This window comes from Talpa europaea (assembly GCF_964194135.1).
Source record: "Talpa europaea genome assembly, contig: HAP1_SCAFFOLD_93, whole genome shotgun sequence".
In the NCBI taxonomy this organism is placed as follows: domain Eukaryota; kingdom Metazoa; phylum Chordata; class Mammalia; order Eulipotyphla; family Talpidae; genus Talpa; species Talpa europaea.
In genome coordinates this window covers 47,126-178,048 of record NW_028168025.1, presented here as the reverse complement: position 1 = coordinate 178,048, position 130,923 = coordinate 47,126, and the positions used below count along the sequence as shown (strand labels likewise).

General features: G+C 73.8%; 11 protein-coding genes across 12 annotated transcripts; 6 read left to right on the top strand and 5 right to left on the bottom strand.

Annotated features, from left to right (window-relative positions):
• Positions 1–8,986: 8,986 nt before the first annotated feature.
• Positions 8,987–12,587, top strand: TEKT4 (tektin 4; the record flags this gene model as incomplete). Its single annotated transcript, XM_084259776.1, has 6 exons — positions 8,987–9,520; positions 10,558–10,628; positions 10,739–10,882; positions 11,016–11,238; positions 11,901–12,055; positions 12,349–12,587. 6 exons carry the CDS (start codon positions 8,987–8,989, stop codon positions 12,563–12,565), a joined length of 1,344 nt encoding a protein of 447 aa, XP_084115902.1. The 3' UTR covers positions 12,566–12,587.
• Positions 12,588–18,437: 5,850 nt separating this feature from the next.
• Positions 18,438–19,494, bottom strand: SSTR5 (somatostatin receptor 5; the record flags this gene model as incomplete). Its single annotated transcript, XM_084259764.1, has 1 exon — positions 18,438–19,494. One exon carries the CDS (start codon positions 19,492–19,494, stop codon positions 18,442–18,444), a length of 1,053 nt encoding a protein of 350 aa, XP_084115890.1. The 3' UTR covers positions 18,438–18,441.
• A 23,767-nt stretch (positions 19,495–43,261) lies between these two features.
• SOX8 (SRY-box transcription factor 8) lies at positions 43,262–45,823 on the bottom strand (the record flags this gene model as incomplete). The annotated part of the gene is made up of 3 exons (XM_084259777.1): positions 43,262–44,231; positions 44,525–44,742; positions 45,390–45,823. 3 exons carry the CDS (start codon positions 45,821–45,823, stop codon positions 43,519–43,521), a joined length of 1,365 nt encoding a protein of 454 aa, XP_084115903.1. The 3' UTR covers positions 43,262–43,518.
• A 17,921-nt stretch (positions 45,824–63,744) lies between these two features.
• Positions 63,745–69,580, top strand: LMF1 (lipase maturation factor 1). Its single transcript, XM_084259770.1, has 8 exons — positions 63,745–63,848; positions 66,247–66,312; positions 66,656–66,823; positions 67,905–68,091; positions 68,313–68,466; positions 68,541–68,724; positions 69,037–69,149; positions 69,388–69,580. The coding sequence occupies exons 1-8, from the start codon at positions 63,837–63,839 to the stop codon at positions 69,566–69,568; spliced, it is 1,065 nt and encodes a 354-aa protein (XP_084115896.1). The 5' UTR covers positions 63,745–63,836; the 3' UTR covers positions 69,569–69,580.
• A 7,650-nt stretch (positions 69,581–77,230) lies between these two features.
• On the bottom strand, positions 77,231–82,947 carry CHTF18 (chromosome transmission fidelity factor 18; the record flags this gene model as incomplete). Its single annotated transcript, XM_084259763.1, has 21 exons — positions 77,231–77,373; positions 77,451–77,508; positions 77,597–77,698; positions 77,792–77,936; positions 78,165–78,295; positions 78,375–78,524; positions 78,606–78,830; positions 79,355–79,517; positions 79,720–79,850; positions 79,938–80,036; positions 80,195–80,288; positions 80,358–80,509; positions 80,586–80,709; positions 80,827–80,924; positions 81,060–81,269; positions 81,480–81,619; positions 81,802–81,898; positions 82,057–82,225; positions 82,375–82,525; positions 82,606–82,794; positions 82,869–82,947. 21 exons carry the CDS (start codon positions 82,945–82,947, stop codon positions 77,231–77,233), a joined length of 2,850 nt encoding a protein of 949 aa, XP_084115889.1.
• A 1,156-nt stretch (positions 82,948–84,103) lies between these two features.
• On the top strand, positions 84,104–85,898 carry RPUSD1 (RNA pseudouridine synthase domain containing 1). The gene is made up of 5 exons (XM_084259771.1): positions 84,104–84,288; positions 84,357–84,480; positions 84,560–84,662; positions 84,740–84,841; positions 85,132–85,898. Exons 1-5 carry the CDS (start codon positions 84,107–84,109, stop codon positions 85,557–85,559), a joined length of 939 nt encoding a protein of 312 aa, XP_084115897.1. The 5' UTR covers positions 84,104–84,106; the 3' UTR covers positions 85,560–85,898.
• A 2,036-nt stretch (positions 85,899–87,934) lies between these two features.
• Positions 87,935–94,052, top strand: MSLN (mesothelin; the record flags this gene model as incomplete). Its single annotated transcript, XM_084259762.1, has 14 exons — positions 87,935–88,217; positions 88,720–88,840; positions 90,521–90,606; positions 90,685–90,811; positions 90,939–91,129; positions 91,260–91,350; positions 91,481–91,622; positions 91,825–92,012; positions 92,087–92,242; positions 92,401–92,528; positions 92,876–93,006; positions 93,077–93,171; positions 93,268–93,517; positions 93,781–94,052. The coding sequence occupies exons 1-14, from the start codon at positions 88,015–88,017 to the stop codon at positions 94,050–94,052; spliced, it is 2,181 nt and encodes a 726-aa protein (XP_084115888.1). The 5' UTR covers positions 87,935–88,014.
• A 9,411-nt stretch (positions 94,053–103,463) lies between these two features.
• Positions 103,464–107,674, top strand: CIAO3 (cytosolic iron-sulfur assembly component 3; the record flags this gene model as incomplete). The annotated part of the gene is made up of 11 exons (XM_084259765.1): positions 103,464–103,529; positions 103,871–103,966; positions 104,663–104,806; positions 104,951–105,083; positions 105,277–105,411; positions 105,580–105,698; positions 106,018–106,147; positions 106,284–106,356; positions 106,481–106,618; positions 106,849–107,006; positions 107,090–107,674. 11 exons carry the CDS (start codon positions 103,464–103,466, stop codon positions 107,326–107,328), a joined length of 1,431 nt encoding a protein of 476 aa, XP_084115891.1. The 3' UTR covers positions 107,329–107,674.
• A 3,082-nt stretch (positions 107,675–110,756) lies between these two features.
• Positions 110,757–113,405, top strand: CCDC78 (coiled-coil domain containing 78; the record flags this gene model as incomplete). Its single annotated transcript, XM_084259761.1, has 11 exons — positions 110,757–110,816; positions 110,951–111,088; positions 111,167–111,253; positions 111,333–111,464; positions 111,563–111,747; positions 111,793–111,916; positions 112,009–112,134; positions 112,231–112,418; positions 112,955–113,021; positions 113,091–113,191; positions 113,266–113,405. The coding sequence occupies 11 exons, from the start codon at positions 110,757–110,759 to the stop codon at positions 113,375–113,377; spliced, it is 1,320 nt and encodes a 439-aa protein (XP_084115887.1). The 3' UTR covers positions 113,378–113,405.
• Positions 113,406–113,486: 81 nt separating this feature from the next.
• Positions 113,487–114,910, bottom strand: ANTKMT (adenine nucleotide translocase lysine methyltransferase; the record flags this gene model as incomplete). Its single annotated transcript, XM_084259760.1, has 5 exons — positions 114,690–114,910; positions 114,240–114,344; positions 114,004–114,144; positions 113,810–113,860; positions 113,487–113,708 (listed from the first exon to the last, which is right to left on the bottom strand). The coding sequence occupies exons 1-5, from the start codon at positions 114,849–114,851 to the stop codon at positions 113,487–113,489; spliced, it is 681 nt and encodes a 226-aa protein (XP_084115886.1). The 5' UTR covers positions 114,852–114,910.
• Positions 114,911–121,216: 6,306 nt separating this feature from the next.
• METRN (meteorin, glial cell differentiation regulator) lies at positions 121,217–123,318 on the bottom strand. 2 transcript variants are annotated; one of them, XM_084259773.1, is made up of 4 exons: positions 123,127–123,318; positions 122,491–122,891; positions 121,709–121,768; positions 121,217–121,641 (listed from the first exon to the last, which is right to left on the bottom strand). In XM_084259773.1, the coding sequence occupies exons 1-4, from the start codon at positions 123,222–123,224 to the stop codon at positions 121,325–121,327; spliced, it is 876 nt and encodes a 291-aa protein (XP_084115899.1). In that variant the 5' UTR covers positions 123,225–123,318; the 3' UTR covers positions 121,217–121,324. The 2 variants fall into 2 exon arrangements, with proteins under 2 accessions (XP_084115899.1, XP_084115898.1); XM_084259772.1 differs by lacking the exon at positions 123,127–123,318 and having other exon boundaries at positions 122,491–123,074.
• Between the last annotated feature and the right edge of the window lie 7,605 nt (positions 123,319–130,923).

Below are 130,923 nucleotides of genomic sequence, written 5' to 3'. Positions count from 1 at the left end.
AGGGGCAGCCGGAGGGCGGAGCAGCCGTGACCTTGGGGAGGAGGCTCGCGCCGCAGCGGGGCTGTGTCCAGCTGTGGCCGGGCCTGGGAGACTGACCCTGCTCCCCTCTCCTGCTCTCCGGAGAGCAAACTTCCCCCGGCGGGGATCTGCTTGGGGGGGACAAATGGCCACTGGGTCAGCCGGCAGGACGCGGCGTGTGACCGCAGCCACCCACTTGGCGGGGCCGGGCAGTGGGCACACCCCTGCTGTCAGCCCTAGTACACGCAGGAGGGCGCCCGCACCCGTGGGCTGCTGCCCAGCAGCTGCCCACCTGGGCCCCCCGCCTGTCAAGGCCTCCTTCCCCCGCCCCGCCCGCCCTCCCCGCACCCCCAGTCTCCCCGGAGCCCCCGGTGGCGTCACCAGATCTCCAGGCGCACGTCCCAGGACCGGGTCCTGCCCACCTCCCCCACTGGCCCATCCCAGCCGCCAGCCCCAGTCCTGCCGTGCCCACTGCTGGCAGGGGTGGCCCTGCCGACCCCAGGCCCTGCTCGGCACCAGCCCCTGCGCCACCCCCAGGCGGAGCTCGCTCATGCCCGCCGCAGCTCCCGGCTGCCCCTGGCCCAGGAGGCCGACAGGACGTGCTCAGCAGGGCCACCCCGGCCTGGCCCCGCGAGGCTCACAGGGGCCTCGGCCGAAAGACCCAGCCCCGGGATGTGCCTCGCGGCCGTCACCCCAACCCAGGGCCTCCTCCTGGGGCGCGGGCAGACTCCTCTGAGCAGAGGGAGCTGACCCCGCCTGAGGGGGGGCGCAGCCCTCCTGCCTGCGCCCAGCAGCCCCGGCACGGACTGCCCAGGAGAGGGCGAGGGCTGACCCTGGAGCCGCCGGGAGGGCCCAGGCCGCCTGGACCAGGGGGCCTGGAGGGCCATCTGCTTCCCTCCCCTTCTCCCCAGGCCCTTTCCCCGCGGGCCTCCCTCACCAGCCCCTTGAGGCTGGGCCTCAGGGTGTCTTCATCAGAGAGAGCCCCAAGGTCAACGCTGCGGGCCCGGCCCGCCCCCCACGTCCATCATGGCCCCTCCCGCTGCGCCCGGGACACCCGCGTGAGCGCATGTTGGCCTCGCCCAGGCCTTGCCCCCCACCCCCAGGCACAGGGCTCAGACTGGCCACGGGGGCTCCTGGGCCAGCGGGGACGCCGGTCTCCGGCTCCAAGGCTCTGCTGGCCCCCCTGAGGGCGCCCGCGCTGTCCAAGCCAGGCCCAGCTGCAGTGCAGCCCCAGCCTGGCCGGCCGCTGCTGGCAGAGGCCCCACTCCCGCGCGTTTACATCATTTATTGTAAATTCTTGCTGCTTTGTTTAATGTTCTGTGGATTCCACTTAATTCCGGCTTCCCCGCCGCCCGCAGGGCCCAGCGCCCTGCCGTGCCCCCAGGAGGAGCGGCCTGCGCTGGGAGGGGTTGGTCGCAGGGGGTGCAGCGGTGCAGGCCTGGGGCCTCGGCCCGCCTGCTACCCCTACCCAGCCCGGGGGACGCCTCCCCGGAAGGCAGCCTGCGGCAAGGGCTCCAGGTCCCTCGGTGGACCGGGGGCTGCCGGCCGGCCGGAGCGCTGACAGGGATGTGGGACCAGCAGGGCCACACGGGGCGTCTGAGACGCAGAGTCGAGGCCCAGCTTGACCAGCAGCAGAACCTGCAGGAGAGGCCCGGCCCCACCCCTGCCCGGCAGGGGGCTGGCGGGAGAGGCCACCGTGGGCGCTGCTCCTGGCCCGGGACAGCCCGGCCCTCTGCAGACCGCGGGTCAGGGCCGGCCAGGCATGCGCCTCTCCCCCCGCAGCCGCCCAGTTCCCAGAGGCTGGAACTCGTGTCCTTGAGACGAGCGCCTGTGGGTGGGCAGCCCTGGGCGGGGTCCGGCTCAGTGGCCACTTCCAGGACCATCGGCTCCAAGCAGGGTCTGCAGGCCAGGGGGAGCGGCCGCCACTGTCCACGGCAGGCCAGGCCGCTCGCGGGTCCCTGGGGGCTGGGAGGCTGGGGAGGGGCACTGGGGCCTCCGGATGGGGGCGAGGTCCCTCTGAGGCCCCTTGGCGCGGGGGCAGCGTGCGTCCTCCCTGCAGCCCAAGCCTGTCCATGGCCGCGCTGGCCGCCGTCCCACCTGGGCTGAGGAGAGCAGATGCAGGGCGCGGGGCTGTCTTGAAAAGGCCTGAGGAGTGGCTGGAGCCCCCACGCTGCCTGCGTCGCGGCAGGGACAGGCGCCCGGGAGGTCCCGGCAGCGCCTCCGGGCCCCTGTCCCCCAGCGCTTGCAGCCGGCCTGGGGCGTGCCCAGCGCAGCCAGGGCCAGGAATCGATCTGGGGGTGATTGGGGCCTGGGAGATGTTTAATATTTAACTGGATTAAATATTTAAACAGGGCGAGCATGTTGGCCGGGGAGCACGTCGGCCGGGGAGTCGGGTCCCCAAGGGAGGGACGCACGGGCCCGGCTCACGTGCTGGCCTGCTGCCGGGGCAGAGGCTCCCCCTGCTGGGGCTGGGGGCCAGTGCCCCCCGACTGCCCCGGGCCAGCCCTGCAGCCCCCTCGCTGGGGCATCTCCTGCACACAGCACCCCACGTGGCCGCCAGCAGAGCATCACCCCTGGCGGAGGACGCGGCAGGCGGCCGCCCCGTGACGGCTTGCAGGCCTTGGGCCGGATGGGGAGACAGATCCCACCGGCCAGGCCCCCACCGTGTTCCAGGCCGGCTTCCTGCCCCGCAGGCCTGGGCCGGGCAGGACGGGGCTGCCCAGGGCTGAGGAAGAGCAGAGCAGGAGGGGCAGTTGCGTCTCCCCATGGGTTTCCTGGGGTTGGACAAGCAGACGGGCCTGTGAGGGCACCGGCCTGGCTGTGGGGTCTCTGGACCCCTCCCCGCTGCGGTGGCCGCGGAGCAGGAGCTGCCGGGAGTGACGGTCCCCGAGGCGCTGGCCTGCGCAGGGCCTGTGCTTCTCGGGCTCTGACCCCGTGGCCCAGGGAGGGGACGGGGTCCGGATGGGCTCCCCAGAGGCGTGGGGAGGGAGCAGCAGAGGAGGCTGGCGCCACACGGGCCGCTGTGTCCCCAGGGCTGGGGTGGGGCCTTGGGGGCTGCCGCATCCAGGAGCGAGCTGCTGGGCCCAGCGGCCAGCTCAGCCAGGAGTCCCGGCTCGTGGGCGGGACACCCGAGGGCAAGCAGGCGGCACTGAGCACCAAGGAAACGCGGGGCCGGCTGTCTGGACTGTGGGCTGCTGCGCTGGGGGACGGCTCCGCTGTGCCGTGGCTGGGGGTGCAGCCCTGCCCAGCCCAGCCCCACAGTGGCCTGGGGCACCCCGCTTGCCGGCCCTGGTGTGACGGGGAGACCTGCGCGCCAGGGCGGACCAAGGCGGGGGGACAGGGGCTCTGGAGGGTGAGTGTGGGGGCTCTCGGCAGAGTGTGGGGCCCAGCCCGAGGGAGAGGTGGCCTGGCCAGCCCTGGGGGACACGGGACAGCGGCCCTCGCCCCTGCGGCAGCCGTGGGCAGGCGGCCTGCGTGGGTGGGGAGGGAGGCCGCAGCGTGCTGCCAGGCAACCGGCGGAGGGTGCGGGGCTTCTGGGCTCCGCGGCGGCAGCGGTTCCGATGCCCACGCTCCCCTGGGAGCGGGGGACGGCGCCCCTGGAGCCCGGCCGGGGCTGGGGTGGCCGGGCCGCCAGGTGGTGGCCAGCCTGGCAGAAACCCCCGCTCCCTGCGCCTCTGCAGCACCTAGAAAGGGCAGGCAGCGCCCCCGGGCGGAGCTCATGTGGGGCAGGGCTCCCAGCTGGGGAGCTGCGGGGCCTCACCCCTGCTCCGCGGTGGGCGACTTCACCCCTGCCAAAGGCCCGCACCCGGCTGTGCCGCCAGGCCCTGCTGTCACTCACCTGTGCGCCCCCCCCCCCCCGTCTCTGCAGCAACCCCCGCCCGGCCCCTCGGCCCCTCGATCCCTCCCGGCTGCTGGCCTCTGCCCCTGCTGGCGCCAGCCTGGCCGTCTCAGCCCCAGATGTTAGCGTGCTGGGGACGGTCCTCGCGGGGGCCTGGAGGGGCAGGTCCACCATTGTCCGCTGTCCAGCCAGCAAGCTACCTCAGGTGCTTGTGCCAGGAGGACACGGCTGGGGTGGGGACCAGGAGCTGCTGGGGGCCAGCTGGAGGGCCCTGGGCCCACCTGGCCAGACCTGGGGCCGAGGGCGCAGGGGCTGGTGTGCGCGGCACAGTGGACAAGCGCACACGAGGACCAGCTTCCCGCTCCTCTGGCGCGCGGTGCTTCCGGAGGCCTATGCGGGGCCACAGCAATGCCGATAGCTCCCCCCACCCCCACAGCGCCGATAAGCCCAGTGGGGGGCGCAGCTGGGGGAGAGCACCGGGTCACGGGGCTGCCCCTTCTATTCGGACTCAGCCTCTGGGGCCCGCAGGTCACGGGCAGGCACCGGCTCCCCGGCCCGCCCCCTGCTGTGACGGTGGGCCCAGCAGATTCGAGCCAGGGACCCCACGGCTGGTGTCCCCAAGCCCCCCCCCAGGCATGTCCCATGGCCCCCCAGGGCTCAGGACCAGGAAGGGGCCTCCTGTGCCTCCTGGGTCCTCCGGGATGGCCCCGTGGATGGGCAGGACAGCCCTGCGGAGCCCCGGCTTCCCCACCTGGTGCGGCCAGCACTGCAGCAAGAGTACCAGCCTGGCAGCCCGGCCCCCGGGAGCTAAGCTTTGGGCCAGAGTCTCCTGGGCCCGAGCTGAGGCCCCCCAGGTGGACGGGGCAGGGCAGGGACAGGCGCCCCTGTGCAGAGGCGAGGGGGCGTGGGGGTGTGGCCGGCAGTGACCTCGGGCTCCCAGCATGACCGGCTGGCACTCCCCGAGCTGCCGCCGGCGGCCACTTCCATCAGCTGAGTGGCTCCGGCCCACGTCCCAGGGCCCCCAGCTATTCCAGGGCCTCTTCTGCTGATGGCTGGGCGGAGCCGCCTGCGGGGCGTCTGCTCACTCCTGCTGAGGCCGGTGGCCTGGGCCCTCGGATGCCCTTGGGGCTCCCTTGGATGGGCCTCGGGAAACCCACCCCCTGTGCTCCCCAGAGAGTGGGCCACGAGGCAGGGCCACGGGGCGCTCCTCAGCAGGCCGGGCCTGCGGCTGCCGCCCATGTGGACCCTCCCTGCGGCAGCGGCCAGGCCGGGGACCAGCGACGAATGCCCCTTGGGGAGCCCCTGTGGGACCCGTGCTGGGGAGCCCCGCGGCTGGGGAGACCCCGTCCTCTCCTCTGACCAGGACTGCCCAGAGGAGGCCCCATCTCCCACCTCTCCCGCCCTAGCCCCAAACCCGCCCTCTGGGGACCTGACCTCCGACCCCTGGAGGAGCCTGGGACTCCCCACACTCTCCCAGCCCCCACCAGGGGCCCTGGAGGAGAGGCAGGTGGGAGGGAGCGCCGGGCACCCCCAGCCGCAGACAGAGGCGGGAACGGGGGCTTGGGCACCCGGACAGCCCCGGACCATGACCTGCCACGGCCAGGCGGGATGGGAGGAGGGGGCGGGCAGGAGGAGGGCTGAGCGGGGCCTCGAGGGGTGCGCACACCAGTCGCGGTCCACAGCCGCCACGCCTGGGGCCCCTCCAGCAGGGTGGGGCCTCCAGGTGCTCCAGGCCCCGCCCAGCGAAGGTGCGGAAAGCGTGGCCGGCCCCTCCCGGGCCTTGCTGCCCCTCCCGGCCTGTCCTGTGAGCGCAGGGGCCGGCAGCCCCACTGCAGCATGAGGGTCCACTGCCCCCCTGGGGTCTCCGGCCTCAGTCCTGCGCCTTCAGGCCAGCACGCGGGTCTCGTTCCTGGGGGAGCTGCCGTCCAGGCACCCACAGCTGCCTACGCTGGTGGGGACCTGAGGGGCCGGAGGTGCCCAGACCTCCCCAAGCCTCCTCGCCCCCAAAGGGTGGCGGGGGCCAGTGGCGGGCCTCCGCGGGGCCCTGATGGTAGGGATGTGGGCGGGGGGCTGGGGCCGGGGGCTCTGCGGGGTCCTGACGTGGGGACGCGGGGGCTGGGGCCGGGGGCCTCTGTCCTCCCCCGCCGGGCCGGGGTCTCGCCACGGCAGCCTGTTCGGGGCCCGGCGCAGACGGACGCGAGTCTCTCCTAAATCCAGTATTTAATTTTTTTCTCCGGGAAGCTGTGGGAGGCTTTGGAGACGCTGCCGAGCCGATAAGCCGGGACCTGGCAGTTCTGGCTCTCGCGGAGCCCGGCCCCTGCGCGGCTGCTGGCCGGGGTGCGGCGTGTGGGGGGGGGGTCTGCCGGAGCGGCAGGCCCCGCGAGTTGGAGGACACGGGCTGGGAAGCCGGACCTGCCACTGAGAGGCACGCTCGGCCCGGCTGCAGGAGGCTGGGGGCGACAGCTGGGGGTTTGCCGATGCCCCCGCGCCCGGGCCCCCCGAGACCCTGCCTGGGGTCAGCCTGCCTCCCTGCAGCCTTGCTTCCGGGAGGACCCCTCAGCCTGCGGGCAAGCTCTGTCGTGTGGAGTGGGGCAGGGGACGCCCGCATTCCCTCTGAGCAGTCCCTTCGCACCCCCGGGAGTGAGGCCCATGTTCTGTGTCCGGGCCCCAGGGGAAGCGATAGCCCAGGGGCAGTGTCCCCCCGCCCCCACCTTGTCAGCAACCCGGCAGTGCAGAGCACCTGATGGGCACGCTGCGGGGCCGGGATTCCAGGCCCTCTGCCCCTGGAGCCCGCACCCTCCCTTTGCCCCCAGCGGCTCCCGGCCTCCTCCTTGCTGGCTCAGGCTCCTCGTGTTCACACAAGGCTTGTGAGGGCCGTTGCCCCTGACGACAGGGGCATCTGGGATGGGGGTGTGGGAGCGGTGATGGTGACCCAGGCGCCGCCAGGCCTCGCAGCTTTAGGCCCCTCGCCGGCCTTCAGGCTGCGCTCGTTCAAGGGCAGTGTCAGAGCAGCTGCCACCTGCCATGTCAGCAGCCACTTTGCAGGACTGGCAGGCACCGGTGCTCAAGAGCTGCCCGGAGTGACCGGTCACTTCCGTGCTGTGTCATCTGTCCTGGCTGCAGGGGCCGGGGTCTCCCCTGTGCCCAGAGGGGAAGCTGCTGCTCGCGTGAAGTCCTGCCCCCCGCCCCTAGGCCGCTGGACCTGGGGGGAGGAGCGCACCCCCCACCCGTGCTAGCCCCCGGGCCAGCTGTGACTGTGAGTGGCTCCAGGTGCCCACCTGCGGGGGGCCGCCAGCCTCCCCCCACTGCACCGCCAGCCTAGGAGGGTGTGAGGGCGACCCCAGGGAGCATCGCAGGGTCCCCCGGGGCTGGGCCTCAGGCCCCAGCTGCCAGGTGTGAGGCCCTGGGAGACGGAGCCTGGCCCCCCGGTCAGGCTCTTGGCCGGGGTGCAGCCCAGCGCCCTGTCGCCTGCCTGCACAGGCCCTGCGGCCCGCCCAACCCTGCATCAGCTGACCAGGGGCCTGCAGGGGGGTGAGGGGCCACACGGGCGCCTGAGCCAGCTGACTCCATGCCACCCTCGGCCGGGCCCCACCTGATCACACTGGACGGCAGCCAGGGCCGCCCAGACCCCTCCAGAGCTTTACCCACCAGCCTTGGCTTCTGGACGGAGCCCAGGAGCCGGGTGTGTGGGCACCGGGCAGGCCCTGGACAGCCGCTGTGCGTGGGGCCTGAGCCCACGACCCTGGACACTGCCCCGCTGCAGGGTGAGCTAGACGGGGCCCGCAGCCAGAACGCCCCGCTGGCCACTACAGCTGGGTGCCGGTCGCGGGCTGGAGGTTGCCAGGGTCAGGCTGCGCGGGCCACGTGTTCTGGTCGGTTCCAGGGGCGGACCCGCGACTCAGGCCACGGGGACACGGGGTTAAGGCAGGAAAGTGCAGCCAGTCGCCCCCCCAGCCCCACCAGGGCGCCCCCGCACCAGGGAGCCCCACGCTCTGGGGAAACAGACCTGGGCCCCGCCCTCAAGGACGCGCTGTGCTGGCTGGGTGGGGACAGGCGGCTGTGCTGTCCTGAAAGCCCCGCTGGGACCCCAGGCCCTGCCCCAGCGCGGGGGCAGCAGGGGCCCAACGGGCAGGTGGGGAGGCCCGCCGGGGTGGCCACTTGGGGCAGGTGAGAGGGGCCAGTGGGCCCAGGGACTGGGCCGCGGACGGGCGAAGTTTCCTCATAAGAGGACTAGGCGGTTTGCAGAAGGCCCAGGGCTGAGGGCTGAGGGCGCGTCCAGGCAGAGTGGCGGGGCTGGGCGGGGGTAAGAACCCCAGGATGGGCGCCCCCCGCTGTGTAGCATCCAGCAGCCAATGGTGCCCTCTGCTGGCCATGCCGGGCAGCGCCCTTGGGCTGCCTCTCGCCCGGTGTGGGACACCCCCAGGCCTCGGCCTGGCACTGGTGGCCCTGGGTGGTGGCTGCCCCAGGACAGTCCCTGCACGGCCGGACATGACAGCCGAGAGCAGACCTGGGGTTCTGGCCTCGCACTCCAGTCTCACCCACGATTCCACGGCGGGCTCGGGAGCCCCAGGGGCCTGGCTGCCGCACAGCAGGCGATGGGACGATGGAGAGGAACCCCAGGGCTTCGGATATGAGGGGGTGCTGTCAGGCAGCGACCCCAATGCCCCCTAGGAGGGCACCCCAATAGCCCAGCCTGTCCACCTGGATGGGCCCCGGGAAGGTGAGCGAGAGCAGGGGCAGCCGGAGGGCAATGCCAGGACCGAATGGGTGGACAGTGAGGCCCACCCCAGCCCTGAGTCCCAAACCCCCAGGGCCACAGAGGTCTGACCCGGCTGGCCAGGGGCCCACAGGCTGAGGCCCTTCTGGCAGTGGCTGAGCGCCCTGGGCCCCTGCTTGGGCCTGGCAGTGGCACGTCGGGTGGGGCTGGGTGGCCTGGCCCTTTAAGAGGGTGGGGGTGGGGGGAGGGGAGCCCTGTTGCCTGGCAACCAGAGCCTGTGTACCTGTCCAGTCTCCAGGCCAGCGGGTGCCATGGCCTGCTGTGGGGACCCAGTGGCCGGAGCCGCCCAGCTTGTGGCGCCACGAGCCCCGCCCCACTCCCTGCCCGCGCCTGCCCCCTGCCCGGTGGGCACCATGGCGCAGTCAGACGTGCTCCTGACTAGGCCGCCCGCCCCACAGACGGTGCCGGCCTGTGAGCTGCCCCCCAAGCAGCACGAGGTGGCGTGCAACACGGGCGCCCACACGTCCGCGGGCCTGGCCACCGCCGGCTTCCGCACGGCCAAGTACCTGCTGGACGAGTGGTTCCAGGGCTGCTACGCCCGCTACCACCAGGCCTTCGCCGACCGCGACAGCTCGGAGCAGCTGCGCCACGAGAGTAGGCGCCTGGCAGAGGAGACGGGGGCGCGGGCGTGGCGCACGCAGGAGGACTCCACGCGGCAGGTGGGCGCGCGGCTGCAGGACACGCAGGCCTGGCAAGGCGAGCTGCAGCGCCAGGCGCAGGAGCTGCTGGCTGAGGCTGACCTGCTGCTGGCCCAGAGGCAGCGGCTGCAGCGCGCCCTGGACGCTGTGGCCATGCCCCTGTCCATCGCCACCGACAACCTGCAGAGCCGGGAGCGCCGCCAGCACCCCGACCTCGTGCGGGACTGCGTGGAGCTGGAGCTGCTGAAGGTGCTGGGCTCGGCCATGGCCCAACCCCCCCGCCCCGAGTCCGGCGCCCCTTCAGGATCCCGTGAGGGCTCACCCCAGGTGGGGCGGGCCACGCCGGGCTGTTCAGTTGGGACCTGTGCTGGAGGTCAGAGGTCACTGGGAAAGAGAAGGGCCCGGCTGTACCCCCAGCCCTGACACGGCTCCACGGGCCCCCCCAGGATGGAAGGGACCCAGGCGGAGGCTTGGGAGCTGTGGGACCAGGCACCCCTCTTGGGGAGGTTCCTGGGGCACTGGCCCTGCCGGGCAGCCCCCAGTCACCCCTGGTCATGCAAACCCAGCCTGGCCCTCATGCCCAGAGGCTGGCCCACCCCGGCACCCCAAGAAAGCAAAGTGGAAACTGGCATGCACCTGTGGGCTGTCGAGGGCTGAGGGGGTGCCCTGCTCCCCCAAATGTCCCCTGTGAACCCGGCAGCACCTGTCTGGGGAGGCCCTCACCTCCCAGCGCGGGGCCTTGCTGAGAGAAGGCTGCAGGCCATGGGGTTAGGGAACGCCAGAGACTAGCCTGCACCCCGAGCTTCCTGGGCCCTGCCTGCACCCTGGCCTGTGCTGCTCCGGGCCTGCCGCAGACAGCCACAGACGGCCCAGGCGGGGCTCGGCGCGCAGTGGCGGTGAAAATGAGATGGGGGGTAGTTTGTGACCGAGAGCAGATGTCAGGTATCCGGGAGACCCAGCACAGGGCCCAGGGCAGCTCTGGGAGGCCCTGGTTCTCAGGGGCTGGCTGTCCAGGGACCAGTGCAGGGGTGGGCTATTGGGACAGGCTCAGATGCCAGGGCAGAGGCCCCACCACCAGGGCAGTTGCCCAGCAGCTGCCCAGCAGCCCACGAGCCCTGCGAGTGTCCCGCCCCCACGGCACCCCAGAGAGAACATTCTAAAGCCCAGAACACACCAGGAGGGACCGGGCAAGCAGCCCGCGCAGCCAGGCCCCGGCCGCCCCGCCCCGCCCGCTGGCGCGCAGGTGTGGCTGAGGCCCCTCACCAGGGAAGGGTCTGTCTCCCCAGGAGGCGGAGCTCATCCGGAACATTCAGGAACTTCTGAAGAGGACCATCGCGCAGGCCACGGGCCAGATCCGGTGGGTGGCTGCCCCGGGAGAGGCGGGGGTCCCCGCACGGGCCGCGCCGGGACTCCCGGCTGGGCGGGAGAGGGGCTGCCGGCCCGCGCGGACCGGGCGCTGCCTCGCAGGCTGAACCGCGAGCACAAGGAGACGTGCGAGGCCAGCTGGTCGGACAAGGTGGAGGCCTACAACATCGACGAGGCCTGCGCGCGCCTGCGCGACCAGAGCCCCGCGGCGCAGTTCCACCCGCACTCGGCGGCGCTGGAGGAGAGGTGGGCGCTCCCGCCGGCCGTCCTGGGGCGCGCGGCCCTCGCAGGGCGCGGGCCAGGGGCCGCCGCCCTCGGGGCCGGCCTGGGGCGGGCTGGGGGCCCGGCGGGCACCGACCGTGGGGGCCCCTGCCCGCAGCGCGTCCACGCCCGAGACGTGGGCCCAGTTCACCCGGGACATTCTGTGCCGCGGGGAGCGCGAGCGCCTGGCCTCGGCCAACCTGCGGGCGCTCATCGACTGCATCCTGCGGGACACGGCGGAGGACCTGCGGCTGCAGAACGACAGCGTGAACCTGGCCTTCGGGCGCCGCTGCCAAGAGCTGGAGGACGCGCAGCACCAGCTGGAGCACCACCTGCGCAAGGTGGGGCGCGCGGCCGGCGGGCCCCGCCCCCAGGAACAGGCCCCGCCCTCTCGGCGGCAGGCCCCGCCCACCACCTCGGGCCCCGCCTTCCATGCAGCCCCGCCCCGGGAACCAGGCCACGCCCTCTCGGCGACAGCCCCCACCACACCAGCCCGCGGCGGCAGGCCCCGCCCTCCTGGCGGCAGGCCCCGCCTTCCACACAGCCCCGCCCCCAGAAACCAGGCCACTCCCACCGGCGGCAGGCCCCGCCCTCCAGGCGGCAGGCCCCGCCTCCCCGGCGGCCCCGCCCCCGCGCCCGGGCCGCCCCGCGCCTTCCTGCGCCCCGCCAGGCCCGCGGCCCGGGACCCCGGGCGGGGCGCCCTCTCCGCCCGCGCTGGCTGGGCGCCGGCAGCCGGTGGGCTCGGGGTGGGCGGCGGCTCTGCCAGCGCGCGGCCGCCCCGAGCCGGGGCCGGGGGGCGCAGGAGGGGCGCGGGCCGGGCGGGTGGACCCCAGGGCCGCCCGGGCTGGCGCGCTCGGGCCCCGGCGCCTCCGGCGTGGCCCGCACGGGGCCGGGTGGCCGGACGCCGGGTTCGCTGTCCCCCGCCCCGGGGGTCCCTGCGGGGCCGCGGCGCGCGCTCCTGGCTTCCGCGCCCCAGCCGGCCGCCCCCGGCTGCCGCCCGCAGACGCTGCGCGAGATCGCGGACCAGGAGCGCGGCGTGGCGGCGCTGCGGCGGGCGGTGCGCGCCCAGGAGGCGCCGCTGAAGGTGGCGCAGACCCGCCTGCACCGGCGCGCCTTCCGGCCCGGCGTGGAGCTGTGCCGCGACGCCGCCCAGCTCAGGTGCGGCCCCCGCGGCGCGCCCGGCCCCGCCGCCCAGCTCGCCAGGGCGACACCCCTGCGGGCGCCGAGGGTCCGCCCGGCGCGGAGACGCGGCGGGGCGCGGGGAGGGGCGGGCGGCGGGCGGCGGGGGGCGCCCGAGTTGGGGGGCAGCTCCGCGCGCGGCGGTGGACGCGGCTCCGGGGGGCCCGGCCGCGCCGGGGGCCCTGCCCCGCCCTGGCCCGCTCCCCGCCGCGCCCGGCCAGTCTCGCGGGGCGCCCGGGGCCCCGGCACCTCACGCCGGCCCGCGCCCCCAGGCTGACCTGCGAGGTGCAGGAGCTGCACGCGGCCCTGGCGGCCCTGAAGGCGACGCTGCTGGAGGCCGAGCAGGCGCTGCGGAACCTGGAGGACACGCGCGGGAGCCTGGAGCGCGACATCGCCGTCAAGGCCAACAGCCTCTTCATCGACCGGCAGAAGTGCCTGGCGCGCCGCGCGCGCTACCCGTCGGCGCTGCAGCTGGCGGGCTACCCCTGAGCCGCCCCGCCCCCTCGCGCCCCCAAATAAAGAGTGCGAGCTTCTGTCGGCCGCTTCCTGCCGGGCTGGGCCCCCTGGCCGGGCCGTGGAGGCGCAGGGGCCCCTGAGCCGCGAGGGACAGCGGCGCGGGCTGGGGGCGGGGGCGCGGGCCGCCCGCCCCGGCCTCCAGCTCAGCGCCAGGGCCCTGCAGGGCGCCCGGGCACCCTCGCCCCGCCAGGTCACGCGGCAGGTTCCCTGCCCCCTGTGGGCACCCCGGGAGGGGGCGGGGGGGGCGGGGGCAGCCCCGCATGGCAGGACCTGGTGCCAGACCCCAGCCGGCCAGAGCTGCCCGGAGCCCGGCCCGGGGCCCCTCCCGGCGCGCCCTGAGTCACCCCCTGCAGGGCCTCCCCAGGGCAGCCTGCGGGCGCTCCTGGGCCGCACCCCATGCCTGCTCTGGGCTCCGCTACACCCCAGGCCCTCCAGGGCTCACAGCCAAGGCCCATCTCCCTTGGGGTCAGCTCTGTGTGCTGGGCGGCAGCCGGCTGGGCAGGGGGGGTGCGGGGTGCAGACGGGCCCGCAGCTCAGGCCAGGGGCCGCGGGCCTGGGCACCCTTCCCCTGGGGGTTCCAACGGCCACCCCAGTGTGGGGGAGAAGGGCCTGGCCACCCCGCAGGACGAGGAGGCCCCGGGGCAGGGCAGGGGAACCCAGCCGTGCCCAGCAGGCTGGGGAGCAGAGCGCCTGGTGGGTGATTCAGGGTGGGGTGGGTCTTCAGCAGGCCTTTGTGGGACCCCACCCCAGAGGGCTGGGTCTGCACCCCCCTTTCCTCTGTTCTTTATCTCCAGCCCCCACCAGCTGCAACCCCACCTCCTCAGCTCTCCCCTATGTTGCTACACCCCAAGCAGGCAGCAGGCTCAGCTTCCATTGAGGGGGCAGTGCCCAGTCCCCCCCACCAGCGCCAGGCAGCCAGCACAGGGTGGGCAGGAGAACCGGGCCGCGAGGCAGGAGCGCGAGGGCCTGGGTGGGCCTGGGTGGGCAGCGCGGCCGGAGCCGCCTCTGGGGCCTGAGAGGCGTGTGGTCTTGGCCAGCAGGGCAGCCACGGGCCAGGGTTCTGCGATGTGAAGGGCTCTTCCCGGGGTCAGGCAGGGACGTGGACAGCAGCAGGCCGGGCGCAGGCCCCTCTAGGCCCGGCGGTGGGCGCCTGGGCTGGGCAGGCTGCACTGGGAGGAGTCTGCTCGCCCCCTGCAAACCCAGCTCCGGCCACACAACTGACCAGGGTGCCCGGACCCCACTTCCCAGGAATGAGGGCACTGGTGGCCCAGGCCCCCCTCGGGGGTGGATCCCTGGAGACACCCACTTCTGTTGCCTCCCCCCCACAAGGGCTCCAGGGGTCTCATGGGGTCTGACATGGCCGGGGGCTAGGTCTGGATATCCTGAGCCTGGGGTGGGGAGCCTGGGGTGTTCTCACCTGCCAGGAGCCTCAGTCCACAGACCCCTGTGCAAGAGGAAGGTCCTTGCCTGCGTCCCAGTCCCCAAGGGCTTCCTGGAGGAGGGGGCAGACCTTCGCTTAGCGGGGCCAGGACAGAGTGACACCTGGACCACACACCTGCCCCAGCCAGAGACAGTCCTCAGGGACAAAGCGTTGGAGCCCAGGACAGGCGGGGCCCGCCTGCAGCAGCCGGGGGGGCGGGGGCCGCCAGGGCAACCCAGCAGTGGCCAGCGCAGGGTGGCTGGGCAGTAGGCAGGGAGGGGCGGGAGGAAGGAGGCCCAGGCTGGTGGGTGAGACCCCCATGGGGTCTACCTGGCCACATGGCAACGCCTCCTCAGCCCCTCCCTGTCCTGGGAGCGCAGGTCGGGCCCCAGGCAGAGACCCTGGGGGGCGCCTCCCTGGAAGAGCCCTCTGCTGGTCTTGGGGGCCCCCTCGAGCCCCCTCTCCCCACGGCTCCCCGTGTCTGCCTGGGGGCCGAGGCCCAGGACCTGCCCAGCCCACGGAGGCCACAGGGGGCAGGTACCGGGTCGGGGAGCAGCCGGGGCCCAGCATGCCGGTCAGAGGGGAGCTGGCCTCGAGGACGCAGCTGCAGGGGAAAGACAAAGGAACCCCGAGACCGGCGCACCCAGCCCAGAGGAGACCCTGGCGGGGCGCAGGGCTGGGGCCTGGCCGGGGCCTCGAGGGGCGCCTGTGGCTGCTGGGACAGGAGGGGTCTGGCCGCAGGGTGGGGTCTCTCGCGCCCTTCACCCGGCCTGGGACACGCCGGGCAAGCAACTGCCGCATACGGGCGCCGGCTGGTGGGCACGCGCGGGGCTCTGCATCCTCGGGGGTCTGGAGGTTCACCGGGGAAGCTGCAGACCCAGAGGCCGCTGCTCTCCTCCTCGCGGGGGGGCTGGACCCCACTGAGGAGGGAATGGGGCAGAGTCACGGCCGCGGGGCGGGGGGACAGGGGAAGGCAGGGGAGGGGGCTTGCCGCGGCGGCCCTGGGTCCAGGATGAGCAGGCGGGGGTCCGGGATGAGCAGGCGGGGGTCCGGGATGAGCAGGCCGGGGTCCGCACCCTCGGGGCAGGCCGGTGGGCACAGGCACCATCCGCAGAGCTGTGAGAGCTCAGAGGCGGCCTCCCCTGACCTCTGGAGCCCCCCATGGGCACGAGGAGGGGGTGCCCTGGGCGGTTTATGGGTTCAGCAGAGCACAGAAAGCCCATTGGTGCATCCAGGCGGCACCCCAGTGGTGCGACCCCCGCCCGTTCAGAGCGGCCAGCTGTGGGCCGTGTGGTCGCCTCCCACGGCTGAGCCCGCAAGTCCTAAGGGGGCCGCCGCGCCCGGACACTCTGGTCACCAGGGGAGACCCGGCCCGCGCACGCCCCTTCTCGCCGGGCGCTTGTCCCTGGGCCCTGCCTGCGCGTGGAGCCCCCGGACAGCGCGGCTGTGGGCGAGTGCGCCCCACAGTGGCGCTGCTGGGCCCCGGTGTGGGGGTGGTGGGGGTTCGCCCGGGGCCCCTCGGGTCCGCGGGCTGGGGAACCGGCCAACCGCTGAGGGACCCAGGAGGACGGGTGGGGGCGGCAGGGCGCAGAGGCAGCTGGGTGTCCTGGGGGCGCCCGGGGGGGGGTCCGGGGGGGGGGTCGGCCCAGCAGGGCAGCGTGTTGGGCCAGCCCGAGGGCCCTGACCGTGGCGCAGGGAGCCCGCGCTCGGGAAGGGGAGAAGGCCCGGAGGCCAGGCGAGGCTGGTGGCCGGGCAGCCGCCAGGCACAGCCCCGAAATGGCCCAGAGCGGCCCGTTGTTTTCCTCAGTGTGAAGCACGCGGGCACAGCGCTGCTGCTGACGGCCGAGGCTCCGGTGTTCATTCAACAAACACGCCTCAGGACTGCCCCGGGGGCCCCGGCCGGCGTGCAGGGTCGGGACAGCGCCTGCCTGCACACGCCGGGGGGCTGCGGGAGGGTCAGACCCGGGCGCCACACTCCGCCCCACCGGCCTGAGCTCCGGGGCCCCGGCAAGCGGCCCTCACAGCTGTCCCCCTGCCCCCCGCCCCCCGCCCCCGAGCAAGTCTCTGCTTGGCTAGACCCCCGGCCCGGCCGCTGTCCTGGCTGCCCAGGCCTCTCCCAGCGGAGGCCGCCCCCCCGCCCCGGCCGGCTTTCCGGTCAGGTTACCCGGGAGCCGCGCCAGTAAAACCCACTGATGCGGAGAAAGGGCCCAGAAGGCAGGCCTGCGGGTGTTTGCTCTGTGCCCGCGCCGTCTGGGGGCTGCCCGCCCGCCTGGGCGGCTCCTAGGACATCCTGCTCCCGCCCTCCCGGGGGGCCCAGGCCAGCCGAGTCTGACCCGGCGCCCACCCGGCCAGGGCACGGCGGCCGGGGTGTCCGTCCCCCCAGCGCCCGCACACCGCCGGGCGTGGCGCCACCTGCTCCCAGGCCCAGGCCGGCGCTCCTGCCCCGGGCAGCTCTGCACACCCCGCGTCCGTCTCCTCCCCTCCCGATCCCCGCTCTTCCCCCCCGGGCCGGGATGGAGCCCCCCAACCCCCACGGGGGTGCCTGAGGCCTGAGTCTGGCCCCTTCTGCCCCCAAGGTGAGAGGACGCACACCCCGATCTCTGCTGACTCCGCGCCCTCACGCGGGCTGCTCCCTCTGCCTCCGGGGCCCTTCCCGCTCACCCTCGGAGCCCCCGGCCGCCGTGCAGCCGCGCGATGGGTGCCTGCGTGGGGCGCGCCCGAGATGGCCACCAAGGCCGGGCAGGAGCGCCCTCTGCTCGCGCTGCCCCCAGGTCAGCGTGGGGTCCCGGGGTCAGGTTCCTTGTGGGGAGGGGCGCGCCAGGGTGAGGCCAGGGGCAGAGGTGGGGGCTGGAGGCGGGTGGCTAGAGGGTGGGCCTGCGGGGTCTGCGGGTGCTCAGGGGCCGGGGGGGTGACCCTCGCGTCTCCACCGGAGGCCTTTCTATGCGGTGCCGGCCCCCCGCTGGGAAGTGGGGCAGTGGGTGGCTGGGGCCGGCCTGGGCCCGCGCTGGCTGACCTGCTTCTGCAGCCCCTGGGCGGCCGGCCCCGCCCCGAGCCAGGGGGTCTGCGGGCGCCCTCAGCACCCTGGGGAGGGGGTGGGGCTGCCGTCCCTGCCCGCCGCTCCCCCAAGCTCCGGGGCCTTGGGACCCCGGCCCGGAGGGAGAGGCTCCCAGAAGGCCGAGTGCCCGTCCAAGCCCGCGGCCGCCCCCGGCAAAGCTGGACCCCTCCTGGACAGGCCCCGGGTGCTAGTGAGCAGCCCGGACCACCATCATGCCGCCTCTGAAAGCTCTGGAAGCTTCTGGAAGGACTAGGAAGACCGCGAGCCCCACTAAGGCACGCCCAGGACGGCCGACGTGTGTCCCCCGTAAAGATGACCGGTCTGCTCCGCACCTGGGCCTGCGCGCGCGCCCGCTCCACGCCCCACGCCCCACGCCCCACGCAGGCAGGCGCGCTCCAGGCTGGCGCCCGGGCCCCACCCACGCGCGGGGCGCGGCTGGCTACACCCGCCTGGGCGCGGTGGCGTCCGGCCCGGCCGGAGATTGCTCGGGAGATTTCCGCCATCTGCTCCCCTACCCTGGGGTGGCGCCCGGGCCGCGTCGGGGCAGGCTGGGCCCCCCCCCCCCCTCCCCCCCCCCCCCCCCCCGTCTGCTATGGCGCGAGGCGGGCGTGTGTCCTCGGGTTTATTCAGGAGCCGCTGCAGCCGGGCGCCCGGCGGGTGGGGCCTCACCCCCGCGGAGCCCCCCCCCTCGCCCCCGCGTGGCGCAGGACACGCGCTGCGGAGCCACATCCGTCTGGCAGGGGCGGCAGGCGGGGCTCCCTGGGCCTGGCCTTGGCGCTGCGCTCCCGCCCGCACTGCGCCGGCCTGGCCTTGGGGATCCCCCACTGCTGTCTGGACAAGGAGCACCTCCACCCCCCACTGGAGGCCCTGCCCAAAGCAGGGGGGATGCTGTGGGGCCCCACATCCCCCTCGCCCCTGGACACTCATGCCCCCAAAGGACCCAGGGCCCGGGGCCCACTCTCCACCCCCAGCTCCCCCTCTGCACCCCTCCTCCCGGCCACCCTCCCTGCTTGCCCCCATACGGGCTCCCTCACGGCCCCCCCAGTGTGGGAGGTTGCCCAGAAGGGGGCCCTGGGGCAGGGGACCGACAGGGAAGCCTCCTCCTCAGGCTTCTGTCCACTCTGGCCCTGGTGGCTGCCTCCAAGGCCAGCGCCATTCCCTCCTGCCTCCCGGGTCGGCCGGGTCCAGCACACTGGGTCTCGTCCCCAGAGGCACCTGAGCCCGGGCGCCGACCAGGTGAAGGGAGGGTGGGGGCCAGGTGAGTGGCCACAGCCCACACCGAGGTCAGGCCCCTGGGAGGCCGGCAGGCCAGGGTCAGACGCCCCCTCCCGGACCCAGCCTGCGGGACGGGGCGGCTCCGCGCTCCCGGCGGCCTCACAGCCGGCTGGTCTGCATCAGCCCGTTGCATTCCTGCAGCCGGCCGCTCTTGTCCGGCCGCGGCTCCGTGGTGTCCGCGTCCTCTGCGGCACCCAAGCCCTGGCGCAGGCACAGAGCATTCCGGAAGCTCTGGCGGAAGTTGTCGGAGAGGAAGCCATAGAGCACAGGGTTGGCGCAGCTGTTGGCGTAGGACAGGACGACCACGAGGAAGTAGGCGCCGGTGGCCAGCGGCTCCTCGGGCAGCACGACGGCCAGGTTGACGATGTTGACGGTGAAGAAGGGCAGCCAGCAGCCCACAAACACCAGCACCAGCACCAGCACCATGCGCGTGGCCTTGCGCTCCGAGCGCCGCCGGGGGGCCCCCACGCGCGCGCCCGAGGCCCTCACCTTGGCCAGCAGCAGCAGGTAGCACAGGCAGATGACCAGCAGCGGCCCGAAGAAGCCCAGCACGGCCGTGTAGATGATGAAGACTGCTCCCCACAGCCCCACGGGCTCGGGCCAGCACAGGTTGCAGGTGCCCCAGCCCTCCTGCACGTCGGCGAAGACCGCCAGCGGCAGCGACATCAGCAGCGAGAAGGCCCAGATGGCGGAGCTGGTCAGCTTGGCCACACGCGGGCGGCGCCAGCGGGCAGAGCGAATGGGGTGCACCACGGCCAGGTAGCGGTCCACGCTCATGACCGTCAGGCAGAAGATGCTGGTGAACTGGTTGATGCCGTCCAGCGTGGTGACCAGGCGGCACAAGACGGAGCCGAAGGGCCAGTAGGAGACGGCGTACTGCGTGGCCAGGAAGGGCAGGCCCAGCATGAACAGCACGTCGGCCACGGCCAGGTTGAGGATGTAGATGTTGGTGACTGTCTTGGCCTTCGCGTGGCGCAGCAGCACGTAGATGACCAGAGCGTTGCCGCCCAGCCCCAGCGCGCACACCAGCAGGTACAGCGCCACGACCCCCGCGCCCCCGCGCGCCGGCAGCGCCCCGCCCAGCGTGCCGTTGTCACCGCTCCAGGAGGCGTTGCCGCCCGCCGCGGCCGAGGCCCGGGACAGAGGCTCCATGGCCGGCCGGCTCTGCAGGCGAGAGACCGGGTTAGTGCAAGGCCCTGCCCGCCCCGCCCCGCCCAGGCAGGCTGGCCCGCGGGTAAACACGGTTATTCAGGTCCACGCTGCGCGCATCAAGCAAATGGCCCGGAAAACCAGCGGAGGAGGAGGGGCGAGCCTGCGCCCCCCAGTCCCGGCAGCTCCCCCGACCGCACAGCTCGCGGGCCTCGTGGCCCGGGCAGCCCCTCCCAGGTAAGGGCGGGACAGTGGGGGCGCCGGTCCCGCAGGCTGGGTGACAGCGACAGCGACACCAACACGTCACCCTAGGGCCCCTGCGGCTGCCTGCGCGCCCCACCAGCCCCTGGGGTGAGCTCCCGCTGCAGGCGGCACTTAGGGGGGCGGCGTCCCCCATCACAACAGCCGCGCCCCACCGTCCCCTGGGCAGGGGCACCTGAGCGGGAGCAAACACACAAAGCAGAAGAGTGGCAGGGCGCACCTGCAGGAGGGGGGCGCGGGCCTGGAGGAGGGGGGCGCGGGCCTGGAGGAGGGGGCGGAGGGGGGCGCGGGCCTGGAGGAGGGGGGCGCGGGCCTGGAGGAGGGGGGCGCGGGCCTGCAGGAGGGGGGCGCGGGCCTGGAGGAGGGGGGCGCGGGCCTGCAGGAGGGGGCGCGGGCCTGGAGGAGGGGGCGGAGGGGGGCGCGGGCCTGGAGGAGGGGGGCGCGGGCCTGGAGGAGGGGGGCGCGGGCCTGGAGGAGGGGGGCGCGGGCCTGCAGGAGGGGGCGCGGGCCTGGAGGAGGGGGCGGAGGGGGGCACGGGCCTGGAGGAGGGGGGCGCGGGCCTGGAGGAGGGGGGCGCGGGCCTGGAGGAGGGGGGCGCGGGCCTGGAGGAGGGGGGCGCGGGCCTGCAGGAGGGGGCGCGGGCCTGGAGGAGGGGGGCGCGGGCCTGGAGGAGGGGGGCGCGGGCCTGCAGGAGGGGGGCGCGGGCCTGGAGGAGGGGGGCGCGGGCCTGCAGGAGGGGGCGCGGGCCTGCAGGAGGGGGGCGCGGGCCTGGAGGAGGGGGCGCGGGCCTGCAGGAGGGGGCGCGGGCCTGGAGGAGGGGGGCGCGGGCCTGCAGGAGGGGGCGCGGGCCTGGAGGAGGGGGGCGCGGGCCTGGAGGAGGGGGGCGCGGGCCTGCAGGAGGGGGGCGCGGGCCTGCAGGAGGGGGTGCGGGGTCCGCAGAGCCTCGGGCGTCCCGGCGGGGCGGGGCCCGCGGGCGGACAGGCGGCCTCCTCGGGGCGCCCTTCTGGGGGGCCGCGCCCGCGGCCAGGGCTCCAGGGCACGCGCCCCGGGGGGCAGGGCCGCGCTCTCAGGACCGCCTGGGCGGGCAGCTCCGGGCAGCGCCCGGGGGGCGGCGGCCTCGCCAGCCTCGCGCAGCCGCCCGGCTCCCCGCCCGCCCTTGGCCCCCGCCCGGCGCGCCCGGCGCCCTCCCCCGCGCGGCACTCACCGCGGCGCCCTCCGCTCGGCTGGGCCGGGGCCGGCGCCGTGGGCGGGCGGGCGGGGCGCGCCGGGGCGGGGCGGGGCGGCGAGCGTCGGGGGGCCGGGCTCCCCGCGGACCCCACCCCTGCCGCCCGGCGGGGGTGACGCCGAGCCGGGCTCCTCGCCCCCGCCCCCCGCCCCTCTCCGCCCCTCTCCCTTGGGCCGGGCGGGGGGGGGGGGGCCGCGCCCTCTCTTTCCGGGGCTCCCTTGCTTCACCCCCGGGAAGCCGAGGGGACCGTGGGCCGCGGCCGCCAGGGGAGGGAACGTGGCGCCAGCCCGGCTTTTTGGGGAGATTCTGGGAGGACAGAGCTCCCCGTCCCCCTCCTCCCGTTTCCGGGGTTCCCTCCAGAATTACACCCCCAGACCCAGGCCCCCCTCTGGGGCAGCCAGGCGGGCGCGGAGAGCCGGCCCGTGCGCCCCGCAGCGGCCGCTGTGACATTTCGGGCGCCTCGCAGCCGGCGCGCCCCCAGCCTGGCCCCCGACCCCGTGGGGTGCGCCCACCCTCTCCCAGGCCTGGGGCGCTGGGAAGGGGCCAGTCGGAGAGCGTGGAGCTGCCCCCTCCCCCAGCCCTGCCCTTGGCTCTGCCTGGCCTATGGGGCTCTGGGGGCGCAGCCTGGGAGGGGGCACAGCCTGGGCGGGGGCGCGGGGGCCCAGGGCTCCCCCAGGCCAGCGGGGGGCTGACAATGGCAGAGCGATGGGGGCCGGGGGGCGCACGAGGCCACTTCACAGCAGTCACCACCCCGCTGGGGCCAGCAGGTCCCCACTCCGCCTGGGGGCACGTGGTGGGAGGCGCCTCGCCCCCTGGGGCCTGCGGGGTGCGGCCTGAGCCCTGAGGGTGCTGCAAAGGACTGGGGGACGCTAGATGAGGGACCCTGCTCCTCGCCCAAGGGCCAGGCCAGTCCTTCGGCAAGTCCTGGTGGCCAAGACCTGCTTCCACTCGCCCGGCTTAGGCAGAGGAAGCCTTTCCGGGCCCCCCTTCTGGCCACCAGGTGCTGGGGGCTGGTTCTGGGGACACCTGGGCTCCCAAGGCCTCCTGTCCCGCCCCCACCTCCTGTCCACGCCCTGGCTAGGCTGTGCTGGCCCTCGTCCGCCCCTCCCTTCAACTGAGCCCAGGCCCGTGGAGTCCGGGCTCCCGTGGGCGGGCGGGCAGGCGGGCGCCGTCCAGCACAGCCCAGCAGCAGGCTGGGGCAACGCCAGATGCGGGGAGGGGGGGGGCTCAGGGAAGGGAGCGGGGCGGCCGCTGGGGCCCTGCAGGAGTGCCCGCCTCTTTGTCCCCAGCTGCGCGCCTAGGGGTCACCTGAGGTGAAGCCCGCCCAGGGACACTGCAGAGGACATGGCCGGTGCTGGGGAGGACAGCGGGATTAGCCACAGCTGGGAGCCATGGCAACGGGACAGTGTCCGGGTGGAGCCGCAGGATGCTCCTGCACCCCCGTGGGGACCCCACCCTCAGCTGGGACCTCCAACCTCGAGGGCGACACCAGTGGCTGCTGGCGCCCCCTCCCCTGTGGGCCATGTTCCGAGCCCCTGTGACCCCTCTGGGTGCGGGAGCGAGGCCATGTGGGGGCTGGGGAGGCCCTGGCCAGGGCAGTGGCTGCGGGCACAGAGTGTCCTCCAGCAGCCGCCTGCCACTCTCCTCAGATGGGCACACAGCCTCCCTCCGGCCGGTGACTGTGTGCACCCCAGCCGGTGCACCCCAACTCCTGTTCTACCAATGCGCCGTCAGCACGGATGCCTCTTCCTCCAGGAAGCCCCCCAGCTGTCTCGGCGCCGGCTGGCTCACAGGCCACACCCACGGCCGTCTGTCCGCGGTGCTTGGCCCCGGCCGTGTGACAGTGACTTTGCCTCACGCCCCGCACCCCCCCCCCCAGTGCTCCCCGTGAGGACCCGCGCCTGCCCAGGGCTCCAGCCACCTCCTTGGAGCAGGGACGATGGTCAGGTCCTGCGTCCGTCCCAGCCGGCTCAGACTGGTGGGCGCAGGGCGAGCAGCAGGGGCGTGGCTGAGTGGGGCCTGCCCAGAGGAGGGGCCACTCCCTGGGGGCCTCAGTGCCCCGGGCAGCTGGGCCTTCTGCCTCGGCCAGAGCGCGGGGCCTCACAGGGCCATGTGCCCAGAGCCCCGGACCTGGGCCGGTGACCTTGACCGGCGGTGGATGTGCAGGCCAGGCCGGCCATGTGTCCTCTGCAGCCGAGCCCAGCGGGGACGGGCTGGGGACCAGCCCAGCCCTCCCTCCCGAGACCCGGGCTTAGGACGGGGCGCCCGCGTCTCGAGGCAGAACTGTCCCTGTCCTTGTGGCCTTTCCTCAAGTCACCAGTCCCCCTGGAGGCTCCTGGGGGCTCGGCCTTGCCTGAGGTCCGGGCTGACGCCTCCCCCATCCCGAGCACCAGGTTGACACGGCGACGGCGGCCTGCAGAGGCCGGGCAGGCACCAGCCAGGGACAGCCGGGCTCCCCAGCCGCAGGGGACAGCGGGCGGCAGCCCGAGAGCGCCCGAGGCCCAGCCCCAGCGGCGGCAGGCTCTGCCCTCCCGGCTGCTGTTCAGCCTCGTCCAGCCGCAGCATGTCCACACCCTGGCTCCCCAGCACGGCGTGGGGTGCGCGCACGTCTCCCTCCCCGCCCGGCCCCACCTGGGCACGAGGGGGACAGCAGGAGAGCAGTGGGGTGCTCGGCATCCCCGGCCCCTCCCTGCGCGTGCTGGCTGCTGCGGCTGCTACCCCGGGCGCCTGTTCGCTTGCGTCCTCCGAGCCCCTGACCACCCGTCCCCAGGCAGAGCTGGCCTTGGCACTGAGCACCCCCTTCTCCTTCCACCGCGTGCGGGTCTGTGCCCTGGCAGGGCTATGGGGGGCACCGCAGCTGAGGGGCTGGGCGGGGGACAGCCCTGGCCTGGAGCCGCTCCACAGGCCCCCCTTTCAGAGCCCACTGCCGGCCATCTGCCGCCACCTGCTGGGCACCGTGGCCCGCCGCGCCGAGGGACAGCCGAGGGGCGAGGAGCCTCCCTCCGCCCCCGCAGGGCCCGCCCCGCCGCCCCACGCCTGGCTGCCGGGGCTCCAGCTCCGGGCTCAGCTCATCAACCCCTCTGAGCCTCAGGTCCTCCCCGTCTACTTCGGGGGACAGTTACTGCCCAACCCGCCGGAAGTGTCCGGGAGAGCCCTGGCTTGGGGCTGCCCGCTGCAGCCTTGGGCCCTGGGCGCTGGCGTGGACAGCCCGAGAGGGGCACGTCGCTCCCTGCCCAGGCTCGGGCCTGCCGGGAAGCCCGCCCGTCCCCGGCAGGGGACCCCCAGTGCCCCTGCGCGGGCGGCCCCCTGCGGCCGAGGTCCCCGAGACCAGCATGTCCACACCCCTGAAGCCTCCGTCCCCCGAGCCCCCAAGCCGCGGCCCCCCGGCCCTCGCCGCTGGCCCAGCCCGCACCCCGCCGCGCCGCCAGGGGGCGCCAGCAGCCCGCGCGCTCCCCCCAGAGCCAGGCGCCCGCGGGGGAGGGGGGCCCCAGGTCCCCCCAGAGCGGGCTTCCCCCAGCGGGCCGCAGGGCTGGACGGGCGGGGGTCTCCGCCCCGCCGGGGCGGTGCTAGGGGCCCTCCAGCCTGGCCCCCCAGCCTGTGCTGGCCGAGCCATCCGGGCGAGCGGCCAGCCTGGCCCCCCTCCCGGCAGCTGGTGGCCCCTCGCGGCCAGCGGCCCGCTCGGCGGGGCGGCCACACCTGCCGCGGCAGCTGGCGCCAAATCCCCGAGCCCGGCGGACGGTCACAGCCGCCTTGGCCGCGCCGGGCGTCCTTGGCAGGATGGCCAGCCTGTCCTTCGCTGAACCGTCCCTCGGGGACCGCGGCCAGGTGGGCAGGCGGACAGCGCCCCGGGGCCCCCAGATGCCGGGTCGGGGGGCACAGCCTGTCGCCCCCTCAGCAGCCCCAAGACACCCACGCGGTCAGCGCCGGCCCGTGGGTGGGCAGGGGGCCTCTGCTGCCGCCAGCCCCCCAGGCCTGAGCCCCTGGGGCGGCGCCCCCCAGCTTGCCTGGGCCCCGCTCGGCTGGGACGCTGGTCAGTGGGCGGCAGCCTTTGGGGGGGCGATTTCTGGGTGCTGCTGGCAGAAGGGGAGGGGTTTCCTGAAGTGGGCTGCGACCCCCACCGCCCCTGAGCGGAGCCTGGCCCAGACCAGGGGGTGGGGCATCGTCCAGGGGCAGATTCCGAGGCTGCCCTGGGCCCAGGCTGGACCTGACGGGGGACACCCGCACCTCTGCGCCCCTCCCCCGCCTCCGATGCCCCCAGGCCTCTCCGCCGCTGTGACGGGTCGGATGGGGCAGCCTGGCGCTGGGCCCCCCCGGCCTGTGCGCTCCAGCCAGCTGTTGCTGAGGAGGCCGTGTCTGTCCGGGGACCAACAGCTGCAGGCCCGGAAGCCCCCGCCCCAGAGCAGGTGCGCCCCCGAGGCCGCCCAGCGCGAGGCCCTCCCCAGGGCGCGGCCCCTCGCCCGCATCTGTTTGGCCTCTGGGGTCCTCGGGCCAGCTGTGTGCACCATGTGCTCGTCCCGCAGGCCTTGGCGTGCCCGCACCACCTCGCCCGCTGGGTGCGCTCGGAGGCCTGGAGCCGCCTTCCCAGGACGGTTTGCAGGCCCCAGGAGGCCTCAGCACCGGTGGGTGGAGCGCCGGGCCAGGCCGGGCAGCCCCCGAGGAGCACAGACCGCCTGGCCTGCCCGCGGCGGGCGTCCGGACACCCCAGCCTGCAGGCTGGCCCTCTGCCCCCACCCACAGCCCCCTGGCCATGAGCCTGTTCTGAGCTGTGCAGGCCCCTTGTCAACCCGTGCTGGGGCTCCTCCTTGGGGTGCCCACTTGGGCGGCACGGAGGCCCAGACACCCGTGTGTGAAGATTCTCCCCTGCCCCCTGACACTGGCCCCGCCTGGCCCTGCCCACGATGCGGTGCTGCCACCCCCTCGCGCCAGCTCCCCGCAGTAACTCAGCAGCCAGCCCCCCAGGCCGAGCGGGCCCAGCCAGTCCCCGAACCAGGCCCACGGTTCGGGGTGCCCCCTCTAGCGGCCCCCACCCCACCCCCATGAGAGTGCAGCTCTGCCCACCCTCACGCTGTGCAGGGGCACAGTCCCAAGTCGTGGGGGTGAGGCTGAGGGCTGCTGGAGCCGCCCCAACTCTGGATGGGGGCCAGACACAGACTGTGTCCCCAGAGGGGTCAAGGCAGAGCTGCTCCCCTGGAAACCTCCCTTCTGCTCCCCAAGGACTGCTCCCACCCCCGAGGACACTGGGTCCTGGGCCCGAGGGCTGGCGGCCTCCTGAGGGGCCCTCCGAGTAGCGCCCAGCCCCCAGCCTCCCCCATCAGAAATGACCCCAGGAGTTTGGGGCCCTCCCTGGACGCCGAGGCTGTGGTCGGGTGTGAGCAGGGGACACAGGACCCCAGGGCAGTGGCCTTGGCATGGGGTGCGGTCAGTGTGCAGGCCCCGCTGGGCACAGGACTCTTGGGGGCCTTGCAGCCGCTGCTCGGGGCACTGTCCTGGGCCCTGAATTTGAGGGGAACCCCCCGCCCTCTGCTCTCCCCAGCAGGCTCTTGGGCCCCAGCGGGGCGTGTCCCGGCTCTGGCTCTGGCGCTGGGCGTCCGTGGGCAGCGGGCTGGGGGCCGGCCGGGTGCAGCCAGAGGGCGGTGGCTGCAGGGCTGGCAGGCGCCCCAGCCCCATGGGCCCTGCCTCCGGGGGCATCGCGGAGGCCAGGAGGGGCCGCCTGTCTGTCTCGGTGCTGCCCATGGGCAGCAGCCCCACACAACGGGGCTCTGAGCCCGCTGGGTTGGAGGCGCTGCCCGCCGCCTGCTGGCCGCCCGCTCACAAGGGCCCATTGTGTGGCCGCGGCTGTGGGCAGCAGGTGGCTGCCCGGTCCCACACGGGGAGCCCAGCCGCCAGCCGCGCGAGCGGAGGAGGGCACGGGGGGCACGGGGGGGCACAGCGTGGAGCGGACACTGGTGTGAGGCACCGTCCTCCCGGCCCCGCAGCCCAAGCATGTGTGGCGGGTGCCCTCCTTGTGGCCCTGGCCTGGCCCTCCTGCCTGGAGGACGTCAGGCTGGGCACAGGGCCGGGCTGTCCAGGCGGCTCCCTGCAGGCAGCGGGAGGCGGCAGGAGGGGGAGTTGGCAGCAGGGTTGGCCCAAGAGGGAGCCCCCAGGAGTAGGGAGGCAGGGCAGCCTTGACCAGCCCAACAGGCGAGACCCGGGCCCCAGGCAGGTGGGGCAATGTGGGGTGCACTGGCCCCCGGTGACCTCATGTGTCCTCTGTGCCTTAGTGTTCCCACTCAAGATGGCCCCGCAGGCGGCTGAGAGGGCGACCTGTGCCCACACAACACGGGCCAGTCTGAGCTCCAGCCCCAGCCTGCTGGCCAGCCCCCCACACGCAGCCTGGGGCAGCGACCGCGGAGCCCAGGGCGTGCTTCGCGGCCACCGCAGCTCTGCAGCCAGAGGGCCAGCCCTGGGACTGGACTCGCCCTGGTCGGGCCTGGGGTGGGCACTGGCGCTGCTGCCCTCGAATGGGGGGCAGGCGGCTGGCCCCACAGCGGGGTTTGGTCAGGCAGAGCATGTCCTGCATCTGTGTCCTCGTGGACACTGGTCACACCACTGGGCAGCCCCAGCCACCCCTGGACGGGGGGGTCCAGGAGAGCATGGGGTGCCCCCAGCAGCGTTGCTGTTCCCTAGGGCAGGGGCTGCCGCCCCGCCCCTCTCCCGTGAGCACCGTCTCGTCCTTGGGGGTGGACTGGAGTCGGACTGCGCCCAGAGGGGACACCTGGTCAGGGCCCACCCAGGCCCTCGGGCAGTAGAGGCCAAGAAGGAGCTGGACGCTGATGGGGCAGGCTCCGTGGCTCCTCCCAGGGACACTCCTGGGGGCTCCCTCCCGGCCCCAGCCCTGAGGTCAGGCCCTCCTGCCGGCCGGTGCTGAGGCCTCCTGGGGCTGGTGCACCGTCCTGGGAAGGTGGCTCCAGGCCTCCGAGAGCACCCGACGGGCGAGGTGGTGCGGGCACGCCAAGGCCTGTGGGACGGGCACATCCAAGTCCCTGAGGGGCAGCCGGGCGCCCCCCCGTGGGGTTCCTCACCTTGGCCCGGCCCAGAGCCGCCAGCTGCGGGATACTCAGCCGGCCCAGCTGCCTCCCGTGCCCTCCGCGAGGCTGCCTGAGGCCCTGCTGGGTCTCAGGCCTGCTCCGAGCTGGCCAGCAGTCTGGCCCATGTGATGAAGTGTCCCCGGGGCCCCGCTGGGGTGACCAGGTCTGGCGGCAGCCCGGGCCCCACTCTTGCCCCTCCCTGCAGGCGCCGGCCGCTGGCCCGCGTGGGGAGGGCGAGCCGTGCAGGGGCTGCCCGTCCGCGGCCACCTGGACATGGCACAGACCGGTTTTCCCCAGTTTCTCCCGGGGCCAATCTGGAGCCCGACCGGATGGAATTCCGCCGCTGGAGGGGGCAGGCTGAGGAGTGGGGCCCTGGCTGGCCCTGTAGCCCGAGTCACAGCTGGCTCCGCGCCCGCCAGCTGGCACCCCAGGCCCGGATGCCCACCCCTGATGCAGCTCGGTGCCCGCCAATCCAATGGGGGGGGCGCTGCCCACCAGCATCCAGCCCCGCCCGAGGTGGCCCGGGCCCGTGGCCCGGACGTGGCCCCGTCTGAAGGAGCGGCTCTGGGTCAGCTCGGCCACAGGGAAGGTCGGCGGGGGACGGACTCCCTGGCTGCCCGCCCCTGGGCACGCCGTGCTCCCTGCCCCCCCGCGAGGTCCTCCATCCAGCAGGGCCAGGCCACAGGAAGCTGCTCCACCCCAGGGCCTTTGCACTGGCGCCTGCGGCCCCTGCAGCGCCCCCCCCCGCCCCGTGCCCGCCCCGTGCCCGCACACCTGAGGGCGGCCGGAAGCCGGGGCGCCCGAGGCCATGGGCAGGGCCCAGTTCCCGGTTCCCAGACTCGGAGCCTCTCGCCGTGGCCTCCTCGAGGAAGGGGCCGCGGCTCCCTGGGCCACTGTCAGGAGGGCGCTGGCCACTCGCGAGCCCTGGGAGTGGCTGCAGGGGCGGGCGCCGCGGCCCTTCCCGCCCACACAGAGGCCTGGGCGTCCGGGCGGCTCTCCCCGTCCAAGGGGGCGTCCCCGTGAAAGGACCCGGCGACCCCCGCTGGCCCGTCCTCTGCGACCTCGGGGAGCGAGGCCGTCCGGGGCCCCCGCTGGTGGAGGCCGCCCGGCCCCCGCCCCCGGCCCCCGCTCTCCAGGGCAGGGCCTGTCTGCTGCGGGCTGCCGTGAGGCGCGCACTGCCCGGCCTGCGGCGCTTCCCCTGGCGGAGGTGGCGGCCACCCTGGGCAGGCCCGCCTGGAGGCTGCGGTCACCATGGCAACCGCTGGGGCAGCAGCAGCTTCTGGGTGTCTCCAGGGTGGACTCTGGAGCCGAGACTGGTTTGACCCGAGGCTGAGATTCAGCCGCTTCTGGAACAGCCCACCCGGCCCGTGGCTGCCGCCTCCCTGCCTCCAGGGCTCCCGCTCCCCCAGGGCCCCTCCAGCGGCCAGAGCCCCTCTGCGCCCCGTGCCCCTGGTGGCCGGCAGGAGCTGGTGCCGCCTGCCCTCCCCGCCTGCCGGGCCTGGGCGGGTGAGGCCCAGCCAGGGGCTGCGCCCCAGGCTGCGCCCCAGGGGGCTGGTCCCCTTTCCTTAGGCGTGGAGGTGGGGCTGCTGTCCTGGTCAGCGGGTGCCCTTGGCTGCCTCCGCTCTGCCAGAGGAGCAGATGCCCTCAACCTGTGCCCCGTGGGCCCGGCGCAGAGCGGCCCGGCTCTCCCCCGGCCCGGCCCCCACGCTGTGCCCAGGCCTCCTGGTGGTGCTGGCCCGCGCCCCGCGGAACCCCAGACTGGCCCGCGGCCTGGGTCTGACCCATCCTGTCACAGTCCCCCCCAGTGTCCCCCAGAGGGTGCCTGGAGGAGCGGTGGGTGGGTGCTGAGGCCAGGCCGATGCCCCCCAAGCCCAAGACCCACCTGCGCCCTCCCCCGGGGACAGACGGGAGCCGCGAGGCCCTGGACTGGGGCGGGCAGAGGGCTGGGAGCCTGGCAGGGCTGCTGGGGCACCGGCTTCAGCCCAATAAAGGGGCAGAGTACGCGCGCCCACTCCTGGGCCTGTGGTGCTGCCTGGCAAGGGGAGCCCAGAGATGCCCTCGGCTACGCCAGAGCACGCCTGTCCCCGTGGCCATTCCTGACCACGGCCACAAGTGGGTGGGTGAGCAGGGGTGTGCTGGGGTGTGCGGGGTGAGCAGGGCGAGCAGGGGTGTGTAGGGCGAGCAGGGGCGGGCAGGGCGAGCAGGGGTGGGTAGGGCGGGCAGGGCGAGCAGGGGTGGGCAGGGCAAGCAGGGGTGGGTAGGGCGAGCAGGGGTGGGCAGGGTGAGCAGGGGTGGGTAGGGCGGGCAGGGCGAGCAGGGGTGTGTAGGGAGAGCAGGGGTGGGCAGGGCGAGCAGGGGTGGGTAGGGCGAGCAGGGGTGGGCAGGGCGAGCAGGGGTGGGCAGGGCGAGCAGGGGTGGGTAGGGCGAGCAGGGGTGGGTAGGGCGGGCAGGGCGAGCAGGGGTGTGTAGGGAGAGCAGGGGTGGGCAGGGCGAGCAGGGGTGGGTAGGGCGAGCAGGGGTGGGCAGGGCGAGCAGGGGTGGGTAGGGCGAGCAGGGGTGGGTAGGGCGGGCAGGGCGAGCAGGGGTGTGTAGGGAGAGCAGGGGTGGGCAGGGCGAGCAGGGGTGGGCGGGGCGAGCAGGGATATGGAGGCGCTCGGGCACCCAGAGCCTCCCTCCCCCAGGACCAGCGTCTTCTGCCGCTGAGGGCCCGCGGGTGTGGGGTGGTGGCGGCCGAGGAGCCTGGGTGCCCACGTGGCCGGCAGGCGGGGGCCCCGGAGGGCAGCACCCACAGGGCTGGCGCCTGGCGGAGGACGGCCGCGGAGGGGTAGCAGCCGCGCGCCTGGGCCGGCAGAGCCTGGTCGCGGCCTCCGCGCAGGGGTGGGGGGGGGCAGGCTGCCGCCCGCCGGACCTCTCAGGGCAGGACCCGGGGCCCCCAGACGCGCCCCGGAAAGCAGCAGCAGCTCCCGCCCGGCCCGCCAGGCGCGCCTGGGTGGGCAGGGGCCTGGGCCGGGATCCGGGTGACTCGTGCGTCCGCAGGGCGGGCCCCCTGGAGGCGGAAGGGGCGCTGCAGAGGCCTGGCCGCCCGCCGAGTGGATTCCCAGGGTGTTTCCAGGCCCTCCACGCCCAGGGGTGGGGTGGGGGGTGCAGGCACTCCCCTGCGGCTCCCGGGGCCCAGTCCTGTGCCCCCGCCGACTGTCCGACCCCGCGCGGCTCCAAAGGAGGGAGGGGCTCGGGGGTGCGGTAGCTCCTCAGAACCCCTGACCTAGGGGCCGGGCAGGCGAGGGTCACGCTGGCCCCGCGGAGGTCAGGGGTGAGCCCGGGCCTTCTGCCCCTCCCCTCTCCGGGCCCTCCCTGTGCCCTGGCCTGGGCGCCACCAGCTCCCCATCCCACAGCCGTCCCTGCCAGACCCACCCGGGCCCAGGGCCGCCAGTGCCGCCCAGGATGTGGGTCCCAGAACCGGGCTCTGACCAGTGATCGAGGCCCAGCCCAGGCCCGCCCCGGGGTCGGTCCCCACGGTGTGGAACAGAGCGGGGGGCACCGGGGGCACCGCCAGTACCCGCCTGACCCCGTGTCCCAGCCAGGAAAACCCCGCTTCCCTCTGCCGGGGAATGGCCCAGAAGCAGAAGTTCACCCGCCACCTGAAACCCCCGTTGGGGGGGGGGACTGAGGCGCGGCGCCCTGCTGAGCTCGCTTCCCTGCAGGCACAGGCACCCGGCCGGCCCCGCGGGGCCCCATGCCCGCTGCAGCTGGCCCGGCCCTGGTGAGGCGTCTGTGCCCGCTCCGGTCCCTGTCCCAGGGGCGTGCCGGGGGCAGACTCGGGGTCCCCCACCTCCAGGATGTCCCCCGCAGGCTCCGCGACCAGAGCTCGCCCTCCAGCCTTTGCCCCCGCCGCACCCCTGCTTCTCCCAGCAGGGCCGGCCCCCCGCTCGGGGCAGCGTGACAGAGGTGCCCGGAGCCTCCAGCTCGGCCAACGGGAGGGGCGGGGAGCAGGCGCCGCCCCCCCACCCAGAGCGGCGCCCCCAGACCCTGTGGGACAGGGACAGCCGCACACAGAGCGCCCGGGCTCACACACACACGCAGTCACACTCATGTGCACACAGGCGCACGTGCACACGCAGGCACATGCGCACTTGCAGGCGCACATACACGCAGGTACACGCAGGTGCACGCAGGTGCACGCACACCCAGGCGCAGGCACACACAGGCACATGCGCAGTCACGCGTGCACACAAGCACATGCAGGCACACACAGGCGCACACGCAGGCGCACACGCAGGCGCACACGCACACGCGCACACGCAGGCGCACATGCACGGTGAGATGGGCTGCAGCCGCCCCAGCCCCTTCTGCGTCGGGTCAGCGGGTGGAGGTGCGGGCGTCGGCGGCGTCCCCCAGCCGTCCCCTCTGCTGGGCGGTCACGCTGCTTGGGTCGGTACACCCGGACCAGTGCCTCCCTCGCGAGGGCCCGGCCCCTCGGCCCAGGCAGGGAAGTGGAGGCCGGAGGCGGCGGCGCAGCCCTCACGCCGCGCACCTGTCCCGCCCGCAGGCGCTCGGCCTCCAGACACCAGAGTCAGCCGCCGCCCGGTGGGGGCCCAGCCCCAAGGAACGGGTCTCAGACCGACCGGCCCTGGAGCGGAACGGGACCGCTACAGCCAGGCCCGCGGCAGGAGAGGTCCCGGGCCCGGCAAGCTCAGCCGCGCGCCTCAGGGGCTCCGCGGTGCGGGCGGGCGCGGGGAGGGCAGACTCTGGCCACCGCCCACACCGGCCGCCGGGGGCTGGCTGCCCGCTGGGAGGTGGCCCTGCTGGTTTGTGGCCGACTTAATTCCACGCTAATTAGCTGTCTGTGTTGGTGGTGAAAGGGCTCCGAGCGCCAGCCGGTGCCAGGCCCGGCCCCGCTGCCTGCTTTGCACAGAATTTTAATTGTTTCCAAATTAATCCTGGGGCTCGAATGAACTCAGTGCAGACACGTCCGTCACAGGGAGGGCAGCCGTGTCCCAAACTGGCTGCCCAGCGCTGGGGAGACCCAGCAGGATGTGACGCCGGGGGCCACAATCTCCAGGCCCGCCCTGCCCTCCGCCCTGACCCGGACCGCAGCCGGGAGCTTCCTCCCGTGGGCTCTCGGCTCAGCTGGCTCCTAACTATTTTCACCAGTTTCTATCCAATTTAATGTGGCGCCCAAGTCCACCTTGATTACTCTGTGTGGGGGGCGGAGGCGGGCATCCTCTGGCCCGGGAGGACCCCGCTGGCAGAGGCTGGCATGTCGGGGAGAGAAGCACCAAAGGCCTCAGAGAAAAAGGAGATAAAGACCTCTGTGCCCCAGAGGGCAGAAGCAGGGTGCGGAGTCCCAGGGGAGGAAACACCTGCCAGCTGCGTGCAGCCCCCTGGGTCCCCAGGCCCCCCCCACACCCGCAGCCCCACACCCGCAGCCCCCCACCAGCCCCAGCAGTGCCCCCAGCCCCAGGGCGCAGGGAGGGGCTCCCAGCTCACACCAGGAGGCCAAGCCGCGAGGGAAAGTGCAAAGTAAACAAGCCAACAGCAGGGGCAGAGACTCTGACCCGGGCTTCTCCGAGGGCTCCGGAGGCCCCGCGCAGGTGCAGGACGAGGCCCCTCCGTCAGGGACACGCAGGCCGCGCGGTCAGGGCGCAGAGGAGACGCAGGAGGCCGGGGAGGGGTGACCCGGGCACGAGGGCGGGCAAGATGGTAGCCCACTTGGGGGCGCTTCGGGGGCCCCTCCCGGCACACCTAGCGCACAAGCGTGCACACCTCGCTCCTGCCCACACAGCCGCCGCGGCCACCAAGGCTCCAGGAGGCCACGAGAAGCCCAACGTGACCTTCCTGCTGGGATGGCGGCCGCCGAGGTCGAGGCTGGCACAGCAGGTGCCGGGGCAACTCTCAATGCCTTCAGATATGGTGCCCTGTCCCTGGGTGCTGGACAGCTGGCCTGGGCTGGCCTCTGCCCTCTCAGGCCCTACTAGGCCTGGCCAGCAGCCTCTGCGGCGGGTGGTGCAGCCCGGGCTCGGAGCTTGACCGTCCCAGGAGCCTCTGGGCAGGGAGTGCTGGATGTCCCAGCAGGCGGTGTGCGCCTCTAACGGGGGTCCCGCCTGCACAGCTGTGGCTGTCCCGGCCCTGTGGCCAGGGAGAGAGGGCAGCGAGCCCGTGAGGGGGCCTCAGGTGGGCAGGTCCAGCTCCCAGCAGCCCCTCCCTGCACTCTGCTGCCCTCCGGGTGGGGGTGCTGGGCCGCCTGGCTATGGGAAGGCCTTGGGGAGGCAGCAGACGGCCTTGGCCATGGCGGGCCTATCCGTGCCCAGGGCGCAGAGTCCGCCGGAGCCTGGAGGCAAGTGACCAGGTCCCCCCCCCCGGCCCCGCCCCACGGCCCCGCCCGCCCCCTGCATGGCCAGTGCCAGGGGATCCCGGGACCCCGCCCCCTCCAGCCACAGTGGCGGCAGGGCCTGCGCCCCGCAGGGGTCCTCACTGGACTTGAAGTCCGAGGAGCCCGGTGCCCCCATGGCGACTGCCCGCCCCCCCGGCCGGTCTCTCCTGGAGAAGCGTGGCCGGCAGGGCCGCCTGGTCACAGCTGTGCCCTCAGCAACTGCCGCCAGGAGGCCCAGGGCTGGTGCAGGCCCAGCCAGGTGCCCACGCACCTTCCCCCACCATGCTCAGCGCGTCCACTCGTGTCCACGTGCCCAGGGCCCCTCGGTCCAGCCTCGGGCTGGTGACCTGTGGGGGCTCTGGGAGGCTCAGGCGGGCATGACTGGGGCCGCTCCACCCTGGTGACCAGCGTGCCTGAGGCGAGCGCCGGCCGCACTCGTACCCGCCTCGCCAGTGCCCACGCCCGCCCCTGCGCCTGGCCGCTTCCTGCCCGCCCCTCCCGCAGGGCCCTTTCTCCCCCATGCCACCCCCACCTTCTGAGCCCTGCACCCCTCTGCCCGGGACCCCCGGACGACAGGGGACCCCCATCTCCCAGGCCCAGGTGCTGAGGCCGCGTCCCTCGCTGACCCCACTCCCGCGCCCAGCCAGCCGCGCCCTCATTGCCTGGAGGCCAGTCCACAGCCCGCGGGCCTGGGCGCCTGCTCCTGGCTGGGCTGGAACCTGAACCACGGAGGGCGGTGCTGGGCCCCTCCGGTCCCCCAGGACCCCCAGGCACGGAGGGCGGTCTGCCCCGAGCTGTGCCCTGCGAGGAGACTCGGCCGTGCCCGGAGTGGGAGGGGGCGGCCTGTGGTCAGGGGCAGGGCAGCCCAGCCCCAGGGCGGGCCCAACGGCCCGGCCTCCATGCCGGCGGTGGCCGTGTTCCCGGCTCCCGCGGCCGGCCGGCTCCGGGCTCACTGGACTTGAGGGCCATCTTAGGCTGGCTCCGGAGGCCCCGGTGCTGGTGCCGAGAGGGCGGGAGACGCCAGCGGCCGCGGGGTGGGGCGGGGCCTGCCGCCTGCAGGGAGGCTCACCCAGCCCGAGGCGCTGACCCCCAGGGCCAGCCGCTGCCCACCCTTCTCCAGAAATCCAGAGGGACGCGGGTCGGGGCCGGTCTGCGGCCAGTGCCACGCGCGTGTGCTTCCGCAGAGCGCCCCGAACCGCCCGCGGCGGCCGGCCAGGCCTGCTCTGAGGCACGAAGGAGCAGCGACTCGGGGGCCGCTTCACCCTCCGGCAGCGCCCTCGCGGCAGTGCCCGTCCAGCCATGCCCCCTGCCGGCACGGTCAGCCTCAGACCCTGGGCGGCGCGGCCTCCCACCCGCGCCCCCGCTCCTCGGCGCCCGCACGGCTGCCCCGCCGGAGCCCGCTGACCGGCTGCTGGCCTGGAGGCCGCCCTGTGCGCCCAGGGCCTCGGGCGAGCTCGCCAGGCCCCGCGGCTCGTCGCCGTGCACCCGGGGGTGGAGGCGGTGGGCGCCGGGTCCGGGGAGCCGCCTGCTCTGAAGGACACGCCCGTCTCCCCTCCCGGGCGCCCGTGTCCTGCTCCCGGCCGGGCCCAGGTCGCGCAGCCGTGGGCAGAGCGGCCCCCAGGCCCCCCGGGTCCCGCCCCGAGTCCGCCCCCGCCCCCAGCAGCCGGTCTCCTTGCGGGCGTCCGGGACAGCCGTCCCCGGGCAGAAGCCACCTCTGTCCAGAGGAGCTTTCTGAGTCTGGTGCAGACGCCGGGAGGCTCTGGGGGGGAGACGCCCGCCTGAGCCCCCGCCCGGGCCGGCCCCGACAGGTGGACTCTGGCGGGCTCCCTCCAGCCACACCCCAGTGGCCTGGCCCGGCCACATGGCAGCGGGCGGGGAGCCCCGGCCAGGGAGCCCCTTCGTGGAGGCCGTGCAGCGCCCATGCCTGCACACGGGCGGCGGGCAGGGGCCTTGGCTGCGTCTAGCCACGGAGAGCCAGGCCAGCAGGGGGCTCCCCAAGGCCCCTTGCAGCCGAGGATGGACTCCCGGGGGCAGCTGGCTGGTGGGGGGTCTTGGGCCATGGCCTTGCTGTCTGCCTGGGACCCAGGGGCTGGGCGGGCATCCCGGGGGCCCCGAGTGTGGGGGCTGGGGCTCCTCCGTGGGGCCCTCCCAGCAGGGTTGGCCCTGCTAGCCCCAAACTCCCCGGAGCCTGCCTCGGAACCCAGCCCCTCGCAGCCACCACCGCGCGCAGCTCCACGCGCCCCGCCTCAGCCCCGCCTCGGCCGCTGCTCATCGTCCGGGCGGTCCGGGAAGCCTTCCCAGAGGAGGAGGCCTGTGAGCTGCGGGAGAGGCCCCCGGGGTGTGGGCCCGGACAGTTGCCCTTCCCCTGGAGGGGAGAAGTCCAGGGCGGTGTGGCCTCCGGAGGGGGCCGGCCAGCCGCTCTGTCTCCACGCTGGGCACTCACCCCCGCCCGCCCCCTCCCGGCCTGGGGAGCGGCGAATGCCAGGGCCGTCCGCGCCAGCTGGCCTGCCCGCTGCAGGGTGTGGGGCAGAGCCCTGCCCTTGCCCATCTGGGCCGGGGCCTTTGACCTGCGCCGCGCCCACCACGTGTCTCCCTCCCACCCCCTGGCCTGGACGGCCCGGCCAGCCCGGCCCCCGGAGCCAGCCCCCACATGCAGCTGCTGCAGATCTCCCCTCCAGAGCCGCGGGGCCCGTGCGTGTGCCCCAGGGTGAGCCCCCATCCTGGCTGTGGGGGCTGGGGGCCCACCCAGCTTCCTGGCCGGTCCCGGGGCCGCCGGCCTCAGCATGGCCCGGCTTCATCCCCGCCCCCCGGTGCTGGCTCTGTGGCTCCTCCGCCTCGTGGCTGGTGCCCGTGCTCCCGCCCCGGAGGTGGCTCGTGCTGGCCACTGGCCCTGCGGGCCCAGGCGGGGAGCACTGGGTGCCCGTTTTGAGGAGCAGAGAGATTTTGAGCCCCCCGACCCACGGGAGGGGCCTGGGCATGCCCGGCGGAGCCAGCACTGGGGCGCGGCGCGTGCTGCAGACTCCAGCATCAGCGCCTCAGCGGGAAGGGGGTTCGTGGGCTCTCTGGGGGCCTCCGTGCAGATGAGCCTCCTGGGCTGTTTCGTGACGAGCGCCCACGCTCCGGATCTGCCGCGCCCGCCCCGCCCACGCCTGCTGACTTAGCTGCAAATGGAGGAACAGGTGACGGGGCGCGGGCTGGCCCCCCCAGCTCACACCCGGGATGCGCGGAGCGGGAAGCAGGGCGGGGGCCCACGACCCCACCGAAAAGTGAGTTGTGATTTGTCTCCTTTCCACAGGAGCTGAGCCGGCGGCTCTGCCAGACAGAGAGGACGCCCACCCGTCACCCAGGCGACCGCGCCCGCCTGCGGCACCCCCTGCTGCCCACTGGGCTTGGGGAGGAGGTGTGCCCGGGTCTGCTCAGGGCTGCCCCACCGCCCCCGGCCTGCAGCCAGCACGGCCCAAGGGCACCTGCCACTTCTCAGGGTGCCCGCCAGCCAGAGGCCAGGGCAGGCCAGCCCCAGGACAGACAGTGCCCAGCCGCCCCCAGAGCCCCCGTGCAGGTGGCTGGGCAGGGCCTCCTGCCCCCCAGAAGCAGGCACTGCCTGCTGACTCAGGATACTCTGCTTGCTGGGTCCGGGGGGGCCTCCCCACAGGAGCCCTGGGTTCTGGGGTGTTCTGGCCCGGCTTGACTTTGGGGGTGGGGGCCACCTAGACGCTGGACAACACAGTACCCAGTGGTCGCTGCCCCATAGCCTGACAGTGGCCCAAAGGTGCCCAGCCTGTCCTGACACACCCCCAGCAGCTGGGGGTTCCGTGGGGGCTGGCCGGGGTCTCCGGGCAGCAGCTGCCCCACGCTCCCTGGGATGAGCTACCCCTGCACCCGACAGCAGACAGCGGCCTGGCCCTGGCGCCCACCTGCCCACCCAGGGAGGCCGCAGTGGACTCCCTGGGTGGCATGTCCTGCCTTGCCCCTCCCCCACAGGCCACCTGCTCGTCTGTTGGGTGCCCTGGTTGGGGGTGAAGGTGACCCCAGGCGTGGCCCCTGCCCTTGCTGAGCTCGTAAGGCCGCAGGGGCGAGGGCGCTGCCATGTGGGGTGGGGCTGCCCTGCCCCTGGCCACCCTCCCCCACCACAGGGAAGATGGTGTGTGGGGCGGCCCGGCGAGCAGCCTCCAAGGTGTGACCTTCAGCAAGAGGCCTGGGCAAACTCGGGTGCAGGGTGTCCGGTACTCACCCAGCCTGGGGCTCTGGGTGTGGCTGCCTGGACACCACCTGGTGGCTCTTCCCCTCAGCCTGGCTGGCCGGCCCTGCTCACACATAGGCAGGGAGAGCCGGTGGGCCCAGGTGCCAGGGCCCGCGGTGGGCAGGGACGGGCACACACTGTCCAGCCTGAGACTAGCCTCCGGGAGACACCCCGGGGCCCTTGGGGGATGCCAGCACAGGCCTGTCCCCGCATCTGTCCTGGTGAGTGTGGATCAAGGAGGCAGGGCCAGTCTCCTCCTCTAGAGTCCTGGTTCCTGGTGCCTGGTGGTTGCGGGGGGGCAGGGGGGCAGGTGGGGTGAGGAGGAGGCACAGGGTGAGTGGCTGGGCGGGCAGAGCTGTGGGGCGGGTGGTGGATGGAGGGATGTGAGGGGGGGCGCGGGGAGGACGGAGGGATGGAGAAGCCTGGACGGAGGGCGAGCTCAGCCTCAGCCCCAGCCCCCAGACACCGTGCCCACGTGAGCCTTGCCCTGCACTCAGTGCCCTTCAGTGGTGTGGGTCCAGCACCCACTCTGACCAGCAGACCCCTCTATCCCCCAGGTTGCAGTGGCCACTGAGGCTGCAGGATTTGCCCTGCTGGGCCCTGCGTGAGGGGCTCCTGCTCTGCCCAGGCCCAAGCCCGGGGAGCTCTGGCCTGCCTAGATGCCTGTCTCAGAGAATGAAGGGCTCTGGGGCTCCGAGGGCCGCGCCCTCCCCCAGAAGGATGAGGGCCCCAGGGCTGGGGCAGGAGAGGGGCGCTCTCGTGTTGGGGTCACGCATCTGCAGCCCTGGGAGCAGCACCCGGGACACGCCCCACGGCCGGTGGGGCCCCCGGGGAGGACGGGCCAGCGCTGAGATGCGCCGCAGGGCTGAGGGCCCCAGGGCTGGGGCCGGCGCCCACACCCTCGCTGCCCGCCAGCTCTGGCCGCCCCTCGCTTCCGCCCCCTGCCACCCCATCCCTAGCGGTGGCAGCCCGCTGGTGAGCCCCTGCAGCTCGCTCTTGCCCCCCTCGGAGCCGCCTCTCCGGGTGGGCGGGCCGGGGGCGGCACTTCCTCCCGTGACGTCTCCATAACCATGGCAGCCGGGTGAGCGCGCGGGCCGCGGGGGGACTCTTCTGGGGCTCAGGCCCCCGCCCCCTTCCGAGGCCGCCGCCCCCACCTGCTCCCGGCTCTGCCGGCCTCCTCCGCTCCCACAGCGGCGCCCCTCGGTGGCCTCGGCCGGCAGGGACTGGAGCCAGGGCCGGGCACCGCCCGTGTCCCCTCGCAGCGCGGCCGCCGTGTCTGCGCTCGGGGCTGGTGCCCAGAGGGCAGCGCCCACAGCCAGCCACACGAGGGCTGGCCCCGCACGCAAAGCACCGGCCGTTACCACCCGCGGGCCCCCCCACCGGGCCACCCGGCCCCCCACCCGCGGCGGCCCTCGCCCTGCCATTTTCTGTCTAATTAATTCTTTTATCGAGCGCGGGGGAAAGGAAGACAAAGGTCTCCCCGGCAGTAATGACTCATTAGAACGCAGGCGCCCTCCCCTGCGGGCCGGGCCCTTAACCCCTTCCAGGCCCGCGCTGGGCCGGCAAGCTCGGGGCGGCCGCTGCACTCAGGCCCCCGACCGGTCCAGCCCTGTGCGGGCAGAGAGGCCGAGGCGGGCCGGGGGGCCTGTGGCTGGGCAGGGGCGAGGAGAGGCCCCGGGCTGGGCCGGCAGCACCCGTCACGCGCTGCCCCTGTGGCCGCGGCCACCCCAGCACAGCCCCAGGGCTGCCAGCACATCTGCCGACGTCCCAGGTTCATGGGGACACTGAGGCACGGAGCCATCAAGTGGCAGCTCCCAAGCTCTGGCCACAGGCCGGCCCCCCTCCTGCCTGGGAGCCACGGACGGGGTGCAGGGGGCTCAGACCTGCCTTGCGGGCGGGGCGCGGGGGCCTAGCCGCCCGGCCACCATCTTCTCGCCTGCAAGGTGTGGGGCTCAGCAGAAGAGCCAAGAAAGCGCCAAGTCCGCCCCAGCTTCCCGCTGGACACGTGCTGGACACACGCTGGGCACATGCTGGGCATGCACTGGGCACGGTGGTGGCTTCCAGGCGTCCATGCGAAACCAGCCCTGATTTCCTGGCAGCCTGCAGTGTCCAGTCCCAGGAAAGCCCAAAGCCAGGAGTGGGCCCGGGCCCCACGGACACCAGGCGTGGCCCCCGCGCAGTGGCCAGTCCCAGTGTGGCCCCTACCTGGGCTCCCCCGAACAGCCTGCAGCTCCGGGTATGGCACTGGCCAGAGGCTGGAGGCCGGCTGAGGGCGGGCCCCAGGGCGTCAGGAGCGGGCTGCGGCCTCCTGTCCCGGAGGGCCCTGGTCTGGGCTGGGGCCGCGTCCACTGTGAGTTTTCTCTGCAGGGGGAGCCTGGCCAGGCGCTCCCTGCTGACAGGGCCTGCGCCATGTCTGAGGCACCCGCCACGCTGTGGCCCAGACAGGACCCGCCCTCAGGGTCATCGCGCCCCAGCCCACACCAGGCCGCAGCCCCACAGTCTGGTGACCGTGCGGGCCACGGAGACGGCCCCTCGGGGAGGGCTGGGGCGGGGTCTGTCCCGGCCTGAAGCGCCGCAGAGGGCCAGACGCGATGCTGGCCCTCAGGCCGCCGAGGCCCCCAGCCCGGAGCCTCCCCAGGCCCCGCAGCCGCCCGCCCCTGCCTCTCCAGCCGGCCTGGCCAGTGGGGAAGGGTCTATCTGGGACAGCCATGAGAGGTGAGGACCTTCTCGGGCACAGGCCAGGTGCCCTGAGCTGGGGCAGGCGGCGGTTGGCTCCGGGAATAATGTCGCAGGGAGCCCCCAAGCCAGCCGGGTCCAGGCCAGCCCCAGGGCCGCTCCCCGCTGCCCGAGCGGGGCCTCCGGCACAGGCTCAGCCTCTGGTGCCTGAGGATGCTCTGGGGTTATCAGGAGCCAGAGGCGAGGGACCCCAGGAGGGCCGCAGGGAGCAACGTCTTTCAGCCTCAGGCCAGGCAGGGGTGGGAGCTCCGGGAGGGGGCTGTCCCTGCCCCCCGAAGTCCCTGCTGCAGGCCCAGGAGGTTCGCCCAGCGTGGGGCGGAGGGAGGCCGGCCCGGGAGCTGGCACGCAGGAGCCCCCGTCCATGCAAAGCTGCAGCGCCAGCCCAGGGGAGCCTGGCTGGATCCCGCAGACACGGGGCAGCTGCCTCCCCTTCCTGGGGCCCTGGCTTCGGGTGCCGGAGCAAGCACTGGGAGGGCCGCGTGGGCCTGGGCGCCCCCGCCACACACAGGACGCGCCGGGCTGGCCTGGGAAGGCGGTGGCCGCAAGGGCCGCGCGGGCATCTGTGAATCGGGCGCGCCTCGAGCTCAGCCACGGGCCCCGGGACATCTGGCAGCTCCTCCCAGAGGTGGCCTTGGCAGGCCCGGCCTGGGCTCCCAGCGTGGCGAGAGGGCGGGCTGGACGGCAGCCATGCGGGCGGCCCGGCAGGCCAGGGACCCCGTCAGAGCTGCACAGGCAGCTGCCCCAGCCTGGTCTCCGAGCCCTGGCCCTCCCCCGGGCCCGCCCCGCCCGCCCAGAGGTGGCGCCTGCCCAGGGCCCCGCACCGGCCGAGCGGGAGGCCAGCTGGGGGAGGCTGCCCCTCATTTGCTGTCACCTCCACAACCGCTTCTCCCTGGAAACACTTTCCGCCAATCAGACGGCCCAGCCCGGCTTCTGCGGGGCAGCTTTCATCCCGCTGCCGCTGGCCCCGCGCCAGGGCCCGGAAAATGCCGTCAGCCACCCAGACACGCTCTGGGAGGGAGCCCCGGCCTGGGTCCGGCCCATCTGCACCCGTTCTGCCTGCTGAGGAGCCCCGGGGCGGGGAAGACCCCGGTCTGGCTTCCTGGGGCTCCCGGGGGGTGGCGTGACGCAGACACGGCGGGCGAGGGCGTGCGGCCAGGCGAGGGCGTCCGGGCACCCCCGCGCGCGGCTCCGGAGGCAGCACACCAGCCGAGTAGGTGGAAGGCGCTTTAATGTCACCAGAGGAGCCTGCACGGGCGGCCCTGCTCGGCCAGAGGCGGCGGGAGCCGGAGCGCAACGCCGGGAAACAGGTCGCGGGGCCGGGTTTGCTGCTCCCCGCCCCCGGCCCCCACAGGAGCTTTTCTAGAAAAAGGTAGGAAAAGTAGAAAAAGTAAAAAGAAGCGATTGCTCAGACGTCGCAAACGTACAAGGTTTAAAGGCACGGTGTCCGCGGGGCGGCGGCGGGGGCACCCTGCGGGCGGGGCCCGCGGAGGCCTGGTCGCGGGGGGCGGGGAGGTTTGGGCGGCGCGCGCCAGCTTGGCCGGGCGGGGACGGGGGGACTTGGTGCCCGACCTCCGCAGCCCTGCCTGGGCTCCCCGCCGGGCAGACCCCCGGCCCCCACCCTGCAGCGCCTCCGAAGGGGCGGGGCCCGCCCAGCTTCCATTCCATCTTAATTCTACTCTCTGTACAAATCACTTCATTATTAAAGATAACATAACACGGAACATAAATACATTTCAACAGCTTTCAAAACAAATCAAACACGTTTAAGCTTCAAATATAAAAGTTAAAAAAATAAAATAAAGGGACGTGTTAATCACAACTGAACCTCGCTTGGAGGCCGCCGCCGCAGGGCCCGCCCCAAGGCCGGCCCGACCCCGCCGGGCATCGGGCAGCGTCCCCGAGACCGCAGGGCCCCCCCCTTTGTCCTCTGGGCCGTGGCTGCCCTGTCCAGCCGGAGGCCGGCCTGGAGGAGGAGGCGCCGAGGCCAGCCCCCCTGCCCCCGAGCGGTGGGGGCCAGCGGGCGGGGGTGCCGGGGAAGGCTGCGGCCGAGGCCGGGCTCCGGGCTCGGCCTCCGGGCTCGGCCTCCTGCTCTGCCGCCTGGGCCGGGAGTGGCCGGGCAGCGGCGGCCTCAGGGCCGGGTCAGCGTGGTGTACACCGGCTGGTCCCAGGAGCCGGAGGGGCTGTGGGCGGGCGGCAGGGACAGGCTGCCGAGCAGGGGTGAGGGGTAGGGCCGGCGGGACGAGTGGAAGTAGGGGTGCTGGTAGAGGCTGGGCGGGTAGCCGGGGTACGGGCTGTAGTAGCCGGGGGCCTGCAGGTCGGCGTAGTCGCAGGGCGGGCTGGCCAAGGCGGCCCCGCCGGGGGTGGCCCCGCCGAGCTGGCCGCCGTAGGAGCCCGGGTCGGCGCGGCCGGGGGAGCCGCGCGCCTGGTCGCCGTAGTGGCCGGGGCTCAGCTGCTCCGTCTTGATGTGCGGCCGCGGGGGCGCCCCCTCGGCGGGGGACGCGGAGGCCGCCGGGGCGCCCTTGTGCGCCCACAGCGGGGAGGCCCCGGCGTGCGAGCAGGCGCCGGCGGCCCCGTAGGACCCGCTGGCCGCCTGGCCGGGCTCGGCGGGCAGGGCCGCGTGGCCGCTGAGGGGCAGGTACTGGTCGAACTCGTGGACGTCGAAGGCGTCCATGGCGCCCATGACCTCGCTGCTCAGCTCCGAGATGTCCACGTTGCTGAAGTCGATGTTGTGGCGCCCGCTGTCCAGCAGGCGGCGCCCCTCCGGCTTCGGCTCGAGCTTGGCCCCGGGGTGCAGCTCCGTCTTGGGGGTGGCGGGCGGGGTGGGAGGCCCGTGGGTCTGCCCTGGGGACGGGCGCGTCCGGCATGAATGCCCCCTCTGTGGCCGGCGGGCGCGGCTCTGCGGGCCGGGCCGGGGCAGCGCCGGAGGCCGCGGCGGCATCAACGGCTTTTTGTTCCCCGGTTCCCAGGGGCGCGGGAGGCCCGGCCGGCCCGGCGCGCGGGGGCGGCAGCCCACCCAGCCCCGCGCCCCCCGGGGGCGGCCAGCCCGGCCCTGGCGCGGCAGGAGCGTGTCCGGCCGGCCAGCCCGAGCCCCCCGGGCGCCCCGGCCCCCGCCCCCCCCCCGCCGCGGGGCCCACCTGCGCGGTCACCCTGCAGGGGCGCGTCCCCCAGGGGCCCCTCCGGCTTGCTCGGCGGGTGGCCCGGCTCGGCGCCCGGGTCTGCGTCGCCCTGGCCGGCCCTGGCGCCCTTCCGGCGGCGCGGCTGGTACTTGTAGTCCGGGTGGTCCTTCTTGTGCTGGAGCCGCAGCCGCTCGGCCTCCTCCACGAAGGGCCGCTTCTCGCTCTCGCTCAGCAGGCTGCGGGGAGGGCCCAGGTCGGCTCCCGCGGGCGGGGACCCCTGCGCCCCGCGCGCCCGCCTCGGCTCCCCAGCCCGGGTCCCGCCCCCCGCCCGCCCGCGCTGAGGCCCCGCTCCGGGCTTCGGAGGCCGGCGGGGAGGAGCCGGGCCGGCGAGAAGCACGTGCGCAAAAGCCTTCCCGGGCGCGGGGTCCGGGCCCTCGGGCAGGGCCCTGGGGCGCCCGCAGGACGGGGCCGCCGCCCGCCTGGGCTGCGGGGCGGAGCGGGCGCCCCGGCTGCCCCCCGAGGCCCGCGCCCCAGCCCGCCCCTGCAGAGCAGGCAGAGCCCCCGGCGGCGCCGGCCCTGCCCGGACCAGCCTCAGCGCCCGCGGGCCGCGGTCGCCGCGCGCGCTCGTGCCGGGAGGTGCCCGGGCTTCCCGGCCCCCAGCCCTCGCCAGCTCGTCCGCGCGGGCGGGGCCGGGCGCGGCGGGCCGGTCCGGGGCGCGGCCACCTCCGGGGAACGGGGCTGCCCCGCGCCTGGGCCCCCGGGCCGCGGTCCCGCGCCCTGGCCCGCCCGCCCCGGGGCCGCGGGTGCGGCGCGGGCAGCGCGCCCGGCGGGAGGCGGCGGCGGCGGCCCCTCGGGCTCCCGGCCCCCCGCGCCGGCCACTCACCGCCACAGCTTGCCCAGCGTCTTGCTGAGCTCGGCGTTGTGCAGGTGCGGGTACTGGTCCGCCAGCTTGCGGCGCGCCGCCTGCGCCCACACCATGAAGGCGTTCATGGGCCGCTTCACGTGCGGCTGGGCCTTGAGCGCGCCGCCGCCGCGCACGGGCACGGGCACCAGGCTCCAGTCGTAGCCCCGGAGCACCTGCGACACCGCGTCGCGGATGCAGGCGGGGAAGCGCTCGTCCGCCGCCGCGCCGGCCCCCGCGCCCCCCGCGCCCCCCGCGCCCCCCGCGGCCCCCGCGCCCCCCGCGCGGCCCGGGCCCTCCGGGGCGGCCGGCGACGGCGGCGCGTCCGAGTCCGAGTCCCCCACGTGCGCCGCGGGGCGGGCGGCGCCGGCCGGGCTGCGGGGCGGCGGGGCGCGCGGCGCGCTCATGTCCAGCATCGGGCCGGGCGCTCCGACCGCGCCGGCCGCTCTGGGGCCCGGGGTCGCCGCGCGGGCACCGATCCGTGGCCGCCGCCGCCGCCGCCCGGGTCCCGGCGGGGGACCCGCAACAAGTTTCTTTAAGGGGCGGCCGCGAGGCTCCGCCCGCCGCCCGGCTCGCGATTGGCCGGCCCGCGCCCCGGGCCCCCGGGGGCGGAGCCGCCCCGCCCCGCCCCGCCCCGCCCCGCCCCGGGAGCGCCCCGCGCGCCCGCCGCGCCCCGCGCCCCGCGCCCCGCCCGGCGCCGCACCACGTGGGCCGGCGCGCCCCGCGGCGGGGACGGGGCTCGGGCCGCCCCCCGCCGGCCTCAGCGCCGCGGCGCTGCTCGGGCGAGGCGGCCGGAAGCGGGGGCCGGACACCGAGAGGCGGGGCGCACCTGGGGCGCCCCGGGCGCCGTGCGCTCCCTCTGCGGGCCCCCGGCCGCTCCCGCCGCCTCGCCCGGGCGGCGCGCCCCGCGGGAGGCGGGTCCCCAGGGCCGCCCCCGACCGGCCCGTCGCGAGCCCCAAACTCCTCGCCCGCAGCCCAGGGTCAGCGCTGCCCGCCCGCGGCCCGGAGAGGGTCGGCCCCCACCCCGGCTCCCCGCCCGCGAGCCCCGCGCGACGTGCCGGCGCCGCCGGTGCGCTCGTCAGGTAACGGGCGCCGGGCGCGGCCGGAGCTGGGGCCGCCGTCCTCCCGCCCCGTCGGGGCGCGCGAGCCGCGGGGCGCGAGGGCGGCGGGGGCGCGGGGGGCGCGGGGGCGCGGTCCCCGGGCGGGGCCTGGGCCGGCTGGCTGCGGCGACCCGAGGCGGCCGGGCGGAGGGCGTGGCCGGACGGACGCGGGGGGCCGGGGCCTTCCCGGGGTGACCCCGGCGTGGGGGGCCGCGGGGGGCCCCGCCGGGGGGGGGGCCCTGGGTGGTCCGGCGGAGGCCGAGGCCGCTCCGGCGCCCGCAGCGGGGAGGCGGGCGCGCCCGCGAGGAGGTGGGGGCGCGGGGTCGGCTGGGGGACGGTTCCCCCGGGGCGAGCGCGAGCCGCGGATCCGAGTCCCCGCCCGAGGCCGCCTCCGCGAGTTGGCCTCGAGCCCGGCGCTCCCCGAAGGCGTCTCAGATTCTCCAGCCAGCGCCGTCGGAGGCCGGACTGGCCTCGCGAGCCTCTCCGCAGCGCCGGGTTGTGGCCGCCCCCAGGCCTGCGGCGCGCGACCTGCTCCCAGCGCGCCAGGCTCCCCATGAGCCCCCCCCGACCCCCAAGAGCCCCCCCGGCCCCCAAGAGCCCCCCACCCCCGCCGACGTCCACCCGGCCAGTGAGATCTGCCGGCCTGTCCCAGACAGTTTCGGGCGGCAAGTCCGGGGAAGCGTCTCCCCTCGCGCCGCGGGCCACGGCGCGCCCCCCTGTCCCGCTTCTCTCCAGGCTCTAAGCTAACCTCCCGGAGGGACCCCACCCGCCGTCTGGGGAGCAGGTCTCCCGACGGAGGGGGGCGGGGCTCCCAACCCACAGCCCCAGTGGGGACACGCGGGCCGAGGAGGGAGGGGCAGTGCCCAGGGCCTGCCTCCTGCCAGCAGCCGCACCCGCCAAGCCCCTGTCCCAGGTGAGTGACCGCCTGCTGCCCTGGGGAGCCTGCCCTGAGCCGCACCGGGCCGCCCCGCTGGGAAGGGAGCTGTGCCCCCTGCAGGGCCGTCTGGGGTGGCCTCCTGCCCGCTCAGCCCTCTGCAGTGGGGGGCTGCTGAGGGAAGGCCAAGTGGGGCTGCCCCACGGGCCCTGCAGTGGAAGCAGGAGGTTAGAGGGGGTGGGGGATGACAGGCCTGGCGGACCACCCCGCCCCTGGGGGAGCAGACCCCAAAACACCCGGGGCGCCCGAGGCTCTGCTCTGCAGGGGACACAGCCGGGTCCCCCCACGCCCTGGGGGGCGTGCACAGCCTGTCCGGAGCCCCTGGGGCGGGAAGGGGACCACTGGCAGCCGTGGAGGGAGAGGCAGCAGGGCCCTGGGGGCTGGCCACGCCCGCCCTCCTGCTGCCCCGCAGGCCCCTCGCAGACTGGCAGGTGCTGGGGGGCGTCCGCTCTGTATCTGCAGGCGGCGGGGCGGGCGGATGGCACATGCACTGGCCCCGAGGTGCCCCCAAAGCGCCCCGCCATCTTGAGCACCTCTAAAATGGCCAGGGTGCTGATCAGCTCCCCAGAGGTGCTGCAAGAGTGCAGAGCTGGGGGCTGGGGGGCCGGACACAGGGAGGAGTGCGGGGGTCGGGCTGGAGAGGCAGCTTGGAGGCGTCGCTGGTGAAGCCGAGACCTGAGCGTCCTACCCGCGCCGGGAAAGCGCACCCCCCGGGGAGGCACAGGCGAGGGCCCCGTGGCAGCCAACAGCACAGGCGAGGCCACCGCACCCGGGCCGCCGGCACCCGAGCTGCCTCTCGGCCCGCCCTGCCCCCCGTCGGGGACTAGGCGCGCCTGTCTGCCCCTCCCCAAGCCCCTGCCCGCCCAGCGCGCACCCCACCTTCACCTGGCGAGCTCGGGGGTTTCAGGGAGACAACCCGACTGGCCCCCTTGGACCAGGGGCCCTGGACCTCCAGCTCTGGGCGTGGACAGCTGCTGTCGGCACCTGTGGGGGGGGGGCGTGCGGTGGTGCCCTGTGCCCCACTAGCCAGGGCAGGCCTGGAGGACGCCGGGTCCTCAGCACCCCCCAGCCTTGGCTCCCGGGGCCAGTGGGCAGCGCGGGCGTGTGCTGCACGGACACGGCGGGCGGGCGGGGCTGCTGGGGCGAGTGTCCGTGGGGAGGCTCTCCCGTGCCCCTGCGCCAGCCCTGCCATCCGTCCTGGCCCACCTGCCCGCCTGGTGGGTGGTCCGGGCGGCAGTGCCCCATTTGGCCGTCTTTGAGAGAAAGGCGCTGGGGCTGGGGCCGCTCGGGAGGCAGGCGTCCTGGGCGTGTGTGCCTGAGGCCCTGGCCTGGCCTCTGGAAGCAACGCTGCTCACGCTCTGGGGACCCTGCGCGGCCTCAGAGATTAATTGCTGCTTTTAATTCCTGGCTGGCCTGGCAGGGCCAGATGCCCAGGAGCCAGCAGCGACTGCGCTGGCAGCGGCTCTGTAAAGACAACCTCCCCGGCCCAGCGGCCTCTAGAGGGGTCCTTCCCAGAGGAGTCCCAGGAGCCGCAGCAGCCGGACCCACCCACCCCCTGATGGACTGGGCGCTGGCCCTGGCTGCAGCCCCCCTCAGCTCTCCATAGGCAAGGGCTCCGCCGGGCCCGCTGCTGCCCTTGTTGCCTGGTGTCCGCTCGGGAGCGTCCATCCTCGCCCTCGGTGCTGGGCTCTGCCCCTGCCTCTCCCCTGCCAGCCTGGGGGATGCTGGGTCAGGCGCTCCTGCCAAAGCCTCACCGGGCTCGGCGCTCGGCCTGGGACAGAGGCCCAGCCCCAGGCGGCTAAGCTGCCGCCGCCGCTCCCTGCAATGACCAAGCCCTGGCGTGAGGGCCTGGTTTCCCAAGAGGCGAACTCGAGGAAGCCGCTGGCAGGGGCGGCCGCTGCAGGCCCAGCAGCGGGACCCTGGAAGGCGCCAGTCTGGCCCCCCGGCAGGGGTGTGGGGTCGGCCGCCTTGGTCTGAGGGCCCAGGAGCCGGGCGGGCCCAGCCTGCGCCCCAGGAGGCACTGCAGTGCCAGGAAGGGGCACTGCGAGGTCATGGGCCTTTAACCTGGGCCAGTCCAGTCCATTTGGGCAGCCGAGGGGTCTGCAGGCCTATGTGAGGCGGTTGGGGTGAGCGCAGCCCCCATGAGCTCACCCCCGCTGTCCAGCCTCCTCGGCGCACGCCCGGACACGCCTCCGAGGGCAGCAGGGACCCACCCCTTTTGGAATCAAGTGGCCTGGACCCGTCCTCGTGGCCAGCGAGGGACCCAGGAGGACAAGGTCCAGGGCAACAACCCATCCCTTGGCCTCCCCACCCCCTGAAACAGCAGGAGGCCGAGGGTCTGGGGTTTGGGGCCATCAGAGGTCCAGCGAGAGGGGCAGTGGAGGCCGCTGTGGCCTCCGGAGTCTCGGGCCCCACACGGGCGGGCCTGTGCAGGACGCCAGCCTCTTAGCCAGGGCAGCCGCGGCCGGCTCGGGACACCCGGCACGTGGCCCGCGCCTGCCAGTGCAGTCGGAGCGCAGCAGCCCGAGCTGCCCGCCCTCCAGAGGAGGGAGCGCCAGGTGTTGGCGCCCGCCGGCCCCTGCGACAGATGCCAAGACGGGGACCGCGGGTGAGCCGCGGGCCGGGCTCGGGGTGCCAGGAGCAGCTGCAAATGCTCGTCGGGGACAGCTGGCCTGAGGTGGCGGGGCTGCCAGGCCGGGGCGGACAGCTGGGAGGTGCCGACGTGGGCCCCCTCGAGCCGGCCCGCAGCTGCTGGGACCCCTGCCAGCCCCTGCAGCCTGGGGCAGGGGGGCAGTAGCAGGCCCGCCCAGGGGACAGCCCGTCCCGAACCAGGTCTCTCCTGGGAGACCCCTTTCTGCCCTCCCGACCTGTCCACTGTCCTTCGTCCGGGGCCGGCCTCTCCCCGGCACCCACACCCTGGCTGTGCGGTCCATGGGAGGTGCTGGACAGGACTTGGGGGGCAAGGGCCCTGGGCCACCTTCTCGGGGCGGGAGGCGCCCTGGAGAGGGGCAAGCTCAGCACAGGGCCGCGATGGCACCCCAGACCAGGCCGCGCCTGCTCTCTGGGTGAAGCCCAGCGGCGCAGACTCCCCAGCTTTCAGCAGACAGTTCCATGGCGCCGGGACCCCCGGAGCGGCGCCGTTGTCCACAGGAGACTGCCCGCGCCCTGCCACTGGCCCGAGTCCTGGGGCACCGCCTCTGGGGCACATCTGCACCTCAGCGAGGACTGAGGCTTCATTCTCCATGGCTGAGAACCCCAGGGCCCCCTCTTCAGCCAGCCTGCGCCGGGGGCCGCCGGGAGACCCCAGGAAATGGACGTGAGCTCCGCAGACCCCTCTGAGCCTCGCCCACCCTGGGCCGAGCAGGGCCAGTGGGGGGGGCACGTGGGACAAGCCCTGCTCTGCTCATACAAGGCCCCATTGTGCCCGGAAGCCGTGCCACCCGGCCAGGGGAACAAGCACAAAGGGCCTTTGTGCTGACCGTCCCCACCTGAAGAGCAGCACCCGGCTCACACCTGATAGCGGGGCAGCCCTTGCTCACCTTTGCCTGAGCAGCTCCTGCAGCAGGATGGACCAGGGAAGCTGGGGCGGGTGGGGCCGCAGGTGCTGGCGTCTCCCTGCCCTCCCCAGATGGCCACAGTGGCCCTCCCAGGCACCTGGACGCTAGGAGGAGAGGAGCTGTGCATTCTCGTGGGAGCAGGACGCGGCCGGGCTGGCCCTCCACCCCCATGGCCCGAGCCTTTGCGCACGGGGGCTCTTGGGGTCACGTCTCGCAGGCACCCTACTTCACGGCCGCCTCCAGTGGAGGGCTCTTTTTGGAACAGGAGACTTGGAGACACCCCACTGAAAGGTGCACACATGCCGTTACCCCAGCAGCGGGGGAGGCTGCTGGAGCTTGGGGCAGTTCCAGGGGTGGCTGATCTGGGGAACCAATTAGATTTGGGGAACCTTATAGGCAGAGCCAGTGTCTGCCCTCGAGCTCCCACCACAGGTGGGGAAGATATAATTATGCAAGAAGGACTGATGATTGGACCGCAGAGGGATTGATTAATAATTTATGTGTCACAAAACTGGGAACCAGAAGTTAAAACAAACAGCCGGAGCAGGATAAACATTTGCAACACATGCACTAGAATAGGGTCTTCAATATGTAAAGAGCGCTGAAAAATAAATAAGGAAAAAAACACAAGCCTTGATGGCTGACTTCCGGGCACCCCATGGTCTACTCAGTGACCGGTGGTTGTGCAGTCCACCCTGGCCGCGGGCCCCTGCCCCGTCGGCACACCTCCACCTCCACCTCCTGAGCAGTGGCTGGGCTGCTCTGCCCTCCTGCTGCAGAGCTGCTGGTGTCCTCGCGGGGTCTGCATAGGTCACGGTCTGTTCCCTTCCACAGACGGGGCTTCCACGCCGCGCCCCAAGCCCCCCGCTGCACTCCGGGGCTGGAGCGTGGCCAGCCCACTTTTCCCTGCACATCCTTCCCGGGCAGCTGGAGGCCCAGGCCGGAGGGAGCGCTGCCTGCCGGGGCCCTGCTGACCTGGGCTCGGGGCGGGGGCCCCAGAGGGGCTGGCTGGGCTCGCGGCCGGTGGCCGGCCTCCCAGCTGCGCGCCCGGCCGGCCTGGACAGGGGCCTCTGGGACTGGCTGTCCGCGGCCTGGATTCCCGGGGCGCCGCGGCGGCCCTGACCTTTGCGCTCGCGCCGCGAGCCGGGCCCCGCGGGGCTGGGGGGGGCGCTCGCCCTCCCGGGGCGCGTCCAGCTGCGGTGCCCGTCGCGGCCGGCGGGGGCGCTGCGGGGCGGGGCGGGGCGGGGGCGGGGCTCCGGCTGGCGCCCGCGCATGCGCCCTGCAGCCCGGCCATGGCGGCGCCCGCGGGGGCCGCTGAGGCGGCGGAAGGCGGCGGGCGCGGGGCTCGGGGCGCCGCCCTCGCCGGGGCGCAGTCCCGCGGCCGGCCCGGCCCGCCTCCGCGCGGGCACCTTCTGGCTGACCAGGATCGCGCTCCTGAGGGCCCTCGCTTTCGTTTACTGTGAGTCCGCGGGGGCCGGCGCCCCCACTCAGCGCGCCCCCCGCGCCGCGCCCCGCCCCCGGGCCCCCCGCGCCTGGACCCCCCGCGCCCGCGTCCCGCCCCCCGACCCCCCCCGCCCCCGGCCCCCCGCGCCTGGACCCCCCGCGCCGCGCCCCGCCCCCCGACCCCCCCGCCCCCGGGCCCCCCGCGCCTGGACCCCCCGCGCCCGCGTCCCGCCCCCCGACCCCCCCGCCCCCGGCCCCCCGCGCCTGGACCCCCCGCGCCGCGCCCCGCCCCCCGACCCCCCCGCCCCCGGGCCCCCGCGCCTGGACCCCCCGCGCCCGGACCCCCCGCGCCCGCGTCCCGCCCCCCGACCCCCCCCGCCCCCGGGCCCCCCGCGCCTGGACCCCCCGCGCCCGCGTCCCGCCCCCCGACCCCCCCGCCCCCGGGCCCCCCGCGCCTGGACCCCCCGCGCCGCGCCCCGCCCCCCGACCCCCCCGCCCCCGGGCCCCCCGCGCCTGGACCCCCCGCGCCCGCGTCCCGCCCCCCGACCCCCCCGCCCCCGGCCCCCCGCGCCTGGACCCCCCGCGCCGCGCCCCGCCCCCCGACCCCCCCCGCCCCCGGGCCCCCGCGCCTGGACCCCCCGCGCCCGGACCCCCCGCGCCCGCGTCCCGCCCCCGGGCCCCCCGCGCCTGGACCCCCCGCGCCCGCGTCCCGCCCCCCGACCCCCCCGCCCCCGGGCCCCCGCGCCTGGACCCCCCGCGCCCGGACCCCCCGCGCCCGCGTCCCGCCCCCCGACCCCCCCCGCCCCCGGCCCCCCGCGCCTGGACCCCCCGCCCCCGGGCCCCCGCGCCTGGACCCCCGCGCCCGGACCCCCCGCGTCCGCGTCCCGCCCCCCGCCCCCCCCGCCCCCGGACCCCCCGCCCCCGGGACCCCCGCCCCCGGGACCCCCGCCCCCGGGACCCCCGCCCCTGGACTCCCGCCCGCAGCCCCCGGGCCGGGCCCAGCCTGTCCCGCCGCCCGGGCCGGGACTGGGGTCTGGGCCCGGGCGGGGCGGGCGTCTGGGGTCGCGCGGGGCCCCGGCCGCGCGGGGCCTGCGGGGTGTCCGCGGGGTGTCCGCGGGCTACGCCTGCGAGGCCTTTGCCTTGGCGGGTCTCCCCAGCCGGCGCTTCCTGTGCGGTCGGTCGGGGCGCTCGCGGCTTCGTGGCTTGGGGTCACGGGTTCGCTTGGTTCGCGCCGTCCGCCCGCGGAGGCCCTGCGCCTGGCCGGTGGCGGGGCCGGTGGCCGCCCGGGGCCTGGCCCGGCCTTGGTGCTTTTCTCCGCTTCCCTCCGGCTCTCGAGTTCGGTGATTTCTGCTCTTTTTAAACTTTTTAAATTTTTTCCTGGTGCCTTTTTTTTTTTGAGATCTATTTATGCACCCAGGAGCTGGGGTGCAGGCCAGGGGTGTGGGGGAGAGGGGACCCGCCAGAGCCAGAGCGGGGCAGAACAGGAGGAGTGACCGAGGCGCGGCCGAGGGGCAGCGGGGCAGGAGAGGCCGGGCCGTGGGCTGGGGCTGGACCTCGGGCTGCAGGGGCTGCGGACAGCTTCGCAGCGGGGTGCTTAACCCCTTGGGCCCCCAGGGAGGCCCCCCTGCTGCTTTTATGTGTAATTTGGTCCTTTTTTCCAGAGTTTTTAGAGTAAAGGTTTAGATTTGAGTTCCTAACATGATCTTGTGTTTTCCTGAGGGCCGCTTCAGCCGCACCCCACAAGTTTTGATACGTTGTGGTTCTTTAATTTTTATTCCATTAAAGATACCTGGTGGGGCCTTCCCAGTGGCGCAGCAGGTCGAGCACCCCGCTGTGAGGCTGCTCCATCCCCGGCGGCGAGGGTCCCACGTGGCGCGCAGACCCCCCGCCGCCCGCCGCCCCCCGCAGCATGGGCTTGGTCAGTCTGCTGCTCTGCTCCCCGCTCTGGCTCTGGCGGATCCGCTCAACCTCGTGCGCCGCTGGCCTGTCCTCTGTTTAAATCCATGTGGTTTTTAGAAGGAAATGGTTTAATCTCCAGAGACCCGGGTATTTCCAAATTACACCCTGTTGCCAATTTCTAAGTTACTTTTCGCGCGGGGAGCTGATTCTGCGGTGGGACTTCTCTGCTCGCTGACACGTGCGCCTGGCTCCAGCGGGCTGTGTCTCAGTGAATGGTCCGTGTGTACTTGACAGTCACGTGTGCTTCGCGTTAGGCAGTGTCCTCGAGCTGTCCGAGCGTCCTCTCTTGCTTTCTTGTGACAATCACGAGTGTCAGGTGAGCCGGGTTGATGCGCACATCTAAACCCACATGCGTCTGACCGTTGGACCCGTGTATACACGTGTGCGGTCTGAAGGCGCGGTGGGTACACCTGAGCTTGCTGTTAGGTGCGTGCACATTCGGGCGGCTGTGTCCACGCGTCATGCCCTCGTCACCACAGTGCCGGGCCCTGTGCCCGCACCCGCTGCCCCCGGCAGTGCGTTGTGGCCCGGCTGTCTCTCTGCTCTTGCCGTGAGACTGTCTTCATGTCAGGTGCGGATTTCTCGTGGAGGGCATAGACTTGGGTCCTGCTGTGTTGTTCTGTTCTGCATGAGTGAGCCCTTTCCGTCTGCGTGCCTGTGTCCCGCTCACTCTGCTTTTCACCTGCTATGAACACGCAGATCCTGGTTTTGCTTTGGGCCGTGGACATGTTCCCCAAAGCTCCAGACAGCAGCTGTGAACCAAGAGCCGGTCTCAGCCCTGCTGGGATGCGTTTCCACTCGCTTTACAAGTGCATGTTGTGTGGCTTTGGGCAAAGCGTGGGCAGTGTTGCGGGACCCTGCTGTCCCTGACTGTGTTTCCCGGGCGCGTCCATGGGTGTCCCCAGCCTGGCTGTGGGCCCCCTCCCCGCCTCTCCTCCCCCGGGGCTCGGCGCGGGCCGTCGGGAGCCAGCGTGGCCCGGTGCAGCTCACCTGCGCGCAGCAGTCGGTGCGCTGTGCGTGGAGGGGCGGGAGGGTTGCCCCCGGCTCGGTGGCCTGTCCTTGTGACTCACACACACGGCAGAGGCATGTCTGTGCTGTGCACACAGCGTGCATGTGTGTGGAGATGCGGCTCACACGGGAGCCCACTAGCCTTGCTGTCCCCCGAGGCGCCAGACATAATCAGACCGGACCCGTGTCCCAGCCCCGCCTGCTCACCAGCCTGTCCCCTTGTCCGCAGTTGTGGCCTTCCTGGTGGCCTTCCAGCAGAACAAGCCGCTGATCGGGGACCGCGGGCTGCTGCCCTGCGCCGCCTACCTGCGGAGCCTGCGGGTGCACTTCGGGGGCACCTGGGCTGCCCTGAGCCACGCCCCCACCTTGCTCTGGCTGCTGGACTGGTCGCACATGGACACCAACCTGGACGCCCTCGCGCTGCTGGGCCTGGGCATCTCCTCCTTTGTCCTGGTCACCGGCTGTGCCAACATGGTCCTCATGGGCACCCTCTGGGTCCTCTACACCTCGCTGGTCAACGTGGGGCAGATCTGGTGAGCAGCAGGGACGGCAGGTCGCTGCCCTCAGGGGTCAGCCCTGCGGGCGGTGAGAGGGCCGCTGCCCGCCCGAGGCGCGGGGCCCTGTAGGGGAGGGACCCCTAAAACTCCTGCCGGCCTCCCTGGGCATGGCCCTGCCTGCTGCGCAGGGCTCGGATCAAGGGCCTGACTGTGTCCTGAGTGTCGTGGCCCCCCGCAGGAGGGGCTGTGGGCGGCTGGTGCGGGGGCCTGGGCCTGCGGGGGCACGGACTCCAGCACACACTGACCCGGTGGGCCGGGCTGGGGGTGGGGCGGGGCAGGTTCCCAACTCGTGTGTCCATGAAGGGTGATAGCTTTGGGGTGTCCTGGGAGAGGAAAGGGGTTTTCTTTTCTGGCTCCCCAGTGAGAGTCCCACACGATCTGCCCCTTCGTGTCCGTCCTCGGCGTGGGGCGGCGTCTGTCGGGGCAGGCTGCCCAGAGGGTGGGCGCGGGGAGAATGTCTCTCAAGTGTGGCCAGCGGCGCCCCGCGGGGACAGGAAGCCTGCTCAGAGGAGGCCCCGGGAAGGTGCTCCTGCGCAGGGGGGGGGGGGGGGGCTGCCGGCGCCTCTAGCCCCACCCGGGAGCGGGACCTGGTCAGAAGCGGCGGGCAGGCCGCCCTCGTTCCGAGAGGCCAGGGAGCCAGGAAGGGGGCTCTGCCCGCTGGGTGAGGGGCTTATGCTTCCTGTGGCGAGGCCTGGCAGGCTTGTCTTGGGGGTGTGAGGCCGTGTGGGGTGCCTGGAAGTGGGGGGGCCCTAGCAAGCCTCGCTGCAGTCGCTGCTCACCTGCGGGGGGCGGGCGGGGGGGTTGCCAGCACCCTCACATCACGTGGGCACCGCTCAGCCCAACGACCACCCCCAAGGGCCTGGTCTGGAGGGGCCTGGGGCGCAGGCACCTGAGTAGGGGTGCCAGTGTGGGGGCGCTGGCTCGGCTGTGCAGGCGGGAGCGACCCATGGGGGCGGGGCTGCCCGCTGGCCCCACTCCTGGCCAGTAAGGTCGGTATTGGGGATATGGGGCCCCTTGCCAGGCCTGGGGTGGCTTCTTGTCAGGTGGGCAGCACCGACCCTCAGGGGGACCCCGACCCAGGTCCCGTCCAGCCCCACGTGGCCTGGTGCGCCCGGCCCCCCACGCCTGTCCCTGGGCCCGACGAGGCGCAGGCTGCCCGGGCTCGGGGTACCCTCAGTGGGGCCGCCCGAGGCCTCCTGGCCAGGGCCTCCCCACCACGCCTGACTGCTGGCCGAGGCCCCTGCCCACTGTGGCCGCGCCGGGGAGGACGCAGGCTGCTGGCCCCGCCGCGGGGCCGTCTCCCGCCCTGGCGGCACCGAGCACGTCAGTCGGTGACGTGCGCGTCTGTCCCCGAGGGCTGGAGACGCCCGGCGGCCGCCCAGGACCCCCGGCCTCGCCCCTGGCGCCCTCCCCAGGAGAGGGTCGGCCGGTGCGCCTCGCTGCCCGAGGAGAAGGGCTGATCTGCAGAAGCTTAGGCTGCGGTGGGGCTTCCCGCCCCTGATGCGGGAAGAGGCTCAGCTTCAACCCCCCCCCCCAGGGGCCGGCCTGTGCTGCCCCCCACCTGCTGCCCGTTTTGGCCTCGTGGTCTGGCATGGCAGGCCAGGAGGGGGCCCGTGCCCCCTGCCCCCCGCCCCCCGGGCCCTCAGGCATAGCCCAGCGCATGAGGAGCTCCAGCCGGGGCCCGGGGCAGCGGCTGCGGGGGGAGGCTGTGGGGAGAAGGGCGCCTGCCCCTGGGCCCAGTCCCCTCAGGTCATGCCCCGGGAGAGCGCCCGCCCGCCGTGGGGCCGTGTCCCCCCAGCCACGGCAGCTGCGGCGCCCGCGGTGGCCCGGGGTCCTGAGGGTCTGGCCAGGGGAGCTGCTGGCGGGCCCGCGAGATGCCTCCCCCTCTGTTTTCCAGGTACTCTTTCGGTAAGTGGCACGGAAGACGCCGCCCCCGCGCGTCCCGCACCCTCGCCGCCTGCTCGCACGGCGTCGCCTGGCCTTGTCAGCTGCCCTCCCCCCGGAGTCCTCGCCAGGCCACGGGCGGCGGGGCCCACTTGTCCTCCCGCCCGTCGCGGTGTCCCTCGGTCCCTGCGGGAGTCAGCTGCCCCCCCAGAGGAGGCCCCGCTGCACTGCCCTGGCAGGGTGCCCAGAGACCACAAGTCGCCAAGCCCAGGTCCTCATCCTGTGGGTGAGCGCCGGTGACAGCCCTCGGGGTGGGCTCCCGGGAACAGGGCTGCAAGGCCAGGGAAGCCTGGATGAAGCTGGCCCGCTCATGGGCCCCCCGGAAGATGTGGGGGAGCAGAGGGCAGGCTCGGGGTGAAGGACATTCTGCGTGCCCAGGACAAGTGGCGCCCGCACCCGGCACCCACCTCCGGGAGAGGCTATGTAGGGCTGTCCCTCACGCTGCCCGGCCCCTGCCCGCCCCCGGGCGCTCCCTGGGCGGCTGGCCTCCGGGCAGGCCGTGTGTGTGTGTGTGTGTGTGTGTGCTTCCGTGTGCCCTGCATGTGTGTGGGCGTGTGTGCTTCCGTGTGCCCTGCACGCGTGTGTGTGCATGGCAGGGCACCTACCTGGGCGGTTGATGGAGCCCCGGCCGGTGCTGACGGTGCTGACGTGAGGCCGAGGTGCTCCCGAGAGGGTCCAGAACCCGCAGTGCCCGCGCCACCTCTGAGGGGGCACAGGGCCTGGGGCCGTCTCCTCGGGCCCCGCCCGCCCTGCGGTGCTTCGCCCACACGCACGGATGGGGGGGGCCCTTCCTGGGCGGTGTCCGGGACAGGGCGCAGGGCCTCCCCAGTGTCGCCGCGGGCCGCTTGTGGTGCTGGGGTTCAGGGGGGCCTGTGTGGAGGAGCAAGAGGCCCCGTCGTGGCCCACGCGGCTGGGGCGGGAGCCACAGAGGAGGGACGCCCGGGCCGGCCCTCAGGCTCGCGGGCGCGGTGCGGAGCCGGGCGGATGTGGACGGGCCCTCCCGTCTGGTCTGTCCGGTCCATCCGCAGACCCGAGGGCCGGGAGGAAGCCAAGGCAGGGCGCGGGGCCAGGCTCCGCATGGACACCTGAGGGTGAGCTGCGCTGAGGCCCTGCCAGGGGTGGCACAGCCTTTGTGGTGGACACTCTTGGCGGCGGGGCCTCCGCCTCTACCCTGCATGGCCTTGGGTCGGCCCTGCTGGTCACCTGCGCAGGCCTCTCCCCCGCGCCTGGCCTGGGGTTCCCTGTGACCACCCTTCTCTGCCTCAGGTTGCGCTTTGGAAAGGGTGGCAGGGGTTTACTGGCCCTGTTGGTCCATGCCCTGGTCATGCCCTGGTCAGTGGAGGCCTCTCGGCCAGGGTCTGTCCCCCGCGACCATAGAGGGGTCTCCAAGTGGGGCCCTTCCAGACTCACTCCAGGGCCGCGGGTCGCCCCAGGGAGAGAGACCACACCAGGCCACTTCTTGGGTTTTCCTTGGGGCGGGTCTGCAGGGCTCCGCCCTCTCAGGTGCGGCCTCCGGGCTGGCCCCTGGGCCGAGCCTTCTAGAATGGTGGTGGCTCTCCCCCAGGGCTGGGGCAGCCGCTGCCAGGAGGAGCAGGGCCCCCCGGCCCCGCACATGCTGCAGGGTAGGAGTTGGGGGTGCTGCAGGCTCGGTCTTGGATGATAGGGACGTCTCTCCTGTATCCTCAGACTCTTCCTTCCCCTCACCACCTCGGTACCGCTGTCACAGATGTGGTCTTCGTTAAATCGAGGTTTTGCCTTTATGTCATTACTGAAGCTTTGTTGCCTAGCGAGCCGATAGCGGGTAGTAATGCCTTTCACTGTTTGCTTTTCCTGGAGTTCGCAGTTGCTTCTGTTGTGGTTTCCTTTATGCGTTCATCTGTGATCTGGCTCAGATTTGTTCCAGACTCACCAGCATGACTGCTGGGCCCCTCCTACTGCTTTGCACAGACCTGAGCGCATTAGATCACCTGTCAGCTCCTTCTCTGGAGCTCGCCTTCACCGCCCAGAGTGGGCATGTCTCAGGCCTCTGGATTTTGAGATTGTGGTGTGGAGTAACTCCTGGCCAGGTCTGCTGCCCCTCGCTGACTGGTGGTCAGGGTCCACCAGTGGGCCCTTGTTTGTGCGGGGACACGCCTCCACCGCCTCTTCCCCAAGGGTGTGCAGTATTTCCAGACCATATTTATGCCTTTTTCTTGGTGGTCTTGATGTAAAGACAGCTAAAAGTGGGTGCTGTCCATCTGCCTGGTGCTAGCAGCAGCCTGGCCGCATCCTGTGGCCCCACGTGGCTCCGCCGGCCCGGTGAGCCCATCCTCACCACGGGCAGCCCGTGGCCAGAGCGGGGCTGCTGGCCCATCAGACCACCGCGGCTGGTCAGACCTCAGAATCTGGCGTGTGTCCTGAGCCTCCTGGCTCTGGGGCTGCCTTGTCGGGTACGACAGGACACGGCCAGCCTGACCTTTGCCAACACAAGGAACAGGGGGGCATTGTTGGCCTCACCCCGGGGAGCAGCTGTGTGCCAGTTTCTTTTGTAAATGCTTTGATATTTTAAGTCAGAAATTTCAAACGGGGAAGCCTTGCTTTGTTGCTGTTACAATAGCAGCCCTTGTCTGCCCGCTGAATGGCGGCACAGAGACCCGTGGCCCCAGTGCTGCACAGGCCCCCCCCCACCAGTGTGCTCGCTCTGGGGGCGGCCCTTGCGCCCCTCTGCTGGCAGCCCTGCAGCCCGGCTGCTCCCAGCGGGGTTTGGCTGCGAGAATGCCAGGCGCAGGCTGGTGAGCAGGCAGGCCGGGCCCTCGCCGGGCGTGCGTGGGTGCCGTGGACCGCTCTGCCAGGGGCTGCGCACCCCTTGGGGTGGGCACTCCCCGCCCCCCGCCAGCTTCTCCCGAGTGGGGCCTGTCTGTCTGTCCGTGGTCCACACCTGCCCTGCTGCCACCAGGTGTCCACCCCACGTGGGCCGGGCGAGGCCAGGGCCGCTGTCCCCGCAGTGGGAGGCCAGGGGGGCATGCACCGCCGTGTGTGGCCCACCATGCCAGCCTCCTCGCGCGCCTCGGGCAGCAGAGCGGGCCGAGCCCGGTGGCAGGTGGCCCAGCACAGCCAGGGGCCCGGGGAGCTGTGCCGGCCGTCCCCAGGGCCGCATGGCCTCGGGAGCCCCCACCACGCGGTGGAGGAGCCGCACGTGGTGCAAGCGACTGACCCCCAGCTGCCACAGCCACCGCTGGACCTGCTGTCGCTGGTCGTTCCGCCTCTGCTGCCCAGCGCCCCCGGGTGCGCTCCCGCCCCCCTGCCCGGGCCGGCCTGCTCAGCCAGGTCTGGGTCTCCCGCTGGAAGAGCTGCCGCCCAGCGGCTGGGTCCCCGCCCTGGCCAGGCCCGGCCGCTCAGGCCTCCATCGGGGCGAGGGCTGTTCGTCTGTCTGCACCCGTGTCCGAGGCGGTGGAAGTGGCCAGCAAAGCGGAGGGGCCGTGCCGTGCGCCCCGCAAGGCCATCACAAGGCGCACACTCAGCTCCCGGACCGCGCCCCGGAGCCCTGTGTGCTGCCGCCTGCTCGCCGCGGACACGCCAGGGCCCTGCTCCCCGTGCCCTGCCAGCGGGCGGCCCTGCGGCCCGGGGGCCCCTGCTGGGCGTCCCTCCCGGAAGCTTTGGGGTCTCATTGGTGCCTTTCTGCACACGGGCGCTTGCCAGTGTTCCCCGCCCTGCCCTCCGCCCCACGGCCCTCCCCCGCCGCCCGCTGCCCGGCCCCTCCTGGCCCCTCCTCGCGCTCGCCGGCCGCCTGCTCTCGGGTCTGCTGTGCTCGAGCGGGACGTCCACTCGGCCCTTTCATCTCCCTGTCCCGGACTCTGGCTCTTGCTGCCTCGGGGGTGCGCTGGGGCCCTGGGGGGTGCGGCGGGCTTGGCCAGGGCTCGTGGGGCCAGGTGGGTGGCCAGCAGGGAAGTTCTGGGCCCCGCCTGCGCCTCGTGGTGGGCACCTGCCTGGGTCAGCGGCCGCGGGGCTCCTGGTGCCGTGACCAGTGTGGGCAGCAGACCTGTGGGGCTTGTCTGCCCCTGCGTGGGCACCGCCGGGCGGGGAGGCTGCAGGCTGGAGCGCCCTCCTGGGCCTGGGGCCATTGGCAGGGGGCGGGGCTCCGCAGGAGTGAGGGGCGCCAGGGGATGCTCGCGCGAGTGGCGAGGGCGGGGGCTCCGCAGGAGTGACGGGCGCAGGGCCCGCTCCTCCCATTAGCAGCGCACTAATGGGTTTCCTGCTCCCCGCGGACGGGCTGTCACTTTGAAGGGCCTGCACGTGCTGTTAATCGCTCCTCCCTGGTAACGGGGCCCTGGGGGCTGCACGGCGTCTGCTTCCAGGGCGGCCCTGCGTGTCCACCTGCGACCCAGCATCCAGGCAGCCTTATGCTGGCCAGTGGTGGCCCTGCAGACTGCCCTGGACTCCGGGCGCCTGGGCCCCACCTCACTCCTCTAGCGAGAGCCGGCCAGGCTGGGAGGGGCCCGGGTCCTGAGGCAGGTCGTGGCCCAGAATCCTGGCCTGGGGGCACAGGGCCAAGGGGCCCCGGGGGAGGAGGCCCTCCGCCACACGGCCCGATGCGGGGCCGCCCCAGTGGTCCTCCTGCTTGGGCAGTGTCGCAGCCGTGCCCGGACGCGGACCCTGGCCTGGGGTGTTCTCCCCGCATTGTCCCCGGCGCTGCTGCTGGCGTCTTGCCTCTGCAGGCCCTGCCTGCTGGCCCGACCTGTGGGCACCGCCCCGCGTGGCCCCATGGCCGGAAGCACCGCCCGTGTCTGTGGTCGTGGGGTGAGGGTGCACAGGGGCCGCGGCGGCCCTAGCCCAGTGACGCCAGCACCGCCCCCAGGGCCTCGGGGCTGCCCCCTCGGCCAGCCAGAGACTCACAGGCATTGGCAAGTGAGGGGGGCCGGTGACCACACCCCTGCAGGAAGCTGTGGGGCTCGGTGGGCCGGGCTGGCCGGCGTGTCTGCGCTCGTCCTGGGCGGCTGTTTCTCCCCAGAGGCCGCCGGTTTGTCCACAGAGCGGGCCCACAGGCGCCCTGGGACATGGCGTCCCGCTCTGGTGGCCAGCCCTGCTGCGGCTCGGCTTTCGAGGTCCCCGGCGGGGTCAGAGGGCGCAGGGTGGCGCCTAGTGTGCTCCCGCCGCCCTCCCCACCCGCGGCTGCTCTGGCTGGCGTCGCGCAGGCCACGCGCCGAATCCCGCAGGCCGCGTCTGCGAGCAGGTGCCGCGGCCGCCCCCACGGAGCCGGGATGCCCTTCCCAGGAAGGAGGGCTATTCACGGGCAGCGCCCCCCACCCCCTAGGTCCCCTAGGGCGGGCTCCACACTCACCGGCTGTGGCCCGCCAGGGGCCACTTCGCGGCCGGTGGACAGCACCGGGGCCTCCCAGCAGGCGAGCGGCCCAGGCCTGCCGGGCCTCCTGGACCTGCCCGAGGCTGTGTGGAGCTCCCCAGCCTGTCCCAACCTGCGTCTCCCAAGGAGCGATTGGGACCCGGCATCAGAAATCCAGGCGTGAGTGAACGCCCCCCCGTTTCATGAGGAGAATTTCAAATTCCAAAACTCCCCAGCACCTGCAGGAGGAGACCAGGCCATGGGCCGCGCCCCACCTCCGCGCTGGGCGCCCCGCCCTCGGACCTGCTCCTCGGAGCCCTGCGGGGCGTCCCCGGCCCCAGAACGGGCGAAGGGTCAGGCTCCTGCAGGGCCAGGCAGCGCCCTCTGCCCCAGGCAGGGGTCAGCTCCACCCTGGCCCCGCACAGCCTCCTGCCCCCCGGCGGCGGCTGCCGTCACCCTGTGTCTCCTTCCAGGGTGGGAGTCCCAGCTCCTGGAGACGGGGTTCCTGGGGATCTTCCTCTGCCCACTCTGGACGCTGTCCCGGCTGCCCCGGGGGACCCCCACGTCCCGGATCGTCCTGTGGGGCTTCCGCTGGCTCATTTTCAGGATCATGCTCGGAGCGGTAGGTGCCAGTCCCCGCGCCCCACCCCACCCCTCGGGCGGTCCCCAGGGCTGCACCTCCCAGAGCCCCCCGCCCTGCAGGCCTCTCCCCCAGCACTGGGCCGTGGCCTGCTCCCCCACCCATCTCTGCCCCACGGAAGCGGCCCCACCATGTCTCGAGCATCGCCTGGGCCTGGAACTCTAATGGCGCCACCCCTCCTGGCAGGCTCCTGGGGGCCGGCGCCCCGACCCCACCCCCGCTCCTGGGGGCTGGGGCCCGGCTGGTGTGGCCCGGGCCAGCGCGGGGCTGCGTCCAGGTGCAGGGGTCACCCTTCGGGTGGGGCGCAGACGCCAGTGGGCCGGACTCATGCATGCCCCCTGCAGCTCGTGGCTGCCCCCTCCTGGCCCTGCGAGCACAGAACCCCGACGTGCCCCAGGATGCCTCAGAGCCTCCTGGGGGGCAGGTGGGACGCGGAGGGCAGACTGGTGCCGGGTGAGGGCGGTGGTGGCTGCTGGTGGACTACCCGCTGGCCAGCAAGGAGGCCCAGGAGGCCGGCCGTGGGGAGGGGGCCCGGTGCTCCACCTGGTGCTGGACGAACCCCCGGTCTGGACCTGGGGCCCAGGGGGCCTGCCGGTGCCTGGCCAGCGCGTCCCCACGGAGGAGGGCGGCGGCGGGGACAGCCTGCCCGGAGTGCCAAGCAGGAGCCCGGGGGCTGTCTCACAGGGTGACCCCTCGACCACCTGGCTGGCTGCTGGGGGCGGGCTGAGCAGAGGTGCCAGTGCGGGGGCCGCGGCCAGGCAGGGCTCCCAGCTCCCCGCCCGCCAAGGTGGCGGAGCTGGGTGGGAGGCTGGAGGGGCCAGCGGCAGAGACAGGCGCGGCAGCAGCTGCCCCGGCTGCCCGGCCTCGGCCTGGCACGGGCATGCGGGGGCTTGGCGCGGCCGGGAAAGCGAGCCCGGCGGGTGGCCCCGCAGTCGGCACCCTGGGCGGGGCCCTCCCCGCCCCTCCCGGAGCCCGGCCGCCCTGGGCAGCCCTGGGCAGCCCGACACCCGACCCTGCCCCACTCTCCCTGGACCCCAGTCCCGCGCGGCGGGGGCCGGGCTGCCCGGCAGTGCCGAGTCCGTGCCCCGAGCAGGGGCGCAGCCCCGGGTGGCAGGTGCCAGGGGCTCGGGGCGTTGTGGGGGGGTGCGGGCGGGCGGGAAGGAGCCGTAGGCCCCGCCCCCGCCGCGAACCCCCTCCCCAGTGCCCGGAGCCGCGGGTGCGGACGCGTGCGCCGGAGGCGCCCCACAGGCCGGGCGGCCACTCTGCTGGCCTGTCTGCTGCTTCTCAGAATTAATTTTGGGCTGAAAACGGCTCAAAGACGCCTTTGTTTCTGTGACACTTACTCCGGGAGAAAAAAATCCATGGAAAATGTGACATCTCGCTGTAGGGACGCCGCGTAGACGGAGGAATATAATTATCTCCGCTCCCAAAAGGAGGTTTCAGATTTTTAAGTGGCTCCTATCAGCTTGGAACTTGAATGACATTTTAATTGTTTTGTTTTTTTTCTTCTTTGCCTGCTTTGAATCTCCAGAGAGCTCTCGCGGGGGCGGGGCGCGGCGGGCTCCCGGTGCCCACTCCCGGTGCCCGGCCCTGGGGGCGGCCGCACGGGGACGCCGCGTCCATGCGGCCCGCCGGGCACTGGAGATCTGCGTGCGCCAAGGAGGCGCCGCTCCAAGTGCCCCCTCCCGCGAGGCCCTCAGTGGCTCCCCTGGCCCAGGGCAGGGCACGGAGCAGAAGGGGCCCTCGAAACTCATCTCCTCAGGAGCCGGCGGCATCAGGGCCAGAGAGCCACGCCGCATCCCGGGCGCCTCTTGGCTGACCCCCACCCCCACCGACATCCCTCCGCCCACCCTGGGGCTCCGTGTTCCGGGCACGGCCATGACCCACCTCCTGAACGGTCCTTCTGCCCCGCGCCAGCACCTCCTGTGCCCCGGGGCCTCCCCTCCCCCGCGGGCCAGCTCTGCGCATCCCACAGCGCCCGCCGCACCCAAACACAGCGTCGCGGCTGCGCGTGTCGGGCGTGGCCCACGGCCAGGTCAGCTGGCCTTAGCGAGACGGGTCCTCCGGGTCGACGAGGGGTGGCGGGGGTGGGCAGGTGGACCCTGACCTAAGGAAGGCCGGCTCACCAGCCCCTCCACTGCCCACTTAGGGTGCCCGTGGGCCTGGGCGCAGGGGCCACTCCGGCCTGAGCTCCGGGGCCATGTGCCCCGCGGAGCGCGGCGGTGGGCTGTTTTGGGCACTGGGGGAGCAGAGTGCACTGCGGTGGCACCGCCCCCAGGGCCAGGCTGGCGGCGAGCACAGCGGAGCCGGGCGCCTCCCCCCCTAGTCTCAGAAACCCGGCAGCCCTGTGCTGGGGCTCAGCTGCGGCCTGTCTCGGCAGGGCCTGATCAAGATCCGGGGGGACCAGTGCTGGCGGGACCTGACCTGCATGGACTTCCACTACGAGGTGAGGCCACTTCCAGGCCTGTCCTGAGAGCCCGGCACAGGCCTGCTGTGCGCCACAGCTCAGTGTTTCAGACACCCTGGGGGCGAGGTTGCAGGGACGGCAGAGCCGCCCGTCCTGCTGGGCTGACAGGTGGGCACTGGCCCTGCGGTTGTGGGTCCAGTGCTCGAGTCTGCCTGTGGCGCCGGGTGCCTGGGCGGGGCTCCCGGGGATGGGGATCCCCAGGGGTGGGGTGGAGTTCGGGTGGAGTGCCGGGGTCGGGGCTCCCTGGGACGGAGTGGGGTTCCAGGGGGCTGCCCTAGAGGCCGAGGTCCTGCTGCCGCCGCTCAGGTTGCCTGCCCCGCAGACGCAGCCGGTGCCCAACCCCGCGGCCTACTTCCTGCATCGCTCCCCTTGGTGGTTCCACCGCTTCGAGACGCTCAGCAACCACTTCCTGGAGCTGGTGGTGCCCTTCTTCCTCCTCCTGGGGCGGCGCCTGTGCGCGCTGCACGGGGCCCTGCAGCTGCTCTTCCAGGTGGGCCGAGCCGTGCCCGGAAGGGGCCGGGCCTCCGAAGGGCCCCGCCCTCCACGCCCAGTGGCCAGCCAGCTGGCGCGAGTCAGGGGCCCCTCCTGGTCCCCGCCCTCACTGCATGGGGGCCTAGTCCTGGGCTCCCGCCAGAGCAGGGGCCACACCTGACCGGTCCCTAGGACGGGGCCCCTGCGGGGCAGGCCGGGCCATTGGCTTTACAAGGCCCTGCCCCCACTTCCTCCCATGCGGCCCCTGGGAGCCAGGCCAGCCCACAGCCGCTCGACACGGCCGGGGGGGGGGGGGGGGGGGCCTGCAGCACGAGCGCCCCAACTTCTGGTCTCTGTGGAGCCGGCTGGCCCCCTGGCGGGTCCTCCACCCCGCAAGCTTCCCCAAAGCACCACGGGCACCTCTGGGAGCACAGTCCGCTCGCGCCTGTCGGGTCTCCCCGTGGCCAGGGTGCTCCCCTGGCCGGACAGCAGCAGCGGGCCGGGCGGCCGGGCAGACAGCGCCGGCCTCGGGCACCACCTTGGGAAGCTCCCGGGCAGGGGTGGGCAGCGACACCGCCCCGCACGCGCCCTCTGCTCCGAGGCCCTGGTCCGGCCGCGCCCTTCCCTCCCGTGACCCTGGGGCTGGGCCTCCGCTGCACACACGGGCCTGCCGGGGGTCGTCCCCGGGGCTTCTCCGGCCCCGCAGCCCTGTGGCCGCGAGGACGCCCTCGGCCGGCCCCCACCGGCACCGGGCGCGGGCTGCCGTGGGTGAAGCGCCCAGCACGGGGCGTGTGGCTGTTTGGCGTGAGCCAGGGCCTGGGGCCGAAGGTTCTGGGGTCTGTGGTGACTTTCAGCCCAAGTTAAAGCCACCGGGCCGGGCACCCGAAGCGGCGCCCCTGTGCCCGGGTCGGTGAGGGCCGAGGGGGGCGGCCGTTGCCGCCGCGGGGCCCTCCTGCCGCTCCGCTGGGGCCCTGTCCCTCCCGGGGCGCCTCGCCCCTGGGGCCAAGTGGCCTTTGCGGGCCTGGGCCGGGCGCTCCCCCTTTGGCGGCCGGGATCCCCCTCCCGGGCGCAGCGCTGGGCTCAGGCCCGCCCCCCTGCAGGCGGTGCTCGTGGTCAGCGGCAACCTGAGCTTCCTGAACTGGCTGACGGCCGTGCCCAGCCTCTCCTGCTTTGACGACGCCGCCCTGGGTGCCCTGTTTCCCGCCGGACCGGGCAGCCTCAAGGACCGAGTCCTGAAGATCCAGGAGGAGGAGGCGCGGGGAGTGCCCGGGCCCCGGTGGAGATACGGTGGGTGGTGGACGCCCGGGCGCTCGCGAGCCCGCGTCCTTGGGCCGGGCGGGGACAGGCGGGCGCGGTCGGTCGTCTGCGTCCCCACGGGGACCCCGTGTCCAGGTCCCAGGGAACGGAGACCTCGGGACAGGCCAGCAGGGGCCCGGCGTCCGCACCAACCCGGGGCTCTGGGAGGGGTGAGGGGGGCGCCTGGCGCGCTCACACGTGTCCCCCACCAGGCCGCGTGGCTCGGCGTGCGGTGCATGTGGCGCTGGGCGTCCTGGTGGCCTGGCTCAGCGTCCCCGTGGTCGCCAACCTGCTGAGCCCCCGGCAGGCGATGAACAGCTCCTTCGACGCGCTGCGCCTCGTCAACACCTACGGGGCCTTCGGGAGGTAGGTGCGCGGCCCTCCGTCCCGCCCGTCTGCGGGCGTCGGGGGCGCGCTGACCGCCTGCCCCCACCCCGCAGCGTGAGCAAGGAGCGCACCGAGGTGGTGCTGCAGGGCACGGCCAGCGCCAACGCCAGCGCGCCCGAGGCCGTGTGGGAGGACTACGAGTTCAAGTGCAAGCCCGGCGCCCTCGGGCGCAGGCCCTGCCTGGCCTCCCCCTACCACCACCGCCTGGACTGGCTCATGTGGCTCGCGGCCTTCCAGGTGGGCTGGCCGCCGGCGGGAGCTGGGTTGGGGGGCTGGCGGGAAGGGGCCGCCCTGGGGGCACTAGAAGCCCGGGGGCCCACGCGAGGGGCCACCACCTGCCCGCACCAGCCGGCATGCCCGCCAGGCCTCGGCTGCCCTCCGGTGACCCCACGGGCAGGGCCCACGCGGCCCCTGAGCACGGCCGGGGTGGGGGGGCGGCACCCCACCCCCAGCCGGGCCCGTGGGGCGCGGGGGTCCGAGAGCACAGCCCGCTGGGCCCGGCCCTGTGTCCAGGCCGCGGGCCGGCGGCTCAGGCGCCGCCCTCCCCAGACCTACGAGCACAACGAGTGGATGCTGCACCTGGCGGGCAAGCTGCTGGCCAACGACGCCCAGGCCACGGCCCTGCTGGCCCACAACCCCTTCTCGGGCAGAGCACCGCCCCGGTGAGCCCCCCCGCCCCCGCTCAGCGCTGCCTCCCCCACACCCAGGCGTCCACTCCGGGCCAGCGTCCCCCAGCTTGGCACCCGCGCGGGCCGACCGGCCTCTGCAGGCGGCCGGGGTCCTGGGGCTGCTGGGCACCGAAGGGTGCAGGGCCCAGGGTCCCCAGAGAGCACTGGCCCTGCCCGCCACCCTGGGAGGCCCACGCAGGGCGGCCTTGGGGTGACGCGCCCTCTCCCGCAGGTGGGTCCGCGGGGAGCACTTCAGGTACAAGTTCAGCCGCCCAGGGGGCCGGCACGCCGCGGAGGGCAAGTGGTGGATCCGCAAGAGGATGGGCCCCTACTTCCCCCCGCTGCAGCTGCGCGACCTCCAGGCCTTCTTCGCGGCGCGTGGGTGGCCGTCCCCGGGGCCCGGCGCGCAATAAAGTGGGGCCTGAGCAGCGTGTGTGCCTGGTCCCTGCCGCCAACCCCTGCCCGGCCCAGACCCCGCGCCCGCCCCGCGCGCACCATGGCCCACGCACGCACGCGCCCCGCGCCCGGCACGCACACACCCACCATGGCCCACACGCACACCCCCCGCGCCCGGCACGCACTCGCCACCTGCACACGCACACCCCCCGCCCCGGGCCCCGCCCTCTTCCCCGAGCCACCGCCTGGGGCAGGACATGGGCAAAGGCCTTGCCCCTCCTGTGTGGCCATGCCCCCAGCCTGCGGGCGCACAGCCCCGGCCCCCCCCCAGAAAGACACCCGGGGCCGGGCACGGCCACGGCCCGACCCCCGGGGCCCTGGCCACACCACAGAGGGGCCTGACGGGAGTGAGGAGGACCCTGCCCCCCAGGCCGAAGGGGCACAAGTGCCCTCTGTGTGGGCTCCCCACCGCCTGGGGCCGCCGGCCCAGGCGCCAACAGAGAGGCTGTGTTCCCGCCTGGCGAGCAGGACCCACGTCTGCCCGGACAGACGGGCCTCAGACGGACAGGCCGGAGCCGGCCGGTCTGCCCACAGCCGCCGCGGGAGCTCCGGCCCCGGCCTGGACAGCCTGTCCAGGCCCTGCTGACGGGTGGGGCCAGGAGAAGTGGCCACACAGCCCTTGCACCGCCACCCCCGCCCCCGGGGTGGCACCAGAGCCCGGCCCCTGGGACACCCTGGGCCGCCTCACACCCTGGATTGCCGGCCGGGAGCTCTGGGGGGTCCCCCACCTCCCGGGACCCCGAGACCGACAGACGCAGCTGGGGCTGCGGGAAGGGTGGGGGCAGAGGGCCCCGCTGGCCCATGCGCGTCCACGCTGCCCTCACGGTCCCGGGCCTGGGCCACCGGGGAGCCTCTGCAGGGGCCCCGCGCTCCACCTCTCGGCTTTCTGGCCTGTGGGCGCGGGCTGCACCCAGCGCCCTCCGGGTCACGCCCTTGGGACCGGCTCTGGCCAGCTCCAGGCCCGGGCCCTGCTCCCCCCACAGCAAGGCGGCGCCCCGGCCCGCCCCTCCCCGCCAGCCTTGTCCGCCTCCACCCCGTGCCCACCCACCTGGCCTCGCCCGCCCCGCGTTGCGCCCTGTGTGCCCTGTGGGGCTCCGGCGCCTCATCCCCAGGGGCCCTCTGGAAGCCGCTGGGGGCGCCTGTCCAGCGCCGGTGACCAGGACGGGAGACACGCGGCCGGCCCCTCAGACCCCAGGGGAGCCAGCGGGGGCCTGGGCGGACCCGTGCATCTCAGACAAGCGCAAACCGCTGACCTGGCGGCCCGGCTCAGGGTGAGCAGGAACCCCGACAGCCGGCGCGCAGGGGCTGGGGCTGCCGGGGGCCGCCATCCCAGAGGGCCACCGTCCACGTGCCCACGAGGGGCCGCCAGGCGTGTCCCGCAGCGGGGAGCCCGCCAGACGCCCACCCAACGACACCCCGGCCCGCCAGCCACCACAGCCCAGGGGCATCCCTGGCCGGGAGCTGACCCAAGGGGTGCAGCAGCCCCTCCTGTGTCCCGCCGCCCCTCAGCAGTGTGTCTCAGTGGACCCGCCTGCTCTGCTCCCCACTGCCTCTGGGAGTCCTCTCACCCCGCACCTCTGGCCAGGGCCATGTGCCCCGCAGTGGGGGCAGCGGTAGCCGGGACCCCAGGGCGCACACGCTACCCGCCACCCTCCTCCCGAGCTGGCGGGGGGGCGGCGCTCCTGGGTAGCGGCCCCCAGGGTCGGGGTGCAGAGCAGCTGCTCGGGCCGGCTCAGGAGTGGACAGCCTGACCGCTCAAGCAGAAGCGGGGCCAGTCCTTGCCCAGAGGCCAGCCCCCGGGGCCACCAGCAGCCCCAGCCCCAGTCAGGCCGCCACACTGGGCCCCAGTGAGGGGCTGCAGCCGAGGGCAGCTCTGGAGGCTTCGGCGCAGGTTGGGCAGCCGGTCGGGCCACGCTGCCTCTGGCCTCCGCTGCCCCATGAAGTCCAGGCCACGCCTGGGTGGCAGGAAGGGCTGGCAGAGCTCACACACTGCCTGCAGCCGCAGAGGGAGCCCGGGGGGGGCTCGGAGGGGCAGTGCCCTCTGCCAGCCTGGCCCCCGCAGGCAGCACCGCTCCCCCAGGCCCTGTCCACTCACTGGGCCAGGGCTCCTAGCAGGAGGCAGTCTCCGGGGCCTCGTCGAGCACCAGGGGCATGGACAGAGGTGGCAGCTCCAGGCCTGGCCACACAGCACCCCCACACCCCACTTCCCTGAGCCCCGGGCAGGGGCCCGCGGAGGGTGTCTGTCCCCGCCTTCCCGGTGGGCTCCCCAGGCAGGCGCGGGCAGGGCCACAGGGCAGGCCCTGCCCCACCCATGCAGGCTGGACCTCCCCAGCACTAGGACCAGCTGGATGGACAGGTCTTCCGGCCAGGGCGAGCAGGACCCCAGGGTGCAGCTTGCCCAGCAGCAGGCGAGGTGAAACCGGGGTGCCACCGCGGGTCAGCTGGCCTGTCACCTGTCGCGGGCACCACAGCTGCGCCGGGTCGGCCGGCTCAGGAAGACAAAGTGGCCAGTGTGGCCGCGATGCCAGGCTGGGCCGCCCGCTGCTGGCAGGGCCAGCGCCCCCGCGGGTCAGGGCCATCTGCCCAGACGTCCGGGCAGCCAGAGGTGGACACGGAGCCCGGCTGCCCAGCGGGCCCAGCCACGGCCGTAGAAGCAGCAGCCGGCCGGCCTCGAGCCGCAGGCCTCGCCTGCGGGCCAGTGGGGCGGGCAGGGCTCAGGCGGGACGTTCCACCGGGACCATCCGGCAAAGGGTCCTGGCGCCCTGGGGAGCCGAGGCGGCGGGCGCGCGCCTGCGCGTGGGCTCCTCGAGGCTCTGCCATCTGGGGGTCCGCAGCCTGCTCTGCGCCCCCCACGCGGGCAGCCGCGCAGGAGGGGGTCCCCGGCGAGGGCCGGGTAGGAGGACCGGCCGCCGCGCCCCCTCGCGGCCGCGCACGTCCACCCCCCCCCCCCGCCCCCCGCGCCAGGCCTGGCCCGCGAACCTCGCTCCACGCGGGAAGCGCCGGCCCCGCGGGCCAGGTCCCCCGGCCTCTCCCGCCTGACCCTCCGCGGGCGCGGGGCCCGGGGCGGAGGGGCCGGCTCGAGGGGCCCACGGCGTCCACTGGGCCGCGCGCGCCGGGCTCCGCCTGGTCCTCGTGGAATGTTTGAAGAAGCCCTTGGGGGGCCAGCGACGCCCGCCCGCACCCACCTCCAGCCGCTGTAGACCCCGCGCCCGCTGCCCCCCGAAGCTTCGGCCCCAAACGCGACGGGGGGGCGGAGGCCCCGGCAGCCCCGCGGGCCCCGCTCGAGGGCGCGGGCAGCTTCTCCCCACGGCCCGGCGCCCCGGCTCGGACGCCCCGCCTGGAGGCCAAGGCCAGAAGCGCGCCCGCGGGGAGCCCCCGGGTCCTCCCGGTCCCCCGGCCTTGTGCCCGTGGACGGCGTCGCGCCGGGACCCCGGCTCTGGCTCCTGCCGCCGGGGGCTCGGGGCTCGCGGCGCCGGGGGGCGCGGGGCGGGGCGGGCTCTCTCCGTCCTCGCCCGCGGCCCCGCTCCGGCCCGGCCGGCCCTGCTCTCGCTGGGGCCCCCGCGGCGCGCGCGCCACCTCGCTGCGGCCTCCCGGGGGCCAGGGCGGTCGCTGAGTCCCGGGCGGTGTCCGCGGCCCCGTGGGCGGGACGTGGCCGGCTCCGGGCCTCGGAGCCGGGGACACACCTGGCCCCCCGGGCCGGGCCGCGCGCCACCGGCACCCCCGACAGCGGCCAGGGCCCGCGGGCGCCCGGGGGCACAGAGCGCGCCCGGCCCGGCGCCAGGGGGTGACCCACGGGCCGCGACCGGCCAGCGCGGGGCCCCCACGGGGCGAGAGCCCCGACCCGCGGGGCCCCAGAATGCGCGGCGGGCGCCCGGCGGGGGGCCGGGGTGGCGGCCGCGGGGAGCTCAGGGCGCCCGGAGCGGCTGCCCGGCCCCAACATGGCCGCCCGGCCGCCGCCGCCCGGCTCCAAGATGGCGCGGCCCGCTCGCCGTCGGGGCGGCCCGGCGCCCCCGCCGCGCCCGTCCCTGGACCCCGAGCCGGCGGGGCGCCCGCGCGGACGCCCGTCCCCCACGCCTCGGCCGGGGCAGGCGGGCCCTGACCGCTCGCGCGGTGACTTGGGGAGCTCCGGCTCTGCGGGGCCGCCCGGCCGGCTGGGGCCTCGGGTGCCCGCAGCAGCAGCAGCAGCAGCAGCAGCAGCAGCAGCAGCAGCAGCGCGGGCGGGCGCGTGCCCAGAGCCGCGGGCGGCTTCCCGCAGGGCGTTGGGGCGCGGCTCCCGCGCCGCCCCTGGGGGCTGCTGCCACCCCCGCCCCTGGCCGCCGCCGTCAAGGGGCGCGGGGGCCACGCGGGCGCGGGGGGCGCGCTGAGCTCGCGTGAGGGGCGCCGCCAGGCGCCCCGGGACTCAGGGCTGCCGCGGCGGGGGCTCGGGCTCCGCGTCCGCACCTGCCGGAGTCTTCCCGCCGCGCCTCTGCTCCCTGCGCCTGCCCCCACGGCCACGCGCGGCGGCCCCGGGCTCCCCGGGTGCACGCGAGGGCGCTGGCGGCGCGGCTGGAGCTCCCCGCGGCCCCCTGCCAGGCCGCCGGGCCCGGAAGCAGCAGGACGCCCCGAGGCCGGGAGGGCGGGCAGCCGCTGCGCGCCCCCTGCCAGGAGCGGAGGCCGGGGGAGCCGGGCGGGCGCCCCTGCGCTGTGCCGGCCGGGGGCAGGCAGTGGGGTGCCCGCAACTGCAGCCCGTGGGCCCGGCTTTCTAGAGAACCGCCTCAGCCGCCGCCCGGTGCCAGGGGCCGGCCCGGCTGCCCCGCCCCGCGTGGCCGCCTCTGCGCCCGGTGCCCCTCGCCGGACTCGCAGGTGCCGCCCGTGGGGGTGGGGACGCCGGCGGGCACCCTCACCTGGCGGCTGCACCCACTCGCCCGCCTGCTCCAGGAGCGCGTGGGGGACCCACCGTTCCTGCCTCCCCGACGGGCGCCCCCACAGGCCCCAGGAGGCAGCGTTGCCCTCAAGCGCCCCGCTCCTGGGTGCCCACCCGGACTCCTGGGCCGGCCAGCGTGGGCCGCGAGTGCCGAGTGACCTGCCGCAGGGTGCTGGGCCTGAGCCAGAGCGGGCACCTGCAGTTCGTGCCCCCCCACAGGCGGCAAGTTGCCACAGCACTTGAAGTGTCCCCGCAGGGCCCAGCAGCAGGGACGGGGGCTCCCCCCACCCGCTGCACATGGAGGGGACAGTGCCAGGCCTCAGGGCTGCCCGCCAAGTGCCCGCCAGCCACTGGGGTGTTCTGGCCCCCCAGCCCTGCCTTCCCTTCCTCCCCAGCCCCACCCAGAGGGTCGGGCACCCCTTGCGCCCAAGAACTGGCACAGATGGAGCCGCCCCATCCGCGGGGGGGGGGGGGACACCGCATTTCTAGGCCAGCGCGGCGGAGGCAGCCCAGTTAGCGCGGCTAATTTCAGCCCCTGGTCCCCCTGGACTTGCAGCTGGCATCGGAGTGCGGTCATGCGGAGGACATGGCCACCCTGGGCACCCCAGCCCGCAGGACACCCCGGGGCCACTCTGGAGCCCAGAGAGGAGGCCGGAGCGGCAGCGCGGCCCCCCCACAGCTCCAACGCCAGGCCAGGCAGACACTGGCCCCTGGGCCCCCAGCCACGGAGCTGGCGCCCGGGCAGAGGCGGCCCCTGTGGGGCTGGCCCCACGCACACCAGGGGCTGCGGGCACTGCCTGACCCTGGGGTTGCCGCCGCAGCTGGCTCGTCTGCACCCTACAACCCAGGCCAGTCGGGGGCCCCGCTGCCAGCAAGGATGCCCGCCCAGGAGGGGGAGCCCCCCCAGCCCGCAAACCCCTCACGGAACAGCCTGGTTTCCTTGAGCCCTGGTTCTGGCAGGGGCTCCGGGCGCCTGGGCAAGTCACACAGGGGCCCGCCCGGGGGGCCGGGGGCCGGGCCTGCTGTCCTCCAGGCCGCTGTCGCTGCAGGGCCCGCCAGGACGCAGGTGCAGGCTGCAGCCCGCGGCCTCGGGGTGCAGCTCCCTGAGGAGCGCCGGGGCGGGCAGGCGCGGGCACACAGGGCTCGGGCCTGAGGAGGCGTGAGGGGCCCCCCCAGAACACCGGCCCCTCCCTCCCTCCCAGGTTCGGGGACCCGGGCCTGGACACCCAAGCGGCCGCGGTGGGCGACCCGGCAGGGGACCCCCTCCGCGCCACCCCGCCCGGGCCCTCGGGAGCCGCCGCGGGGGGCCGGGGCGCTCGCAGGCCGCGGGGCGGGGCCGGGGCGGGCCCAGGTGGCGGCAGCGGGCGGGGCGCCCCCCGGGACTCCCCGCGCCCGCGCGCCGGCCCCTCACTTCGCCGGCCCCGGGCCCCGCCACACGTCGCCGTCCGCCTCCCCGACCCGTCCGCCTCCCCGACCCTCGTCGCGGCGCCCTCGCAGTCACCGCCCAAGGTGAGTCGCCGGCGGCCCGAGCTGCGGGGTCCCGGGGTCCCCCAGCCAGACCCCGCGCTCCTCTGCGCGCCGGGGGGTCGGGCCGCGCGGGTAGCGGGGTCGGCTGCCACCGGCTCCCGGGCCCGGCGGGGCGCGCGCTCAGCGGCGGGGCGCGCGAGCGTGGGGGCCCCGGTGGAAAGTCGCTGCGCGGCCCCGGCCCCCCCCCCCCGCGCCCTCGCCGGCGCCCCCCCACCCCTCTCCGGGTCCGGCCGTCCTGGACACCCCCGCGCTCAGTACCCCCAGGCGGGTGGGGCCTCCTGGGGGGGGCAGGGCCCCAACCTCGCCCCGGACAGCAGCCCCGGCCCTCGGGGCGGACCCCTGGCTTCTCGGAGAGGCGCCCGCGGGCCGGGGATGCAAATCGCAGCCAAATGCCCGGGGCCGGGGCTCGGTGCCCGCGGGGCGCCCGGCCATGCAAAGCAGCCGGAGGGGGGGCAGCCCCGGGCGGGGAGCGCGGGCCCGGGCCCCGCCTGCCCAAGCGCCCGGCCCCGCGAGGCCGGCATGGGGTGCGGAGCTGGGCGGAAAGTTTCCCCGCGGCTAATGAGCCCCGCGGGGAAGGGGCAGGCTCTGGGGCCGGCAGCGGCGCCGCCCGCGCCGCCCTGGGGGCTCCCGAGAGGGCGGGGGGGGGCAGGGGGCCCAGCCCCGCAGGCCCCCCGCAGGCCCCCCCGCAGCCCCGGCTCCGCCCCCCGCAGCCCCACGCTGGCCGCCGCCGAGAAGGAGGACCCCACCGAGGAGTGGGACGAGCCCCGCCTGAGGAAGGAGGTGGAGAGCCTGCGGCACCAGCTGGCCTTCCCGCGGGAGATGTCCTCCCGGTCCATCCCCGAGTGAGTGCCCGGCCCCCGCCCGCCCGCGCCCCCGCCCCCCGCCCGGCCCCGCGCCCCCCGCCCGGCCCCCGCCCGCGGCCCCCGCCCGCTCACCCGCCCCCGGCCCGCAGGCTCCTCAAGTGGATCGAGGACGTCACCCCCAAGGACCCCTTCCTGAACCCCGACCTCATGAAGAACAACCCGTGGGTGGAGAAGGGCAAGTGCGCCATCCTGTGAGCGCCCGGCCTTTATAAAGATGCCGCCGCCCGCCGCCGCCTCGTGTCTCTGGCCTCCGCCGCGGGGGGGGGGGCGGGGGGCGGGGGGGCGGGGGGCACGGGGGGCGCGGGGGGGGGGGGGCCGCGCAGGTGCTACAGCAGGTCCCGGATGTACAGGCCGCGCCGCACGGCGTTGGACACGCCCTCCTTGAAGCGGAACCAGACGTCGCTGCTGCCCACGGCGGTGCCCACGCGCCGCGCCGCCGCCTCGGGCTCGGGCTCGGGGGCCGCGTCGCCTGCGGGCAGCGGTGGCGGGTCGGTGGCGGGTCGCAGAGCCCGGGCCCGCCCCCCGCGCCCCGGGCGCCCCACACACCTGCGCCCGGCGCCGCCGCTCTCCTGACCACCGCGCGTCCGAAGAAGTCCCTCTCGGGCTGGGGGGGCAGCCGGTCAGGCGGGGCGGCCCCGCGGCCCCCCCCCCCCCCCCCCCCCGCCCAGGGGCGCCCCCGGCCCCGCGCGCACCTGCTCCTCCAGGGCCGCCCTCTGCGGGCCGCGCTCCCGCCGCTGCTCCTGGCCGCGCCGCGCGGGGGGCGGATCCTCGGCTCCCGGGGGACCCCCGACCACCTGCGGGGCGGGGGGGAGGGGAGGGGTGAGGGCCGCTGGGCACAGCCCCGCGAGCGCAGCCGCTCTCGCCCTGCTCGGCCGGCGCGGGCTCACCTGGGGCCGGTGCCCACTGCCGGCCAAGGCCTCCGCCCGCCGCATCTTCTCCACCTCGATCTCGCGGGCGATGAGCTGCTTGGCCTGGTAGGTGAGGGGCTTGCGGGCGGGCAGCTCGGGGAAGCGGCAGACCTCCTCCACGTCCCTGCCCCGGGACAGACGGCGCCAGGGTGCGCTCAGCGGGGCGAGACTCCCGCCGTCCCCCCCCCCAAGCCCCCTTGACCCGGTGCGCGCAGGGGCCCCGGCAACGGGACGCAGGGGCCAATGGCCAGCAGGCAGCTGCAGGGACCGCAGGCCCCGTGGGTACGTCCCAACCCGTGGCCCATCGCCCCAGCCGGGCTGGGCAGAGCTCAGGGCGCGGCTGCGGACTCACGGCTCCAGCCTGTAGAGATACTGGCCGTCCGCTGTGCGCTCCTGGCGGTAGGTCAGGCTGTAGGCCAGCATGGTGCCCACGAGACCGGCCAGCTGCTCCTTCTCGCGGGTGCTGTACAGCTGCGTGCTCACCTGGGCAGGCCGCGGGGGCAGGGTGAGCACTGAGGCTACTGGGTGTGAGTCCCCGCGCCCCCCAGGGCGAGGCACTCACGGGGCGCAGCTTAGGTGCCAGGATGTCCAGCAGCAGGCAGAGGGCGTCCAGCACCAGGGCCTGGGGTGCAGCCCGACTGCGGGTGGCCGGCGCCATACCCGACACCAGCGTCTGGATGAGGTTCTGTGTCTTGCTCATCCGGTTCTGGGCCTGGGGTGGAGGACACGGGCAGCGGGGTCAACCAGGACCCCACGGGACCCCACGGGCTCCCACGTGGCGTGGAGGGCGCACCTCCTGCTGGCTGCTGGGGAAGGCGAGCCTCGGCACACGGCTGGTGGCGAAGAGCACGTGGAAGGCGGCGGGCAGGAAGGGCAGGTAGCGCAGCAGCTGGAAGCGCTGGGCCTGGAGGGCTGCCCGCTGCAGCAGGTCGTCAAACGCCAGCCAGTCCAGGGCGGCGCACACGGCGCCCAGGCTGGACTCCCGCAGGCGCAGCCGCAGGAAGTTGTCAAACAGGCCCTGGGGGCAGCGACCCTGAGCTCTGCATGCGTCGTCGTGGTTCCCCCCCCTATACCCACCCCCTGGTCTGGGCAGGGCAGCCAGTGATGCCACTGCCCTCGGGAAGGGGCAGAGGCCACCCCACTCCTGCCCGCCTGGACAGACCCCAGGCGCGCGGAGGTCCAACGGGAGCCGAGAGGCCATCCCCACCCCTCCTCCGGGCACATCTGTCCACTGGAATCAGGTCGGCCCCCCACGCGGGCCGTGGGCCCCGGGATTTGCGCTGATCCCCATCCCTAATCCGAATCTGCTCACCGGGATGGGATTTAGCCGGGCCTGGGGCAGGGCCCGACGTGGTCCCGCCCTCCAGCGCCATGAAGGGCTCAGGCCGCGCGGCCCGGCCCAGCCCCGCCCCACGCACGCCTCCCACACAGCGGCCAGGGCCCCTGCACCCCCAGCCCGGGAAGGGCCCCCTCCCCACCCCTCGGCCCCTCCCAGGGGTGGGCACACAGCCGCCGTCCAGCAAGGCCAAGGTTCCTGGGTACCTGGACCACCTTCTCATGCTCGCCCGCAGAGGTGGCCACATGCAGGACATGGAGGAACCGCTGTGAGGCCATGGGCAGGGGTGGCTGGGCGCCGTGGGGCCCCACGCCCGGGGGGCCGTCCTCCAGCAGGAGCGCGTGGGCGGGCGGGGCCGCATCCTGGCGCCTGCAGAGGGGCCCACGACGCTGGAGGCCGGCCCCTGCGGGCTCCGGCCCACCCGCTGTCTCCCCTGGGGGCGGCCCGGGCTGTTTCGCGCCCTCTGTGGCTGCTGGGGCCGGCAGGGCGGCGTCAGCCGGGCCCCAGGAGAGGCCAGCGCGGCAGACAGCAGGGCCAGTGCTGGGGCGCGGCGCAGGCTGGGGGCGCCTACCTCTGGGCTCGGGGCAGCTGGAAGACCTCCTGCCACACCGAGAAAAGCCCCTTGCGCTGATCCTTGAGGCCCACGTGTGTCGCCTGCACGGCCTGCACGCTGAGGTCCCGCTGGCCCCGCCTGTGCAGGAACTGGACACAGGCGCTGGTGGGCGCCAGGCGGCCCCGCCCCGCCCCGCCCCGCCCCGCCCCGCCCCGCCCGGGCCAGGCCCCGCCCACCTGCAGGGTGTTGATGCAGGCGCGGATGTCGTGGTCCGCCTTCTCGCAGAGGGCGGCCAGCGCGCCCGGGTCGGCCCGCATGCCCTGCCGCAGGGAGATCTGCCGGGAGGCGGGGCTGGGAGACGCGCCAGGCCGGGCCCGCCCCCGCCCCTCCAAACAGCCCACCCCAGGGGCCCTGTGGGCTGGCCTGCTCTCCGCTGCTGTCCAGAGGTCCAAGTGGCCTGACCCCCCCACGTGCCCGGGCCAGCAGGGCGCACCTCCTGAAGCCGCTGCACGAGCCGCGAGGGCAGGGTGGGCGGGAAGTGGAGCAGGAACGCCTGCTGCTTCAGCTGCCGCAGAGATGGCGCGAACCTGGGGGCACAGGCGGGTCCACACCAGCCCACGCACTGGCCCAGGCCCGCGCCCGCCCACCCCACTCACTGGTCATTGCAGATGCAGATGATGGGCCGTGTCAGGAGGCGCCCCTCAGCCCGGCGGCGCCGTCCCCCTCCCGAGGGCGCGGCTGGGCCTCCTGGCTCTGTCTCCTGCGGGCCTTTGCGGTCCAGGATGCTCAGGAGAACGTTGATGGCGGCCTGCAGGACCACAGGTGACTTGTGAGCCACCTCCCGCCTCCGCCAGCTCCGCCCGCGGCCACCACCCGGCGCGCACCGTGGGGGCCCCGTCGATCTCATCCAGGAGCAGGCAGTTGGGCCTCCCGCCGGCGCCCAGCACCGACTCCATCTGCGTGGCCGCCTCGATGCGGGTGCGGAAGGCCTCGGGGCTGCGGTCATCGCTGCAGCGGGGGATGGGCATCAGTACATGCCCGCGCCCTGACCGCACAGGCTGCCCCCACCCCACCGCCCGCGCCCCCAGGGCTCGCTGTTCCCTCCCAGCCCAGGCGGTTGCTCACCTGGCGTTCACCTCCACCACGCAGTAACCCGCGTGCCAGGCGATCACATGTGCCAGCGTGGTCTTGCCCAGACCCGGGGGCCCGCACAGCAGCGCCACCTACAGCCGGAGCGATGAACACACGCTGCCCCAGCCTGTCCTGGTCCCAAGAAACAGCCTGTCCCAGGCCGCGCAGAGAGAAGGCGCAAACACCCCTCTTGTGCAGGCCAACTCTGAGCCGCCCCGGGGGCTCACCTTCTGCCGGGGCCGCTGGCTCGCGTCCAGCTCGGCTTCTAGAATCTCCTCCAGCACCTGCTCTCGGCTTCTCCACTTGCCGGCGGCCGGGGCCTCCTTGGCTGCCCGGACAGGCTCCGAGCTGGGCCGGGGCCTCCGAGCAGGCCTCTCTCGGCCGAACACCACCGGGTCCCACAGCTTCAGCCACTTGAGAAGGCAGCGGTTGGTGAACTGGGGAGCAGAGCCGCGCGCCTTAGCACCGAGGGCCCCAAAGCCGCCCCTCCTGCCGGCGCATGGCAAGCACAGAGGGAGCCCCACATCTCCAGGGGTGGCTACCGGTGACTCCATAAGCAGACCAGCCCCCCCCATCCCAGAGCCGGGTGGCAGGACGTGAGGGGCTCCCCCTAGCATCCAAGACGTCCCCCACAGCCCCACGCTCACGTCGTCACTGAGCAGCTCGGCGTAGCGACGGGGCGCAAACTCGTCCACCCACAGCCAGTGCTGAGGGGAGTCCCGGCCTGGCGCTGGCTCCTCCCCAGGGGTCTCTGGCTCCTCCTCTGGGCTGCATGGAGAGCATCGGCCTGAGCCTTGGGCCAGCCCAGGCCCGTGGGGAGCAGGGGTGCGGGTGGAGGGGCTCACCTGCCCGGCTGGTCCTCCAGCTCCTCCACCTGCCACTGCCGGCGCTGCACAGACAGACAGTAGGGCCAGATCAGAACATCGCAGGAGCATGGGGCCCCAGTTGCGCCTCCAGACCCCAGCACACCCACCTCGCTGTCCACCTGCTCCTTCAGGGAGGCAAAGGACACGCCCAGCAGATCCAACTGACCACAACCACGCCATCGCACGGCAGGGAACGGGGTCTAGGGGAGAGCAGTGATCATGCCGCGGCGATAACCAGCCCTCCCTGAGTCACGAGCGGGGTCCCAGAGCTGGCAGGCTGGACAGTGCAGGAGCCCCAAAGGGGAACCCGGGGAGGGCTGAGAGGAGAGCGCCACAGCACCGAGCCCGCGGCACCCACCTGCACCCCGGTGCCCACGGGGTCGGCCCGCAGCAGCAGGAAGGCCCTGGCGCCGTCCGTGGAGGTCACGTTGATGTAGTCCTCCAGGACCGGCGGCCTCCTCAGGACGGGGTTGCGGGCGGCTGGCGAGGCCCTCGGGAGACCCCGGTCAGCACCGGCTCGCGGGGCCCTGGGGAGAGACGGGCAGGCTCCGTGCTCCCTCCTGCGCCCCTGCGGAGGACCGTGCGGGGCCAGGTCCACCCCAGCCACCGGCGCTCACAGGCCGGGCCTCATCCCGGGCCCTTCCATCCCCCAGGGCCCAGGGCCCAGGCCACACACCCCTCGCCCCACGGCTCTGCCGGGACCTCAGGGCTCCCCGGGGGGGTGATGTCCGGAGAGGAGGCGTCAGGAAAGGGAGGCTCGTCCATGTCGTCCGGCTCGAAGCTCAGTTCCCTGACGACCTCGAGCCTGGGCCGCTTAATCCTGGGAGCTGGGGAGACACCGAGGAGGAACAGCCGCCCGCCCGCCGCCCGCCGCCCGCCGCCCGCCGCCCGCCGCCCGCGCACGTACTGGACAGCAGCGCTCCGACCCCCGGGTCCTCGGGCGCCGGTGGCCTCTTGCCGGCCGCGTCCTGGCGACCCCCGGAGAGGCCGCCCTGGAGGGCGCGGGGCGCGGCGGCGTCCCCTCCGGCGAGCGGCCCCGCGCGGGTCGGGCGCCCCGCGGTCCCGGGGACCCCGGCGGGGGGCGAGGCGGCCGGGCCTGCGGGGGACAAGCGTCAGCGGCGCCCGCGCGAGCCCCGCCGCGCGCCCGCCCGGGGCCGCCCGCGCGCCCACCTTCCAGCTCGGCCAGCACCTCGAGCTCGGCCGCGAACTGGCTGTGGAAGTCGTGCTCGTCCCGCGCGCCCGCCGCCATGGCGCCCGCCCGCCTCGCGCTCAAGCCGCGCGCCGCCCCGCCCCGGGCGCCCGGCAGGCCCGGCGTCCTCCGCCGTGGGGCGGGGCGTGGCGGCGCGCGGAGGCGGGGCCCGGGCTCCCGGCGCCCGCCATTGGCCGGCTCGGCCGCCCGTCGCGCGGGGGGGCGGGGCGGGGCGGGGCGCGAAGGCGGGGCCCGGCCTCCCGGCGCCCGCCATTGGCCGGCTCGGCCGCCCGGCGGGGCGGGCGGGGCGGGCGGGGCGGGGCGGGGCGCGGAGGCGGGGCCCGGGCTCTCGGCGCCCGCCATTGGCCGGCTCGGCCGCTCGTCGCGCCGGGCGGGCGGAGCGGGACGGCACGCAGAGGCGGGGCCCGGGCTCCCGGCGCTCGCCATTGGCCGGCTCGGCCGCCCGTCGCACGGGGCGGGCGGAGCGGGACGGCACGCAGAGGCGGGGCCCGGGCTCTCGGCGCCCGCCATTGGCCGGCTCGGCCGCCCGTCGCGCGGGGGGGCGGGGCGGGGCGGGGCGCGAAGGCGGGGCCCGGGCTCCCGGCGCCCGCCATTGGCCGGCTCGGCCGCCCGGCGGGGCGGGCGGGGCGGGCGGGGCGGGGCGGGGCGCGGAGGCGGGGCCCGGGCTCTCGGCGCCCGCCATTGGCCGGCTCGGCCGCTCGTCGCGCCGGGCGGGCGGAGCGGGACGGCACGCAGAGGCGGGGCCCGGGCTCCCGGCGCCCGCCATTGGCCGGCTCGGCCGCCCGTCGCGCGGGGCGGGCGGAGCGGGACGGCACGCAGAGGCGGGGCCCGGGCTCTCGTCGCCCGCCATTGGCCGGCTCGGCCGCCCGTCGCGCGGGGGGCGGGGCGGGACGGCGCGCGGAGGCGGGGCCCGGGCTCCCGGCGCCCGCCATTGGCCGGCTCGGCCGCCCGTCGCGCGGGGCGCGCGGGGCGCGCGGGGCGGGCGGGGCGGCGCGCGGCCGGGCGGGCGAGGCGCGGCGGGAGGCCGGCGCGGGTTGCCGGGCGCCGGGGCGAGCGGGCGCGGGCGGCGGGGGCTGCGCGGAGGGTGGCGGGGGAGGGGCGGGCGGGCGGGCGCGGCGCCCGGCGCCCCGCGGCGCCCCCCGCGCCCCGCCTCGCGGCCGGCCGGGCCCCGGGCCCCGCGGGCGCCGGCGCGCGCGCCATGGAGCCGGGCGGCGCGGAGGGCCCGAGCGTGCTGTACCGCAGCCGCGCCTTCCTGGTGGTCAGCAAGCCCTGGGACGTGCGCATCGACAGCAAGGCCTGGCGCGAGCCGCCCACCCTGCAGCGGCAGCTGCGCCTGCGCTTCCCCGAGCTGGCCGACCCCGGCACCTACTACGGCTTCAGGTGCGCCGCGCCCCGCGAGCCCCGGGCCGCCCGCGCGGGGCCGGCCGCTCACGCTCTGCCCGCGCCAGGTTCTGCCACCAGCTGGACTTCTCCACCAGCGGCGCGCTCTGCGTGGCCCTCAGCAAGGCGGCCGCGGCCAGCGCCTACAAGTGCTTCAAGGAGCGCCGGGTCACCAAGGCCTACCTGGCCCTGGTAAGGCCGCGCGGCCCCGCGGCCCCCCCGCCCCCCCCGCCGGATGGCGGGCGGTCCCCCAGCAGCGTCCCTCCCGCAGGTGCGCGGCCACGTCCGGGAGAGCCGGGTGACCATCAGCCACGCCATCGGCAGGAGCAGCGCGGAGGGCCGGGCCCACACCATGTGCATCGAGGGCACGCAGGGTAGCCCGGGCGCGGGGCGGGCGCGGGGGCGGGCGCGGGGGCGGGCGGGCTGGCCCTGACCCCGGCCTTCCCCGCAGGCTGCGAGAACCCCAAGCCGAGCCTCACGGAGCTGGTGGTCCTGGAGCACGGGCTGTACGCCGGGGCCCCCGCCTCCAAGGTGCTGCTGCAGCCCCTGACAGGTGCGCCAGACGCCCACACCCACCTGCCCGCTGCGGGCCCTGGTCCGGGAGGGAGGGAAAGGGAGACGCGGGAGCCGGGGCATCCCCTAAGGCCCCCTGCTTGTCCGCCCCACGGCCCTGCGGCCTCTCACCCCACGTGGGGTCTCACAGGCCCCAGGCCGCCCTTCCGCCGGTGACCCTAGGAGCCCGCCCCCACGCTGGCAGGCCCCGGGCCCTCCAGCAGAGGAGGCCGCCGCCTTGGGCTCCCGGGCAGCCTGCAGTCTGACCGCCCCACCCATCGCTGCCCGCAGGCCGGACGCATCAGCTGCGTGTCCACTGCAGCGCCCTGGGCCACCCCATTGTGGGGGACCTGACCTACGGGCAGGCCGCGGGCCAGGAGGACCAGCCCTTCCGCATGATGCTGCACGCCCTGTACCTACGCATCCCCACGCAGGCCGAGCGGGTGGAGGCCTGCACGCCCGACCCCTTCCTGCCCACCCTGGACGCCTGCTGGAGCCCCCATACCCTCCTGCGGCCGCTGGACCAGCTCGTCCAGGCCTTGCGGGCCGCCCCTGACCCCGGGCCCACAGAAGGGGACCCCAGGCCCCACAGCCCCTCCACGCCCCTCCCCGGTCCTGGTCGGTCCCCACCGCCTCCTACCAGGCCCTCTGAAACGGAGGCGCAGCGGGCCTCGTGCCTGCAGTGGCTGGCAGAGTGGGCCCTGGAGCCTGGTGACTGAGCGCCGCAGGGGCGGCCAGCAGGGGGAGCCGGGCTGCCGGGAAACCGGGTGTCCTTGGAGCCAGTTCCGCCCCTGGTCTTTTGCTGATTTAGGCAGCAGCTCTGGGGACCCTGGAGGGGGCAGCCAGCCATGCCCCGGAGCAGTGGCTCTGGCTGCCCCCGCTGGCCAGCCCCTCCCCCTGCAGCCCGCTGGGCCCTGAGCCCACGGAGGCCAAGCTGAGCTTCTGCCCACCGCTGGGGTGCCCTGGGGGCAGGTCTCCCTGCACGGGGCGCCTTCCCCGCAGCTGCCCGAGCTTGCCACGCCCGCACGGGGACTGTGGTAGACCATAATAAACGCTCAGCTGCCGGCCTTCCGAGTAACTGTGTGTCTCTCCGGCCCTGGGATCACTCTGGGGTCCTGCTGGCCAAGGCAGCGTGCGCCTGCTCGTCCTGACTGCTGACCCACCTCCCCCAGGAGAGTGAACACCGGGGCCTCTGGGCTCTGTGGGCAGAAGCCTCTCTGGAGGACCCCAGGCCCTCAGCCGACCAGGGGAGCCTCCCCTCAGCCGGGCCTTCGCGGTGCGGCTGCCCCGCGCTGGCCTCAGGGCACCCGAACGATAGGGAGGCTGGGGTGTCAGGGCCAGTCCCAGGGTCCAGCCGCACCTCGGGTGTCAGCAGGGCAGGGCAGCTGCGCCCTCGGCTTCCCTACAGCCAGGCCCTCCCCACCTGCCCTCTCCCCCGCCTAGGGCTGCCTGTCCCTAGCCTCGGGCCTGTTTCTTCACGCGGCCGTGTGCACGCAGCCAGGCCAGCGGGCGGCCAGCGCTCCCCTGCATCCACTGGTGCCCCCTGCTCCGGTCCAGCAAGCAGTTGGCCGGGGCTGGCACCCCCACTACTGGTCAGCCCCCACCCCGAGCCTCAGCTGGACCTGCCCCCCAGGCTCCCCCACCGCGGACTCGGCTACCCAGGCTCCGTCCCAGGGCCTCATCCCCCATGCAGCAGGCCCGCTGGACAGGCCCCCTCCTCGGGCGGGGTCTCGGGGAAGGGCCCGCTCGCTCCGGCTGTGCGCCCATCAGCATCTCCGTAGCCAAGGGGCTGGTGCCTTGGTCCCTGAGGCGGCTGTTCAGCCACGGACCCCCGGCCCTGGAGCCACAGGCAGCAGAGCGAGGGGGCTGGTGGGCAGGTCAGCCCCACTGTGCTGGGGGCGTTTCCGGGCCCTGCACCTGCTGCAGGGAGCGGGGCAGCAGGGGCTGGGCCAGGCGCCCCGTGCCTGCAGACCCGTCCCCAGTGCACACGTGAGCAGCGCCCACACACCCCCGCAGGGGACACGCCCACCTGTGCCCCGGCCAGAGGTGCGTCTGGGCAGCCGCCAACGCTTAGCTCAGCCTGCAACGCTTAGCTCAGCCTCCGCCCCTGGGGCTGCCCCTGGGGCTGGGGAGCAGGTGCCTGCGGTGCCGGCCCCCAGGGCCACCCCGCGTCACCCCGGCAGCCCCTCCCACGCAGCCGCCAGCAGGCATCCCTGCCGGGGTGGGCGGCCACCTGGCAGAGCCCGCGCGGGGCCTCGGGCAAACAGGCGTCTGGCTCTCGGGGACTGGGACCTCTGCCTGGAGCTGCGGGTCTGCCTGCCCGTGGCACCGTCTCTGCGCTCGGGTGAGGCCGCGGCGGGGGCTGGGCCCCGGCCTCCAGGGCCCCGGCCTCCAGCGCCCCGCTGGGGACGACCTCCCGTCTCCCCGCCAGGTGTCCGCAGCGGCAGCAAGGGGGCTGCAGGCCGGGCTGTGCCCACGTGGCTCCCGCCTCCGGGGCTGCTGTCCGGGTGGTGGGTGAGGCCTGGGGGGGCTTGCCTGGCAGGGGAGGCAGGGTGGGGGGCAGGGTGGGGGCCCAGGGCAGGGGGCGCGGCCCCTACCCTGCCTGCGCAAGGCCACCCACAGAGGAGCCAAGGGAGGGGTTAATTGGAGACGTGCGGCTCTGGTCCCCGGAGCCCCGACCTGCGATAAGAAGGGCCCCGGGATTTGGCCCTCGCTGCCGCCGCGCCTTCTCCTCGCAGACGCTTGTTTGTGGGGTTGGGTCTCTCCCTGAGGACAGAGGCAGCGGAGGCCGTGGCCCCAGGCCCGGCACCGCACCGGCCTGCGTGACCCCAGGCCCCGGCCTCCCCTGCAGCCCGGGCTGGACCTGCGCCCCCGAACCCGCCCGCCGGCCAGGACGCCCTCGCGCCGCTCAGCATGGGCCCCGGAGCGGGTGAGCGAGCCCCTTGCGGCGGGACCCCTCTGCGGACAGCAAGCCCGGCGCCCACCCTCCTGAGCTGGCCCTTGGGGCCCTGCCCGGGGGGCCCCCGCAGGCATCAGAGCCGGGAGGAGGGGTAGCACTGGCGACACCCCGCAGGCCGACCCTTGAGGGGACAGGGAGGCAGCGGCCAGGGGCTCGGAGTGGGCGGGGCCCGAGGGCCGGGGTTGGACTGCGGGGCCGGGGCGCCCTCTGCGCACATGCACGGGGCCAGCCCACGCGTCGGGCTCCCCCGCAGGCCTGGGGGCCTCTGGTGTGGGAGCCCACACGCCCCGCTCCCTGCAGGTGTGCTGGCGGGCCCCGGCCTCGCCCTGCTGCTGGCCCTCGCCGCCCACGGTGCGGCGCCCCAGGCCCAGGGCTCCCTGGAGGAGCTGGACGCCAGCAGAGCTGACCTGTGGGCCACGTGAGTCCGTCCCCCCCAGCCCCGGCTCCGCAAAGGTGCGTCTGTGGGCTGGCCCGCCCCCGCCCCCCGCCCCCCCAGCACTGCGTCGTCGCGGCCACCCCAAGGGGCCTGTCCGGCCAGGGCAGTGGCCCCTTATCGCGGGCCCCGGGCAGCCCCTCTGCTTCCTCCTACTGCCCCCATCTGGCCTTGCGGGCCCCAAACCCAGACTCTGGGTCCTTCTCATGGCTCAGGGCTGCCGCACCCCTGCACCCCCTTCCTGGAGCTGGGGCGGTGGGGCGCAGGCCCCGGCACGGTTCACTGGGCTTGCACAGCCAGGAGCCCACACAGCCCCTCCTGCCAGCTGAGGCCTGCGCCCCTCCTGCCCGGGGCCCTCGGCTTGCTGCCTGGTGGTGGTGGACAAGCGGCCTGGGGACGCTGCCCCCCAGGGCTGGCGGTGCGAAGGCTCCCCTCGCCCCGGCTGCCCACTGCTCGGGACTCCCTCCCCACTCTGTGTGCCCCCCAGGGCCAACACCTCCCTCCTGCGAGGCTTCTGGTGCCAGCCGGCCAGCCAGCTGTCCCGGGACCAGCTGTCCGTGCTCATCAGGAGGATGGAGTCCGAGCGGGTGCCCCTGGGAGCCTGGCAGGTCAGCACCCAGTGTGCGCCAAGGCAGGCTGGGGGCCAGGGAGGTTTCTGGGGGGGTGGGGCGTGGGGGGGCAGGCAGGACAGGCTCGGGGGGTGGGGCAGGCTGGAGGGCGTGCCTGGCCACATAGGGAGCTGGCACTGGGTCCCTAACCACCTGGGGTGCTTCTCTCAGGTGGGCTACCCCCCTCCTCTGTACCACTGGGGGCCTCTCAGGCAGTCTGCCCACGACGTGGGGTGGGGCACCCTGGCCACGCCCACCCCGCCTGCACCTGCATCTGCACCTGGCAGCCCCCGCCCTGCGAGCCCGGGGGCGCCTGGGGTCTCGCCCACGCTCCGGGCTGGCCGCGACCGCTGACGCCCCTGGCGGAGGCTCCTCGGAGGGTCCAGGCGTCTCTGGCTTCCCCGGCCGCCTGTGGCCTGGCTGCACGCGCCCCCCGCCCGCCTGCCCCTCGCGGGGCCTCCAGCGCCTGTGACAGGGCTCGGGGAGCCCCGCGTTTAGCTCACGTGCTTGTGGGGCACCCGGCCCGCCCGGCCCGCGCCCCAGGGCCTGGCAGACGCCCGAGGAGCGGGTCTGCGGGAGCCCCGCGCGCGGCGCCCGGTGCTCTCGTGGGCGTCCCGCTTTCCTCGGCTCCAGCCCGCGCGCCGCTCGGCCGAGGCTGGGGTCTCGGCCCGGGTCTCGGCCCGCCGGGCTGCGGCTGCGGAGCCCCTGCGTGTCCCCGGCCGCCCTCGTGCTCAGCGGTTTCGCAAATGCCTGCGGGCGGGCCGGGCGCGAGGAGGGGGGCGCACCCCAGGGAGGGGGGTGCACCCCAGGGAGCCCCGAGGGCACGGGTGAGTACGGATGGATGGATGGAGGGAGTGCACGGCCCTGAGAGGCCCGGCAGGGGAGGCCCGGGCGCCTTGGGGAGGGGTGTCCCCTCAGCACCCGCGCAGGGCCGGCCTGGGGGCGATGGGGGGGGCGGGGGTGCCCGAAGAGCCTGCGCTCGGCCTGGCAGCGCGTTTCAACGGCCGCGGGCGGGGCGTCCCGGGAACACCCTTTGAGAACCCGGACCCAGGAGAGGGAACCCCTGCGGGCGGGGCCTGGGGAAGCGCCGCCTCCCCACCCCCAAGACGCGCCCCAGGAGAGCAGGGCCGGGCACCCCGACACGCCCGGGGGACGCCTCCCCCCCCCCGGCCCGCAGCCTGGCCCAGGCCGGCCTGGCCCAGCGGCTGCCACCCTCCGCCGCGGCCCCTGCCCCTGGCCTGGCCCCCGCGGCCTCTGATGTCTGGCGCGGGCACGGGGGGGGGGGGGGGGGCCCGCGGGGGGGGGTGCGGCGGGGCCCGAGGGCGCAGTGACCCGCGGGGTCGCCCGGACACCAAGTCCAGGGCAGGGAGACCCGGGCCAAGAGGGCTCCAGGGGCGCTGTGGGGGGCCAGGGCCGGCAGGGGCCGCGTGCGGGGGCGCTGGGTGCCACCCACGGGATCCCAGGGGCTGCATCGGCGCCCCTGCCCCCCACCCTGTGACCCTTGTGAGGACGCGCCAGCGCCCAGCCGCGGGGGTGCCCGGGCGGGGGTCCGGCCCCTTCCCAGGTGGGCCTGGGGCTGAGGCAGGGGCGGGGAGAGGCCTGGGGCGGGCCAGCGGGCGGCGGGCGCGCGGGCACAGGGCCTGGGGGGCGGTGCTGACCCGCCCCGCCCGCGCCGCCCAGCTCAGCTGCCTGGCCAACCTGGCCGCCCTGCGCGGCCTGCAAGGCGACTTCGCGCTGCACCCCCCGGACCTGCTGCTCTTCTACAAGTGAGTGCCCCCCGCGGGCCCCGCTCCCCCCGGCCCAGCCCCGCCCGCCCCGCCCGCCTCCAACAGCCCCTGCCGCAGCCTGTCGCAGGTGAGCCGAGCCCGGTGCCGGGCCTTCTTCTGCCGAGCCGCCCAGGGGGACACGGAGCTGCTGGCCAACCTGCCGGACCAGAGGGCCGCCCTGCGGCGCACGGCGCTGGCCTGCCTGGTGGGCCCCGGGGCGGGGGGGTGGGGACTCGGGGCAGGTGGCCGGGGGCTCCAGATGGGGCTGGGGGGGCCCGGGGCACCTGCACGGGCTGGGGGCAGCCGGCTCCCGCTGACCTGCTGGCCGGCAGGGCGGGGCCCGGCCGCATCTCAGCGCCTCAGACCTGCGGCTCCTCGGGGTGCTGGTGTGCGACATGGACGCGGCCAGCATCGCCGCTGCGGACCCCCACGTGCTGCGGAACCTGCAGCGCTGCCACCGGCTGACCCCCGCCCAGCAGGCCGCCCTCAACACGCTGCTGGCCAGCGGCAGGACCAGCCTGGGGTGCGTGGCCGTCTGGCCCCGGGGGCCTGCTCCGGACCAGAGGGTTCAGGGACCCCCGTGGGACGTGCCCGCCGCGGGGGCGGGGGCGGGCGGCCCCCGCCTGACACGGCGCCCCCACCCCGCCCGCCAGGCCTCCGGGCTCCTGGGACCTCGAGGGGCTGCAGACCCTGGGGCCGCTGGCCGCGCACATCAGCCCTGCGCTGTGGAGGCAGGTGCCAGAGGTACGGTGGGGGCGGGGGGCGGCGGGGTTCAGCCCCCCAGCCTGGGGCCGCCCCGCAGGCCTCTCAGGAGGTCTGTGCCTGGGCGGGCGCGGCCCCGACACGGCCCCAGGGTGCTCTCCGTGCCCCCCAGCCCGCCGGCCTGGACTTCTTCGGCAGCACAGTGGCCGCGTGCCGGGCCGGCCGGCTCAGCCAGCGCGACGCCAGGCGCCTCGTCGCGGGCTTCCTCGCGGCCAAGTCAGCGTCCTCGCGGCCCAAGCGCGGCGCAGGTCGGTGTGGCCGCCGCGGCCCGGGCACCCGCGTGCCCTGCCCGGCCGAGCGCGCGGGAGAGCGGGAGAGCGAGGTCAGCCTAGACCGGGGATGGGCTCCGGGCCGCATTCTCGGCCAAGGGCCGCCCGGGCGGAGGTCACGGGCGCCCGACACCAAGAGCGACGTGGGTGCGGGCACGGCCCCCTGACCAGCCCCGCCGCCCAGCAGGGGGCCGCTGCGTCCGGGGCGACATCACGGCGGCCACGCTGCAGGACGACCTCTTCCTGGTGCGCTACGACTGCGCGCAGCTCGAGTCCTGCCTGGGCAGCCGGGTGCTCAGGGCCAACCTGGACCCCCTGCTGCAGCACCCGCTGCCCGCCGAGTGCCAGCGTGTGGTCAAGGCCAAGCTGGCCCTGGTGAGGGGGGGCGGGGCGCGGTGGGTGGCCGAGGGCGGGGGCGGGGCCGGCGCCACCTGACCCTCCGCCCGCAGGTCTACCCGCGCGGCCTGCCGGAGGAGCAGCTGCGCCGCATCACCTCGCTGGTGTACCTGTACTCCCTCGCGGAGATCCGCCAGTGGAACATCACGTCCAGGGACACGGTCGTGGCCCTCCTGGCCTCGGACGTGGCCCTGGGTAACCAGACCGAGGTGGGGCGGCAGGCCCTGATCCCTGGATCCTCGCCCCCTGCTCCCGGGTCCCCTGATGCCCGGCCCTGCTGACCCTGGTCCCCAGCCCCAAACCTCTGGTTCCTGACCGCGGGGGTCCCCGATCCTCCACCCCCAACCCCCGCCCCCGCCCCCGCCAGGCGGTGCTGCAGAAGTTCCTGGACCACAACGGCACCCTGACGGGCACGCTGCTGGTGGCCCTCGGGGGCTCCCGCCTCTGCTGGATGAGCCCCGGGCAGATCCAGACCATCCGGCCCTCAGAGTTCCGGTGAGCCCGCCAGCCCCAGCCCCGCGCTCTGCCAAGGCGCGGCCCAGGAAGCAGCCTCAGGGGGGCCGGGCCGGGCGGGGCAGGGGGAGGCCGCCGACCTCCCGCTGCTCCCCGCCCCCACGTCTCCGTTCGGGTTTCCTCCTCTGGAGGCCGGAGGTCAGGCTGGGGCCTCCCCAGTCCAGTGCGGCCCGTCCCCGGTGCCCCTGAGTCAGAGAACCCGCGTCCCAAGGTTGCGGGTGGGCGGGAGCTGCAGGGGGCCGCTGCCCAGCCCTGGCCAGAGGGCAGAGGACGCCTGTGGTCAGGGGCGAGGGGCCGGCGGTCCGGGTGCTCAGCCTCGCCCCCCGCAGGCTGGCCGGGGCACTGGACATCTCCGCCTGCCCCCAGAGCCAGAAGAACATGGTCTTCGCCAAGGCCCGCGAGGCCTTCGGGGGCACCCGGACCACGGCTGCCTACTATCGCTTCATGCGCCCCTACTTAGGTGAGACCCGTGGGGGCGGGCAGGCGCCCCGCAGCCCCTCCACACCCTCTCACGGCTCCCCGGCCCCCAGGCGGCGCCCCCGTGGAGGAGCTGTGGCGGCTGGCCCGGGCCAACATCACCCTGGACATCGACACCTTCACCAACCTGAATCCGCACGTGCTGCTGGTGGGCTGGGGCCCGGGGCGCCCTCGAGTCGGGGGCGCAGGCTGGGGGCCCGCCAGGAGCCCCCCAGGCCTCTGCCCCACGGCCTTACCCCCGCAGAACCTGAGCTTGAACAACGTGACCAAGCTCCTGGGCCACAACGTGGGGGACCTGCTGCGGGCACGCAGCCACCCGGCCATCAGCATCTGGCTCCACGGCCTCAGCGACACGGCCCGGCAAGAGCTGGGCATCGACAGCGACCTCCCCGCCGGCTCCGCTGACCCCGGCCGCTCCCCCCACGGGACCCTCCCCACCGCTCCCCTGGCCCTCCAGCTCGCCCCTGGCGGTGTTGGGGAGGCCGCCAGCTCAGGTGCGCCCGCCCCGGCCTGCCCTGGCCGTGCCCCGCCCCCCCCAGCAGACCTGCGGCCCGTGCCCCTCCCCTGCACCTGCAGGGAAGGGATGGGAGCCCCGGCACCTCCCCCGGTGCCTGCTGCCCCGCTGGAGGACACACCTCCTCTGCCGGCCTGGGTGGCGAAGGCCCAGGTGGGGGGGGCACTTTCCCTGGGAGTCCTCCCGGGGCGGCGAGGGGCCTTGGGGTGCTGCCCCGGCACTGACCGCTGCTCCTCCCCCCAGGCAGCACGGCCGCGCACCTGGGCTGCCTGCCGCTGGCCGTGGCCCTCCCCTCCGGCCTCCTGTGGCTGCTGATGTCCGGACGCCTCAGGGCCCAGCCTGGACTGTCGCTGAGGCACCGCAGCGGGAACCCCCAAGACAGCCCTGCCCCCCCATGGCACTCGGCAGCCACGTTGGCGGGGGTGGGGGCGCGGGCCCCAGGCCCAGCCAGGCCGGGTGGGGAGGGAAGTGCCGCCCGCTCTGACCGCAGGGGTCGCGGGGAGCCGGGCCCCTGAGCCAGGGCCTTCGCTGCGCTCCGAATAAAGACAGTGACGCCCCGCCGTGTCCCTCGCTCTCCCAACCGGCACAGAGGGCAGGTCTGGCCTCAGTCGCCTCTGGCAGAAGGCCGAGCGCCGCCCCCGCGGCCGCCCCAGCAGCACGACCTCCACGGAGGGGCAAGGCCTCTTTATTGAACCCCAACCCTGGCGGGGCGCCAGCACTGCCCCCGTCGGCCCGGCCTGCAGGGTCCCGCAGCGGGGCAGGGCGCGGGGTGGGGTCCTGCTCCCGCCTCCGAGGTGAGCTCAGTTCAGGGTCCCGGCCAGGAGCAGGATGGGGGTCAACGCGAGCGCAGGTCCAGGCCCAAGAAGGTGGGGACCCCTGGCAAGGGCCTCTGTCCAGAGAGGGGCTGAGTCAGAGACCTGCGCCCTGGCCCCCCCGCGCCCCTCCCCCACCCCTGTGCTCCCCCTTCCCTGCCACCCCCACGCGCCCCCCCACCCCCGCCCCGCACCTTGGCGGCGGAGGTCCAGGACCAGGTAGCCATTGGGGATGCCCCCCAGGAGCCCCAGACCCAGCCGGTCCAGCTGGCCCTGTGGCTGGCGCAAGAGCCAGTCGCGCACGGGGCTGCTGTGCTGCTCGGCCTTCAGGCCCAGCACGTTGGGACCCAGGAGTCTCTGCACCTCGGAAACGGTCAGGGACTGCCAGAGCCCCCAGGCGGCTGTCAGGGCGCCCAGCCACACCCCCGCCGGCCGCCGCGCCCCCTCGGCCCCTCCCTCAGGGCCGTACCAGCACCGCCTCTAGCTGCAGCTTCTTGAACGTAGCTACGTCCAGGGTTAGGTTCTGTCCAGCAAGAGCCCGCAGGTCCTCTGAGGGGGCCCCGCCTGCCAGAGGGAGGGGCCTGAGCCCACACGTAGCGCCAAGCCCCCCGCGCCCCTGTTCCTGAGGGGTTCTGGGCCCGGGACTGCCGCCCAGTGGGGTTCAGAGCGCGCAGGGTCTCCCCTGCCCACCCGGGCAGCAGGAGGCGGCTGCAGCCTCACCCAGGAAGGGCTTGATCCTCGAGAGGCGCTCAGACCCGCTCAGGTTCCCCAGGGCGGCGCGGGCCACGCGGTAGAGCGCGTCCATCTGCGGTGGGCGGCACACATCCAGGTCCGCGGGCTGGATGGCCCTGGGGGCAGCGGGCTGGCAGTGAGACAGCGGGGACCTTGCCCCCGCCCACAGGCCCGCACTCACCAGAGCACACTGGGAGGCACTGAGCGCAGCTGCTGGGGGCTGAGGGCACACAGGGAGGCGGGGCAGACAGCGGCCAGGGCGGTCAGGGTGGCATGGTCCAGCTGGCCACCTCCCGCTACATAGCGGACAATCAGGGCGGCCACCTGTAGGAGGAGATACAGAGGGGCCGTAGTGCCCAGGAGAGCCCCTCCCCTGACAGCACCACCTCCACCTGTCCGCCCCGGAAGGCCACCTGGGCGTCCACTTTCCGGCCTTCACTGGCTCTGAGCAGAGACATCACGGTTTCCAGGGATGTCACATTCCACTTGTGGACATCCTCGGGGGTGACCTCCAGGAAGAAGCTCCCCAGGCGCCTGACCAGGGTCTCGGGGTAGCCCTGCGGGTGGAGCTGCAGGGTGGCCTCAGTGCCCCGCTCCGCGGCAGGTGGCTCACCGCGGGCGGGGCTGGGCGCGCGCTACCTCGTCCAGCTTGCACTTGAAAACGCGGAGCTGCTGGTAGGTGAAGGGCATCAGGCTGACCCGGTCCATCTGCGCGTCCAGCAGGGCCGCGTCCACGCAGGCCTCCAGCTCCCAGTCCTCGTAGAGGACGAGCCTCTCGTCCACGGCGGCCGGGCTCCGCCCCGGGGGACAGGCCCCTGCGGGCGCACGCGTCAGGCTCCGCCCAGCGCCCCGCGAGAGCCTCTCCGGGCTTGTGTGCCCATCGGCGAAGTGGGGTGACTCGGCTCTACGGAAGCTCCTATGGACCCAGCGGCCACCGCGCGAGCCCCCCGGCCCCCCAGGGCCCGCGCCTCGCTTACTCGCTGCGGCCGGCCGGACGCTCGGGAGGACGCCTGCCGGCTCCGGCCGCTGCTGGGACGGGCCCGCGGCGCCCTAGGACAGAGCGCGGCTGTGGGAGCTGCGGGGCCGCCCGGCCCGCCCGGCCTCCGCGAGGGGCTTACCCGAGCTGCGTCCGCGGCCTCCGGAGGCAGCGCCCACCCTGCGGGGCGGGGCCAGGCTCAGGGGCGGGGCCTCGGGAGGCAGCGCCCACCCTGCGGGGCGGGGCCAGGCTCAGGGGCGGGGCCTCGGGAGGCAGCGCCCACCCTGCGGGGCGGGGCCAGGCTCAGGGGCGGGGCCTCGGGAGGCAGCGCCCACCCTGCGGGGCGGGGCCAGGCTCAGGGGCGGAGCCTCTGGAGGCATCGCCCACCCTGTGGGGCGGGGCCAGGCTCGTGGGCGGGGCCTCTGGAGGCATCGCCCACCCTGTGGGGCGGGGCCAGGCTCGGGGGCGGGGCCTCTGGAGGCATCGCCCACCCTGTGGGGCGGGGCCAGGCTCGGGGGCGGGGCCTCTGGAGGCAGCGCCCACCCTGTGGGGCGGGGCCAGGCTCGTGGGCGGGGCTGCCGGCTGTGCCTGCCCTCTCCCCCACCCCACTCCCCACCCCGCACCCCAGGACAGACAGAGGGGCCTCCGGGTGGCAGCCGCCCGCCCCACGCCCCCTGCCCCAGCACTGGACTGTCCTCCTGGCACCCGACGCGGTCCTGGGGCCTGAGCCGCTGGGGGCCGGCCCGGGGCCAGGGACCGCGCCGCAGCGGGGGGCAGTGGACGCGGAGGCCCCCTGGGTCCCAGCCGCCCACCCAGGACGCGCGGCCGCACTCACCCAGGCTGAGCAGCAGGAGCAGGAGGCCTCTGTGGGCGCGGGGCTCTCCAGCCATGGTCTGTGGGGCCGCCACCTTGGGGTCTGCGCTTGGGCAGGAAGGGCCTGTGCCCCCCACACGGCCGCCCGCCAGTGCCGGCCCAGGTGAGGCTGGGGCCTCCCGGCAGCGCCACCACCTCAGCCCCACCAGCGGACCCGCCCACGGGGCCCCTCCTGTGGGGTGGGGGTGTCTGAGGGTGCCGGCGCGGTGGGTGGGGCTGGCAGCCTCACCCCTCTGGGCGGACGCTGAGAAGCCAACCCCGGGCGCGGCCACCCTCCCTCTCGCCAGGGCTGATAGAGGGGGCGTCCCCGGCCAGGGCAAGCTCAGGCCCTGTGGGCCCTAGGGGGCCTGGCCACAGCCAACTGGCCTGCCCTCCTGCCCAGCCTGCCCCCAGGCCGCCGGCGCCTTGGGGGGCGATGAGGCCCCCAAGGGGCCACCAGGGAAGCAGCTGCAGCTGTGAGGGGAGCAGCCCCTCCTGGGCAGGCTGGGACAGCCTAGCCTGTCCTACCCACTCCTGTCCCCCGCAGGAGACCCTCCCACACCGCTGGGTCCCTGGTCTTGGCCCAGACCGTGTTCCCTGCCTCAGGCCTCCGAGGAGCAGTGTGAACAGCCGGCCAGGCGGCACCAGGGCCAGGAGGCCGGGCTGGGGCTGGCTCGGAGGGCACCCGCTTCCCAGGGGTCTCACCCCTTCCCAAGCACGGGGAGCCCAGGCAGGGCCCACGGGAGGCAGCGGGGGTGGGGGAGGAGCTGGCCTGCTCACTGGCCTGCTCACTTGGCCTGCCCCCCGGCTCGGCAGCTGGAGTGCCCCCCCCCACAGGACACCCTCCCACCCCTCTTGAGCCTGGGCACTGGGCCCAGCGCAGGGTGACCCTGGCATCCAGGGTGGTCAGCCAACCTGGGCTCCTCTGCCTCGGCTTCCTCCGCTGGGTGCTGGGCGGTGGAGGGCCACAGCCTCTCGGGTCTGTCCAGGGAAACAAATGAGGCTGGGCCGGCTGGGAGCGGCTGCTCCCACTGCAGGAATGTGGGTGGGCCCTGCCTGGCATCGGCCAGTGAAGAGGGCGGGAGAGCTGCCTGGCACCGGTGGGCGTGGGGTCCGGGCGGGCAGCCGTCCGCACAGGCGGGGGAGCTGCCCAGGCCTGGCTTCCTGGCCCCCGCGCCTCCCTTGTGGTGAGACTGGAGCTCCTGGCCTGGGCCCGAGGCGACAGGGAGGCCTCGAGGGCCCGGCCAGCCCCAGCCCCACTCCTGAGCGCTCCACCGGGCCGGGCTGGGGATGCCGGCAGGAGGGCTGCTCGGAGCAGTTTCCGGCCCATGGCCACGGGGGGCGGACGTCTGGGGCTGTGGGGGCGTCCAGTACTGCCCACGCGGGACACAAGGCCATGGTCAGCGAGGCCGCAGAGACTGAAATCATGCCAAGTGCCGCCAGGCAGGAGTCAGCTCGGGGAGACAGGAGCACACGCACCAGGGCTTCACGGCCGCCGGACGGAAGACGGCGCCTCGGGGAAGTCACGGACACGCTGGGACCAACGGAGAGGCTGCGCTGCCCGGGGCAAAGAATGCCGTCCCCCGCAGGGACCCCCTCAATGATCCCCCAGAGTGCCCTCAAGTGACCCCCCCACCACAGTGACCCCCGTAGTGACCCCCACGGTGGCCACGCCAGGGCCCCACGCTAGGATACCCTACTCCCGCTCCGGTTCTTTTTTTTTTTAAGATTTATTTATTTATTTATTTTTAAATAGAGGCATGTTTTATTTGTTTGTTTGTTTGTTTGTTTGTTTGTTTGTTTATACAAGCACTGGGTACAGTCAGAAGCGCGGGAGGGTGAGAGAATTCACCAGAGCCAGAGTGGGGAGCAGAGCAGGCAGAAGGACCGAAGGACACTGCTGAGGGGAGCAGCGGGCGGCAGGAGGGGTCTGCGCGCCATGCGGGACCCTCCTCCGGTGGCCGGGGAGCAGCCGGGGATCGAACCGGTGCCGCGGAGGCTGCGGGCAGCTTCGCAACCCAGCGCTCAACCGCTGCGCCACCGGGGAGGCCCAAGATTTATTTTTTTAATTTATACAAAAGCTGGGGTACAGGCCAGATGTGCGGGAGGGTGAGAGGATCCACCAGAGTCAGCGGGGAGCAGAGCGGACAGACTGAGGAAATCCACTGCTGAGGGCCAGCGGGCGGCAGGAGAGGTGTGCGCGCCCTGCGGGACCCTGCGGCCGGGATGGAAGCGGCGCTGCAGAGGCCTCACAGAGCGGTGCTCAACCGCCCGCACCACCACGCAGGCCCTGCTCCTGTTCTTTCTTTTTTTTTTTAAGATGTATTTATTTCTATACAAGAACCGGGGTACAGGCCAGATGCGCGGGGGGGTGAGAGGAGTCACCCGAGATGCTCCTGTTCTTGAGGCGGAACACACACAGCCCAGACTAACAGAGGAAACAAAACCGTCTCCAAAAAGAGCAGCGAGACCAGGCCGGCTCTTCGTTGAGGGCAAAGGGGGGGCCGTGGGGGCGGGGTGGGGGGAGCGCAGGGGTCCCGGCAGCACATGCTGACTTCTGGGTCCTCCACTCCTCCATCCTGGTGACCCACACATCCGCGCTTGAGCCAATACCACGTTCTGTTTTATGTATTTTTTTGAAGATTTTTAAATTTATGCTAAAAGAACTGGGGTGCAGGCCAGAGGTGGGGGTGAGAGGACTCCCCAGAGACAGAGCGGGGAACAGAGCAGACAGATGGACCGAAGCACACTGCCGAGGAGCAGCGGGGAGACAGGAGGGGTCTGCCGCGCCCTGTGGGCAGCTCCCTGGCCGGGGATGGAACTCAGGCCACAGGGGCTGTGGACAGCTTCACAGCGCCCAGACGTGGTTCCTGCGCCCCCAGGTAGGCCCCTGAGGCCAGGCCTGAGGAGCATGGAGATGGCCCAGCGGCTGTGGTTCCCAGGGCGGGCGGGGGCTGTGGTCACTAGGCCTGGGGAGCACCTCGGGCACTCTGCCCCATGCAGCCCCCACGCTCCCGGGTCCACGCCTCTCCGAGGCCAGGCGGCCCCTCTGTGGCTCGGGAGGCTGAGTACCCAGTGTGGCTGCAGGGCCCAGTGACAGAGGAGGGTCACCGCCCTGGGCTTCCTGGCCTAACCCCCGGCCCCAGGAGCTGGCCAGGGAAGGAGGGGAAACCTCTAGCCACGGCACTGATGTGGCTGCTGGGTCCTCTGCTTGGACCTAGCACTGCTGGGGCAAGGCCAACATGCCGCAGACAGGTGTGCTCTGGACAGGTGAGCTCTGGACAGGTGAGCTCTAGACAGGTGTGCTCTGGACAGGTGAGCTCTGGACAGGTGAATTCTGGACAGGTGAGCTCTGGACAAGTGTGCTCTGGACAGGTGTGCTCTGGACAGGTGTGTTTTGGATAGGTGAGCTCTGGACAGGTGTGTTCTGGACAGGTGAGCTCTGGACATTTGCTCTGGACAGGTGAGCTCTAGACAGGTGTGCTCTGGACAGGTGAGCTCTGGACAGGTGAATTCTGGACAGGTGAGCTCTGGACAAGTGTGCTCTGGACAGGTGTGCTCTGGACAGGTGTGTTTTGGATAGGTGAGCTCTGGACAGGTGTGTTCTGGACAGGTGAGCTCTGGACATTTGCTCTGGACAGGTGAGCTCTAGACAGGTGTGCTCTGGACAGGTAAGCTCTGGACGGGTGAATTCTGGACAGGTGAGCTCTGGACAGGTGAGCTCTGGACAGGTGTGCTCTGGACAGCTGAGCTCTCACATGTGTGGTCTGGACAGGAGTGTAGTGCACGGGTCCTCCCAGGAACCTGAGCATCACTGCTGCAGGGTGGGAGCCCCACCACCCTTTCTGCTTCTTGCAGCCCAGGGTGGGGCAGAGGGCAGCCCCCTGCAGGGCCCGGCTTACTCCTGCACCCTTGGGCGCTGTCCCTGCCCGCTGCTGGCCTCCCGGAGGAGCGGGTCACGGCAGGCCTCCTCATTAGCTGCTAATTGCGAGGCGCGCATGGCCTCCAGGGCCGGTGCCGGGGTGACACCTGTTGACAAGCTGTGGCGGCCCCAGCGGAAAGGCTGCGCGTTGATTATGCCGCTAATGACGCGCTCAGCCTGCAGCAATTTCCTTCACAAATACGCCCTCGCGGCAGCGCCTGGAGCCAGGCCTGGGGGCGCCAGGGAGCCGCTTTTCCTCCAGCTCTGGGCCCGGGTCCAGCACCCACCGCCGGCACAACCGCCCCTTGGGACCCTTCTCACCCAGCACCCCACACTCAGGGCTGGAGATGCTTGGAGCAGAGGGACTGGGGGGTGCCCCAAGTCCACCAGACCCAGCTTCTCAGGGGCCCTGCCTTTGCCCCCACACTAACTCCGACCAAACAGCCCGCACCATCCCGGGCACAGGCGGATGGGAGGCAGCGTCTCCCCTCCCCGCTCCCCAGCGGGTGCTCCCTGGGGGCCTGAGCAGCTGCCCCCTGATGGGAGGCCTGGCCCCCCGCAGGCCACAGGCCTCTCGCCCGCTCCCTGCAGCCCAGCCGCCAGAGCAGGGGTACCCTCGCTCCTCCCCCATGTCTGGGGGCCCTAATCCTCGACAGGCCCGTGGAGAGGGCACCGCTGTCCTACAGCCACACGCCTGCCCAGTGCCCCGCCCCAGCATCCACTGGCCCGTCCCCAGGCCTCACCCGCCCTGCCCCTTGGCCCCCGCAGGAGGAGCTGCAGTGCGGGGAGCCCACCCTGGGCAGCCACAGGGCTGCCTTGGCCTCGCGGCCGGGTGGCGACCCCGGGGGCTTGTCCGCAGAGGCTGCGGCAGGACCTGCCTGGGCGTCTTGGTGGACATGGCCGAGGGTCTGCAGATGGGTGGTCCTGGTCCCAGGTGGCCCTGCCGGGGTCTTTACAAGGCAAGAGGGGACGGACAGAGGGGAGCCCCCAGAGCGGGGCTCAGCGCAGTGCCAGGCCCCGCCCCAGCCCCGGGGAGAAGGGCCTGCGCGGCTTGGGGGCAGCAGCCCCACCCCTGCCCGCGTCCTGGCCCCAGGCTGAGGAAACTGATTTCCGCGCTGTCCCGGGAGATGCGCCCACCTCCCGGCAGGGCCGCTCCAGCGGCGGGACACCCCGGCGAGGGAGGCCGCAGCGCGCCAGCTGGCACGGCGGGAAGGGCGCGGTAAATACCCGCTAATGATGATGATGATGAAACAATTTGCAAAATACGGAGCAGGCCCCGGGCGCGCCGCCGGCACGGAGCGGCCCCAGGGGCGCGAGGCTAATAAAAGCCCCCGGAGGGGCCGCGGCTCCACGCGGAGCGGCTCCCGCCCCCGGTGCCGGCTCCCCCCCGCCTGCTCGGCCGTGGTGCCCGTTCACCGCCGGGCGCCCCGCCCCGCGCCCGGGCTGGCCCCGGAGCGGCCGCTGCTGCGCGCGCTCAGCCTGGAGACGCGTCCCGGGAACGGCCGTGGCCCCCGGGCCGGCGGCCGAAGCCTGAGGAGCGGGGGAAGCCTCGGGGCGCCCGGCGGGCGGCGGGCGGGGCGGGGCGCGCTGGGGGCCGGGCTGGGGTCCTGCACCCGCCGGCCCCACGCCCGCCTCTGCCTCGCGCCCTCCCCGCGGGCAGCTCTCGCGGCCACAGCGCGGCCCACCCGCCTCTCCTCGGGCGCCGCCTCCCCTGGAACCCCCTGCTCCCCTGGCCAGCTCCGGGCACGCGGGCTCGGGAGCGGGCGCCCCCACGAGAGTCCCCGCCCCGCCGGCGAAGCCCCCAGCCGCCCCGCCCAGCCCCTCCCGCTGCCCGCAGTGTCCGCCGCCCTCCGGGGAGCCTTCGGCGACCCCGCCCACTCTGGGGCGCCCCGCCCAGCCCGGCCCGGGCTCGGGTGTTGCGCTTCGGGGTGGGGGGGGGGGGGCGCCCCGCTCCCCCTGTGCCCCGAGGCCGAGCGAGCGGCAGCAGGTGGGCCGGGCGGCTGGCCCCGGCGACCCGGCAGGTGGAGCCGATGTCCAGTCGCGGCGCTGGGCTGCGCGAGGCTGCGGGGCGAGGGGGTGTGGGCGTGGCCGCGGACGGTGGGGGGCGCAGGCTCATGGGGGTATGGAGCTTCGGGGTGCTGGTCTGCGGAGCTGGCCCCCAAAATAGCAGGAAAGGGTCGAGGAGGCCGTGACCGAGCAAGTGGGGTCCGCAGGCCCGAGGCTCCGCTCCAGCGGGGTGTCCCCTCGCTCCTACCTGTGTCTGCTCGGACGGAAAGTGGGTGCCGCTCCGGGCCTGGGCGCACACCTGCCAAGGTGATGCCGCTCCGCAGGCTCCGGGGCGTGGCGGGGAGCCGCACCTGGCCGGGGGAGCCGGGGCGTCGAGGCCGCCTCCGGCCAGGTCCAGGCGGGGCCCACGGCGCCGGCGGGGGGCGGTGGGGGGGCCGGGGATCAGGGGAGCGCGCGCGCTGAGAGCCGCTGTGCCCGGGCTCGCCGGCAGGGGGCGCGCTCCCGGGGGACCGGCGCGGGGCGCATGCGCCGAGCGGCGCGCTTTCCGGCAGTGTGGCGGAAGCGCTGGCCGTTTCGCGCCCCTTGGCGGCCTCTGCGCGCGTTGCCCGGCGGCGGTGTGGCCGCCATGGCGTCGCCCTTTAGCGGGGCGCTGCAGCTGACGGACCTGGACGACTTCCTCGGGCCGTCCCAGGTGGGCGGGCGGGGCGGCCTGCCCGGCGGGCGGGCTCCCGCCTGGGGCCGGCGCCCGGGGTCCCGCTGCGCCCCCCGCCCGTGCCCCCGACGCCGCCACGCGGGGGACGCCGGAGCGGGCGGGCGCGGGGCGCGGGCGGGCGCGGGGCGCGGGCGGGCGGGGCGCGGGCGGGAGCCCGCCGGGGCCGCAGGGGGACCGGCCGGCCCTGGGGGCGATGGCCCCGGAGCGGCCCCTGCTGCCGCGCAGACGGCGGGGCCGGCGCGGGGGAGGAGCCCTCGGGCGGGGCGGGGCGGGGCGGGGCGGGGCGGGGGACCCCGCGAGCCGGTGCGGTGCCGCGGCAGGACTGCGTCAAGCCGGTGAAGGTGGAGAAGGGGCCCGCGGGCGGGGCGGCCAGGATCCGCATCGAAGACGACGGCAGCTACTTCCAGGTCGGCCAGGTGAGGCCGGTTCGGTGACCGCCGGGACAGCCGCCTCCGTCGGGCCGCAAGTGACCTGACCCCGGCCTCGTCCCCGCCAGTCCCCGTGGGCAGAACGGGGATCGGGGCCCCGGGACCGCTCATTTTTAGGGAGAAGACTTCGTGAGGGGTTCCTTCAAATGAAGGGACTCGGGGGAGCGGGGTGCGCTGGACCCCACTGTGCAGAGCAGCAGTGGTCACCTTGAGAAGTTGGGGGGCTCCTGGGGTCCTGCTGGCACAGTGTCACGCCCGCAGCCCCCAGATGGCTGGAAGGGAGCGCTGGCCCTCGGCAGCCCTGGGCGGACCCGGCCATCCGGCCCTCGCAGTCGGGGAGGGGCTTGGTTGGGATGGCCCAAAGCCGCTGAGCGTCGCCTGGGCCCCCACAGCGGTGTCCGTGCCGCTGCCCCCCGCCTCTCTGTGCTGGCGCCGCCGCCTTCTCAGCTCCCCACCGTGCCCGTCTTGTGTGCCTCTTCTCCCTTTGGAGCTGGCTGCCAACATTTCTGTCCCCAGGCCCCTGTGGCCCGGGCTGGTCAGCTCTGACCCTGGCAGGAGCAGGCCACTGTGCGTGGGTCTGACCGCCAGCTGGCTGTGCCGAGTCCGAGCCTGAACACGGGCAGCCGGTGCCCCAGGGCCCCCAGAGCTCATGCAGGCGGCCCTCTGCCCACACTGTCCACCCAGGATGGAGGGGTGCGGAAGCTGGAGAAGGCCCAGGTCTCGCTGGATGACTGCCTGGCCTGCAGTGGCTGCATCACCTCGGCAGAGACTGTGCTCGTCACCCAGCAGAGCCACGAGGAGCTGCGGAAGGTTCTGGAAGCTAACAAGGTACGCGCTGGTAGTTTGGGGATGGTCCTTTAACCCCACCTGCTCTGGGGCCCTGCCCTGGGCCTCTCCAGGTCTCCTGATTGCCACGAGTGCCGGGGAGGCTGGGCTGGGCCCACCGTGCCAAGCAGTGTCTCTGCCTCACAGGCGGCGGCGCCAGGCCAGCGGAGGCTGGTTGTGGTCTCCATCTCGCCCCAGTCCAGAGCGTCCCTGGCCGCCAGGTTTCAGCTGGACTCCACGGACACTGCCCGGAAGCTGACAGCGTTCTTTAAAAAGCTAGGTAGCCACGTGGGGGGCTCTCTCGGCTCCCCGGAACTGGAGCCTCCCAGGCGCTCCCAGGCCGCCTGCCATCCAGGCTGGCCCAGCACTGAGTCAGTGCCCGCCCTGAGAGCCTGCCCCGCCCCGCCCTTCTCCCGTTGGCCCCTTGGCCCCCACCGCGGCTGCAGGGCTGAGCGGGGCGGCCTCACCTCCAGGGGCCGACCGTGTGCTGGACACCACCTTCGCCAGGAACTTCAGCCTCCTGGAGAGTCAGCGCGAGTTCGTGAGGCGCTTTCGTGGCCAGGCTGGTGCCCAGAAGCCCCTGCCCGTGCTGAGCTCCGCCTGCCCAGGTGGGCGTCTTGGGGCTGGGCCAGGCCGCGCGCCCAGCAGCCCTCATCACCCCCGGCGCCTCAGGGACCAGGGAGCCCATGGCGGGACGGGCTGCCTCCCCATCAAGGCCCGCGGGAGGGCGGGACAGTGTGGGGCAGGATCAGACAAGGCTGCTCCCTGTGGCGCAGGCTGGATCTGCTACGCCGAGAAGGTCCACGGAAGCGTCCTGGTGCCCCACCTCAGCACCGCCCGCTCCCCGCAGCAGGTCATGGGTGTGCTGGTCAAGGACTTCCTCGCCCAGCAGCAGGTGACAGCCGGCCTTGCGCACTGGAGAGGCAGGTGTGGGCGCTGCCTGTCGCCCTGGGGAGGTGTGGAGACCTCGCCTGCCACCCAGTGGCTCCCGGGGTGCTGGGTTACCTGGACTGGGTGACAAAAGGCCCTGCTGGCCCGGGCGGCGGTGCCGTGCAGCCTGGTAGGGGAGGAGGAGCTTGACCAGGGTCTGCCCTCCGGGAGCCTGACTGGTAATCAGGCGCGTCCTCGGAGCCTGTGGCCCTGGCCCCACCTCTGCGGCCCCAGGCCCAAAGGGGGCCGGCGGCTGGGTCAGCGCCTGCGTGTCCACGCTGCAGCGCGTGAGCCCGGGCGGGATTTACCACGTGGCAGTGATGCCGTGCTACGACAAGAAGCTGGAGGCAGCCCGGCCCGACTTCTTCAGCGAGGAACACCAGACCCGGGAGGTGGACTGCGTCGTCACCACAGGTGGGCCTGCGGCCTGCGGCCCCTCACGTCGTGGCAGGGGTCTCTGGGGGTGAGAGGGGCACCTCGCGTGTGACCCCCACGTTAGGCCCCGGACTGGCCATGTCCTCCGGGCTCAGTGCGCCACGGTCTGGCACAGGAGAGGTCTTCCGGCTGCTGGAGGAGGAAGGGGTGTCCCTGTCGGAGGTGGAGCCGGCCCCCCTGGACACTCTGTGAGTCTTCGCTGCAGGGGCATCGGCCTGGGGGCTGGGCGCCCTGCGAGCGGCCCAGGTGGGCATGTGGGGCAGCCTGGGGACACCGGTCGGCCCCGCCCCAGCCCATGCTGTCCCCCGCCAGGAGCAGCGGCGCCCACGCCCAGGAGCCCACCGGCCACCGGGGCGGGGGCTCGGGCGGCTACCTGGAGCACGTGTTCCGGCACGCAGCCCGGGAGCTTTTCGGGATCCACGTGGATGAGGTCACCTACAGACCCCTGAGGTCAGGGGGCAGCCCGAGTAGCAGTAGGCCCGCCTGTGGCCTGGGGCATATGCCCTAGAGCAGGGGCCAGGCAGCCGGTGCGGCCCAGACGGGATTCTCCTTGCTTGGCACGTGGGGTGGCAGGGGCCCCGCGGGGTTGGGAAGGGCTCCCGCGGCGCCCACTGCAGGCTGGGGGGCAGGCTGTGGCTCCGTGTGGGGCGGCCGCCTGCTGAGCGGGGTCTGGGCCACAGGAACAAGGACTTCCAGGAGGTGACACTGGAGCAGGGGGGCCAGGTCCTGCTGCGCTTCGCTGCTGCCTACGGCTTCCGCAACATCCAGAACCTGGTGCAGAAACTGCGGCGCGGCCGCTGCCCCTACCACTACGTGGAGGTCATGGCCTGCCCAGCAGGTGCCGGCGGGGGCAGGGCCAGCCGGGAGGGGCGGGGCTGGCGGGGGTGCGCCAGCACCCCTGACCTTGCACTGCCCCCCCAGGCTGCCTGAATGGCGGGGGCCAGCTGAAGGCCCCCGACGGCCGGGGCAAGGAGCTGCTGCAGCGTGTGGAGGGGCTGTACGGCGCGGTCAGCACGGAGGCGCCCGAGGACGCGGCCGGTGTGCGGGAGCTGTACGAGGACTGGCTGCAGGGCGAGGGCTCGGAGCGCGCCGGCCGCCTGTTGCACACAGCCTACCGTGCGGTGCCTGCGGCCAGCCCCGGCCTCAGCCTCCGGTGGTAGCCGCCTCGGGCGCAGGCCGGCAGGAAGTCGGGCCCTGAGACCCCAGGGCTGGCCACAGAGGTGCCAGCCAAGACACAGGGACACAGACACTCTGGCCGGGCCTCCCTGACTCACCAGCGGGGCTGGGCCTAGTGAGGCCCGTCCCCCCCATGCCACGGGCCCCGGCGCGCCGCTTCCTGGGAACTTAGAGCGTGGGGTCGGGGGACAGCGCCAGCTTCAGGATCCCGGGAGCAGCAGCATGGCGGTGGCAGCAGAGGCCTGTGCTGGGACCCACCACGTCGGCACCACCCCCACCTGGACCTGCGTCTATCATGGCCTGAATCTGCGTGCTTGGGCTGGGCTGGCCAGCGCCAGGCCTCGGCCCCTCCCTCAGGGCCTGTCCCCCAGCCCTGCTGCTATAAAGGATTTCTACATCGCCCCCACTGGCTCCTTGTGCGGCACCGAGACCGGCCCTCCCAGCTTTATGTCCAGTCAGCCGGGGACCGCAGGCACCCAGGGGCCACGTCCAGGGCAGGCAGTGACAGGTGCTCACTTTCCAGCCGGAGAGGACAGGTGCTCACTTTCCAGTGGGTGCTGGGGGGGTCACTCAAGTCCTGCTGCAGTGTGAGGAGGGCCTGGGCCTGCGCTGCCCAGCGCCCCGATTGGTCCACCGTCCTGGTGGCTTCGCCCCAGGTGGACGCCTGATGGAGTCATCCTCCTGTCGTGCAGCTGGGGCGCCTGTGGGCCTTGGAGAGCTGGGCAGCTGGCTGGGCTCAGTCACAGCCTGGACCTGGGAGCCCTGTGACCATCTGCATCTGCCCAGACCCATCAAGTGGCGCCGACCGGCGCAGCGGTAGGTTAGCAAGGCTGACCCAGGGATGAGAGACTGAGCTAGGCGGTCAAGGATTCGGCGCAGAAATGACAGACAGACACACTTCAAGAGTGAAGATCTGAATGTGATGTGCTCAAAATCATCATACACTTTTGTACCTTTTCTAACAAGGGATGATTTCATACCAGTTCATTTTTTCTCAGCAGGAGATGTTTAGTCACACGCAAGACATTTACTTCATCATTCAGGGACACGCGATCGACGTGCCATGGCGTGGAAGGCTAAACAATCGCAAGGTTCCGATTACAGCAGTCTATTTCTACACAGTTATTTCTGATTAGACAGAACAGCATTTCTCAAGTTAGTTTTTCTTGTTTCTTTCCCAATACCGCTAATAATCAGAAAGTATTAATGTCTAACTACTGTTGTATTTCACATTTAACGATCACGAACAATATTTTTTCTATGTAAGCATTTAATTTTTGTGGTTTTGACTCATGTGAGAAGCATGATGATTATTCCGAGGCTACTTTTACCACACAGTTTTCTTCATCTTGCGTTTCCCGAAACTGATTTTACACATCTATAGAAAAAGTCAAGCAGGTGAGAAAAGGGTATGATCACAGACCGGTTGCTATGTTGCTTCTTCTGCAGGAACAATGACCAACTGGTTAATAGTTAAACCGTTTTGTTGGTGACTCCATCAGGCTGGTTTGTAGGCGACGCTCTGCAGCAGCCACGTTCTCAGCCAAAAGAAGGGGTTTTTTACTGCGGGCTTAATGCCTGAATTAGGCTTACAGGCCTTTAGCCATTTCTCTGATGTGAGCGCCAAAGATGATCACAGTGAAGCCCCTCGGGGACTGCGCCTGTCTTAGGTCGTCAGGAGTCGCAGACGTGAGGCTGGCCAGTGCCTGCTGTAGTCTGCCCCGATCTTACCCGTCATTGACTGTCCAGTCCAGCGCACAGGGGAAGGGGGTCTTATTCACTCGGAGGGACTATGTGTCTCAGTGAAGGCCTCCCTCTTTCCAGTAAGGTCACTGGCGTTCAGCAGCAGGGGCTGCCGCAATCAAGACCACTGCCCAGGCACCTGCAGCCTGGGCTCGGAGCAGGCCAGCCTGGCCCTCCCATGGATGGTTGCTGCAGGGCTTCCACCTGTGCGGTCCAGGGTGTGTTGGGACCACCTTGCGTCCCTCAGCTGGGGGGCACAAGCTCCATGCCCTGCCCAGTGGGGGGGGGGGCAGGGTGGCCAGCGTCTGGGCCAGGACCTCCTGGTGGGCCCACAGCCCATGGTCAGACACCCATGGAAGCAGCCGGTGCAGCCCGGCTTCGGGAGGCAGCGCAGGTGGACAGCCCCAAGCTCGGGCTGAGGGGAGGGCGTCCTGCTCCTGGCCCACGCTGGCCAGCTTCAGCCTGCAGGTTGGCGAAGCACTCGTTGGCACCTAGCCTGGGCCACCTGGCAGGAGAGTTCCCCTGGGCCTGCCCCTGGTCAGCAGTGGTTTTGGGTGGTCTGTGACACCTGCTGCTGGTCCACGATCTCCAGCAGCCCGAAGGGAGACAGGTGAGCTGCCCCCCCCCACCCCACCACTCCTCCCTGGGCCAGCCAGGGAGAGGGGCGGGGTGCCCCTGGCGGAGCCGGGGTGTACAGGCTCGACAGAGCGGGCAGCAGGCACTGGATGAAGGCGAAGAGGCCAAAGGCCATCAGAGGACATGGAGCCCAAGTAGCCAGGGCACAAGCACCAACCAAGATTCCCGGGGAGCCTGGCTTCATGGTGACCAGCGTCGGCCAGGCTGCCTATCCGCCAGCACTGTCCCGCCACCCACAGCCTGCCCCCACCCTCTTGGGCACCCCATGGCGTCCCTCGTGTGCTCCTGGATGACCAGGTCCATGTAGTGTCCCTACAACTTCACTGCGCGGGGCCGAGCTCCGCCGCCCCAGCCCCTTCCTCAGGGAGAGGGGCCTGACCCCAGACCCCCAGGCAAGGGCGTGCGAGGCAGGGTCACTCCGCACAATCGCCTCGCGCCCCTCTCCCGGGACGGGCTGGAAGACCCCTGTGCGTCCGGACGCCGCAGCCTCCGCACGCCGCAGCCTCCGCCCACCGGCCGGCGCTGGGCCCGACCCCGACCCCGAGCCGCGGGTCAGGAGCCTGGACCGGGAGCGGCCCCCGACCTGGCCCAGCCCGGGTCCAGCGCGCAGCCTCCCGCCGGGCCGCAGAGCACCTCCTCCTCCACGAAGCCCTCCGAGCGCCGGCTGAGCCCACCCCGGCCCCAGTCCCGGCCCCGGCCAGGACGTCTGCGCCCCCTGCCCCCAGGCTGAGGGCCAGTCCCCGCGCTCAGCCAGCGCCAGAGGCGCCCAGCGAGCTTCCAAGGAGGCGCAGGGCAGGCCGGGCGCCGGCGCAAGGGCCCGTCCCCGCAGCCCGCGCGGGGAGCGCCGGAGGCGGGTCTGTGAGGCAGGCGCCTGGGAGGGGCCGCCCCACACGGGAGGCGCCCTCCGCTGCCCGCTGCCCGCTGCCCGCCTGGGTGGGGCCGGGAGTTGCCAGACCGGACCGACCGCAGCGGCCTTGGCAACGTGCTGGGTCCCCGCAACAGGCCAGGCGGCCGCGACGCACCCCTGGGGCTTATGGAGCGCGCGGCTGGCCCGAACTCCGGGCCTCCCGGCCCAGCGCAGGCCCCTGAGCGCGTGAGTCCTCCCGGGGGGCCGGCTGTCCTTTCCTCCGGACCCCGGGGCCGCGTGCTTGGCAGACACACACCCTGGGAGGGCGGGCGCAGGTTTGGAGGCCACTGCCCAGGCCTGAGGCCCACCTTGGGGAGTAGGGATTGGTCTCTGCCCAGGTGCTGCCCCAGGCCGAGGACTGGCTGCCGAGAGCCCCTGGGGGCGCCCCGGCCTGGGCAGGCGGCCTCCACACGGCCGGCCCCTGGGACCTGGAACTGAGCGAGGAGCAGCGGCTGCGGGTAGGTGCGGCGCTCCGGGGCGCGGCAGGAGGGAGGGCACCCTGGACACCCACAGGCGCGCCCTCTCCCCTACCCCAGATTTCTAAGGAGCTGGTCGACCTGCGGATCGCAGCCCACCGCCGGCAGGGCCAGCAGGAGGAGGACATCTTTGAGCTGAAGAGCGAGGTGGGCGCTGGCGGGCCTGGGCCTGGGGTGCGTGCTGCCCACCACGTGCCCTGCCGAGCAGGGGTGCTGTCGCCCGCAGGTGCTGCGGCTGGAGGGCCGAGTGCTGGAGCTGGAGCTGCAGGGCCGGGAGACGGCCAGGGCGGACCCCGGGCCCCGCCCGGCCCCAGCACAGGCGCGCGGGCAGGCACCCCGCGACCGCCGTGGTGTCCAGGTCTCCGCGAGCGCAGGGGGCATCTGGCCGGGTGGGCCAGGGAGGCTGAAGCGGGGGTGCGGCCAGGGAGGCGGCAGCCACCTCTCCCTTCCGCACAGGGGCAGCCTGCCGGCGACCCGGGCCCCGAACACGAGCAGCAGGAGCTGGGGAGCAGCGCGGGTGTGGTCACCCGGCAGGGGCAGTGCAGGGACCCCGGGGCCTGGGGCCTCCCCCTACCGGTCCCCGTGCCCCCCCTGCCGCAGGAGCGGCACCAGGCCCGGCAGCTGGCGCTGCAGGCCCACGTGTGAGTGGGGGCTCACCTGGTGCAGGCGGCTGTCCCCCGAGGCAGAGGCGCCCCACCCCACCCCGGCCTCACTGAGCCGCCCACCCGCAGGGCAGTCCTGGGCCGGCAGCTGCAGGGAGCCCGAGAGGAGGCCAGGACAGCTGGGCATCAGCTGGCCACACAGGCTGCGGTGAGACCTGCTGCGCCGGCTGTGAGGGCGGGGAGGGGTGCCCCCAGCAGTGTCCACTTGTGGCCGTGGACTCAGGGCCGTCTCTGCCATAGGTGCTGTCCACCTGCCAGGACCAGCTCCGCCAGGTGGAGGCCGAGAACGCCAGGCTGCAGCTGCAGCTCAAGAAGCTCAGTCAGGAGTGCGCCGTACGACTGCAGCGCTGCGCCCGGGACGCTGTGGTGCGCGGGTGCCGAGCAGTGGCCTCTGGGAGCACCCGGGCCTGGCCCCTGCCGGCCACCCACCCGCTCCCAGCTAAGCCTGCCCATCTCCCACAGGAGCAGGCTGAGAGGGCAGGGCAGGTGCCCGAAGCCCCCACCCTGCGGACACTCCTGGAGGCCGCCGTGGAAGGCATCCGGGCAGCCCACCGCACCCGCGAGCAGCAGCTGGCCCGGGCCGCCCACACCTACAGCAAGCGCCTGGCAGACCTGAGCCGGAGACACGAGGCCCTCCTGGCTGCCCAGAGGTGGGTCCTCGAGAGGCGGGCACCCGGGTGGGTGGCCCAGCACGCGGCTCCGTGCCGCCGACACTAGTGGACACCGACAGGGTCCCCATGGACCTGGAGCCGCGACCCCGGCACCTGGTCCCGGCGCTTGGGCACCAGCAGGAAGACCAGGTGAGGCAGGAGACAAAGCTCTGGGGGGTCCCGGGGGACCCCGCCCCGGCCTTGGGGGCAGCCGCAGACCCACTCCAGGCCGAGGACCTGCCCCTGGCCCGAAGGCAGCCCACGCCCGGCAGGCCCAGCACGCCACTCCCGTCCCCGCAGGAGGGGCCCAGAGAGGCCTCCCAGCTCCGGGCGTCAGACTCACAGTAAGTGCTGCGGCCCAGGCACACCTGCAGGGGTATCACTGCCTATCAGGACACTGGGGCCACCTCCAAGCCGGCCTGTGGCTTAACACCCCACCCAGCTCCAAGCCTGGCACAGCCCCAGCGGCAGGCCCGGTCCAGCCCCCCAGCCCTTCCCACTGGGGGTGACTGATCACGCCCCGCTCACCCCTCCAGGGGCCTGGAACCTGCATCCTGGGCCCAGATCCACCGGAAGCTCCAGGAGTTCTCCCTCGGCACCCAGGTAGTGGCCAGGTCAACCCCCCCTCCCCAGGGCCCCCCGCAGCGCCCCCCACAGTGTGCCCCTCCATAGGCGGCGCTGGAGCGGGACCGGGCGCAGCTGCTGGTCCGGGCCACCAGGGCTGAAGAGCAGCTTTCTGAGCTCCAGGAATACGTGGACCAGCACCTGAGCAGGTGGGCTCTCGGGGGAGCCTTGGCCCGCACTGGCCCATGGCCTCGCGGCGGCTGAGCCCAACCTCTCTGCACAGGTACAAGCAGGAGATCTTGAGGCTGAGGATGCTCGTGGTTAGAAGGGACCCCTGGGAAGCAGGGGCTGCGCCTTTGGACAAGCCCCAGCGCCCGAGGACCCACAGCCAGTAGCCGGTCACCTGGGGAGACGGCGCTCCCGGCGGCAGGCAGCCCCCGCACCCGGGTGCTTGGCAGTGTGCAGCAGGACTGGGGGGGCCGGTCCAGAGTCTTTATTGTGTTGTCAGCCAGCCTGAGAGCCGGGGGCCTTGGGGGCTAAGGCAGCACCAGGTGCCAGGCGAGCCTGCCTGGCTGGCCCCCTAGGCTGGATGTCGTAAGCCCAGACTCGGTCCAGACCCTCGCCCACCACCGCCGTGGGCTGCCAGGTGGGGAGAGGGAAGCGCCCGGACACTACGCGGGCCCCGGCGGGCAGCTCCGCCTGCAGCTTGTCTTCCAGCAGCGGGAGCTGTGGGGGGGAGAGGGGGGGATGGGGGGTGGGCGGGCGCGGGAACAAGCTGCCCGCCTACCCCCCTGCCCCGCCACAGCTGGGAGAACCCCTGGACCTACCACGCTGGGGGCCAGGAACACAGACACGTTGCGGCAGTCCCGCAGGCTCGCCTGCAAGGAGAGGGGGCCGTGGGCCGGGGTCGTCGTGCCTTCCCGGCCCAGCCCTCCCACACCGCGGCAGAGCTACCAGGGCGTCAGCAGGTGGAGCCAGAGCGGCAGCGTGGAGACGGGGGTGCCCGAGGCGCCAGGGTTACCTTCCAGAGGTCCTCCCTGCGGTAGCTCACGCTGGCGGCACAGCCCGCCCTCCAGGCGTGCAGCCGCGCCAGCCCCAGCAGCCACGGGTTCAGCTCGTAGCCCAGGGCTGGGCGGAGCCCGCACCTGTGGGCTGCCAGCACCTGCGGGCAAGGGGCACAGGCAGCAGGGGGTGGGAGGCCCACGCTGGCAGGGCCGGAGGGGGCGACCCCCGCCCCCGACACAAACCCCTCCTTACGATCCTGCCGTCGCCCGAGCCCAGATCCACCGTCTTCCCGGGACGGCCGCGCAGCAGCGACAGCACGTTCTGCACCTGGCGCGGACTCGCACCCACGTAGGGCACCTGGGGGCGGGGCTGGACTCCACTGGCCGCTCCCACTCCCCGCAAAGGCACGGGCGTGGAAGGTGGGCCTCCCGGCTCCCAGCACCGCAACCCGGCTGGGCAAGAGCGTCCCGCCACAGCCTGGCCTGTGCGCTGCCCAGCCCGGCCCCGCACGCCCGCCCCAGGCCAGCACCTGCCCGGCACGCCGCAGGCCCCGCCCACCCCAGGGCCCCGCCCACAGCGGCTCCCCCTCCGGGCCCCGCCCACAGCGGCTCCCCTCCGGGCCCCGCCCACAGCGGCTCCCCCTCCGGGCCCCGCCCACAGCGGCTCCCCTCCGGGCCCCGCCCACCCGGGGCCCGCCCGCACCTGCAGCCGCAGCGGCACGCGCCGGAAGCCCGGCTGCAGCAGCAGCGCCCACACGGCGTAGGCGGCCAGGCCCGAGCCCGCCGCCGCCTGCAGCAGCTCCCACGCGCCAAGCTGCCGCCCGCGAAGCTCCGTCAGCGCCTCGGCCGGGTCGTCCTGCTCCATGGCTACGGGACCGGCGGCTCGGGGCCGGCCCCCCACCGTCCGCGCGGCCGGAAGTGACGCGCTCCCGAAGCGCCGGTCCGTGCGCCGCCCGCTCCGCCCGGCGACGGGGCCGTGCCCGCGGGTTCCGACCGCGCAGCCCGCCCCGCCGGGGCTCGCGTTCCGCGCGGGGCCCCCTGGGCCGGGCCGGCCGCTGTCGCGCGTGGACGCCCTCGCTGGCTTCCCGCCTCCGGCCCCGCTTTATGCTTATTTTTTCTCTTTAATATATTTTATATAATTCTTACATCATTTTTCATTTTTGCACAATGTATGCGTTTTCATCTTGGTTGTGCGCCCCACGCAATTGCACCCCCCCATTTTGACCCCAATCCCTGTCCCCCCGCAGTGTGCCCCTGGCCCGTGGTTGCTTGTCGGCTTTATTTTTTTCTTTGTTATAATTAGTCATTTTCTGGTCCCTTATTTAGGATTTCTAGATTCCTGCTATGAGTGAGACCACCGGGATTTTTCTTGTTCTTTCTGGCTTATTTCGCGGAGCACGATCCCTTCCAGCGCCGTCCATGTTGCTGCAAACTGCACGAGTTTATCTTTTTTGATTGCCGAGTAATAGTCCATGGTGTACCTGTACCACATCTTCTTGATGCAGGCATCTGTTTTGGGGCATTTGGGTTGTTTCCATAGCTTAGCTATTGTAAATAGTTCCAGCCCCGCTTTAAATAAAGCTTTGGCTGAAACGTCTCAGCCTCTGTGCTCTTCGGTCTTGCCTTGTGGGTGAGGACTCACGCAGGTTGCCCCATCCCTCCGGGGATCCCTGATGCCCCCACGCGACGCAGGGTGGCCACACCTGGCTGACCAGCCCGCGAGGCCCTCCCCCACTGTAGGGGCAGGAAGGACACTGAGCAGGTTCCCTGATCCAGCGGAGCGGGTAAAGGAGGAGTCCGAGTCTTCAGTGGCTTTTGCAAGACTTTTACTTGGATTGACCAGGCATATGGCAGGCAGGAGTGCGGGGAGGCCGGGAGGCTGGCAGTCCTAGCCCCCAGCAAATCCTCACTCTATCTGGGCTCTCTGGCGTTCTCTCTGCTTCTCTTCTCAGCTTCCGTTCGTTCTTGGCATCTCTCTTGGCTTCTCTTTCTCTCAGCTTCTGCTGGTGTCCCCGTGAGGCCACCCAGTCTTTCAGCCCAAGTGTACCCACTTCAGGTGCCCGCCATCAGGCATGCATTCAGGACCACAGGATTCCCTCATCTATCCTACTGGCAGGAGGGTAGAAAAGCCTGATATTTTTTCCTTACCCTACACCCGCGATGGTCACTGTCCGGCGAGGTGCAGTGCAGGCGCAGGGACGGCTGCCACTGAGAGGGCTTGGTTTCAGAGCAGACATGGGTCTGTCTTTAATGCCCGCCTATTTTTTCTCCACCTCCCTCCCTCTTTTTAGTCTAGGTGAAGGGGCAAAACCGCGTGGAGGATGTTTCTGGCTTTAGGGCTTTAGGGGGTCCTGTGGACACATGCGTGGGGCTGCCTGCAGCCGTTGCGGGGGGCTTCCTGGGGGGATTCGCAGCTGTGTGCTTGTGCATTTCTCACAACTTGGCTTGGGGGCCGAGGGCCCAGCCTTCTGCTGCAGCCCAGCGCTGCTGGCTGGGTCTGGCCACCTGGAGTGAGCTCAGTTGGCGTCTGTGTCCGGGAGGTGTGTGGCTTTTCTGAAATGCTGCAGTCGGGGAAGTGACCGGCCACGCGTCTTTGAACTGTCATGCTGTTTTGCAGTCAGAGGAGTTGTGTAAAAGTTCAGCCGCCACACACCACACACACGCCTGCCGTCCTCCCTGGCTGCTGGCGCAGAGGAGGACCGGCCCCTACCAGAGGCTTTGACCCTATGGCACAGAATCCCTCCAGGGGCCAGCGCTCCTCTGGACCCTGCCTTTCTTTGAAACCTGCAGGTCTAAAGCCCTCGGTGCCTCCTGTTGGAGGGGGCCCAGTGGGAGGTGACCTGGAGACAGGTCTTGGAACCTGCCAAAGGCCTGAGATACTCCTTCACGAGAAAGACAATGGCTTGAGTGTCCTCTTTCTCCTTCAGCATCTGCTGCCAGGCGCCCTGGGTTGGCCTCCTCGTGGGCACCAGAGCCCCGGAGATGGGTGGGCAGAGCTCCGTGGCCAGCATTGCCCTCTCCCTCTGTCAGCTGCAGTTGGCAGGTCGCACCCGGATTCACGCAGCCTCCTCCAGCCTTAGGGATTTGAGTTTAGAGAGAACTTGATTGGGGCTTTTGTTTTTAAAGATGTATTTTATTTATTTATGCATACAAGAGCTGGGGTGCAGGCCAGAGGGGCGGGGTGGGGAGGATTCCCCAGAGACAGAGTGGGGAGCAGAGCAGGCAGATCCACTGATACGCACTGCTGAGGGGAGCAGCAGGGAGACCGGAGAGGTCTGCTGCGCCCTGCGGGTAGCTCCCTGCCTGGGGATGGAACTTGTGCTGCAGGTGCTGCCGACAGCTTCATAGTGCTGAGACTAACCCCTGCGCCACCGGGGAGGCCCATAAATTTTTAATTGAGGTTATTCCAAAGTCTGCACCCCTGCAGGAATTGCTTCTGGAGAAAGACTGACTCACGGCCAGTGGGTGACCCAGGGCTCCTGGCCGGGGCTGCCATGCACAGCGAGGAGGCTGCTCTGGTTAGTCCGTGTGGAAGGGCCTGGCTCTGGGGCGCTGGCCGACCGGCCCGCAGCCTGCACCCTTGCCTGCGCCACGGGGGAGGAGGGACGCATCCTGTCACTCGCGTCAGTGCCCGCCTCTGCTGGGTTTTAGTGGGGGCCTGACTTCATTTTATCGAGGGACTCAAAGAGGCATTTGCTCCCGGAGGAGGGGGCCAGGCAGTGTGGGACCCTGAGGCTTATCAGGCTTGGATTGTTTTCATCCTCTTCCTCTCCAACGAGGTGGAGTGTTTGGGCACATTTTCTGAGGGCCCCTATCTGCTCACAGAACCCTCACCGTGGGGAGCCCGGGGCTGGACGGGACCCTGGGGGTGGCCGCAGCGTCTCCGGGCTGCCCGCTGCTTTCCCTCCTGCTGCACCACGCGTGGGGCCTCCTGCACGTCCTCGGCGCCCACCCAGACCCTTGACTGTTTTGTCCACATCTAGAGGATCTTTGATTTGCAAAGAATCCAGGAACTCCTTGTCCACGAGGATGGCCAGCCCCTGTCCAGTGCCCAGCCCATGGGTTTCCATGGTGTGTTCCTTCTGACTTGGCATTTCTGTGAGACCTGGGCCGGGGGATGCTGGGGGTGCGCGGGTGCTGGGCCTCAATGGTGCATTTGATCTGTCTCCTTCTATTCGAATTGGAAATATGTTTCATTACGTGGCTCTGATTGAAATTCTTCTGGGGGTTGAGCTCAAGCTGAGCCAAAAAGAGAGCCTGCCACATTGCCTGCAGGCCCCAAAGACCACCGGCCAAGTGGGGAGGGGCCCGCTGGGAGCCCCGCAGAGGTGCCCAGGAGCCCCGGGAGGAAGAGATCTGAGGCCGGGCTGGGCTGGACTGGGCTGGCTGTGAGCCCGGACCCTGGCAGAGGGCATCCGGCACTGGCCATGCTCACGCAGCGGTGGCTATTCTGCCCCGGAGTTAACGCAAAACCCGTGGAGTGGGTTGGAGCTCAGCCCGGCCACAGGTGCGCTTCGCTGCTGGCGCTTAGAATTGGAACGAAGATGCAGAAAATGGGCTGAATAGTAGAACCATTTAAAATAGTATTTCCGGGGCCTCCCTGGCGGCACAGGGGTTGCTCTCAGCGCTATGAAGCTACCGGCAGCCTCTGCAGCACGAGTCCGATCCCCGGCCAGGGAGCTACCCACATGGCGCGGCAGACCCCTCCTGTCTCCCCGCTGCTCCCCTCAGCAGTGGATCTCAGTGGATCTGCCTGTTCTGCTCCCCACTCTGTCTCTGGCGACCCCTCACCCCCCACACCTCTGGCCTGCACCCCGGCTCTTGTATGCATAAATAAGTAAAATACTATTTCCTTCTTCCTGGGATGTTTTTTCTGAAACTGCTGTTTGCTTGACTAAGCCCGCAGCCGTTGCTGTTTTCTTTTGGCTTAGCCTGACCAGCTGCTTTCTAGAAGCCCCGGAAAGGTGGCCTCCCACCGGCCTGGGGCTGGCTTGCTCTCTCCTCCAAACAACCGGGGCCCTGGCGCAGTCCGCCGCCTGAGGTCACCCCCAGACAGGACAGTGGCTAAAGTGGCAAGGAAGGGGGGCGACGAGGAGGGGAGGACGACCACAGACGCCGCTTCCTGCCCCTACGTGTCCCGGTGCCCGGAGCCAGGCTTCAGGGGCCGCTGGAAAGAGGCAGAGCGCGTGCCGGGTGGGCTCGCTGGGGGACGGGGCATCTGGCCACGCAGAGGCCGTGAGCTCTCTCCTGTAGCTCCTGCATAAACGGACCTTCCTGCTTGGGCTTCTCTTGGCCTGTCCACTTTGGGGTCTTGTCATGTGGGTGAGGACTCAGACTCAGGCTGCCCTGTTTCCCCTGGGGGTGCCCTGGAACTTGCCCACCGGGATACCCCGCAGCCAGCCAACCCAGGAGGGTCACAGGTGGAAGCCGAGTGGGAAGGGGGTGCGGGGGCAGGCGAGGGGGTCCAGCAGCCCCAGAATGTGAATGTGCCGGGAGGGAGGTGGGTGTGGGGCCCAGGCCTCTGGGGCCAGCCCAGCCGTGGGTGCTGAGCAGGCCCAGGGAGGCCTCCCTCCTTCTGGGGGTTAGGAAGAGACTGAGCTCTTGGGATTGACATGGCAAAGCCCCAGGGGTAGGTCCCGGGCTCAGGTGGCAGAGCAAGACTTCCCCTTGCTGCCTCCTGCAGCCAAAGTCCACACCTGCCCATGTCTGCCCCGGGGCCCACCCCTCGGCTGCCCCAGCACTGGCCGGAGCCTGTGGGGCAGAGGCTACCTCTGCAGCTGGCTCCCCAGGTGCAGGGCCAGTGAGGTCCAGGGGGCTGCCGGCCCCAGAGACAGGCGTCCCTGCCCGGCAGCAGGAGGCCGGGTACCCGTGCCAGGCCGGGGCTCCCAAGCCCCTCCCAGGGCTGGTGTGCAGGCCCCCCTAGGGTGCGGTCACAGTGCCGGCCCACGACCCACGGTCCCCCTCTGCGCCTGCTCTTCCCAGAGCCCAGTGGCACCCAGTGGCGCTCACCAAAGCTTGCTGACCGTGAGCAGCCAGCCGGCACCCCGGGGCCCAGCCCTCCCGCCTGCACAAGGGCTCCGGCTGCGGCTGCTCATCCTCCGAGACCAGGATGAGGGGGCAGGGCAGGTGCTCAGCCCCGAGGGTGCCGCGAGTGCGGGGGAGGGAGCAGCCGATAGGGCTGGGATGGGACCGAGCAGGGGCGAGGCAGACTTGGGTGCGGGGTCCCCAGGGGTGCGGGGTCTGCCTGTACTGGAGAGATCCGGGCTGCGGGCCCAGACGCGGGCCCAGCACACTGGTGGCTGACGGCGCCGCCGGCGCAGCTCTCCAGCGGGACAGTGGCTGCCAGCCCCAGCACCGGCCGGGAGCAGGGGAGGCGCGAGCCGCCAGGAGCCTCGGAGGCCAGTGGGAGGAAGGGGCCCGGCCGGGGCACCACATCCCCAAAGCCTCCCCCAGCCTCAGATCCCTCGGGACAGGAAGCTGCGACTGGGGGCGCCGGCCTCGCAGAGCGGGCAGCCGCCCTCCCCGGCTCGGGAGCCCCTGCCAGCACCCCCGCTGGGCCCTGCCAGCCTCCAGCCCTCTGTGGCTGAAGCGGAGGAAGGCGCGGGCGGCAACAAAGGAGCCAGGGCGGGAAACGTCCCGGGCCCCACACCGCGCGCCCCTGGCCGCCAGAGAGCAGCCGCGCTGGACACGCAGCAGGGCCTCGGACACAGGGACCCGGACAGAGGGCCCCGCGCTCCCCAGGGCCAGGCTGGGCCGGGCGGCGCCGAATGTTGGTCTTTGGAGGAGCCTGGACGGAGGGACAGGGCCCCGCGCCCACCCGCAGTGGAGTGGAGGGGCCAGGGCCGGGGCTCCTGCGCGGGCGTCCAGGTTGGGAAGGTGAGAGGGACAAGGCACGGAGGGGGGTGGCGCCTCCCTGCCCGGAAGGACACTTGGCGCCGCCGAAGGCCGTGTGCCCGCCATGTCTGCTGTGCCCACATTAAACCAGATTAAACCCCCCTCTGAGCACAGAGGACAAAGCCAGCTCTGAGCACAGAGGACAGGGCCCGCGGATGGCAAAGCCAGCTCAGGCTGGGGGTGATGGCACCTGCCTAACCCCAGGGGCCCCTCTGGCCCGACCCCGCCGCCCTGAGCTGTGGCAGGCCCCGGGGGGCCGCGTCCCTCGTGAGTGGGGGCCCATGGGCCTCCCACTGGCCTCTCCCTGGACGGCGTGGGCAGCAGGAGGGAGGCCGAGCTGCAGGGGACCCCTCACCCCGGCGCCCCGACATCAGAGGCCACACAAATGAGGCAAGGGCCGACCAGACGCACTTCTTATTGGTGGTGCCGCCGCAGCGGGGCCCCTCAGTCCAGGGCCACCTCGCAGGGCAGCCGCTGGGCGGCGAGGGCGGCCACGTAGGCACGGCGGAACTCCCGGAGGCGCGGCGCACAGCCCAGCCAGGCCTCCCCGAAGCGGCGCCAGCCCGTGAAGAGGAAGGTGCCGGGGCCAGGGCGGACTCCGCAGCGCAGGGGGGCGCGGATGGAGACCCGCACGGGGACCGCGGAGCCGCCCGCCAGGCGCAGGGGCGGCGTCTGCCGGAGGACGCGGGCAGCGGCTACCGTGATGAGCGACTCGTGCAGCTCTGCGTCGTGGGTCACCCCGACGATGGCCCCTCGGATCACTGTGGGGAGACAGGCTGGCCAGTGGTGCGCGGGCACGCAGGCCCGCCCCCACCGCCCGCCACTCACCGAAGTCGCTGGTGCAGGCGGCCAGGAGGAGCTCGGCGTCGCTGCAGGGCCTGCAGGCACCTGGACATGGCGGGGTGCATGGGCTCGGGCCCCCGGCCTCCAGGGCTCCCCTCCCGCCCCATGAGAGGCCCTCAAGGCCTGGCCGCGGGTCCTGTGGTCAGCCACCCAGAAGAGGGGGGGCTGTGCCCACTGCGCAGGAGGGCCAGGGCCAGCTCCCACGCCCCTTCTTAGGATCCCCAGATGCGGTGCCCCCACGACCTCCCACAACTGCCTTCTGGGACCCGAAGAGCACCCCGGGCTGTGTTGAGTGCTGGGGTCTGGAGCCAGGGGGCAGAACAGAGACCCCAGCCCCAGAGGGTCAGGCCTCGGGCTCCAGGACAGCAGAGCTGGGCCTGCTGCCCTGCAGGGGGTGGGCCAGGTCTCCATGGTGACCAGGCTCACACTGGACTTTTGTTGTTGGGGGCTGGGGGAGGGGAGGGAGGTCACTGCAGGGCCAGGGAGGCTTTGATGCTGTCCCCATCACCCCTCCCCCAGCCCTTCGCCCGCTCTGGCCTCCCCTCCCACAAGCTGCCCCCACCCAGCTGGAGGGGTGGCTGCGCCCACCCCACCCCCACCCCCACCCCCACCCCACCCCCACCCGCCAGCGGCCCAGGCATCTGCCTCAGGCAAGCCCCTTGTCTCCCGCGCCTCAGTTTTCCCTCCGGGCAGTGGGGAGAGGAGCCTTCCCGCCCAGCCCAGGTGGGGCGCGACTTCCTGGCCCCCCAGCCCAGGCCGGCACTCACCATCTGCGCCCAGACCGTGGACTTGCAGAGGCAGCTCCGGCCGCCCCGCGGCGAGCAGCTCGAAGCGGAAGGAGGCCACGCGGCGGCTGATGTCGGGGTGCGGGGTGGCCTGCAGGAAGAGGGCCCCGCGCTCGCCGGGGGCCCAGTGCGCGCAGCGGCCCCGGGCCGGGCCCCCGCCCTCGGCCAGGAGCAGCTCCAGGGCGCCGCCCGCCCGCTCCGCGAAGACCTGGGCGCCCGCGAAGGGCCGCGCGGGGCGCAGGCAGGCGACGCGGGGCCGCGCGCTGGCGTCGGGGCCGCCCAGGGTGAGGCGCAGCGCCCCGGCGGGGTACAGCCACTCGACCTCGCCCTCCGCGCAGGCCAGGGCCAGCTGCCCCACGCTGCCGGGCTCCTGGGTCAGGCCGCTGGGGACGGGACGCGGGCGCTGAGCAGGTCGCCCGGTGCCCACCCGGCGCCGCCCCCCGACCCCGCGCGGGCCCCGCAGATGGGGCAGCTTTGTGGCGGCGGAAACCGAGGCCGCGTTCTGGGGCGCCCCCCCGCCCCGACGTTCGGTGCCGCCTCGCGCACCCCCATCCATCCGAAGGCGGGCGACCCCGCCGCCGTGCCCCTGGGCGGGCGCGGGGCCCTCGCGGGTCGTACCTGCCCCTCCAGCTGCAGCCGTCCTCGGAGTAGCCGGCGCGGGCGGCCGCCGCCCAGAGCCCGCAGCAGAGCGCGCAGAGCAGCGCGGGGGGCGCCATGGCGCGCGGGCGCGCGGGGCTCGGAGCCGCGGCGGGACCGGTCGGGCCGGCGGCGGGAGAGCCGGGGCGCCGGCCGCCGCCCGGGCCGCCCCACCGCCCGCGCCGGCCGCGCAGCCCCCGCGCCCCGACCGCCCGCGAGCGCCCCGGCAGGCGCGGGGGGGCGGCGGGCACCCGCCAATCGCGGCGCGGCCCCGGAACTTTCCGCCAATCGCGGCGGCGCTCGCGGGGGCGGGGCCCGAGGCGGGCGGGGGGGGGGCGGCGACCCCGCGCCCCGAGTGGCCCGCGCGGCCCCACCCCGCCGCTCCGGGCTCGCCGGCCCGACCCGGACGCCCCCCGCCCGGTCCGGGCTCCCGGGACCCGCGGGAGGGAGGGGGGCGCGCGCACCCGGGTCCCCGCCGGCCGTCCCCTCCGGGCGTCCCCTCCGGGCGGCGGAGCCGGGCCAGGCCAGTGCTGCACCGCGGGCCGCTGTCCTCCGGGGCCGGCGCGCGGCAGGTCAGGGCCTCCCGCTGCCTCCTTTTCTGAGGCTCCTCGTCCCGCCCTGGCCCCGAGTGTGACCGACGCCCGAGTGTTGCCCTTCGGAGGGGGCTGGAGGGAGGCGCAGGGCCCGGGCCCACCCGCGGTGGAGTGGAGCGGCCAGGGCGGGCCTCGGGTTGGGAAGGTGAGGGGGACAGGGCCACGGGGGCGGGTGGCGCCTCCCTGCCCCGAAGGACACTTGGCGCCGCCCAAGGCCGAGCGCCCGCCGTGTCTGCTGTGCCCACATTAATCCACAAGTCTTCAGAAGGGCCAGAAAAGCCAGGGCACCCGGGGGCTGGAGCTGGCAGCGGGCCAGGCGCTTCCCCACCGGGCCCTGCCCCCCCTGGCCGCGACTAGGGCAGGGGCCACTGCTCGGGCCCCAGCAGGCCGCCCCGTGCCCTCAGCTGGCGGCCAGGACCCACCCCCTCCCGGCTAGGCCTGGCTGTGCTGGGCGTGGGTGCTGGGGAGGGCTTCCTGGTGGGAGCCCCAACACCAGGCTTCCCTCCAGGGAACCGGTGCCCCGGAGGCCCATGCCGTGTGCGGAGCCCAGGCCGCCCACCTCCGCTGCTGAGCCGCAGAGGCTGGGTGAGCACCTGGGGAGAGGCGAGGCCGGGAGCTCGGCCTGGGCAAGTGGGCGAGGGATCCCAGCTCAGAGGGCCCCGTGCCTGCGCCCAGCCCCAGCCCTCAGTGCGCGGTCCCTGCCAGGGAGGCCCCTGCTGTTCCCGCTGCGGAGCGAGAGGAACGCAGGGGAGGGGGCGAAACCTGCCCAGGGGTGTGAGCAGGGCCGGGGTCTGGCACGCTGTGGTGGGGGTGCAGCCCGGGGGCCGCCAGAGACGGAACACCCAACTCTGCTCCCAGGGAGGCCCTGGAGGCGCAGTGGGTGGGGCCTGGTGGAGCGGAGTGTGACGGGGGTCCCGACGAGCCTGCCCAGCGGGGCGGCCAGCGGGCCCAAGGGTGGAGGCCGGGCGGTGCGGTGCCTGGGCCCCGGCAAGGATCGCGTCTGACCCAGTCCAGCCGGCAGGTGCCTGGGGAGCAGGACAAAGTGGGGGGCCACAAACGGGACACGCCAGAGGGGCCGTCCAGCCAGGCACCTCGGCCGCTAGAGAGTCTGGGCTTGACCTTGACGTGACAGCAGACAGCCCGGGGTGGCAGCAAGAAAGCGGGCGGGTCCCCACTTGCCAGGACCCCTGCCCGGGCGGCCATTTCGGCCAGAGCGAGGGGCAGAGAGCCGAGCCGGGTGTGGGTGGGCGCTGCCGCCGGCGGAGGCGGGCCGCCAGGACCGGCTCCCAGGCCCGGCCAGCCCAGGAGCCCAGCACCGCCTGGGCCGCCGGCACCCCAGGGTGCCACAGGCCCAGCCCTCCCGGGCGCCAGGAAGAGGCAGCGGCGCCCCCACCCCCGCAGCGCGCCGCCCACCTGGGCCCCGGGCGCGCGCAGGGCGCCTTCTCCCTCCGCGGAGACATCCACCCCCCGCGCACCTCGCATCTTCTTGAGGAGCCAAAAATGCAGCTGCCGATTGATCTGCAGCGGAGCTAAAAATATCTGCCGGGCTCCAGCCAGGCCCGGGAAATATCCCATTGCTAGGAGACCGCCGTTACCAGGAGACCGCCGTCGCTAGGCAACGGCGTTGCCGTGGCGACAGCTGGGCCCTGAGTCATCCTCAGCCCTGGCCGCCTAGAGAGGGGCGGCCAGTCCCCTCCACTCCTGCCCGCGGCGGGCTGGGCCCGGGTCGCGCTGGCCCTGCCCAGGCCACCCTGGGCTCCAGGCCTCGCTCCTGGGGGCACCGTTCTGGCTCCGGGGGGGCCAAACACATGGAGGCGTCTCTGCCCCCCCTCAGGCACTCGCGAGGACCCCTGCCTCGGGCCCAGTGCCAGTGGGTGTGGCGTGGGGCTCCACCGCAGAAGTTTGGAGGGGCCCCCACCTGTTTGATGCTAAGCCTTCAAGGCACCCCCGGGACCCCAGGCCCCCTTTCCAGGCACGAAGCGCTTGCCTGAGATGCAGGGACGGTTTGGCCCAGGCGCACTGCCCCAGAGCCCCGGGGGCGGCCAGAGGGCCCAGGAAGCTCCAGAACCACCACCCTGTCCTGGGGAGTCGCTGGGGTGACCCCACATGGGCAGCCCCATCCTCATGCGACAAGGTTCCCCTCTGAGAGCTCTCCAAGATCCAGCTGGGGGGCTCCAGTTGAAGGGTGTCCAGATGGAGGTGCATCTAGGTGAAAGGATGCCCCAGGTGGGGCAGGGTGCCCCAGGTGATTGAGGGGTGCACCAGGTGAGGCGGGGGTGCCCCAGGTAAGCGAGTGTTCCAGGTGAGGGCTGCTCCAGGCAGCGCCCCTGGCCTGGAGGGGGCAGGCTGGTGGGGTCAGGCTGCGGGCTGCATTTCCTGAGGCTCGGGCTTAGCGGGCTGCCGCAGAGCTGACCCGGCCTGGGAGGGCCGGCCATGTCCAGCTGTCCTGCCCCTCTGCACAGGGAGAGCGCGGGGAGGTGGGGGGCGCAGGGGAGAGCACGAGGGGAGCTGCCTTTGGTGTGGAGAGAGCGAGGGCCCATCCTGCCGAGTACCCCTCATTCCCCAAAGGCACGGGGTCTCCGGGCAGCGGGAAATCAGCGCAACTAGTCTGTCCAAGACTTGCGCCCCACGGACGCAGGAGCCCCCGAACGGGAGGTCATGCCCTGCTGGGGTGCGGGTGGCACCCAGGGGTGGAGGGCCAGCCTGAGGGCCTCTGCTCATGCTTCTCCCCAGACTGTCCATACCCTGCCACGCGCCCAGCCTTCTTCAGTCAGTGTCCACCCAGCGCCTGGGCAGGCCTTACGTCCTCATCGCCCAGGGTGCAGCCTTCCCCAGCCCAGCAAGGGGACCCCGTCCGGCAAGGGCCGCACCCCACCCCCAGACCAGCCGGGGTGGGCCAGCCCAGCCGCCCAGGCCTCACCCCAGCCCGCTGGGCCGGGCGGGACTCGCTCCTGGCCTCCCTCTCAGCCTAACGTTCTCCCCTCGCCCCTGCTGTCCCTGCTCCAGGACACCCCAGAGGCGGCACCATCAGTCTCCACCCTCGCCCTGAGCCCCCTGGGACGCCTGGTCTCTGCCCTGCGCACAGGCGTCCTGTCCACTCCAGAGGGGCCCCAGGCTCTGTGCACCCCTCGTGGCCCTCTGCAGCCTCTCACCCCTGGGGCCTGGGCCTCAGGAGACACCTGCCCCGGGCCGGCGTGGCCTGGAACTTGAAGCATTGGTCACTCTGCAGAGGCGCGGGGAGCGTGAGCCCCCGCCCCACCATGCCCGGCAGGTGTGAGGGAGCCTGGACGGCCCCTCCGCAGCGACCCCTCTCGTCCCTCGGGGTCCCCGCGTCCTGCCCGCAGGTGGTCCCAACCCCCTGACACCCCCGGCCGACTGCCAGAGCCAAGGGACCTGGGCCCTCCTCCCGGGGAGGCGGCGGGGCCTCGGCCGCCGCGCGCCGCCGGCCGCCCCGGCTTCGGCCTCCTGCCCTCCGCTGCCCTCGGGCCCGCGCCGCGCCGCCCGCCGCGCGCCGGGCTTGTTGTTGTGCGGGCGCCCGCGGCCGGAGGGGCGGGGTGCGCGCGGCGGGGCGGGCGGGGCTCGCCGGCCCGGATTGGCTCCCAGCGCCGGGAGCGCGCGAGGGCGCGGCGCGGGGCGCGGGGCGCGGGGGGCGGGGGGCGCGCGGGAGGAGCGCGGGAGGCGCGCGGGAGGAGGGAGGAGGCGCCCGCGCGGCCCCTGCAAAGCGGCCTTATTTATCTGGGCACAGCCTCGGCCTCCCCGCTGGGGGCTCCCGCCGACCCTCTCCCACCGGGAGCTTCTCTGGGGCGCGGCCGAGGGGGCCGGCCAGGCCGGGGCGCGGGGCGCGGGGCGCGGCCGAGCCCTTCTGGCCCGGCCAGCACCTCGGCCGCCTCCCGCCTCGCTGGCGCCCATGCCGGGCGCCCCATGACGGCAGGACGCCGGCGCAGGAGCCAGGAGCCCCGGCCCAGGTAGGGTGCGCGCCGGGCCGCCATCGCGCCGCCACAATGAGGAGGGGGCGGGGAGGGGGCTGGGGACAGCGCGCCGCCGGCCCCCCCAGGGCTTACGTAACCGCAGCCCCTTCCCTGGCCGGCCCGCGGGGCCTCCGCCAGGCCTCCCTCGGCCCCTCACCCCAAGGGCCGCTCTCCACTGCCGGCTGGACCAGGAGCGCGCGTCTGCCCGACCGTGTCCTGCTGGGAGCAGCGGGCCCAGCCCCAGCCCGCGTGGGGGGATCCTGCCCCCACCCAGAGCCAGGAGCCTCCCGCCTGGAGACAGGTGTCGGGCGCAGCCCAGGCTGGGAGGGGCCCGAGCCAGGCCCGGCCCTGCCCTGGACCCCTCGGGGACAGGCCTGGGTGCGCTCCGCGGCGGAGGGAGGGAGGGGCTGGCCTGCACTGGCCCTGGAGGAGGGTCAGGCCTCCCCAAGGCTGAGGACCCCAGATGGGTGCCCGGCCGGGGCTGGCCTCCTGGGAGCGAGGGGGTGGGGAGAGGCCCCTCCGTCACCTCGGAAGGAGAGGGCCTGGCGGTAGGCGCCTCTGGGCCCTCGGCCGTGCCTCCCGGCTCTGCACAGGGCGAGCAGATGGCTGCCGCCCCACCTGCCCCTCCCTCAGGCCTTCCCACCCCCGCCGCCGCGGGCCACCGTCAGCCCAGCCGCTCCTTTGACAGGTGCTGGACAGAGCAGAGGTCTGGGCTGGTGGCCGCCCTGAGGCTCCGGCCGGCTTGGCAGGCGGGGCCCCGGGGCCGGCCAGCAGTTGTCCAGAGGGTGGGAGCCCCAGCCTGGGCTGTGCGAACCCGGCACCGGGCAGCTGCTCCAGCCCCAGGAGCCCGGGTGCGGGCTGGCGCTGTGCCCCCACAGGCCTCACTGGAGCAGGCCGGGCGCCCTGGGAGCGGGCAGCGCCCGCCCTCGGCGCACACCCACCTGCAGGGCACAGCCTCCCGCTGAGCACAGGGGCACCGGGCAAAGGGGCCTGGACGTCGCGGGGCCGGCCGGGAAGCCCCGCTGCCGAGGCGCTGGCCAGGTGTGGGGGCCGCCCGCAGCCCCCGTCCTGCCACACGTGGGAGCTGCTGCTGCCCGGAGCGCCAGGCGCGGGCCGAGTGCATGCACCAGGCGGTGCTGTGGGGGTGTGGGTGGCCTGGAAGGAGCCCAGAGGGAGGGCTGGGCACTCCCCTTGGGAGCGGCCGGAGGGCCGAGGTAACTGCCCGAAGCAGCAAGCACTGGGTGCCCCAGACCCAGCCCCGCAGGCTGCAGCTTGGGTCCCTCAGGGCAGAGGGTCGGAGCCCACTCCCCGGCGCCCAGCCCACGAGGTCTGGCTGCCCTGAGCGGGGCCCAGGACCTCGGTGCGCTGGGGCCTCAGCCGGTCTCTCCGGAAGCCCGCGTGCTACGTGGCCGAGGGGCTCCCCTCCCAGAGCCTCCGGTGTGTGGGCGGGGCGGCTGCACCCCAGAAGCCCTGGGAGCGGGGGCGGGGGGCGTGCCGCCGCTGGGTCGTGTGCAGCGCGGGTGCCAGCACGGGTGCCAGCGTGGGGAGTCACGGGGCTCCTCGGTGCCAGCCGCGCTGTCCCAGCCCCGCCGCCCGCGTCACCCTGGCTCCCGGCCGCCGCCGCGGATCAGCTTGACGTGAGTTTTCCCCGCCCGCCCCCGCCCCGCCGGCTCCACAGCGCGGTGGGCAGGGGGCCGGTCACTGCAGGCTCTCGGGGCCTGGCTGTAGCGGCCAGGGCGGGCCGTACCCCCGTCGCACCCCAGAAGTGGGGACCTCGGGGTGGGAACCAGGCAGGCTCGGGCTTCCCGGCACGAGCAGCCCCACAGAGCACCGTCCGGTGGCCGGCGTGGGGCCTGCGGCCCTGGGGGGAGAATGGGGTGTCCAGGGCCCAGGTCGGGAGGGCACAGGGGGCCCGAGAAGCAGGGCAGGAGCCGAGAGAGGCGGCCACAGGAGGTGCGCCTGGCCAGAGGCAGGGCAGCGGGCACGGGCTGCCCCCGACCTCCTGCTGGCCTTGGGCTTCGGAATCAGACAGACCCGGGTGAGGAGCCGGCGCTGAGCCTCTTTCCCCCCACGCTCAGGTCCCGTGCAAAGGCTCCAGCCGGCGTGGGGGCGTGGTGCTGCCCGGCTCCCCTCCGTAGGCCCCCCGGCCAGGTCACCGGTCAGCTTCCTCACCCGCGGGCTCCCCAAAGGAGACTCGTGCCCTCTCCTTGCCGAGGGGCTGAGTAACTGCCCTGTCCTCCCTGGCCCGAGGAGCTTCCTCAGAGACCTTGGCACCACCCGGCCCCAGCCCCATGGCCTCCCTCCCCCGTGGTCACTGGCTTCTGTTACCCCCGGAACTGAGGGACTGAGCTCCAGCCCCGACTGCCCTCCTGTTCCCCTGGCCCGTCCCCCGTCCCAGCTCGTGGCCCCCGGAAGCCGTGTCCCCTGCGTGGCCCTGCTAACTAGACTCACCCTCTGTCCATGCAGCGGGACTCTGGCCATCCTGCCACAGGGTCCCCGCCCAGGGGAGAGGCTCGTGGGAGGCAGGGATGCTCGCCCCGGGGAGGCCCTCTGGGCGCCAGGACCCCACTGGAGGAGGCAGGGTGGAGGGCGCAGGACTGGGCCTCTGCTGGACCCCAGGCCCAGGCCTGGGGAGAGCCAGAGGCGAGGCTGGGAGGGGCTTGCTGGGCGAGTGACCCACTCGGGAGAGGCGGCTCTCTGTGAAGCCCCCGCCCCTGCAGACCTGAGGCCTGGGAGGCACGTCCTGAGTCCTCCCAGGAGCCTTGGGGCCCCCCTTGTGCTCCCTGGGCTCCCCCAGGCTGCCTGGGGAGCTGCTGGGAAATGCTGAGGCCACCCACCGTCCACCCTCCCACTGGCGCTGCCCCAGTCCGCCAGGCCGGTGAGAGCAACACCCACGGCAGTCACCCCCGCCCCGGGCCCAGGGGCGCGAGCCCCCGCAGCCTCGCGGGGAGGGAGCCTCCTCCGGAATTCCATTCCAAATGGAGGTGCCCCCCCACCCCGGGGCGGGGGAGGATAGCGCGGATGCTGCAGGCAGCAGCTCTGGGCCGGGGTCTCCCCAGCAGGCTGGCAGCTGCCCCGGCCCCACCTGTGGGGTGCTCCGGCCAGGTCCTCCCAGACACCTGGTGCCCGGGCAGGAACAGGTGCCAGGAGGTGGGGGCTCTGGAGCCCTGTGGCTGCGCGGGGCGCCCGGGCCGCCGAGGCACGGGCCGGCTGGCAGG

Excerpts from the sequence above, each read along its gene's own strand:
- LMF1 (XM_084259770.1), top strand. Across the intron at positions 66,824-67,904 it reads CCCTGCAGCTGCTCTTCCAG|GCGGTGCTCGTGGTCAGCGG; the intron begins GTGGGCCGAGCC and ends GCCCCCCTGCAG. Across the intron at positions 69,150-69,387 it reads TCGGGCAGAGCACCGCCCCG|GTGGGTCCGCGGGGAGCACT; the intron begins GTGAGCCCCCCC and ends CCTCTCCCGCAG.
- RPUSD1 (XM_084259771.1), top strand. The coding sequence starts at position 84,107 with ATGGAGCCGGGCGGCGCGGAGGGCCCGAGCGTGCTGTACCGCAGCCGC. Across the intron at positions 84,663-84,739 it reads GTGCATCGAGGGCACGCAGG|GCTGCGAGAACCCCAAGCCG; the intron begins GTAGCCCGGGCG and ends CCTTCCCCGCAG. Across the intron at positions 84,842-85,131 it reads GCTGCTGCAGCCCCTGACAG|GCCGGACGCATCAGCTGCGT; the intron begins GTGCGCCAGACG and ends CGCTGCCCGCAG.
- METRN (XM_084259772.1), bottom strand. The coding sequence starts at position 123,064 with ATGGATGGGGGTGCGCGAGGCGGCACCGAACGTCGGGGCGGGGGGGCG. Across the intron at positions 121,769-122,490 it reads CCACGGTCTGGGCGCAGATG|GTGCCTGCAGGCCCTGCAGC; the intron begins GTGAGTGCCGGC and ends CGCCATGTCCAG. Across the intron at positions 121,642-121,708 it reads CGCCTGCACCAGCGACTTCG|TGATCCGAGGGGCCATCGTC; the intron begins GTGAGTGGCGGG and ends GTCTCCCCACAG.